Source organism: Mesoplodon bidens (assembly GCF_964165515.1).
Source record: "Mesoplodon bidens genome assembly, chromosome: 6".
Classification (NCBI taxonomy): Eukaryota; Metazoa; Chordata; class Mammalia; order Artiodactyla; family Ziphiidae; genus Mesoplodon; species Mesoplodon bidens.
Genome location: NC_138162.1, coordinates 4466480 through 4575634, shown reverse-complemented (window position 1 = coordinate 4575634; position 109155 = coordinate 4466480). Strand labels below are relative to the sequence as shown.

At 53.2% G+C, this 109155-nt stretch overlaps 1 protein-coding gene across 3 annotated transcripts; it reads left to right on the top strand.

Annotated features, from left to right (window-relative positions):
* The first annotated feature begins 38453 nt into the window (after positions 1-38453).
* Positions 38454-107440, top strand: NTNG2 (netrin G2). Of its 3 annotated transcripts, XM_081237763.1 has the most exons (12): positions 38454-38970; positions 39070-39198; positions 42572-43632; positions 68934-69577; positions 93332-93504; positions 95988-96014; positions 96951-97088; positions 100305-100379; positions 101871-101972; positions 103445-103612; positions 105043-105177; positions 105880-107440. In XM_081237763.1, exons 3-12 carry the CDS (start codon positions 43420-43422, stop codon positions 106113-106115), a joined length of 1911 nt encoding a protein of 636 aa, XP_081093889.1. In that variant the 5' UTR covers positions 38454-38970; positions 39070-39198; positions 42572-43419; the 3' UTR covers positions 106116-107440. The 3 variants fall into 3 exon arrangements, with proteins under 3 accessions (XP_081093889.1, XP_081093888.1, XP_081093887.1); XM_081237762.1 differs by lacking the exons at positions 39070-39198; positions 100305-100379; positions 101871-101972 and having other exon boundaries at positions 38456-38970; positions 42943-43632; XM_081237761.1 differs by lacking the exons at positions 39070-39198; positions 100305-100379; positions 101871-101972 and having other exon boundaries at positions 38456-38970.
* The last annotated feature ends 1715 nt before the right edge of the window (positions 107441-109155 follow it).

The following is a 109155-nucleotide window of genomic DNA, read 5'->3' as shown; positions in this document are numbered from 1 at the left end:
GTCTCTGAGAAACATTTCCAGAAGCTGTAATTTTTTTCTTTCATCCAGAAAACCACAAAGGGCTGTCTGCTGGGTCAGCCTGACTGGCCCTAGTCCACTAGCCTTCCAGGGGCCAAACTTTCCTGGTCCACAGTGCCCTCCCAGAGGATGAAGCTCCTGGGAAATGTATATCTAGTTTCCATGGAATCAGGATGACCTCATAAAGGAAATTCCCTACTGCCCTGTAAGGACACTTTCCCAAGCAGAGGTTCTGGAGTCTGAGTGACCTGTGTGGCCCAGGATGGAGTCTTTGGAGTCTGTGAAACTCTGGGGGAGCAGGGGGCATGGGGATCCCACTATCAGCATGCATATCTTCTTTTGAATGTCCTTCCTACTCTTGACCATTTTCCCCCACTTTGCACTTCAGCTAAGGTTGCTCTCTGCCTGAACCTCTTCCAGCATTATTTTCGCATTGTTCTTCTCTCCAGGGAATATCCCGTTTTAGACTTTCCTCCCGACTGAATTTGTCTTTCTCCCTCTGAGCCAAATCTTATTTTGTTATTTTCCACTGATATCTTTAACCCCCTTTGAGGCATCTCCATCACTTCTCTGCCCTTCTCGGTGATAGCAGCACCTCTCAATTAAGGACCCTCTGCAAATTTCATTAGCATGTTGTTTACTCCATTTTCCAGATCACTATTAAAGATGTTAGAGGAGAGCGAAACACACACCAGTTCCACACACCTTCAGCAAAGTTGTGCTCTGTCATTTATCTTTGGTTTGTCTGTGTGCATAGTTCCATTTCCAAAGTAAGGTTCTTCTCCAACTTGTGTTGAATTTATTTCATAAGGAAAGTTTCATAACATATTATGGTAAACATTTTACTAAAATTGAATCTGATAGCTACCCACAGTCCCCCTGTATATGTGGTGCCAGCAGAAGGATGATTTAGCTCGAGGACCTGCTTGCTTTCAGTAGAAACATTGCCAGGGAACCCATGGTCTTTGGGATGCTAGCTGAGTTTCCTTGAATCTCTCTATCACCTGGTCAACCAGCCAAGACCTTGTATTAAATACCTACTGGATTCTGGCTTCCACTGTGCAGGGATGAGATAACATGGAAGAAGTGATCTTTGTTCTCAAGAATCTTACAGTTCAACTGAGCAGAGAGAACATTCATACACACATGTACCCACCACACAGAGAGCCGTGAACAGGTTTGGGTTCTGATGAAAGCAGCATACGATCAGGTACAGGCTGCATTTAAAAATACTTGAGTGTGGCATGTGTTTTTAAACCTTAACTTTTTGTTTGCTTGTTTGTTTGTTTGTTTCTGTTTTGTTTTTTGCAGTACACGGGCCTCTCACTATTGTGGCCTCTCCCATTGCGGAGCACAGGCTCCGGATGCGCAGGCTCAGCGGCCATGGCTCACGGGCCCAGCCGCTCCACGGCATGTGGGATCTTCCCGGACCCGGGCACGAACCCGTGTCCCCTGCATCAGCAGGCAGACTCTCAACCATTGCGCCACCAGGGAAGCCCCAAACCTTAACTTTTTATTATGGGAAATTTAAACATGCACTAAACGCAGAACGAGTATGAGTCCACAGGCACTCATCATTCAGTTTCAACAGTTACAACATTTTACTGTTCTTTTTTTTCTTTAATAAATTTATTTATTTATTTATGGCTGAGTTGGGTCTTCGTTGCTGTGTGTGGGCTTTCTCTAGTTGCAGCGAGCGGGGGCTACTCTTCGTTGCGGTGCGCAGGCTTCTCACTGCAGTGGGGAAGTCCTGGGATTCTTTTGTATGGCAAATTGTTCCTCTGCAGATGAAAAAAATATATACATTGCGTTGGCCAAAAGGTTCATTCAGGTTTTTCCATAACATCTTATGGAAAAACCTGAACAAATCTTTTGGCCAACCCAATATTATTCAGCTTAGCAATGATCACAAAATATATTTATACAAATCTATAGTAAACATCTATTAACCCAAATGTGCTATGTCTGGGAAGGGCCCTGAAGGGAAGGGAAGCACAAACAAAAGAGAACAAGAGACAGACTTCCCTGGTGGTGCAGTGGTTAAGAATCTGCCTGCCAATGCAGGGGACACGGGTTCGAGCCCTGGCCCGGGAAGGTCCCACATGCCGCAGAGCAACTAAGTGCATGCACCACAACTACCGAGCCTGTGCTCTAGAGCCTGTGAGCCACAACTACTGAGCCCATGTGCCACAACTACTGAAGCCTGTGCGCCTAGAGCCTGTGCTCCGCAACAAGAGAAGCCACCGCAATGAGAAGGTCGTTCACCGCAACCAAGTGTAGCCCCCGCTCGCTGCAACTAGAGAAAGCCTGTGTGCAGCAACGAAGACCCAACGCAGCCAAAATAAATAAATTAATTAATTAAAAATTTATTTAAAAAAAAAAGAGAGAACAAGAGTACCAGAAGTATAAGGAAATCCCAGCCAGCGTTAGAGAAGCTGAGAAGGCCCAGAGTGGGTGGTGGGTGGCTACAAGAAAAGATGGCTGAAAATGTGGCTCCACCAGCCCTAAACTCCTCTGTGTTTAAGGCTCAATGGATTGCTGGGGTGAGAGGGAAGCAAGGTCAGGCATGTGACACCCAGCCAAGATGGAACGGCTCAATCTTACACTATCCGTATGAGAGTTCTGCCTCCATTTGGAGCAAAGGCTTCAACTTTTGAGCCCAAGTCTCCTCCCCAGGGACCTGGGTTGACAACTCTCATCTCAAAGGTCGCTGTGCATGTGAAGCTAAAGGACAGTGGTGTCTGGTGCTTGGCCGGGGCTCCGTGGAGAGAACTGTGTCGTGTGCCTGGCGGGGCTCAGCTCGGTCTGTCCCTCACCAGGCAGATGACCTGTTCTCTCTGCCCAACAGCAGGTCATCACCTGGGGAATCTATCAAAATTGATCGGCTCTAGTAACAGGTTGATCGGGTGTGGGGATGGGGGGCGGTATGAAACATTCGACTAAGCGGGAAAAGGGAGCAGTTCGTTCTGAGTCCTGTGGGGAGGTGGCCTTATGGCTGCGTTCCAAGTTTGGGTGAGTGATTTGATACCAACTTCCCTGTCTTTTCTGAGATATTTGTACCACATTCAGATCATCTTGCATTTCTGGTCTCAGTTTTTTCGTGTATAATGTTCCCAAAATACTAAGTAGGTTAGGTAATTCCTCCAGGGCCCTCGGATGCTCTGCCCTGATGTGCTGATGGTGCATTTGTTTACCCAGAGGGAACCAGGTGAGGGGAGAGCCTGGGCCCCTCCTTCCCGAGAGTACCTCTCCGAATGTGTGTAGCCTGTCCACACGCAGCACTGCAGGCTTCCATTCACTCAACCTCAAGGCAGGGGAGAAGGACCTCAGCTTCCCCTTCTCGCCCCTCCCTCCCCTGCCGCCCCTCCACAAAGGGATTTGGAGGGAAAAGTTGAAATCCTCCGTAGAGGATTTGGGCCAATCACAAGACAGCGGCAAAAGAGATACAAGCTGCTATGGGCATCATCTCAATATTGATCAGGGCTCACGATGCTCAGTTCCTTACTGTTATCAAGTCTCTCTTAACTCCCAGCAGTCTTCAGTCCTGGTTAGTTTCAGCTTTCTGTCGAAACAAGGTCAGCGTGGCAGCTGTTGGGGCATCGGGGGCTGTATCTCATCCCCCTCCTCTTGTATCAGTAGACTCTCCGTTCCGCCCCTCTTCCCTTTTCCGTGGCCAGCCCCCAGCAGATGGTATGGTTTCAGGAGACCACCAGAGACACAACAAGGCTTTTCTAAGCCCATTAGAAATCCATTATTTAGGGCGGCTGCCTCTACTTCCTCCCCGTTCCCTCTCCCCTGACCACTAAGATCCCATATCAGGAAACTCGATGTTTGGTTTCCTGAGGGAAAAAGCCTGTCTGCATCCAGAAGATGACTCCACGTGCCATCCGATGTCGGAATGAAGGTCTTCCTGTTTGGATGCCTGGGAGCAAAATAGCTGTTTGCACTCGGCACCATCTCAATTCCAACCTCACCTGCCGGTGGACCTGAGAGCGCTCCAAGTCCTGGCAGGGAAGGAAAGCGGGAAACGGAGCGATTTCTGAGTCCTTCAAAGCCGGCGATTCAGACAGAACTCTACTGCTATTGATTTCCAGCAATCGGCTAACTTCCTTTCAAAGAGCAAATCTCACAGTCTACCCTTCTCTCCACAAGCCCCCCAAATAAACCCGGCCGGTCATGAAGAGTTGCCCCTTCCCTGTTTCTTGTTCTCAAAGCTGACTTGAGTTTCTTTCTGAACGCGAGGATTTCCTCCACCCGCTGCCAGAGACCCCCTTGTCCCTGAAATGTGAAATAGAAAGCAGCAACAGAGAGCTGATGTCTTCGCAATTAACAAAAACAGCGACAGGCAGCCTGGTCCACTGCCTCGCTGAAGATCTGCCACTGTACACGCTCCTTCTCTCAAAGCAAGGCTCACAAAGCGCTCATTCTAGCTTCTCCAATCACATCGTCATTGTATGAATAACTTAACCCTAGGGTGGGGTTGTCTCTGCCGGCGAGTGGCTTTGGGGCTTCAGGTTATCAAAATACTAACGCTACCAATTTATCAGCCTGGCTGGTGGAGTGTCAGAGCTTTCTAAGGAGCTGTCGGGGAGGGGGACCTGTAATAACCTCCATTCCTTGGCTGAATGGAATCTCTGAGACGGGAAACACAGTCCAGCCTGTCTTGCATCGCTGACCTTCCTAGGACACTTATGAGAAGACTTTAGCTTAGACCTTGGAGTCAGTTAGACACCGCCCCACTCCCACCCCCGCCCCCCAGCCAGGGATCAAGGGCAAAGGGCGGATGGATGGTATAGCAAACCTGATGATTTGGATTTGTGAAATCGGGTACGGGGACCCCCAGTGGAGTCTCCTTATGGTTTATTTCACTGCCTGCCAACATGTGGGACGCATGGCCCTGGTGGTAAGAGGAAGAGCTTCAGTGGAATCGAGCATGATGTTGAATAATGTTAAATTACAGTGAGAATTACTCTCTTTCCAGTTCTTCTTCAACCTTCATGTTGCTTAAAGGGAAACCTGAGCCTCTGGTGCTCCTGCATCTTTCATGCCTCCCTAATACCTGCTAATGTCCCTCCTTAACAGGAGACCTGTCCTCAGGCTCCCCGGCCTACGACGGGAACAGTACCTCCTGAAACGGACAGCGTTGTTGGGTTTTTGTTGTATTTATTTTTATAGTTACCTTATGTTTGCAGCCAGTTGTACTGATTTCCCATTTAGCATTGTGATATAAAGTTTCTATTTAAAGCACATATTATTAGGTTAAACATTAGATGATTCAAAATTTAAAAATAAGTAGTAATCTGGGTGGTGTGTGGATATAGTAATACAGGTGCAGGTGACATGGGAATGCTTGGAGTTTAGGGAACCTGGCTCTGTTTGAGTTGTCATGGGAGATAAGGCCCTGAAAACTGCCCCCAGAGTGGTGCTGGGAGAAGGAATGGGGGCTGGGGCAGGCAGGACTGCTCTGGGAAACTGGAGATCACTGCTTCTCTCTTGTGGTCATTTGCTCCTCCTTTACCTCCCCTCCCATCACAGGTGTGGCAGGTTGTACTAAAGAGACCCCTCCTCCCACTCCCCTGGTGTCAACGACTCCCTTTCCCTCAGGGAACTATAATGATTGGTCCATGAGTGGTCATGCGACTCAAGCCAGACCAATAGAAGTCCTTCCCTGAAAGTTTTCATACTGAATCTAGGGGGGAAAGTCCTCATTTTCCTACAATTCCTTGGTAAGGAATGATAAGGCTGTGGCTGCCCCATAGCTGCTCTTTCTGAGAGGATGGTGTTCATCCACAGAGAAGAGTTGAGATGGGAGACAGAGAGACAGAAATAGAAATCCTTGATTCCGTTCAAGTCCCTGGATCTAGGGAACCCTTCCAGCAACCTCTCTATTTTTGTTGACTGCTGACCTAAAGCAATACATGCCTTTTGTGCTTAAGATGGTTTAGGGTACATTTCTCTCATTTACCTCTAAGAGAGCCCTGACTAAGTAAGCACATGAAAAGGTGCTTGACATTATTAGTCATCAGGGGATTGCAAATCAGAACCCCAGTGAGATACTTTGCACCCACTAGGATGGCTAGAATCAAAAAGACAGAAAAGGGCTTCCCTGGTGGCACAGTGGTTGAGAGTCTGCCTGCCGATGCAGGGGACACGGGTTCGTGCCCCAGTCCAGGAGGATCCCACATGCCGTGGAGCGGCTGGGCCCATGAGCCATGGCCGCTGAGCCTGCGCGTCTGGAGCCTGTGCTCCGCAATGGGAGAGGCCACAACAGTGAGAGGCCCGTGTACCACAAAAAAAAAAAAAAAAAAAGACAGAAAATAGCAAGTGTTGACAAGGATGTGGAGAAGTCGGAACACTCACACACTGCTGGCAGGAATATAAAATTGTGCAGCCACTTTGGAAAACAGTCTGGCTGATCCCCAAAAGGTGAAACATAGAACTACCATTTGATCTAGCAATCCCCCTCCCAGGTATATATCCAAGAGAAATGAAAACGTGTCCACACAAAAACATGTACATGCATGTTCACAGCGGTATTATTCATAATAGTCAAAAGGTGGAAACAACCCAAAGGTCCATCAGCTGTTGAGTGGATCAACAGAATGTGCTATATGTCTGTTCAGTAGAATGTTTTTAGGCAATGAAAAGGAATGAAATACTGATACATGCCACCACAGGGATGAACCTGGAAAACACTATGCTAAGTGAAAGAAGCCAACCACCAAAAACCTCACATGTTGTATGATTCCATTTATAGGAAATGTCCAGCACAGGCAAATCTCTAGAGACAGAAAGTAGATTAGTTGTTACCTAGGGCGGGGGCTGGGGGTTGGGGTGACTGTGGGAGGTGACTGGGGAGGGATGGTGACAGCTAAGGGGAGAAGGATTTCTTTTTAAGACAATGAAAATGTTCTACAATTGATTGTGCTGATAGATGAACAGCTTGTGAATACACTAAGAAGTCATTGAATTGTATAATTTAAGTGGATGAATTGTATAGTATGTTAATTATATCTCAATCAAGTTGTTTTTTATAAAAGGAGCCCTGAGTAATATAGTGGTTACGGGTTGAAAGAAGACTTGGGAGAAGAGTGCAACTTGGGAGTTTATGAAATCTGTGCAAACACCTCTCTTTGCCTCAGGCTCTGCCCCAGGCATTGCTTGAAACCACCCCAGCCCCGCCACGGCTAGTTGAACCATCTCCATTGCCTCTGCCAGCTGTAGGTCCTTGACCTAATGCAGGACCTCAGAGGCCGCAGCAACAGGGGATGGGACCTGGTGGCTGTCACCCTTTTGATCTGGGTCTTTTATTGTGCATAGAATTTAAATATGCAGATCAGGAAGAAGGGAAGGAAGGGCATTCTGGGTAGGGGTCAGGAGTGGTGGGGAGGTGGGGAGAACAGCCCAAGCACAGGCAGAGAGGTGGGAACTTGTGGCTCAGGTACCAGAAATGACAGGTGGCTGAGTTTGGTCCACCTGGCCCAAAATAGCGTTTGGAAAACCAGAGTCAGACTAGCTGCCTCACTAACTAATAATAATAATAATCAATAGCTGACATTTGCTGGTTTCATAATGTGTCTCATACACACACAAATGCCTTATCTCACTGAATCCTCATACCAACCTAGGAGGTGGGTCATTTTATAAATGAGGAAAATGAGGCACAGAGACTCTAAATGTCAGTTGTTAATGTGTTAATTAATATATTAATTTAAACCATCTGCTTCGTGGTCCCCTTGTAAGCAGTTTAAATAAAATGTAGGTATATTGTGTCACTTCTTATAGAACATGGATGACAGAGAGGAGGAAGTAAGAACAACTTACCAGTTTCGGGCCAGGCAGTGCTCCGAGGGTTTTGCATGAATTATCTGCGCGGAGTTCTTTCCAAAGGGCTGTGAGGTGTTTTTTCTCACCCACGCTTTGCAAGTGAAACACAATTCAAGCAATTTCAGTGACTTGGTTAAGGTCACTAGTAAGTGGCAGAACGGGGACCCGACCCAGGGCCATGTGACTACAAGTCCCACCTCCCTGCCCGTCCAGCCTGAGCGCATGGAGCTCTGTGGTACAGGGGGTGCCCGTTGCTGAGGTCTGTCATGAGTCACACGGCCCCTGCACTGCCCGTGGTGCCCTACCCTGGGCCCAGCCTTTCCTGGAGCCTCCTGGTCCCTCGGCATTTCCCTCCAGCCTGACTCAGCACAGAGCAGAACTCTGCCGGTAGGACGGCCACTCCTGAACCGCGGCGTAAGTTGGGGCCTGGCTTCCTGCGTGAGGCAAGGCTGGGGTGCAGCAAAGAAAGCAGGAGATGGGACCTTCTCAGCTTCCCGACCTAGAAATGGGGATATTTAGGTTACTTCAAGAGCAAAAGAGAAGTCTGGGAAAGGTCTTATGAATGGGCAAAGTGCTAGAAAAAGGTCAGGCTAGAGATGGGTATGGTTAATAAAGCCATAGAGACTTCCCTGGCGGTTCAGTGGTTAAGACTCCGTGCTTCCAATACAGGGGGCACGGGTACGACCCCTGGTCAGGGAACTAAGATCCCACATACTGCGTGGCACGGCCAAAAAATAAAATAAAATAAAGTAAAGCATTGCAGTAATAAAGATTAAAAAACATTAAAAAAATAATTTCATATACTGTATTTCCTTTAACCAGCTGGCCACAAACTCTTCAGAAACCCAGATTCCAGCCCTGAATGAGCGAGATTTAGGAGCAGAAGCCTGAGTGCGCGAACGTTTGTGCCAGGCTCTGTGCAAAATGCCTTTGGACACTCAACCTACCTTCCCAGCAGCCCTGGAAGTGAGGAGGGCTGTCCTCATTCTCAGATGAAGGCAGAGGCTTAGAGAGGGGAGGGAACTAGCCAGGGCTTATGCGTGTAAGGAAGGGGAACTCTGCTCACAGACCAGGGGTCTGACAACACGCCTGCCCTCCTGCCTGATCTTTACAACAGCAGGTAATGACATGGTCCCCAATTCAAAACTATGCAAGATGTTGTACACTGAGCAGCCTGGCTTTTCCCCACCATCCTCCCCCACCTCCCCTCCCCTGTCGGCAAGCAGTTTATTACCCTCTTATTTATCCTCTGGGTTCTATATGCAAGCACAAGCAAATATATGTAATATATCTAGTCTTATTTCACCTCTCATTTTCTTATACAAAAGTAGCATACTGTAAGCATTGCTCTCTGCCTTCATTGTTGTTTTACTTAGCCTGATAGTCTGGGATTTCCCCATAGCAGTACCTGTGGATTGGTCTTATTCTTTTTTGAAGCTGCATAGTATTCCATTGTGTGGGGGTCACATAGTTTATTCAACCAGACACTCACTGCCAGACAGAATCCTGTCTAATGTCTTGCTCTTACGAACAATACTGCGATGCAAGATGTTTTACTTGTGCAGATAGACCTGTAGATAGATTCCCAGATGTGGGATTGTTGGGTCAAAAGGTAAATTACCAGTAGCATCTGCAAGCAGTAGGATGGTTAGACCTGTGGTTCCCAAGTTCCCCTTGTGGAACTTCGTAACAATGCAGATTTCAGGGTCCCATCCCAGGTCTATTGAGACAGAAACTCCAGAGTTAGAGCCTGGGAATTGGAATTTTCCATATAGGGATTGTCACAAGCAATAATGATTTTATTTATTTGTTCACTTCGGCATTTTCTGCCTTTCTCCACTGGAACGCAAGCTTTCCATGGCAGGGGCCATATCTGACTTGCTCACGGCTGGATCCCCAGCACTTACCACCATGCCTGGCTCATTGAAGTGCAATAAATGAATGGATTTATGAAGGATGATTGCATGCCCAGCTGGGCTAGGGAAACCCCAGACTTGATTGTGTTTTCCTCACCAGGAGAAGGGGTCACCTGTGTGGCACCAAGGTACCCAATTTCTGACAGCAGCAGGGGAGGGTAGAGGGAGCTGGCGAGGCAGGAAAAGCACAGCAGGGTGGTTATGTGGTGTGCTCAGGGTTGGCTGGACAGAGAGGGATGGGGGGTCAAGACCCAGCCGTCTGGGAAACGCTGAGTGAGATGAACTCCACCTAGTGCTACAATGAAGCCATCCTGCCCTGGCCCCATCAACGTTCTGCACGCAATGGAGATCCAGCCAAACGCACAAGGCTACTGCCAACCCCTCCCTCGGCCGAGACCCTGCTGGCCTTTCTGGCAACCTGCTGAGGAGCTAAACCATCCTTTACTTGACAGCAAGCAGACGGCAATTCAGGAACCCAGTCCTGCTCTCATCAGCCTGAGTGCTCCTGAAAAGTTCTGGGGACCAGAATGCTTGCCCTGGTTCTCAGAGTTTCAAGCCCACCAGCTGCATGCGCTTGAGCTGATTTTTTCCCCCTTTTTGAGTAGGGGGAATGGGTTTGCCTTGAATCATTCTCAGTTTTACCCAGAAATGTCCACGTTTCATGGCATGCAGGCTGAGGACATGGGCCAGAGGATCTCTCTAGGTCCCTTCTGGCTCCAAGATCTAAGATTTTGGGATTCTTTGCCCAGAAGCAGCCTTCTCCAGTCCCACCCTGCTCCCGGACCTGGCTCTCCTTCCTCAGGGCTGGCACAGTGAAGAGGAAATCGTTTCTTCCACCAGGGATGCTCTGAGAACTGGCTGTAGTGGCAGATGAGGCTGTGCCAGGCTCCGGGACTGAAAAGCAAGTTGGTTCAGACTGTGCTGCCCCGGCCTAAGGGATGGGCCTCCCTCCAGGTTCCCCAGCCCCTTCCCCATGCGCTCCTCAAAAATAGACCCGAGAAGGTGAGAATTTTGTGATTTGGCCTGGCATCCAGAGTTCCTGTAAGGGATCTCGGGTTTCCTGGCATCTTCCTATCATCCGTGGCTGGAAGTGTGTTCTCACCCCATCCTTAACATCATGTGCCCACACCAAGTCCCACAAGCTCAGCCCCAAATGGGCTCGGTTCAGCCTTAGAAACCCTTCCCTGTACATCCCCACACCCCAATTCCCAAGCTGACCTTCAGGTCTTCACATTCTGCCAGCAACGCCAGCCTTGACACAGTCCTTTGGTTGTCACCCCTCTCATGTCAGAGGTTCCAAGCTTCTCACCAGTTGGGATTGTGAGGAAGAGGATTTTTTTCTTTTTTATTGGAGTATAGTTGATTTACAATGTTGTATCCGTTTCTGCTTATACAGAAACTGACAGTTTATACATAGTTTATAAACTGTTTATTTATACAGTTTATACATATACATATATCCACTCTTTTTTAGATCCTTTTCCCATATAGGTCATTACAGAGTATTGAGTAGTTCCCTGTGCTATACAGCAGGTCCTTATTAGTTATCTATTTTATAAACAGTAGTTTGTATATATCAATCCCAATCTCCCAATTTATCCCTCCCTGCCTTCTCCCCTGGTAACCATAGGATTGTTTTCTACATCTGTGACACTATTTCTGTTTTGTAAATAAGTTCATTTGTATCATTTTTTTAGATTCCTCATATAAGCGATATCATATGATATTTGTCTTTCTCTGTCTGACTTACCTCACTTAGTATGCAACCTAAACAGCCATCAACAGAGGAATGGATAAAGATGTGGTACATATATACAATGGAATATTACTCAGCCCTAAAAAAGAATGAAATAATGTCATTTGCAGCAACACGGATGGACCTAGAGGAAGAGGATTTTTATGTCGGCAGCTTGGGCTCCCCCCACCTTTACTCCATGCCCCTTCCCTCCCCACCACTAGGACCCCCTGCTACTCCATAGCATCCACCCTTGGTCATCCTCATGAATCAAGTCTGCTTTGGGAGAATAATCTGCATCACATCAGTGTTTTCCTTCTAGGGCTGTGAGCCAAACCTAAACCTTAAACCTGAGTTCTTCTTGTGAAAGGAAAGATTTTGCTCCATGATAAAAAGATTGAAGAAATCATTAAGCAGGGAGAGGAGGAGTGTCAGAGGACAAGGATGGGGTCAGCACTGCAGTGGAGTCGGCTAACCAGGGCCGATTATTCAATTTTCAGGAATTTTGTGAGCTGGTTGCTAAACACAGCCACTATTAAAAATCGAAGTACATAAACTTATAATTCAATAAATAATATTAAAAGCAAAGATAGTAAGTACCCAAAACTCATCCCTTCCTAATTTTTTAACACAGTTTTCAATTACCTGTGCCCTTGAACGTATTTACATCTATTGTGTGTGTGGTGGAAATACTGCATAAGGATGGCTGCCCAGCATCTCTTCCTGACCCCATGGTCAACAGCATCACGTTGGCAGCGTGAAACCAGCCACTGTGGGAGTATTTACACCATGGAAATTGGCCAACACGACAAATCAGAGCTTTGTTTTTCCTCCTTGAGAAGAAGTTGTAAAACCACTTTGATTCCGGGGAAATGATTTGGAGACAGGATTGAGATAGGGTCAGACCAGATTGACCCCCCCCAGCCAGATGTCTCATAGAGTTGCATCTGGCAGCACGTGGTTTCACATGATGTACTGAGAAGACACACGTGTTGTTCTCTCCAAGGCCTGCAGAGCCGGTTGTCCCCTTCTCCACATTTTGTTTAGTGTAATGACATGTTCCTCTGGCTTGTGTGAACAGTCTCAGGCTGTGGGTTCAGGCCCTCTCCCTGCCCGTTGCAGATACAGATGCCCTGTGGTCCCCACTGAGCCACACACATCCAGGAAGTAGGGGACAGAAAAGAGGTGAAGTCAAAGAACCTCTCAACGATTGGCTCCCTCGACCCTCTCATTTAGACCTTTAATCTTCACTTTCCCATCTCCCCTCATTATTACTGGGGCATCTCAACACAACAAAACCCACACCTATTCTTTATTCAAAACAATTTTTATTGAGGTGAAATCCATATAACATAAAATTAACCATTTCAAGGTTTCATTCACTGGCATTTAGTACATTCATGATGATATGCAATGACCACCCTATCTTGTTCTAAAACATTTCCATCACCCCAAAGTAGAACCCCTCACCCATTACGCAGTCACTCCCCCAGCCCCTGGCAACTACCAATCTGTGTTCTGTGTCTATGAACCTGTCTTCTCTGGCTATCTCATAAAAGTGGAATCATACAATATTTGTCATTTGATGGCTGGCCTTTTTCACTTAGCATATGTTTTCAAAGTTCATCCATGTTGTAGCATGTTATCAGTACTTTGTTTCTTTTTATGGCTAAATAATATTCCACTGTATGGATAGATCACATTTGTTTAACTGTTTATTGCCAGTTGATGGACGTTTGGGCTATTTCCACCTTTTGGTTATTGTGAATAGTGCTGCCGTGTACATGTACTTGTTTTTTTTTTTTTTTTTTTTTTTTTTTTTTTTTTTTTTTTGCTTTACGCGGGCCTCTCACTGTTGTGGCCTCTCCCATTGCGGAGCACAGGCTCCGGACGCACAGGCTCAGCGGCCATGGCTCACGGGCCCAGCTGCTCCGCAGCATGTGGGATCTTCCCAGACCGGGGCACGAACCCGTGTCCCCTGCATCGGCAGGCGGACTCTCAACCACTGCGCCACCAGGGAAGCCCCATGTACTTGTTTTTGTATCTGTTTTCAATTCCTTTGGGTCTATACCTAGGAGTAGAATTGCTGGGTCATATGGTAATTCCATGTTTAAGTTTTTGGAGAATCACTGGTGCCCACACCTATTCTTGCCTAGTGATATTGAGAGCAGAAAATTCCTTGAGTGGCCGCATCAATCATCACATCCCCAGGGTCACACAGATCTGGGTCCTGCCACTTACTCGTGTGGGAGGCTGAGCTCCTCTTTAACTCTGTCTGATACCAGGTAAAATGGGAATGATAATGGAACTTACCTCTTAGGGAGGTAGGGAGCATTCGGTGAGTTAATACACATCTTCTTCACCCAGCGCCCAGCCCACAAGGAGCCCTCTGTTAATGGTCGTGGTTCACACGGTAATGTCAATAACTGTGGCTGAATTGTAGAATGACACAGCTGGGAGAACTTTGGAGACCATCTCATCCAATGGAACACAAAAGCCCGGGGGCATTCACCCTATGTGTCATGACGCTCTGGTACAGGTCTTATTTGCCTCCTTTCCTAGTGGCCTTGACCCTGATGGGGTTCAGACCAGAAAGAGATGGTGGGGGCTGGTGAGAGTGCCTCCCTCCTCTGCCAACTCCAGGAGCCCATTCAGGGGTAAGCCGGCCCCCATCAGCTGCCCTCACCCTCCGCTGCCCTCACCCTCAGCCTGCTGATCCAGCTCAGCCCGGGTAGGAGCACCAGGAGAGGCAGCTAAATTGGGGGGTGGCTGAACTAACCGACCCGCAGAACCCTGAGGTCACAGGAAGAATCAGAGAGGGGTGCCACCCCCTCTCCTGCTGGGTCACATCTCAACTGAATGTTGACTCCCAAGGACAGCGTCTAGAAGCCTGGCTCTGGAGTCCTGGGGGATGGAGCTTGGCCCCCAGGCAGCGAGGCCCTGGGCCAGTCCAGAGACCTCCGGGTCTGTTTCCACCTCTCCGAAATGGGATGATAATGGGACCAAGTCCATCGTGTTTGGAAGGTTCAGTCCTCAGCATTCACATCAACTCACAATTCACATAACACAATAAGCACGCTGCCCAGGCAGAGCAAGTGTCCAGTTACTGGTAGTTTTAGTCAGTTAGTGCTAAGTTGTAAGATTGCAGGCACCACTAGTGATAACATAGAAAAGTGAGAGGGAAGGTCATGTTAATAGACCTGGAAGGGGAAAGTCACCTGTGCCAGGAGGCAGAGGCCTAGAACCTTATAGCCACGTGACCTCGGGCAAATCCTTTCCCTCATGGGTCTCAGTGTCCTCATCTGTGAAATGGAAGGGAAGGGCCCTGGGGATATCTCCGAGGTCCCTTCCAGTGCTGGGATGTGAAGATCCCAAGACAGGCTCCCACAGATGCTCTGGTGTCCCCAGATGCCCCAGGGGCAGCTGGCTCACCACCTCAGCCCACCCCACAGGCTGTGACTCGCCCGCCCCCAGGCTCTCCTCCCTGCTGGAGGTGGTACTCCTTCCCAGAGAAGGGTTCAAACAGCTCTCCTGCCACTTGTTCCCCACTGATGGGGGAGCAGTCTTAGTGGAGAGGCTTTTAAACCTTCCTGGTTGCAGCCGGTATTGATTGGCCTTGCCCCTTAATGGGATTCTTCTGCGCTCGCCGCCCGCCTCCCCTGCTCCTTCCCCCATTACTCTGGGCCTTCTTCTCTGTCGCTGGCTGGCGGGTTGGGAGCCTGGGGGCCCTGAGCCCCTGCCTGTCAAGAAGGACGCCTGATTTCTGAGCTCCCTGTCTGAGGCTGCTGACTATTTGGTGGCTGCCGTGTTGGCTCAAGTCCTCCGGGCCCTCTCCCAAGCTGGTTAAGCCTCGCCCCCCAGGAAAGGCCCTGCGGCCCCTTTCCTCCCTCCTAGGTCCCTGGCCCCTTTCCTCCCTCCTAGGTCCCTGCAAGCGTGTGTGGGTGGACTTTCCACAGCACAGGAGCCTGCCTTCTTGTTGTTGCCAAAGAACCCCCAAATGTCACTTGTGAATGTTCTCCCACCTCACTCCTGGGTTTCCTCATCTTTGGGCAATGATGGTGGTTTTCAGGTCGGTCTGTTGCTATGGAATTCAAACTTATGGCACTTTGGTACCATTTCGTTACCCATCAGCCTTTGGTTCCCCTGACTTCCTTTACAATCAAGTCAATAAAAATGTCACCTCGCCCTCCTCTTTTTAGTCTTTATATTTCAGATCGATGTGAGGCCTGAAGCCTGTCAATTGCCCTCTGATGAGCTGCAAAAAGGTGCTGAAAATGGCTAGTGGACCCGGGGAAGTCACTGGTAAAATGAATCATGTCTTTTTCACACATGGCAGCATCCTTTTTTTTTCTATTGAAGTATAGGTGTTTACAATGTTGTGTTAGTTTCTGGTGTATAGCAAAATGATTCAGATATCTATATATTATATATATAGTGTATATGTATATTCTTTTTCAGATTCTTTGCCATTATAGGTTTGCTATTACAATGTATTGAATATAGTCCCCTGTGCTATGCACTAGGACCTTGTTGTTTTTCTATTTTATATATAGTATCAATAGTTTGTATCTGCTAATCCCCAACTCCTAATTTATCCCTCCCCACCCCCTTTCTTTTACAAAACAGAAACTCACAGACATAGAAAACAAGTTTACGGTTACCAAAGGGGAAAAGAGGGCAACATCTTGTATTTCTACAATTGCGATGTCTGCCTGTTACCTTCCTGTGGCGTGAGGGGACTGCATGTCCACTCCTTGGTGCTCTGAATCCTGCCAATTGGTACCCGGTGGTCACAAGCACTCACAGCAGCCTCGCGGGAAAACTCAGCCTGAGGAGCAGTGCAGGAACGGCTCCTGGGTGGGTGCCCGGTTCCTGGCACACAAAGGAAGCTGAAATCAATCGCCTGCTCCTGCCTCTTCTGGGATGAGAGCATGCTTTTGCTGGGGGCATGTACTCCTGTTGGCCAATCGATACACAAGTTAGGAGATCAGCTGCCCTCGGTTTAGGTTTCCAATAGCCCCCTCCTCTGGCCATCAGTAAAGTGGGAAAGATGGTCATCTCTAACATGGTACTGGCCCCAAGGCTGCTTCCACGGATGCCAGAACATCCCCCCAAGGCCCGGAAGGGAAGACGACCATCTGAAGGCTGGACTTAGGCATCCACACGGGGACACCGAGATGGCCATAAACACGCAGCTCAGAGACCAGGAGCCCAGTCCTGCTCCCGTCCACGTCCTCTGGATGGTGAGGCAATGGGGGTAAAAAGGACAACAGTCGAGGCTTTTGAAGCAGGGAGAAAAGTGTCACAAAGACATGGCAAAGGGGGCGAGGTGGGGTCAGGGAAGAGATCGTGGTTTTTTGTTTGTTTGTTTGTTGTTTTTTATTTGTTTTATTTTGGCTATGCCACGCGGCTTGTGGGATCTTAGTTGACCGACCAGGGATCGAACCCCTGCCCCCTGCAGTGGAAGCGTGGAGTCCTAACCACTGGACTGCAAGGCAATTCCCTTGTGTTTTTAAAAATAGTTTATAAATTAGGAAGCAACAGACCATAATGACTAAGAGCATAGACTTTGGAGCTGGACGGGCCTGAATTCCAGGTCTGGTTTCTCTACCTCTTCACTGTGTGATTTTGGGCAAATGACTTAACATCTCTGGCCCATTGATTTCCTTACCTGTAAATGGAGGGTAATAATAGTGCCTGATGGCCTGGTGGGAGGTTAAACAGCATAATACAGGCAGAGTCTGGCCATCCGTCTGAGCTAGAGAAAGTGCTCGGTCCTTTTTAGTTGGTACAAAATTTGACACTTGCTCCGTGCCAGGCACTTTGAAGCCCTTTTCTGTGCATTAACTCATTGGATCCTCAATAATGGGGTAGCTAGCCAGGCGTCACAATAGCTTCTAGAAAATTTCTTGCAAAATCTGAGAACTTGACTGGTATCCATGCCAGGTGTAGAGACATTTCTCTCTTTTTTTCTTGTGCTATTAAAATTTTTATTTATTTTTTAAATTGAGAATGACTTTAATAGCAAATACAAAACACCATGTCAAGTTGAGAGAGAGAGATCATGGAAAAAAAGATAATTCATTAGATTCGGGCACTTTTATTTCCTTTTTTAATTGAAGTATAGTTGACTTACAGTGTTGTGTTAGATTCAGGTTACAGCAAAGTGATTCAGTTATACATATATATATATTCTTTTTCAGATTCTTTTCAATTATAGGTTATTACAAGATATTGAATATAGTTCTCTGTGATGTATAGTAAAATCCCTCTTAGACAGGGCTGGTGAGGGGCTATGATTAGAAATGCCGGGGCAGGTGACCAAGGGCCACCTGAAGGAGACAGACCACGCACAGCTCGTGTCTTCTTGCCTGGCTGCTCACACACGCTTTTTCTTTTCTAGCCTTTTCTTTTGTTTGTTTCCCAAGGTGAAATTCACATAACATCAATTAACCGTTTTAAAGTGAACAAACAGTTCAACGGCATTTAGCACCTTCACGGTGTTGTGAGACCACCTCCTCCGTCTAGTTCCAAAGCGTTTTCATCACCCCCAGGTAAAACCCCATCCCCGTTAGCAGTCATTCCCAACTTCTCCTCCCCCAGCCCCCAGCAACCACCATCTGCTTTGTCTCTGCGGATTTGCCTGTTCTGGACACTGCCTGTAAATGGGATCAGACAGGATGTGGCCTTTTGCCTCTGTGGCTCCTTGCACTTAGCATAACGACTCGAGGTTCATCTGTGTTGTACTAGGTATCAGTACTTTATTCCTCTTTACATCTGAGTAATATTCCATGGTAGAGATCAACCCCCTTTTGTTTATCCATCATCCACTGGCGGACACTTGGGTCACTTCCACATTTTGCTGGTTGTGACTTGTGCTGCTGTGAATGTGGGCATGCAACTCATATACTCTTGCTCTGTGCTACTCTGACCTGCACATGCCTGTCCATCCCCCTCTCCTCTCTATTGACTCCTACCCACACTGCAGGGCTCAGTTTCATGCCACTTCCTCCAGGAAGCCACCCTGTTGCACTTGGGCTGGCTGGTGGTCTCCTATACCACCCGGCCATCCCCAGGCAAGCCCTTCTGCACATGCTGGTTATTGCTGGAGCAGCTGTCTTCCCTGATGGGAATGTGGCTCTGGGATGGCTCTGATCGTCATTGCATCCTCAGAGCCTGTTAAAGTACTGGGTGCATAGTAGGTATTCCTAAAATGTTTGTTGAATGAATACGTGACCATCATCTCTGCAACTGCCAGGTCTTTGTGGCAGCCTCGTGGATTGTCTGACCCGGGAGCCATTGCCAGATTGCAGGCTGGAGTGGGGCTCCTGGTGGGGAGGGGAGCTGCCGCCTCCAGTTAATATTCCCAATGGCCCCTTGGGAAACTTGTTGATTAAAAATGTAGTATGAAAATGGGAGCAAAGCTGTCATTAAAAATGATTCATTAGAGTCCTGCTCATTATTCTATTTGGAACGATGCTGTTAATATTAATGAACCTTAAAAATACTTCATTTACAGGCGCTTTCTCTTTATGTCTGCCCCTCCTACAGGCTCTCCAAAGCTTAGGTTCTTCCCCCAGCTCATCCCCTCTGGGGAGGGGGGCGCACCAGGACAGAGTTCCTACCGCTCACTTATTCAGGGACTGTCATCATTATTTTCCCCACCCCCAGCCATCCGTGCCGGGCAACTCAGCAAGTGCTGTCCCCCGCCCCCTACCCCGCCCAGGAAGCAGGGAATATGGGCCTTTTTACAGTTTTATTTTGTAGTTAAGCGCCATGGTGGTTTCTGGGAAGGGGAGGGCAAGGTCTGGCGCTGGGGGAGAAGGCTAAGCTTTCCCTAATCAGATGGCAGCAGAGAGATGACACGGATGGAATGAAAAGGGCCGCTTCAGTAGGGGAGATGAAAGGAAATCATTCACAGGAGGGCAGAGTGAAATGCCCTGTGGGGCGGCCTCCTCTGGAGCCTATCCGCTCCATGGCAGCTTCAGCTGGGGGACACTGGACCAGAGCCTGAGAAGCCTCCAATTAAAAATATTAACCCCGATGCCAGGGCCTGGTCACGGGAGCAGCTCCGCTCTTTGAGGAAGACTTGGGGGACAGCAAGAAATTCGGGGAGGAAGTGGTGAGAACTCAGTCTTACTGGTCGTTTTGCCTGTCCTGGTGGGAGCAACACCACTCCTGGCACTTGGTGCCTGTTTCCTGCCCTTGTGGCATATTGACCATGCACCTGCCACTTAGGGACCCCTACTTCTGAGGCCAAAGGCATGGCCTGGAACCCACTGAAAACTCCCCAGCGTGGGGACCTGCCCACCGTGCTCACTGGTGGAGCATGGACCCTGCATACAGCAGGTGCTCCATAAATGCTTTCTGAATGAGGCATGGCCTGGACCCCACTGAAAACTCCCCAGTGTGGGAGACCTGCCCACTGTGCTCACTGGTGGAGCATGGACCCTGTATACAACAGGTGCTCCATAAACGTTATCTGAATGATAATGATATAACACCATCACTGGTTACTTGGCCCTAATTCATTATCAGCAAAATCCCCAGCTGTCTTTGGAAATGATCAAGGGGTGGGGCGGAGAACATTTAAGCATCTTTATGCATCTTGGGAGTGGGTTTCTTAGGCTTACATTTCTTAATAAATGTATTTATGTCAGGAATTTAGCAGGCAATTTTCTTCTCCGGGTCCAAGATGTGTTAATCACTTTTTTTCCCCTTTCAATAGAATTGACATTTATTGGGCTCTGGGCACGCACCCGGGCCTCTTCTGAGGGCTTTACTTAACCCTCACACACCTGGCAGGCAAGCCTGACGGCAGCCTTACCCCACAGCTAGTTAAGCGCGACTTAATCAGTGTGTCCCAAAGAACAGGCACTCGCCCCCTCTTCCCCGCACGCAGACTTGCACATACACACACACACACACGCACATGCACATGCACACCTGCACCTACACAGCTTCATGGTCATGTTTAGTAATTGGCTAATATAAAAAGTTTCTACAAAGCATCACATGTTACAAGAATCCCTCACTTCACCCATCAGGTACATTCCTCACCTTGTGTCCTTGATCAGGAAACTGAGGCTCAGAGAGGTTAAGGAACTTCCTGAAGTCTCACAGCTAGAAACCAGCAGACTATAGGATATGGTGTTTGTTTAAATGCAAATGTGTTTGAAACCTAGGCCAGCGGGATCTCCTTCTGGTTTGCTGTCATGTGACCTGCCCCCTGCCCTTCTCTGGCAGCAAGCTGGTGCTCTCCACACCTCCCTTGCCTGGAGCACCACATGCTGCCCCTGGCAGCGTCTGGTGGCACAGTTTGGCGGCCCGCTCCGCACCTTGTCAGATGGCTGCACTCTCTCTAGATGATCAGGCCAGGCTTCCCCAGCCTACTGGTCTGTCTTCAGTCCTCTTTAATTAAACAGCAGCTCTCCCTGGAAAGCAATTGAATTATCTGATTATGTGCTCCTAACCTGATGGCTATGGTTCACGCAGGGGGCTTGGAGACTCCGGTGTGGGTGGGGTGCAAGAGGACCAGCATCAACGAGCAGCGGTGGTGCATGTGATCCCCCTCCCAATCCCACCTCCCTCCCCTGCCCCACCCTACCCTACTTACCCAGGGCCGGGTCTGTGGTTGATTGGATATTGTCCCAAATAGTGACCAATCTGGGACCCCACGGCTATGTCTCCCAGGGCCTCAGCTGCCATTAAACTCTCCCGAGTGGCTGCTTCTCCAATGCCAATGGCTGCAAAGGACAGGTAGGCTGGCACAACCCCCAATCCCCCTCAACACTTAAGCTCTCGGACCTCTCTGTGGCCCCTACAGTAATAAGCTCCTGGATCTCCTGATTCATTTGTGTAGTACTCATCCTGAGGCTTTCTAGTAGGCATCTCCTGTGTGCGGGCACCCGGCCGGCAACTGGGCGTGGGAGACAGAATCTTCTTTCACCTGACCACAGTCCCCGGGCGTGCCCTTCACCCCGAGCATCCAAGGAAGGCGGGCACTGCCAGGTTCACCCCGCCTCTGCCAGGGCGCAGCTCAGATCTCCACTCAGAGGGGGGTTCAAGATGTTATTGTGAAAATAAATAATAGCTATTCAGATAAAATTCTAATGCTGTGTGCAGATGTGGTAATAACTGTTATTGAATGAGCTTCCTATAGGTAGCAAATGCTAGGTTCTTTATAACTAAATGCGGATGTTGCTGTTTTTTGCTTTTGAATTTGAAAATATTTCAAACCTACACAAGAATAGTAAAATGAATCCCTGTATACCCTTTGCCTAAGTTCACCAACTGTTAACTTTTTGCCACGTGGGCTTTATGGCTTTCTCTCTCTCCCCATGTGAACATACATAATCCTCATGGCTGCTGCTATTGTTGGTGTTTTGCTGAATCATTTGAGATGAAGTTGCGGACATCACACCCCTTCACCACTAATCGCATGAAGCTTGTGTATCCTAAGAACAGGGACATTTCTCTTTCTTTCTTTTTTTTTTACATATTTTAAAATTTATGGAGGTCAAATTCATATAATGTAAAATTAACCATTTTAAAGAGAACAATTCGGTGGCATTTAGTACATTAACAATGCTGTGCAACCACCGCCTCTACCTAGTTCTAGAACATTTCCATCCTTCCAAGATAAAACTCTATAACCATTAAGCAATTGCTCCCAACCCTCCTCCCCCAGTCCCGGGCAACCACCCATCTTCCTTCTGAGGGACACTCTCTTTAAACAGCCTCAGGATGGTGATCAGATTCAGGAATTTAATATTGATAGAACAGTGCTTCCCTATATACAGCCCAGGTGCACATTTTGCTAATTTCCCCAATACTGTTATTTTCAGCAACTTTATTTTTTTCCCTTGACCCAGGATCCAGTCCAAGAATCCACACCACATCAAGTTGTTCTGTCTAATCTTTCGGTCCCTTTAGACCAGTTCTTCAGCCCTTAAAAAAAAAAAAATATATATATATATATATTTTTTATTTTTTGGAAAATATTTAGATTTACAGAAAAGTTGCAAATATAGTACAGAGCATTCTCTATACCCTCCAGCTAGTTTCCCATCATGTTATCAGCTCATATAACGAAGATACATGTATCAATACTAAGAAATTAACATTGGCACAGCACTATTTTTTTAATATATTTTAAAAATTTTAATTAAATTAATTAATTTATTTTTGGCTATGTTGGGTCTTTGTTGCTGCACGCAGGTTTTCTCTAGTCGTGGCAAGCAGGGACTACTCTTCATTGTGGTGCGCAGGCTTCTCATTGCAGTGGCTTCTCTTGTTGCAGAGCATGGGCTCTAGGCGCATGGGCTTCAGTAGTTGTGGCACGTGGGCTCAGTAGTTGTGGCTCGCAGGCTCTAGAGCACAGGCTCAGTAGTTGTGGCGCACGGGCTTAGTTGCTCTGCGGCATATGGGATCTTCCCGGACCAGGGCTCGAACCCGTGTCCCCTGCGCTAGCAGGCGGATTCTTAACCACTGCACCACCAGGGAAGCTCCTGGCCCAGCACTGTTAACTGAGCGTCAGACTTTGGATTTCACCTGTTTTTCCACTAATGTCTTTTTCCTCTTCTATGATCCAACTTTGCACTTAGCCGTAGCCATTTTTTTGTTCTTCAGGAGGCTGACCAATGTTAATTAGGTCCTTCACGTGCCCGTGTCATTTTATCTATTTATTCTATAATAATAATTATTATATTTTTGGCTATGCGGCTTGCAGGATTTTTGTTCCCCAACCAGGGATTGAACCCGGGCCCTCGGCAGTGAGAGCGTGGGGTCCTAACCACTGGACCACCAGGGAATTCCCGTGTGCCTGTGTCATTTTAAACAACTCTATGATGTAGGTGTGTTATCGCTGTTCTAGAGAGGAGAGAAAACTGAGATCAGAGGTGACGTGACTCGTCCAAGGTCACTCAGTTAAGGAGGCAGGATTCAAACCCCATCAGTCTGGCTCAGGCTTGCTCTCCTTCATCCACAGGATGATTGTCACACACACACACACTCTCACACAGACACACACATCACACACACACACATAGACACATGGCTTTATGAATTTATTTAGCAACTAGCTAGTGCAAAATTTTTTCACGAAGCATCAAATGTTAAAAGAATCCTCGCTTTCCCCAACAGGTCCATTCCTGAAAAGTTAACTATAGTTCTCTAGAAGAATTCACTAGAAATTAGGTTTTTACTGATGGCTTGCTAAGTGCTTTGCATGTGTTTCTTCATTGGATCAGTACAGAATTCTTGGTGGGATGTGTTGTTACACCCATTTTGTAGATGTGAAAATTGAATCACAGAGAAGGGAATGGACTCATTCCGGGTCAAACAGCAAGGTCTTAGATGAGCTGGGATTCAAATTCAGCGCTTTTTGTCCCCACTGCCCCATCCATAAACACTAGGCTCAACTCACTTTTAGGTCTAAAAGGCCCCCCGCTGTTCTGCATTCTAGCCCAGGGGCCCTCAAGAGAGTTTGGGTGGAACGGCCAGAGAGGCTCTGGGATCTGGCCAAGCAAGGCTGCTCACTCTCCTGTCCCTGGGGCTCCAGCGTCTCCTGAAGCTGTTCAGCTGGTTCGCTTTGTCATCACACAAATATGCTAATCCTGGGGCTCCACTTTAATAATGGGTCCAGCTGGTAGGAGCTTTTCTTTCAGTGAAGTGCGAATGCTGTTGCCATGGAATGCAGCCTTATACCCAGGGAGCAGGAATTACCAGGAGGAGAAGCCGCTCTGGGTTGTTTTTCCCTTTATCCAGATTTCATGTCCCTCTGTGTGTTTCACCGCTGATCTTCATTTCAGTCTTCATGGAAAACTGGCGCACGAATGACAGTTTGAGTCAAGGCTCTCAGGGCTTTATCTTCCCCACTCTCCATATGTTTACAAGCCACACCTTCTGGGACAGGAGGCGCGGATGAGATGGTTATTTTTCCCACCCTGTGTGAAAATAGCATCCAAGCAGTGAGTAGAACGGGATTGGTCCAAGAAGCCAAACATCGACTCCTCTTTTTCAGCAGGACAGCCGTCCCCAAACCGCTCCTCCGCCACCCTTAGCTCCTGCTAAAACTTGGTTTAAAAAGTCTCTTACCATAGAGGACAGACTTGTGGTTGCCAAGGGGCGGGGGTAGGGGAGGGAAGGATTGGGAGTGTGGGATTAACAGATGCAAACTATTACGTATAGGATGCATAAACAAGATGATCCTATTGTGTAGCACAGGAAACTATATTCAATATCCTGTGAAAAACCATAATGGAAAAGAATATGAAAAAGAATATATACATATGTAAAACTGAATCACTTTGCTGCACAGCAGAAATTAACACAGCACTGTAAATCAGCTACACTTCAATAAAATTAAAAAAAAATTTTTAATAAAAAATTTTTTTTTAAGTCTCTAACGAGAAAGACACGCTGGGGACCTCCGCAGTGTTTGGCTTGGTGTGTATACACGTGAGCACTCGGTCATGCTGTGCACTGTGGCCTCTAGTCCTGGCTTCGGAATCAGTTGTCCTGGAGTCCACTTCCCACTAGCTGGGTGATCTTGGGCCAGTGACTTAACTACTCTGAACCTCAGTCTTCTCCTTTGTAAACAAGGAGGAACAAAAGGTTACAGCACAAGGCAGTGGGTTTCAGGGTGATGGTTCTAAAGCACAGCCCCTGGCACAAACCAGCTGCTGGGTGATGGGAGCTGGTAATAGCATCACTTTTCCTTTCTATTACCGCTCTCTCCTCCCTCCCTTGACAAAGCTGGTGGGGCTGTGAGGGTGGGGAGGTAGGGGACGGAATAAAAGATTCACATGAGTCATAAGTGGTCTCTGCCTTCAAGTGCTTCACAGCCTGGTCCAGGACGTGGGCCATATGTCCAAACAGCTACAACGTAAGTCAGATCGTGACCATAATACTCATGGTCAGTGTTTGCTGAACACTCACAACGCGTATGGTTTTAAGGTGTGCTTTGTGCATGACCACTTCTAATCTTTCTAATTCCTGTGTGGGTGGGGCTATTCCTATTCCCATTGTGCAGTTAAGGAGACTGAGGTCCCAAATCACGCATCTACTGAGGGTAGGGGCTGAACTTCCAAGCCAGTCACCTGCAGTGTCTTAGTGTCATCGCCACACTGTGCCATCTCCCCAGAGGAGCAGTCCAGGGACCTCCAGGTCAGGAGCTGACATTAGTATCCAGGCCAAAGGCCGAGCCTCGGTGCCAGGCTCTGAAGCCACGTGGGACTTGCTGGACACCTTGGAAGGCAGAGGGCCCAGGCTTGGGCTCAAACCCATATAGGTGCCTACTATTTTGTTCCCAGTGGAAGACAGACCTGGGCAGGGAACATCCCAGGTGTGTCGGGGAAACAGCCTGGCCCCCACTGACTGAGGCAAGGAGGGGATGGTGGAGGTGAGCCGGGCTGACCTCTAAGTGTCATTTTTAAGCCTTATCTTCTAGACAATGAGAAGCTGAGTGTAGCCAGGTGTGGAGTAAAAGGGGGAAGAAAGGGACATGGGGGTGACCGATAGGTGTCGGGAATTAAACCATCTTCTGAAGGTCTTGGAAGATCTTAAGCACTGATTGATCGGAGGCATCCTCAAACTGTTCTTTTTCGCTTCCCCAACTAAAACATAAGCTCGCTGAGGTCAAGTGGAGGGTCATATCTCTTGGGTGCTCATGGGGCCAGCAGGGTCACCAATGTCCAAAGATTAGATGCTGCTTGGTGGTGTCAATCCCTCCTGCCGTGCATCAGCTGGCCCTCGGTCTCTGATTGCTTTCCTTTCTTCCTCCTCCTCTCATGCACAGGAAATCACGAGGACAGCCGGAACACAAGATGAAGAAAACCCAGGCTGGTGGGGCGGGGACGGGGCGGGGTGGGGCGTGGACTACCCGACATGGGCCAAGTGCGGCCGTGTTTCCTCTTCTCTGTGGCAGGAGTTCTTGGCATCCCTTGATCTGCCGTGGGAATTCCAGACAGGGTGGGAGATGCACTGTTTTGATTAGTAGCGATGCCAAGTAATACACACATAGACCTCTCCACCACTTATCAGAATGCTGAGAAGATCTTTCACAGTTGTGATCGTCCAAGTCTACACGTATACATGGCGAGAGCTGACCGTTGAGACAATTCTATTCAGGAGAGAGAGAGAAAGTGGCAGGGAGAAAGATGGGCTGGGGGTGCGGGAGAGGAGGGAGAGGGAGGGAGAGGAAGCAAGTATGTGCCCTAGCAAGAACTAGAAGGAAGTTTCATTTTAAATATTCCAATTAGCAACTATACTGATCCTATTAATCCACGAATTACTCAGCTTTACCTGCGTGCACAGGAGTCATCACACTTCTCACTTGCTGCTCGTCTATTGAGGCAGCAAACATTTATTGAGCACCTACTATGCGCTAGGCACTGGGAGGTCTGTTGACTTGGACAGGAAAGCATTCCCAAGTGGAGCTTGTAGTACCATGGGGGTGTTGGGGGAGGGGGACCAGTAACCCAGAAATCACAATACAGTGCAGAAGGGCTCCCTAGGGGTGGAAGCAAAGGCTCTAGCGGGAGCTGCGGGGCCCTGGATCCCCCATCATCGTCCTGTATCTGCCTCCCAACACGTCCAAGGTCATTCCCCAGACAAGACACATGGAACAGCCTCAGCGGGTACTTGGATGAACAGCCATCACTTCTTAACACCTGCTAGGGGTCAGCCCTTGGCATAACAGCCCTTTCAATGTTGCATAGTTGCTATACTTCTCTCCTGTTCAGAGATGAGGGGACTCAGAGAGGTGATGTTTCTCACAGGGAAGCTAATGGGCGGCAGAATGGGGACTTAAACTGGTTCACTCCCAAGGTCTTATCCCTTTCTGACCTCTTTCCGTCAGCACCTGCTGCCTTCTGGACAGCCCGAGGTAGGTAGAGTCTTCCTGAGGAAGGGCAGGTGGGAAAGAGGAGAACATCTAACATCTTGTGATGCTGAAACTCAAGAGCCCCCTGACTCAGCAGGATATTAATAACCCTGGCTCATCCCTGGAGGGCGACTCGGCCAGGGAGGAGAACAACAGAGTTGTATCTACCCGCCCTGCTGCCCGTGGCACCTCATACACCACCTGTCCTCAACTTGTCTCTCCCCCTACCTGGCTGGAAGCTTCCTAGAGCAGATGCTGGTCTGTATCTCTAGCCCCCATACAGAGCTCAGCATACAGTAGGCACTCAATAAATAACTGTGGAGTGAATGAATGGATGGCTGGAGGGGTAAATAAACTGAGCTCCAAATTTCCCAGAACATCACTACTAGTTCCTTTCCCTACTTTATCGTCCAATTGCACCTAATACGTGTTCAATAAATGCAATTTGCTTGGTTCATGTTTAAAATCGCCCTCAATTAGAAGCATTTCCCAAGCATCTATTTGTGTCTGGTACAGTTCTAGGCTCTCCCCGGGGTGGACAAAGGCTCATCCCCACACTCAGGGGATGAAAAAGGAGAACTACGTGAGGTCCGCCCTGCCTGACCCCTCTCCCAGACAGACATGAAAAAACCATCCCCAGGCAGCCATAACTAATCAATCACACCACTGTGTCCTGATGCCCTGGGATCTTGCTCAACACAGCCCTCCAGATGGTCAACATTGCCCACTGGAATTGGCCCCTTCTCTCTGCCCCCTACACTTCTCCATCCTGGAGTCTACCTGAGAGAGAGCACCCAGGGTAGCCAGAGGAGCACTCCCTCCTCTATAAGCAGAAGCCTGTGTTCTCTCTGGTTCTAAAATGCAGAGTGGTGGGTGGGCTTGGCTGGGGAGAAGTTTTTGGTGAAAACAGGAAAGGAAACAGGGCAGGAAAACACAGGCTCTGAGAGGCCACCGCAAACCTGTGGATGGGTGCTGCGCTCCAAGGCATCCATGGGACCAGAAGTCACCTTCCTGCCCTGCTGTGGGGAGACCCCAAAGTGGCCGATCCAACGAGCTGGACCCTGAGGGCTGCCACCCCTAGAGGACCCTGGGGGACTGGGGAGAACCACGGCACCCCAAACTCTGGGCTCTGTGTGTATGTGGGGACGTGTGTGATCAGCAGTGATAATGAGAATACTAGACCACATGTGAGCCAATCAATGCAGGTTCCAGGTTCGTGCAGGAATGCAGGTAGCTGCTGCGTTGGGCGGGGGAGGGTGTCTAGAGGGTTCCAAGGAAGGGTCCTGGGTGGGCCAGGAAGCGGGTGGTGGGAGTTCCCCCAGGGCTCAGGACTGGAAAATGCACGAAACATTTCAATATTTCAACAATCGGCACCCAGTTGAACAGCAGCAGGTCCTGCGTGGGGATGCCTCATGCTAAGAGGGTCTTTCTGGAAACGGTCCTGCCACATCTGGCCAAGGAGTTCCTATCTGTGCCCAAGACCCCGCAGGCACAGAGTAGTTGCCCAGTATGTGTTGGCCCTTTAGCTGCAAAAGCAGGCCTCCACGCCGTGTGCTATAAAGGCATTTCTGGAGCCATCTCAGGCCCCTTTACCTGCCGCCACCTCTGCATGCCCCGTGGCCATGCTTGGGTCTCACCTGTGCGTGCACGAGGCGTGTTAATGTCAGGCTTCTAACAAGCCCGCTCCTGATGCATGTCTCCCCTCTCCTTAGGGACTTGTCACTCTGTTGTTCGTTCAGGGAAACATTTGTAGTGGGAGAGCTCAGACTCCTGAGTAGGGAGGCTGGCGGTTCATCTGAAAATGTTAGGGCTGGAAGGACCCTAGGGCATCACCAGCTCAACCCCCGTCACTTGACAATGTAGATCCTGAGGCCTAGAGAGGGGGACCCGGGGCTCAGCCAGGGTCCCCAAAAGTTCCTGGGGGACAGAACTGCAGAGAGAATCTCCCCAGTGGGAGGTTGTGTGAGGGGTCAAGGGCACTGACTGTGGGGTCAGGCGGGTCTGGGTTTGAATCCCAGTGCAGCACTGGAGCAAGATGTTTACCTCTCTGAGCCTCAACTTCCCCATATGGAAGGTGGAGGCAGATAAGAGCGCCTCCCCCAGGGTCTGGCACATGGTCTGTTATCAGTCACTGGAGATTTCTTTAAGAAACCCCAGCAGACTCTGGCCAGCAGCAGTGGCTGTAACCCAAGGACCAACAGTGGGACTGGGGGGTAAAGGGGAGGGGCTTGGAAGACAGGGGGTCGTGCCTCCAGCTTTGCTGTAGACCGTGATTTAAGCTGGCCTCAGAGGATGAACTCAGCTGGATCGGGGCATGGGGGTACGTCACCCAGTTTGACTTGAAATTATACTCCCTTTGGCTTCTGGCGTCCCCCTAGCTTAGTTGTCTCATGACTTCAAAGCCAAAGGTGGCATCGCCCCTCTGAGGCAGGGTGGGTGCCTCCTGTCCCTGGAGGATCAAAGGGCTTCTCTAGGGGAAGGGAGGGCCTCTAGGGGCAAGGGTCAACTGATTCCTGGCAACCTGGTCACACTCGGGGTTCACCACACCCCTCTGAGCTTCCCGCAACCACAATTTCATTATTTTTTTAAAAACAATTCTTATTTGGGGCTTCCCTGGTGACGCAGTGGTTGAGAGTCTGCCTGCCGATGCAGGGGACACGGGTTCATGCCCCGGTCCGGGAAGATCCCACATGCCGCGGAGTGGCTGGGCCCGTGAGCCATGGCCGCTGAGCCTGCGCGTCCGGAACCTGTGCTCCGCAACGGGAGAGGCCACAGCAGTGAGAGGCCCGCATACCACACACACACAAAAAAAAAAACATAGAAAAATTCTTATTTGAAGATCTAATAGGCTTTATCCAACAATTTATGAATCAGGCAGCATCCCATCCAGCAGGTAGAAAAGTGCTCCCTGTGACTTCATTCTGAAATCCACATAATAGCCCTATGAGTTGGGTACCATTATTATCTCTGAACCGTGTTCATGAACACCACTTTCTGCAAATGCAGCCAAAGCCCCTCACACGGGGTCTGGACTGTGCCTGGTGTGGTGATGGGACTGCATGACTGCTTGCTCAGCACCACCCCACGGACGCCTGGCTCAGGCCCTTGTAGGCCCCCATGGACACTTCCACAGCAGCCAAAGTTGCTTGGTGGTCAGAACTCTGCCGAGGGGTCCTTGCCGAGACGCAGGGCAGTGGCCCAGAAAGGGGTGAGTCTTGACAAGCCACAGAACTGCCCTGTCAGCAAATTCGGATTCGGGAATTAGCAGGGTCAAGATGAAAGGAAATGTGATACAGAGCTTTTGTTTTTCCAGATTAAAAAGAAAAAAAACTTCTGGGTATCCTCCATGGGTTGGGATGCTAGAAGCCATGTCCTTCCGACCATCAGATGGAGGGTGGGTCAGGAGAGCATCTGGCTAACCTTCCCAGCCCCGCACGCTCTGCACTGACCGACCAATGGTGGAAAATGAGTGGGGTGGGACCAGGATGCAGAGGATCCGAGGAGGATCCCAGCGTGAAGACAAAGGCTCACGAGGGCCCTGAAGAGCTGAGGAGCCCCTCTGGGAATGGGGGCAGCAAGGGTTAAGCGTGGCCATCCTAGAGGTCACGGGAGACAGCCGGCAAAGTCAACGGAGGGAGGGAGCAGTGTCAGCTGCGAGCTGTCTCCATCCATTAGGCCAAGTGCCATTAAGTGAGAAATCGAAGCAGGTTCCCAAGATGGAGGGTCAAACTTGATGAGCAAGGGTACCCACAGCTGTCTAGAGAGCCCCCATCCTGACGCCCTCCTTTGGGCAGAAAAGATTGACCAAGAGGTTTAGGAAAGAGAGATGTTGTCTCCCAGCATCAGTGCCTGAAAGCCCGCCCAGACATGGCTGGTTAGGAGCAGCGCCCCTGCGGCCCCTGTTGGCAGGACCCAGACCAGGGGCCAAGGTCGCAGGGCTCTTAGAATTCAGGGGTTGATGGCAGAGAAGTTTGCGTGCCAAGGCGGCCTCCTCGCGGTGGACCATTTAACAAGGGAATTGTTGCCTGCAACACGGCTCGTGTCAGTGTGTGTGTGACCAGGGAAGAGGGAGTCGGAGGGAATGCCTTTCTGTTTATTTGTTTCTCTCTCTCACTGTGGGTTGTCTTTCGGAATTTCCAGCTGCCTTTGGTTACAGGGCCTCTTGCTCTCAGCCTGCCCATGCAGGCGATCGACTGCTGGGGACTTGGCAAGTCGGCACATGGTGGGCACCTGAGTGGGGCTGGGATGCTCAGAAGGCCACTCCTTCTCTGTCAGCTCTTCAGGAGGAGGGGGAGGGAGAGGACAGGTATTTCTATAACTGGGTGAACTGTTCTTGCGATCAGCACACGTCTGAGAGGAAGGCTGCATCTGCTGCGCCCAGATCACCTGCCTGGTAAGAAAGAAAAATGTTTTCCTCTAGGTGGTGAGTTGGGGTGGGAGGGGTCTGCAGGAGGTGGGAGGGCTGCTTCCTCCCCGCTGACAGTGTGTCCCTCCCCCACCCCCACTGGGGCGCACCTTCCCCCCACCCCCAAGCCCCCTTAGCTGCCCACACACCTGGGGGTGGGGAGGATCCAGATCCTGCAGGGGTGGGTGCGACTCCTTCCTCAACTCCCCAGCTCTCCGGCCTCCCACCCCCATGCTGAGAGCTGGGGAGGATGGAGGTGGAGAAACGACCTCCCAAGGGCGGATTTGTGAGAAGAGATCCACGGGAGGAGAGCTGGGGCTTGTATCCCCATGTATTTCCCAGACTTGGCGAACCCCATTTTTTTTTGACACAGAGCAGTGTCCTCTGCTGGGCCACAGGCTCCCAAAGGGCTCTGGACGCCCCTCATCGCTGGAAGGAGGGCCTCCCCCAAAGGAGACAACCAGATCACCCAGAACCAACACTGATCAAGCATTTACCGCTGCCAGTGTTGAAGGATTTTTACTGCGTTTCTCCGCGAATCCACCCCAAACCCCAGGAAGTAGGTGCTATCATTATCCCCACTTGAGGGATGAGGAAACTGAGACTCAGGCAGGTGGGAGTCAAGGTCTGGGTCCCCACGAGCCTGGGTCTTACTTTTCTTGGTGCTCATGGTTTGAGCTTTCCTTGTCTCCTATCCTGATAATTAGGACTTGTCTCTGCAGTTATTTTAGTTTGTCCAGTGTTTTTTGGCAACATGGCCAGGCTGACACACTTACACTGGGCCTACACATGGGCTCATGTACATGTGTGCACAGACACACACACACACAAACATACGTACACATAAATGCTCACACTTCCCCAGACTCCACTGCCTCCCTGACTCTGCCTGACAGTGTCTAACGCATAGTAGGTGCTTAGTAAACCTCTGTGGGCTGCACAGGCAGCTTGACACTTGCGACATGGATAATCTATTAGAATTGCCACACTCCAAAGGCAGGATCCAGTGGTTTTGTCGCCATTTGCATCCCTGGGTGCTGGCGCACAGTAGGTGCCCTGCAGGGTGATGTCCCCTGAGATCTAAGCTGGCAGGGTCAGGGTAGTGACCAGCCCCACTGCGAGAGGGAAGCCGATGCTCCTTTGCACCCCCATCTCCCAGGCTGAGGAAGCCCAGAGACTCTGGAGTCTACTCTGGAGCAGCAGTTGGTTCTGCCCGTGGGGCCTGCAGACTGCACTCTGGGCACCCACTGGGCTGAAGCCCTGGCTGTCTGCTGGTCCCCCTGGAAACTTGGTGGGGGGCCTTTCTCTTTGCAGCAGCCACCCCTCTTGAAGCAGCTGAGCAGCTTTGCCAGGAGGAGCCGGGCTCTTCCTCCTGGGCTGAGCTCTCTCCCTGCCCACCTGCCTGGGGCTCAGGAACGGGACAGTCCCTTGTGGAGAGGGAAGGACACCCAGCCTGGCTTGAGAGGATGGGGCAGGGGAGATTCCACAGGCAAAAGTAGGCATCCCAGTGCCACGCCCACCCATTCGAGGCAGCCTGTTCTGATCACCCAGGCACTCACTAGCCGTGTGCCCTGGAGAAACCACTGAACCTCTCTGGGTCCCTGGGTCTTCTGCTGACAAGTGGGGTCTGCAATGCCAGCTCTCTCCCAGGATCATCGCGAAGAAAACAATCCTGGAACGATAAGCTTAGGACGCAGACCGTACATCAGTGAGCGTGGCCATGAGGCCTGTGTTCAAATACTGCCCCTGCCCCAATCCATAACTGAATCACCCAGGACAGTGTTCTCATCTGAACAGTGGGGCCGATAAAAGCTTCTTTCCCAAGGGTGGTGGCACAGCAGAAATGTGAGAATATCAGTAAGTGCTGTGCACCAGGCCTGCTGTGGAATACCAGAGCCACCTTGTGTTAAGCACTTTCTAGAAGCCAAACAGGTTTCAAGCATTCGCTCATTAAACCCTTACATCAAGCCCAGGCGTTGGGTGCTCTTATGATCCCCATTTTCCAGAGGAGGCAACTGAGGCTGGGTGAGTCCTTTGCCCAAGGTCACACAACTAGGAAATGGTGAGTGGGAGTGTGAGCTCAGGGCTGCTTGATCCTGAAGCCCTGAGTCCCACCCTTGACTATAACACATGCTCATCTAAGATCTGAAAGGCACCCTCGAAGTCAACTGGTCCACCCATTTTACAGCTGAGAAAACTGAGGCCCAGAGAAGGGAAGAGATTAGCCTAGTCACAGAGCAGCTGCTGCTGGAACCAGACCTACGACACCCACAGTTACCGCTCACATTTATTGAGCACACACTATGTGCCAGCTTTGAAGTGCTGTATGTGCATCATTGCATGTAAATTTTATAATAACCCTAGGAAGAGAGAGACTTTTATTATTCCCATTTTTCATTCAGGTAAACTGAGACAGAGAGGGGCAGTAGCTTACTCAGGGTCACGCAGCTAACTGACAGGAGAGGTAGGACCCACACCCAAAGAGTCAAGCTCTAGAGCCCTTGTCCAGTGCCACGTGTGGCACCAGCTCCCCGCAGAGCCCAAGCTGGCCTTGCCTTGCAGCTGGATCCTAGGCAGACTTACCTGCCAAGAGAGTGGGGTCTGCAGGGTTCCTAGGGCATGGCCACCATGAGGCAAGGCAGGACGAAGCAGGAGTCCCCAGCTGGGTAGGCACTGCCTGAGCTGGGAGATGGGCACGGAGCTGGGGCTGGCGAGCCCAGTCTGCCCCAAAACCCTTACCTCCTGCCTCTGCAAAGACAAGTTTACCCAAAAAAAATGCAGGCGAGCTAAGAACACGTCTTGCTTTATGAATCTCTTGTTGTAGGCAGTGCACATCTTGGGAGATGTGTGGATGAAAGGCACCATATAAAATGCAATCAATTATGAATCACCATTACTGAATTAATCACATGTATGATTAATACAGTAATAATAATTAATGCGAGTATGGTCTAGAGATTAGAGCAGAGAACTGGCACGGAGGAGTCGGGGTGCTTCTGCCACTAGCTGGAGGTGTCACCTTGGGGGAACGCCCTGGGCTTGGATCATGGTCTCTCTCCTCCTGGCCCTGCCTTGGCCGTAGAAGTCAGGGGCCCAGGGATGCCCCCAAACCCCTAGATGGTCCTGGGGTAGTTCCCAGGGTCTCACCTCCTACTTCCAGCACATCTCAACCGCTCAAGGTCAAGGGGACAAATCAAAATCTTGGTCTGTCATAACTGAGAATGGAGTGAATCAGGGGAATGGTGAGAACATGGTGCTCGTGCCTTTTGAGCCTACACTTGACTTTGGTCAGCGGTGTGAGCTCATTTTATCTGTCTGTCTTTTAGTCCGTCTGCATCAGGATTTGCTTTCTCTCGGAAATCCCTGGAGGGGCTGCACCTCATCTGTAACCTCTCATTGCAAAGCTAGTAGATCGTTTTTTGAGCGTGACTTTATAATTTCCTGTTACTTGTCTATCCCATCCATGCCTATTCCCTCACTGTAAAGGAGTCAAGCAACACAGAAAGAATATATATGTGATGAAGCGTGTCATCCCCCCATCTCCTCTGCTCATACTGTGGTATCTTTATTTTACATATATGTATATATATGTATAGGTACATCTGTATCTTTATATGCATATATCCCCTTTGTTTAAAAAAAACATAGATGGAACCAAATTACATGCATTATTCTGCAGTTGCTTTTTTATTTTTTTTTTATTTATTTATTTTGCGGTACACGGGCCTCTCCCTGTTGTGGCCTCTCCCGTTGCGGAGCACAGGCTCCGGATGCGCAGGCTCAGCGGCCATGGCTCACGGGCCCAGGCGCTCCGCGGCATGTGGGGTCTTCCCAGACCGGGGCACGAACCCGTGTCCCCTGCATGGGCAGGCGGACTCTCAACCACTGCGCCACCAGGGAAGCCCTGCAGTTGCTTTTTTGATAGTAGATTCCACATACATAATTGGAATTAAAACTGCGCAGTGGAGCCAAACTCCCACCAGTGAAGAGGACCATTAGGCTCTGCTGTGAGAGGGGAGCCAGCAGTTATTTGGGGGGAGATTCATTAACACTTTCGTGCCCCTGGCGCTCAGTTTCTTTTCATTGCTGGGAAAGGTCATTTGTCATAAGATACCTTAATGAAATTTAAAGGCGAACAGCCCTTGACCACCTGGTCCCTACATGGCTGGAATCCCATTTGTTTCCCATCTTGCAAACGAAGCAGTTTATTAGTCACTTGAAAGAGATGCTGACTCCCAGAGGGTGCTATGGCCCGCTGTCAGCTTGGGATCACCGCGCAGGGACTACCTTCTGGGGTAACTCCCCTCATTACGCAGATGGAGAAACTGAGGCTAAGAGCGGGGAAGTAATGGCCCCAGGCCACATAGCTAGTAGGGGCTGAGCCACAAAAAGCCCATTATTCTGACTCTCGGGTCAGTGCTCTTTCCACGATGCCATAATTTCCGGGATCTGGAAATGGGGAGACCAGAAGACAGGTTGGGGAATGGGCCTCTGAAAATGCCGGTCGGCGTCAGCTCGTTGGCGAGGCAGGAAGTGCTGGGGAGAGGAGGGCTGCAGAGGCAGATTAAACATTGTTTCCGTGGCATGTCGCTTTGCACATGGGTCACTTAAACCATCCGGGAAATAACAGGAACACGCCCTGGGTCCCTCCACTGTGTTTAAGTGAACCACAAACCAGAAGCCTCCTCCTCCATGTCCTGTTGGCTGTCCTGACAGCATCCAGTCTCGGTGATGATGGAGGAGCAAGGCGTTCCCTGGGAATTGATGGCCCTGCCTGGGGGCGACAGCAGGCTGAGGGCCTACACAGGTCATCACTCACCCTGCCTGCGTGGGAGCCCCACACCGCGCCCTTCACTACTGCCTGCAGGCCAAATGCTTGAAAGTCAAATTGCTGAGATGCGTTCTTCTCCTCCAAGGAGCTTTCTCCTCCTGGAGGCTTTGAGGCCCGGGAGCAGGTAAGCAGGGGCTGGCTTGCATCTGCTCTCCTGGACAGCTTTGCATGTGTTGGAGGAGAGGAGATCTCTAGTGGGAGGGACCTGAGAGCACTGGAGGAGGCACTTGATGGCCTTTTTGTGACCGCTCTTTGGAGAAGGAAAGGCTCACCATTCACATCTCACGGGTGGGGAAACTGAGGCCCAGAAACAATCTGTGCCGTGCCCCAAGTTAACCAGCAAGTCAGGAGGTGGCACCACCGGGAAGCCCAAGAGCCCCGCCTCCCAGGCCAGAGTCTTCCTCAGCTGTGTGACCTTGGGCAAGTTACTTAACATCTCTAAGCTTCATCGGTAACTTGGGACTTTACTAATAGGAGTTAAGTCACAGGCCTGCTGGGAAGAATCAGTGGATAATACACCTAAAGTGGTTTGCATGGATCCTGGCATAAAGCAGGTATTCAATAAAAGTTCAATTATTATTATTATTAAAGCAGGTGACAGTCTTTAACTCCGTGTCCTCTGCCTGCTCTGTGACAACGGTCTAAAGGTTATTCAGCAATACAGCCCCCTCTGCAAGCTTAGGGGGGGCCAAAAGCAGGGGAGGGCTAAGGTGGAGGTAAGAGGTGGCAGAGGGGCGTGGCACTCAGGGCCACATCTTGCTCTTCTTCCTGACACCCTCTGTGACCTTGGACCTTGGACCAGTCTGCCTCTCTCTCTCCTTCTCTCTCTCCTTCTCTCTCTCTCTCTCTCTCCCTGTCCTCAGGCCCTTTGTTGTTGATGCACCAAATGACAGTGCCGGCTGCCTGAGCGCTGCAGTGAGAACCCACCCCCAGGAAGCCAGGAGCACCTGAAAACCACAGGTCTCCCCTGGAAGATGGAGGAAGCTCTCCCCACAGGCCTGGGAGGCAGCCTGGAAGGAAACCTCCAGGGGGTTGAAGAGCCCAGGGCTCCCCGGTGTGGCCAGCTCCCTGGCCTCTGCCCTGGGCTCTGCAGGAGTCGTCGCACGGGCTCCTCCCAGGCTTACCAGGGAGTGAGGCCTCTCCTGCCCCCCTACTCCGCACTCCCTCCGGAGCCGGCTTGGCTTCGTCAAAAGCAGGGCCCATCAGGGTGGAGGCGGCGATGTGTCAGCTGGTATTCAGGCTCTGGTTGTGCGCTCAGATCGCTCCCCTCCCCATCTCCCCCAATCCACCCACCCACCCTTTTACCCACTGCTTGGGGCCTTCTGGGTGGCGGCACTTCACAAGAGGGAGACCGAGCTGCAGCCTTGAGCCTCTGGCTGTTGGGGGGTGGGCGGACTGACTCACTTGGCCCCCTCCCCGGTGCCGATGGGGCAGCTCCCACACCCATGGGCGCTGGCACCCGGTCAGGCCCCTGGGTTTCGGAAAAGGAAGCCGCAGCCCCGCGGCGCCTGACCCGAGCTGGCTGAGGATGCGCTCTGCGCGCCGGGACCCGCTGGCCCCCGGGCCGGGAGGAAATGTTTAGGCTGCGACCCCCCAGAGCAGGCTCGCTCCCGCGGCCGCCCGCTGGGGCCACCCTGGCCGCGGGCCCGGCGGGACGCCCCTGCTCGCGGAGCCCCTCCCCGGGCCGTGGCGCGTCCCCCGAGTCTCGCAGTATTTCCTTCCTGCACCTTTAAGAAGACCGTTGCTCCGTGGTGGGATGGTGTGTTAAAGCCACACAGAGGAAGTTACGCAGCCCGGATCAGACCGAGAGATAAAAGCCCCGATGGTGATCGTGAGTGCTGGCAAGAGGATTTAGCCTCGGCATTAACTTGGAGCGGAGTGCAGGGGGGCCGTGAAACGCCCCGCCATCTGGCCCGCGCCGCGCCGGGGGGATGCCCCGGCGCCCCGACGAGCAGCCGCGAAGCCCACCCGGGCCGGGGACTGCCCGGTGCCCGAGCGCGGGTCCCCTCCGAGCCGCCCAGGGGGCCCCAAAAGTTTGCACTTGTTAGCGGCGACCTCCCGCTCGGCCGGGGCGGGCGATGCGGGCGGCTGGGGCGGGCCCCTCCCCCGGCCCGCGTCTCCGGGACGGCTGCGGGCGGCCCCCCCGGCGGCCGGAGGGCTCCCCAGCCCCGATCTGACGGCCGCGGCGGCGGCGGCCACAGCGGCAGCGGGAGCAGCGCGGGGAAGGAGCACCGGCTCGCAGCCCTCGGCCCTCGCCCCACCCAGCGCCAGCCAGAAGGGGGAGGCGGAGCGCCGAGGGTGGCGGTCCTCGGCCTCCCGGGTCCCCGCTCCGGGAAGCTGCTCCGAGACGGGGTAAGGCTGGAGGGGAGAGCCCGGGAGGCGAGCGGCGGGGCGGGGTGGGGTGGGGGGGAGAGATGCTGCAGCTTTGCCAGGCTGCTTTCATTTTTAAAGGGCTTCGGTGACCATGCAGGCTTTCCCTCGGCCCAGGAGCCACTTAAAGCGGCCCAGCAAAGGCTCGGATGCAAAAGTTATTCGGTGGCGGCCGTTTACTAGCGGAGGACTGGAGTCGCCTGGAGAGGGGTGTGTGAGTGCGCATTTGTAGCAGCATCTTAAAGGAGTCGCTTGGCTTCCTGGCTGGCTTTTTCCCACCAGGGTCTTTTTCCATGGTTGGTGTGAGTGAGTGGTGGGGATGGGTGTTACCAGAATGCCTGGATGTGTTCGTGAGAAGGAAATTAACCCCTCTCGCGCGCCATTCCCCTACCCCAATTTAATCGCCACCCCAATTCCTCCCATCCCCTTCCCCTCTCTGAAAACTGGGTATGTGTGAGTTGCACAGAGAAACTCTGTCTTCCAGCGGCGGCTAGAAACTTCTTTCCGAGCCCTGGAGGGGTGGGCTAATGGGGAGGGTTATGTGCCTGGACCGGCTTGGGGACAGCGTGGAGTCGAACCTCCAACTGGGTGACACGCAGATGGTGGGAGCAGAGGCCGCGGGAAGGCGGGAAGAGGACCGCGGGCTCGCGGTGTCCGCGGGCTCCGGAGTAAGTTGTCCGCCTGGGCTGGGGGCGGCAGCGCTGGGGAAAAGGATGCAACGAATTCCCCGGCGCTTTGCTGGGCGTCTTCTAAGGGAGGGAGGCGGTGCCAGGTGTGGGTGCACCCTCGGTGCCCGCCGGGCCTCTTTTAAAGGCGTGATTATTAATTGCCCCAGTGGCTTGCACTCAACTTCGGGAAGACAAAAAGCAGCTGCGGGGTTGCCAGGCACGTCCCCGTGCGATGCCCACCGTTTGCAGCCCACCCGAAGCGCGGACTCCGAACCCTTGGCGTCCAAGGCTGGGAGCTGACCCTCATCTCCACACACCCCCCTCCCCCCGGCCACAGCCGCCCAGCCGAGGCCTCCTCCTCGCGCCCCCCCCCCGCCCGCGCTCAACTCTTCGGGGCTGTCTGGGCGCTGAGAGGGCGTGGGGGGCGCCCGGGAGCCCGAGAAGGCTCCCATTCCGGGGCTGGGGGCACCAGGGCCGCCGGAAATGGGATGCTCACTCGGGCGGCGGCGTTGAGCGGGGCACCTACTGGACCGGCGCGGGGTGAGGGGGGGTTGGGGTTGGGAGGATGGGGTGGGACTGGAAGGTGATCGCGACGGGGAGCGGGCTCCTCTTTCCTTCCTGGCTCCCAGCACCCTCCCCTGAAGGCAGATGTCACCCCCCTCGGCTGTCCCCGCTGGGAAAGGAGAAGAAACTTGGGGGTGGGCTGGGTCCTGGGAGAAGCCCCCAGCGCCCCCTCTCCAGGGCCCCCCCCCAGGGGCTCCGGGTCCACCAAGGCAAGTTTCCCACGAGGCGAGGGCGCAGCCGGCAACTCCGGAGGAGCCTGCTTCCAGCCCAGCCAGCTCGAGAGGCGCTAATTCAATAAGACAGAAAAATCTGAGTTCAGAAATCCTGGTAAAATCTAATTTTCGGGTTTTAATAACCTGGCTTTCAGCCCCCCTCGGTTCCTGAGGACTCTTAAAAGAAAATAAAGCGCATTGATTCTATTTGTTTCTGGGAGCTGCAGTTTCTTAATAATATCAGGTGAAGATTTATTTTCCAAGGAGAAAACTCTCCGCCGGGATACAACCTCTTACTCTGAAATTCCCCACACTGGCTTCTCACTCGTGCTTTTCTCCTTGCTGTTCCGAAGTCTCCTGCATCTCTCCCCCTCCCTTTTTTTCTGTTTGGCAAAAACTCACTGTAACATTCTCATGCTGAGCTCACAATTCCCTTACGATGCCAGCAACGCCCAATTGATTGACTAGTTGTAAACAATGCACGGCATTTAAGCCTGCAGAACTGCAAAGCAATTAATAGGTTTGCGAGGCGCCTGCCTCTTCGATCTCGTGGGCCTCCTGGCCTCCGGGCCTCACTGCCTCCCCACGCCCGCCTGTGTCCAGTGCGGTCCAGGCCCCGGGAGCAGCACTGGTCCTGCAGACGAAGGAAGCCCGCGTCCGGGCCCACCCTGCGAGCCGCAGTGGGGCGCCCTGGTGTCCCGCATCAGGATCGCCCTACCTGGGAGTGAACAGTTAGGGGCCCGCGGCTGGGAGAATGAGTTAGGAATGTGCTGTTTTCTGGGCGGCGCGAAGCTCAGAGGCATCCAAACCTTTGCCGGCCGCGCTATCTTATTTTTTACTACATTTTCTCAGGTTGTAAAAATAGTCTCCAGGCGGGTTCTTTCTGAGAGTTTTCTAGCAAGAAGCACATTCAAGGCTGGACAGGCTCTGTAACACTGTTTCTCTTTAAACAGCCAGAGGTGAGATGTGAAAATGTGTCCCCCTCGGCTCATTCATCTGCATCAAGAGCCCTTCAGCCAGAGAGAGGGGCAGGGGCCGCCTTAATGCAGATTTATGATGCCCCAGCCTGGAGCTTTGGGGCAGAGGCTGGGGACTTCTCCTGGGGAGGTGTGGAGTGGCCAGCCCCCATTTGGACAATGTTCCCCCCACTCCGGTTTGTCATTTTTGGCAGGCGTGCGTTTGTGTCTGGGTGGAGAATGGAGGTTCATGGAAACGTAGTTAACTCTTCAGGACCTTCTAGGTACAATGGCTGAAGAGTCAGCAGTTTGGGGATTTAGATGCAATAATCATAGACATAATAACCAGAATTAATAACACACGCGCTTCTGCTGTGACTCATTGCAGTACCCTTTGCCCTATCGGCTAGTATTTTTGGCCAGATCCCGCACTGGGGACCAAATACTCCTGGTGATATATCAAGTGTCCTGGAATACCCTGCACTATTGGAGTCGTGTTTTTCGCAATGTAACATTCATCTTAGTTATGTCTATTTAGGGCTTTTAAATAATTACCGGTAGCTTAAAATAGTAAAGCAATAATCATAATGGTGACCTGTTTATAAACATACCCTCTAAGGGATGATTGCGAAATTTTGGCCTTGATCGGAAAAAGCTAATATGACAAATCATTGTCACTTCCGTCAAAGTCTCCAACATCCCTAGTTTCTTACAGTTAAAAATTAAATTCACCGTTTCAGAATTCTGGAGATATATTTACTGGCACCCAGTTCGTAATTGTTGGCCCATGCGTGGACCATTCTTAATCTGAACCTGTCCGCACGGCCTCATCGGCACCTGTAATTACAGCCTCATGTCTGCCTTCAACGGTTTTGACATTTTGACTTGTCAGGCATGATAAAGCCGCCATTCAGTCTCAGCTCCTGGGGCTGTTTTAGAAAGTCACTGACCCCAAACAGGGGCACTTCTGCTGACCCCAACACCCCCATAAATAAGGGGAAAGCGCATCACCTTTTTAATAATGTGCCCCATCTCCAAATGCGTATCTCCTATATTAATAAAAATAACCCAGTGTCCTCGGGACACCTTGCTAGTGCAGCCTCATGTTTTGCACATTTTGCCAGAGAGCTTTTGTTCTTATACATCTTTACTTCCCCCCCTTTCTCTATTTAATTTGTTGCAGGTGTTGTTGCTAACGAGCTCTCTCTCCTCCCTTCTTACAATGAAAGACAAGCCAGACCCCGGGTACCTGGATGGATTGGGAGCTGAAGTCTCAGAAACTTCCTAATAAGTTGCCGATGGCTACCAGCCAAGGTCAGCTGGTTCCCATTAGCGCCTGTCCCCACCAAAGCTGAGCCACATAAGCTGCTCCCAGTTAACACCTCAGTCGCTTTTTTTTACGCTCCAGTCCAGCTGCACAATTGTTGTCACTTTAAGCCCATATGAAAAGAAATCTCTTTTACTGGTCCAAAATGCCAAGTCCAATCCCATAGAGGGAACGTGTTTGCAGCGAACAGGTACACCTCCTGATTTTATTTTATCTTTACAACGCAGGCCGGAGGGTTGTTTCGCAGTTGTGTTGAGCACATCACACATTAAGGGCCCTTTAAAGACCTGGGTTGATTGGAAGGACAAAAATTAAAAGCAATCTGATCCGGCCTCGTGCCAGGTCCCTGCGGATTTTCTCCCTATCCCATTTCCATCCACCGTCACAATTTGAGAGTCTGCCTGATTTGATCAGGTTCCCCTCTGGGAGAGGTGTGATGCCAAGGTTAGGAGGACGCCAAGTGGTGGGTAACTTCTCGATCTGCCCATCAGCAGTCTGAGAAACGCTGGCTCTGAGTTTTTCCACATCGGCCTCTTGGAAAAAACAAGTTCCTCGCTGTTTGCAACCTGGCAGAGTCCCTGGGACGTCCGGCCTCCGTCGCCTGGTAGACGTGGCTTTTCCATGCTGAGGTTGCGAGGCCCTCCTGACCCAGTCGCCACCTCTCCGGTCCCTCTCTGGGCCTCGCCCCTGGGGACTGCGCCGCCATGCTGCACCTGCTGGCTCTTTTCCTGCACTGCCTCCCGCTGGCCTCTGGGGACTACGACATCTGCAAATCCTGGGTGACCACGGATGAAGGCCCCACCTGGGAGTTCTACGCCTGCCAGCCCAAGGTGATGCGCCTGAAGGACTATGTCAAGGTGAAGGTGGAGCCCTCCGGCATCACGTGCGGAGACCCCCCCGAGAGATTCTGCTCCCACGTAAGTCAGCCCCACCCCGCCGTTCTGTTCGCTCAGGCCAAGTGGGTGGGGGTCTGGGCCGGACCCTTGGGGCGGGTGAGCAGAGCGGGAGAACCAAAATGCGAGGTTGACTTTCCTGCATGTAGGTTTGGGATCAGGTCTCTGTCCCACCTTGGAAATGTGCCAAAGCAAAGGCGGCCCCGAGGAGGCTGGGGTCACGTGACATCGGTCTTTGGGGTGGGGAAATTCTTGGCCAGGTGATCACTAGATCCTCTCCTCTTGGGAAAGCCATAGCACTAGTCACCGTTCCACAGCCTTGCAGAGAAGCCCCGCCCCTCTCGTAGGAAGTCAGCATCTGGGCGCGCGAGCAAAGTGCTATCTGCAACGTTGCCCTCTGACCTCCCTCTGTACGTCCCTTTGCGGTGCCCCCTCCTATTCCACCCAATCCGGTCCAGCCAACAGATTTGCCAAGCAAGGGAATGCCAAGCACCGAGCTGGCACTTTGCAGGGGAAGGTTTGATGGCAGTGCAGAGGGGATTCGTAAGGGAGGAAGGAAGGGGTCAGAGCAGGGCGTGCGGTGTGGCTGGTGCCACTTCTGATTCCACCCCTATGTGCAGTGACCACAGCCGCTGGTTAAGTCATGGGGAAGGCAGACTTTCAGGTGTTGTCACTTGAGTCCCTCGTTAGAGAAAGATGGAGCCTTAGAGCCACGGAGTACGTCAGTACTCAGGTAACAACAACAACAACAATAATAATAACAGAGATCATTTATGCAAAAGCCCCTGAGTGTGGAAGCTAAGAGCTCACTACGAGCCATTCCGTGGAGTCCTCCACTCAGCTGCGCTGGGTTGATTCTGTGTTGTACAAAGTAGGAGTTTCAGGGGGGTGAGCTCTGGACCAGTGGCATCTCTGGGCCACTACTCCATCATCTGTAAAGTGTGTACACGAATAGCACACACTCAAGTCACTGTAAGGAGTAAGTGAGCTAATGCACCCTAAAATGCTCAGACTAGGGTCTGGCACAGAGCAAGTGCCCCTAGGTGTTAGCTATTGTCATTCCCATTGTACAGATGGAGAAACTGAGGTCCAAAGTCACAGCCCAGGAAGTGATGAAGCTATGATTTGAGTGTCTGGCTCCAGAGTCACTGAGCTAATCTGCCTCCCGAGAGACGCCTTCCCACTGGGCAGAGCCCCGGGTCGGGCAGGAGGCTGGACAGGGCAGCCAGGCTGCAGGAGCCACAGGAAGGGCTCAGTGTCATCCTCGGGTGGCTGCTGCCTTCCTGTGTCCTGCGGGGAGCCTCCAGGTCTGGGTTCATGGCTGGACTGAGCCGGTGTCCCCACTGGGCTCCTGAGGAGGCCTCAGTCCCGTGGGGCGCTTGGGTCCTATCCTAGAGCAGTCAGCCTGGGAAGGTAGGTTCCCACTTGGATGGTCAGCAGTCAGGAGGCTGTCACTGTGGGTGGTGGCTGGGCTGGGGGGGAGCTAGCTGGGGAGAGAGGGAGGGAGGGAGGGAGGAGAAAGCAGCGCAGGGCCAGGAGCCAGAGCCCCACTGCACTGAGGACCCCAGGGCTTTGCTGGCTCAGGGACAGGCAAGGGGGCTGGCCCCTGACGGTCAGGGCCAAGGCCAACCCCGGGGGAGCCCAGCTCTGAGTCCACATCTGAAGCTGGCTGCCCACCCCAGCTCATGTAAGGACTTCTCCACACACTCCCTGAGCAGAGTCAACCGCTGCCTCTTGTATCAGATTCTTCTTTTGAATATTAATCGTCTTAATGTGCTGGGGGCGGGGCCGTGGAGCGGGGTGCCTAAATCATAAATCACTGGACCAGCTTCTGGTCAAGGCTTGAGGGGTGGAGATGACCATCAAATGCAAGTCTGAGGCCCTCTCCTGGCCAAAGCTGGCTCAGGATGCCCTTGGCCCTGGGCCTCCGCCCTGTCCCCACACTCACACACAGAGAACCCAGTGCAGCTGCCGGGGTGGAGTGGTCACTCCGCCACAGTCCTGATGCCACCCAGCGTGGGTCCTTGAGCTGTGCAAGGAGCATTCCTGCCCTTCCTGTCCTCTCCTGGGAAGACCGGTGAGGAGGGCAAGGGAGGAAGAACAGCATCTCCCTCAGTGTCCTGACACCTGTCTGATGGACTTAAATATTTCATGATGGGCTGCCATCCGGCTCTGCCCTTGATTACAAATGTGCAGCCAACGAGGATGGGGACGCTGCCTAGGCTGGCTTCTGCAGGGAGGAGGGGGTCACATCCAGATGGATTCAACCCCCCACCCCCACCCCACTGTTTATTGCAGCTTCCCTAAGCAGGTTCTGTGCATGTCTCATTAAATCATCTCTAGGATGCTTTGAGGTGAGGACTCTTCTAATCCCATTGTAGGGATTAGAAAGCATTGGCTAAATCCTGCCAAGGTCACTCGCTCTAGAGGGCAGGCTGGGAACTTGTACGTGGCCAGCACCCATGCTTATGCACCCGACGGCCCAGCCTTCCCTCGCTGAGCTTCGGTGAAGCAGAGATGATGGTGTAGGCAAGTCACAGTGCCAGTGGGAAGATGCAGCCCCGCCATGGGTGTCCTGGCATGTAGTAGGTACTCAATGTGTGGTAGCTGTTATTTGCTTACTATTGTGGCTATTATGTCCTTGGTGGTGTCCGGGCCTTTGTCTCTTTGCCTCTCTCCAGCCTTGGGGACACCACGCCCTGTATTCCTGGTCTCAGGGCAGCAGGTGGTGGTTGTGTGCTCAGGAAGCGTTCACTCCTCTAGCCATGGCCGGTGGCGCCACCAGGGGGCGCCCTAGTGGTACCCAGGTGGCCCTCTGCCCCCTTAGCCTTACAATAGCCCAGTGGGTCCCTGGTTCCTGGCACCCCTCCCGCGGCGAGTGCCGGGCCTGTCCTAACATCCACCCAAACGGAGCATGAGTCCCGGGGCACCCTGAGGATGCAAGAGGGGCCACGGAACAACTGCCCCTTTCAGGCTTCAGTGTGCAGACCCTCCCTCCCCCCCTGGACTTGTGTACTTCCGCAAGGCCACCTGAGAACTGAATTGTAAATTCCAGCCTGGTGAGGAAGGGGAGTGGGGAGGAAGACCAAGATAAATGAACAAAAAACCTATTGGCTCTAAATGCACAATGAGAATTAATAGGGCTGAGCTCTCAACCAAGGATTCTTGGGCAAGGGCAAAATTTCAATGAGGGCTGCGGGAGAAGGCGGGCGGCCTCCCACCCCTGACTCCCAGGGCCTGGCTGGAGAGGGCCAGCCTTCTGAGCCTGCAGGGCCAGGGAGAAGGAGGGAAAGGCAGCGCCCGCAAGGCTTCTCAGCCCCTAGCAGGACCCCTTTGGGATGGGGAGGGCACTGTTGGGTTAGGGGAGCAGCCCCGCAGAGCTTCGAAAGAGAGGTCGCCGGCCAGCTGCCTGCGTTGCCGTGAAAGGAAGGGGGAAACCCTGTCCTCGTGCCTTGAGCCTCAGGAGAGAGATGGTGAGAAAAGAGGGTGGCGGGCATAGACCAGGCAGGTGGTGTTTAAAATGATCCTACAGGGCTTCCCCAGTGGCGCAGTGGTGGAGAGTCTGCCTGCCGATGCAGGGGACACGGGTTCGTGCCCCAGTCCGGGAGGATCCCACATGCCGCGGAGCGGCTGGGCCCATGAGCCATGGCCGCTGAGCCTGCGCGTCCGGAGCCTGTGCTCCGCGACGGGAGAGGCCACAGCAGTGAGAGGCCCGCGTACCGCACAAAAAAAAAAAAAAAAAAAAAAAAAGATCCTATAGCTAGCTACACACTGCTGCCCAAAGTGTAGTCCCTGGACTCACCTTGTTAGAAATGCAGACCCCCGGGCCCCACCCCAGACCCGCTGAGCCAGAAACTGCATTTTAACGAGCAGTCCAGGTAATTCGGATGCACGCGGGGAATGCTCTGAGGAACGCTGCTCGACATGATCCGTCAGTGATGGGTGATACTTATCATTGGTGATGGACACACAGGAGGCCTGTGGTTCCCACGGGACCTTTGCAGGGTAAGGAGGTGTCGCCCCTGCTGAAGGAGGAAGGCAGAGAGTAGGAGGAGTGGAGGTCCCAGGGGTGAGGGGTGAAGCTGGGAGCTCAGATTCCTGAATGTTGGAGACCTGGTGGAAGGTTCCAGAAAGGTGGTGTGCTATCCCGACAAGAGCCACAGGCCTGGAATCTGAAGACCGGAGCTTGCATCCCAGCTTTGCTTCTTGTGGGCTGGGGCAAGTCTTTCAATTTTCTGAGCCTCAGTTTCCCCACGTAATGGAACATGGCTGCCTTGCCCACCTCTCCAACTTCCTGGGAGAAGGAAGTGCCTTTCAGAATATCTGAAAGTGCTTAAAGAGTGCAAGTTCTCTTCTAGGGTGAGGCTTTGATAGTGTCGTTGATCCAGTCTTGAGCATCTTGGTTCTTCCACGGTGAAATAGCTGAACGTTAAATGTTTCATCTAAGGCGACTCGAGCACACAGAGGTGCCTGGGTCTTGGTGCACAGGAAAACCCAGAGATGGTCATGAAGGTGCATCATAGAGACTTAGAGGTTCTAAACTTTTCTCCAGGCTCGTCCGCCTCTTCCTTCTCTACATTCCCTGGCCCTGATTTTTCATATATTTTCATTTTTCTCCCTTAATGCGTGTATAACACAAGCTGCCTTGTTAAATCCCACCTGTGACGAGGCAGGGGGTGGATGGATGAATGGACAGGCAGGCCACTCCAGCTGTGGATGAGAACTTGAGGTTTGGGACGGGGCAAACGGGGGCCCATGCTCATCCCACCCCTTCTGGGTTGTGGGCCTTTGGATAAGTCCCTCGTGCTCTGAGCCTCGATTTTCTCATCTGAAAATTGGGATGATGCTATACACAATCTCAAAGGAAGGTCGTACAGATGAGATGAGACAAAGCGTGTAGAGCCCTCAGCTGGGTGCCTGGCACAAAATGAATGTTTCCCAAAAGGGATTTCTTCCCCCATCCTAGAATTTAGCGTGAGAGACAAAAGAAGTAAAAGTAGAAAATAACAGAAGAGGAGCCCATTAGCCAAGTGTGTAAGGTGGGGTATAGTCAGCATGTGCTGTGGGAGTTCAGCGGGGGAAGGCAGGGCACCGGGTTGGTCTGGGGTGGTCTATGACCTTGAAGGGTTGGAGGATTCAGAAGAGTGATGATGAAGCAGAAGGAATCGCAATTGCAGAGATGCAGGTAGGGGTCCGTGTGACATGAGGGGAGAGTGTGTGGGTGATGGGGAGGGGATGACCCGCTACACCTGTTTGTTTCATCACCCCACACCCCCGCTCCCTGTAAGCCTGTGGGCGGGGCTGTTATTGTGCCATTGGATGGAGGAATAGACCAAGGCTCCCCAAGGTCCACTAATGGTGAGGCTGGGATGCAACCTTCCTCTGCCTGGCTCCTAACCACTCTCTAGTGTCAGGGGGGTTAGGCCAAGGGTGTCGGGGGAGGAGAGGAGAGGAGGGGCAGAGCAGTGGGCATGCAGAGCCCTGAGGGAGCCCACAGGGCATGGGCTTCCTGAGCCACGGGGCCGAACAGAGCGTGGCAGGCTCAAAGAAGCAGGTTCCAAGCTGCGGCCCCTCACCCTCGCTGCCCCAGTGAGGGGGTCCAGGCTGCAAAGCTCTGTTCCTGTCCCACAGCCCAGGACCCAGGCTTTCCTGCCTCAGACCTGTCCAGGGCCCGCTTGGCCCACTAGGATGCTCAGCTCCTACCTGGAGGGGACCGGGGTGATGGGGAAATGGCAGATGATGCATGGTTCTGTTCAGCTTTGGTTTGCAGGTTCTGATTTGTTTTTCATCACAGCATATTTGCTTAAATATATGAAAACGTGTTTCTAATTCCCCAAGCACACAGCAACTGCTGGCGCTGGTAGGGGGTGGGTGGCGTGTCAGAGCAACATGAGCGCAGGATGCGAGCCAGGTAGTGCTGGGCCCCGACAGAGTCTCCTCACTGCTGGGACAGCTCCTTAGCCTCAGTTTCCCCAACTGTGCAACGATGGGGTTTGGCTAGATTAACCACTTCACCCGGCATCCCTGCGTGATTGTAGATACATTCTCAGAGTTTGGTAAAAATCTATGCTGGGGTTCAGCCTTGGTCTCAGACAGACAAAGTGAGGGGCTGCAGTGCAGACAGAAGGGTTCCAAGTGCATATCCTGTGCTCAGCACAGCACTAGATTTTTTTTCAAGTTTAACTCCCTTTCTTATAGTTGTCTATTAAAGGCAAATCAAAACAAAGAAAAACAAAGCTGAGGGCTAAAAACATAATGGCACATCACATCGTTTCCCTTTGGTTTCTGCTTCTAAATTCTTTTACAAATTTTTTTCTTTTTTTTCTTTTTGCGATACGCGGGCCTCTCACCGTCGTGGCCTCTCCTGTTGCGGAGCACAGGCTCCGGATGCGCAGGCTCAGCGGCCACGGCTCACGGGCCCAGCCGCTCCGCGGCATGTGGGATCCTCCCGGACCGGGGCACGAACCCGCGTCCCCTGCATCGGCAGGCGGACTCTCAACCACTGTGCCACCAGGGAAGCCCTAGAAATTTTTTAATTGAGGTATCACTGACATAGAAGATGGTATTCGTTTTCGGTGTACCGTACAGCATGATGATTTGATGTAGGTACATATTGTGAAAGGATTGCCACTGTACGTTTAGTTCGTATCCATGACCACGCACAGTTAAAATTTTTTTCTTGTGGTGACGGCATTTGAAACTATTTTTTAAGTAAAAGAATTGAGGTGATAATCCTATAACGTGACATAAATCACCATCATATTCGTTAAAGCTGGGGAACCTATATGTGACATAAAATTTGCCTTTTTAACCATCTTTAAGTTGTGCCTTTAGCACATTCATGATGTTGTGTAACCAGATGGGAAACCCCATCTCCCTCAGCAGTCACGCCCCATTCCTCCTCCCCCCAGCCCCTGGCAACCGCTAGTCTGCTTTCTGTCTCTCACATTTGCCTATTCCAGACATTTCGTATAAATGGAATCATGCAGTGTGTGACTTTTTGTATCTGGCTTCCTTCACCCAGCATAACGTTCTCGAGCTTCATGCATATTGTAGCTCGTACCAGTACTTTATTCCTTTTTATGGCCGAATAATATTCCACTGTATGCGCTACCACATTTTGTTTATCCATTCATTGGTTGCTGGGCATTTGGGTTGTTTCCACTTTGGGGCTATTATGAATAATATTGTTATGAACATTTATGTCCAAGGTTTTGAGTGGACATATGTTTTCATTCCTCTTGGGTCTATACCTAGGAGTGGAATTGCTGGGTCATATGGTAATTTTATTTTTTATTTATTTATTTTTAAAATAAATTTATTTATGTGTTTGTTTATTTTGGGCTGAGTGGGTCTTCGTTGCTGCGCGCGGGCTTTCTCTCCAGTTGCAGCGAGCCGGGGCTACTCTTCGTTGCAGTGTGCAGGCTTCTCATTGCGTTGGCTTCTCTTTGTCGCAGAGCATGGGCTCTAGGCGCACAGGGCTTCGGTAGCTGTGGCACGCGGGCTCAATGGTTGCAGCTCGCGGGCTCTAGAGCACAGGCTCAGTAGTTGTGGCGCACGGGCTTAGCTGCTCCACGGCATGTGGGATCTTCCTGGACCAGGACTCGAACCCATGTCCCCTGCATTGGCAAGCGGATTCGTAACCACTGCGCCACCAGGGAAGTCCCCATATGGTAGTTTTAGATTTAAGTTTTTAAGGAACTGCCAAACTGTTTTCCAGGGCAGCTGCACCCTATTACATTCCTACCAGCTCTGTACAAGTGTTCCAATTTGTCCAGGTCCTTGCCAACGTTTGTTATTTTCCGTCTTTGTTTTTTACTATAATGGCTAACCTGGTTGGTGTGAAGTGGTATCTCATTACGATTTTGATTTTCATTTCCCTAATGACTAATGATGCTGGATATTATGTGCTTATTGACCATTTATATATCTTCTTTGGAGAAATATATATTCAAGTCTTTTGCCCACTTTTTCATTGGGTTGTCTTTTTGTTGTTGAGTAGTACATGTTTTTTATATATTCTGGATACTAAAGCCTTATCAGATATATGATTTGCAAATATTTCCCCCATTCTACAGATAATCTTTCATTCTCTTGCTTGTGTCCTTTTAAGCACAATTTTTTTTATTTTAGTGAAGCCTAATTCATCTCTTTTTTCCTTGTGCTTTTGGTGTCATATCTAAGAAATCATTGCTAAATTCAAGCTCACGAGTGCTTACCCCTATGTTTTCTTCTAAGACTTTAATAGCTTTTGCTCTTATAGTTAGATCTTTGATCCATTTTGAGTTAATTTTTGTATATGATGTCAGACAGGCATCCAACTTCAGTCTTTTACATGTGGATATATGCTTTTCCCAACACCATATGTTGAAAAGACTATTCTTTCCCCATGGAATGGTCTTGACACCCTTGTTGAAAATCAGTTGACCATAGACATATGGGTTTATGTCTGGACTCTCAGATCTATTCCACTGAGGCACTGAGCAGTCTATGTGCAGTATTTCATCTAACCCTCCCAAATATCCCTCATAGTAGAAACAACCTTTATCTTATTGTCCCCATTTTACAGATGAGAAAACTGAGAGTCTAATACTGAGTGGCAAAGTCCAGGCCCAAACTCAGACCCTAGTCATTCAACCTGGCGAGGAGGGAGGAAGTCCAAATGCTCACCCCTCCTCCCTCCCTTTCTCTCCCACCTCTGTCCTTTCCTCCCTCTTTTTCTCCTTTTTTCCTAACTTATCCTTTAAGCTGGGAGGTTAACTGTGATTCCCAGAGAAGGGTATCTGGGGAGGGGATGTCATGACCTGTGACCTCTCTGGTCTCCAAATATCTCCTGCTTCCACTTCACCGCCTCCCCTCCCCTGCTCATCAGGGCACCAGATTCTGTGTCTCCATCTTTGCTCCACCGCCTGTGCTTGCACAAAGTAGGCGATAAAGAAATGCTGGTGGTAATTATCCCTCATCTCAAGTAGATGGTGCCGTTTGGAAGGGGTCTTAGAGATGATCTAAACCAGAGGAACCCCGATATCTCAGCACCTTACAGTGGAACTAACTCCTCAAGGGAAAGTGGGTGCCTGGAACCTGGCTGCTGGCACCCTCTTCCCCTGCCCCGGGCCCCTGAGCCCCCACCCCCGGAAATCCTAGGGCTCCCGTGAACACAACACGAAACCACTAATAGCGTCCAACTTCTGCCCTATTTCCTACATGGGGAAACTGAGGCCCAACGGGATGGACTGACGTCTTCGGGCCCCAGTGAGGGAGCAGCAGACCCGGGAGGTTCAACTGTAAGCCATGGGCTCTCCCACAAGAGTGGACTGGAGCCCTGGGGACATGAGGCCCTCCACACCAGGTCTCCGGGCATCCAGTCACATCCTGGATTGGACCACATGTGGTGGCATTTGGTGGGGGACCTGGAATGCCTCCCAGCGTGTGCTGGAGCTACACCTTCAGGGTAGGCATGGCCATAAGGTTAAAGTTTGCTCTCTGGCCTGCTCAGGTGAGCTCTCACACCCGTGTGTAGCCCCTGGTGACCCAGCCCTGCTCAGAGCTGGCTCTCGCAGGCCCTGGGGATCCTAAGACCCCTGCCCTGGCCCGTCCGCAAGCTGTGGTTCTCCTTGCTGTGGCAGCACGGGGAAAGGTGGACAGGAAGGGGATGTTTGTGGGAGGTGGGCAAGGCCAGGGGTGAGGCAGGGTGGAGGCAGAAAGTCAGGCATCACGGCAGGGTCAGCCTTGGCAATTACCCTCCGATGTCGGGCTGGGGGGCGTGTGCTCCAACCCCGGCCCTCAGCTGGGAGCTTCAGGAAGCAAGAGCCGGGGATACACTCTTGTGTGTCTCACCACATGCTGGTGTTTCTTCCACCCGCCCCATCTCGTGGGTTTTGGCTGCCATTTCCCGAGGCCTCCCTGTGGGCCGGGTGCCCTGCATATGCACTTTCTGTGCAGAGCGTTTGTGTTTTCTCCGCAGCACTGGGACGGGTATACTGCAAATGAAGGGAGGGAGGCTCAGAGAGATGGAGAGACTTACCCAAGTTTGCACAGCAGCGACAAAGCCAGGATCTGTCTCCGGGGCTTTGACCACTGTCCCATCCTGCCTTGTCAAAAGTCGGGATCACTGTCCTCGGGGACCCAAGATCCCCAGGTGCAGCCACATCACCCCTCAGGGTCTGGTTGGTAGGAAGGAATTAAATCCATGTTTGTGGATCCCTTCAGGTCTACACCTGGGGCTTTCTAGAGCTGCGCTTCCTATTAAAGCGTCCTGGGCCCGTCTGCGAGGACCTGGCATTCTTCTCCCCCAGCACAGTTTGTCCTGGGGGCTTTGGGACAATTGGGACCCCCTCGGTCCTGCATTCCAGCTCCCTCCTGTTGCCTGAGTCATTTGTCCACTTGACTCCAAGTGTCGACCGGGGAAATAAAAGGAAATGAAACACGACCAGGGCATTTCCCCTTGGTCGTAGCAGAAGTCCGTTTTGGGGCAAAAGATGAAAAGGAGGAGAGTGAGAGATGGAGCCTGCAGGTAACCCCAGAGCCTCGTCAGCCACAGCAGCACGCCCCCGCCTGAGCCCACAGAAAGTGCATGGTGCCCATATGGGAGACTGCAGGTTCCTGAATTGTCCCCTCCATCTGGGGAATCAAGAGACAGCAAAGGCAGTTGGCAGCAGAAGGAGAAGCCAGTGGGCCAAAGAGCATGCCCTGTTCCCACCCCAGGCACCATCTAAAACCCCTTGCCAACAGCTCCGAGGCTGGCATCTTGCTGGGTCTGGGTTTCTGGGGATCAGGCTCCACGCTGGATTGGCTGCCAGGGGCTGGGTGCCCTTGGGTCTTGTCCCCCCTTTGGGATGTAAATTTCCTGCCTTCACCAGAGGGGGTCTATGTATTCACCCTCCAGACCCCACTGCATTCCTAGATTTTGCTTCTGGCTTTTGGGACTTTCAGACTTAGAGAGAGGAAGAGGGAGAGGCATGGAGAGAGCAATAACCTCCCAGGCACTGGAGGACCCGGAGGGGATGGACAAAGGCAGGACACCAACCTCAGCTCAGCTGCAAAACCCCAGAGCAGTGCCTCCTTCTTTGGCGGGGTCTCAGCCCCTTTGAGAATCCATGGTGCTCTTCCTGGAACAATGCATGTGTATGTGCGTGCACACGCACACACACACACAGTTGCAAACACTCACAAGGCTTCCCAGACCACCCTGAGTCCACATGTGGGCCCCTGTGGGACCCTATGCTCCCTCTGGGGGCCCTTAAGCTCAGGAAAATCACCATTTGCCTTCTTGTAACTGACTGATCCTGTCGTCTGAGGCTTTTCTTGATTCCACACCTTCCACCACCTCTTCAGACCAGCAAAAGCTCATATTTCTTGAGCGCCTACTGCATACCAAGCACTTGGCCTGAAGTTGCTCGTTGAACCCGCCCAGAACACTTAACAACAGATCCTATATTTATACCCATTTTCAATATGAGGAAGCTGAGGTTCAGAGAGGTTAAGCCACTTGCTCAAAGTCACACAGCTTCCAAGTAGAGGAGCCTGGCACCTCCACCCCAGGCTCCCTGGACCCAGTGCCTAGCTCCTAACCAGGCTGCTTAGCTGACCTGAGGCGCTCTGAGTCTCTATCTCACGGTTAGATTGAGGTGGTTGTTGTGTGTGTATGTGCGTGTGTGCGTGCGTGCACGTACGTGTGGCCATTTTGCTGGGGGAGTGTACTGCCCCTGTCTGCCTCTCCTCCCCCAGCACTCCTGGGCAGCCTGAGCAAGGAGGGCTGGGGAGGAGAGATGGCAGCGCTTTGCCCACCCCCTCTACCCCTTGAGACATGACGGAGCCTGCTAATCCGATTATTTGATAATTCACTTATTTCATGTCTATTTGGCAGTGTGCGGGCTCCCACGCACCAGCTCCAGGGAAGGCGAGATGGCTTTGCCTGGAGGAATCCGATCTGTTTTTCTGGGGAAGGAGTGGGGAAAAAATACACCCAAGAATGGACAATAATGGACCTAAAAATAGAGAGTGGAGGGAAGCGGGGGCGGGGAGCGAGGCATCTGCCTTCCACCGGGCCTGCTTGTACCCGGCAGCCCTCCCCCTCCCACCCGTGGGTTCCCCAAGGGTCTGGCTGCCTCTCAGCCTGGGGGAGAGGCATGGGAATGGAGAGCGGAAGGAAAGCAAGGCTGGGAGCCAGGTGCCACTCCAAGATGGAGAATTGTCCCATTGAAGGGTCTTCCGGGCTGTGGCCTTGACCTTGGCTGCACGTCAGAGTCTCCTGGGGAGCCATAACCAGCCAATGCCTGGGAAGGGACCTACCCCTGAGGGTCTGATGTGGTTGGTCCGGGGTGCCCCTAGATGAGTCAACGTGAGAACCACTCTAAGGGGTGTCTCCACAGCAGACATAGGGGTTCAGATTTGGGGGCTCTCTCCTCCTTTGCCTCCAGGTCTCCTAAACCTTGAGACAGCCTTCCTGAAGGCCCCAAACTCAGGTGGTCTGCTGGGACTCCAGAGGAGTGAAGGCAGGGGACAGGGAGCTGTGCAGACTCTTGGTTCAGTCCGGGTCCCCATCCCACCTGAGTGTCCTCCGCTGAGCCTCACAGCAGACTCACCTGGGAGCTCTTAACATCCCCCCAACCTGCCGGGGCTGAAGCCCCACCTGCTACTGCAGAGTCTCTAGGGTGGGCCTGGGCCGAGGATTTATTCAAGCTGGGTGGTCCCAGGATGAAGCCAAGTTTGAGAACCGACATTTCAGTCCCACCCAGGACGGCACTGGGTCCCTTCCAGCTATAAGCATCTTGTCTTTTCATCTTAAGCATCTTGGTTTTTGGATTCAAAGACCAGAGGGGGAGAGCGATCGCTCTCAGAATCTTTCCTTCCATCTGAGCTGCAGGTACCCCATCCTTGCTCTGGCCTCCTGGGACCTGAAGGGTGCTGGCCGCCATCTTACCCTTTGTTCCCAGGTTCTCAACCTCTCTTTCTGAAAGGAGGCTGCCCAGCCAGAGTCAGGGCTTTCCCTGCAGCTGCTAAATGTCAAGGCTGCCGGGTGGCTCCAGGCCTCCCCTTCCGCCTTATCTCCTGCTACCCACCAGGCTCCTGGTCCATCCAAGCACATTACCTCCTCTCTACCTGTGGCTCTTGCACATCTGGTCTGGCTCTTCGCTTGATCCTGCTACATAGCGCATCTTCCTCACAGCCCGGTCAAATCTCCCTCCACCTGTCCATATCCAGCCCACCCATCCTTCTGGGCCTGTCCTTGTGAAATCCCACTTCCTCCAGGAAGCCTTCCTGACCTTCCCGGCCAGTTCCCCTCCAGGCTTGTCATCCGTGCCATACTCTGGTGGTCACAGCCTGGTGGTCAATGCTCCCATAAGGGGTCAAAGGTTACTGCAGGCATGACCTTGAGTCAGTGCGTGGCCTCTGGGGGCCTCAGCCCCCTCACCTATAAAGCAGGGATGATGGTGAGAGCTGGGCTGACATCACTGTACAGGTGCCCTTCTTTGGACCAACTGTAGCAGGCGCCCCAACCTGGCCAGGCATCTGAGTCACTGGAGGGGGATTTGAGAGGTTGGTTGGTGGCTTGGTTCGCAGAACTTCTGGTCTTAGTGCCCAGAGATATTTTCGTCTCTTTCTTCTTCCCAAGGATTTGGATGGGCAGCCAGGTTTGATGGCTGCTTCTTCAGGGCCATTTTGCACATTAGAGATAGTTGTTGAATAAGTGAAGGAATAAATAAATGAAACCTTACCAGCTCAGGCTTGCCTCTCTCACCACCACCAAGGGCTTCATCGGTAGAGCGATGCACCTGTCCAGTTGTGCCCAGGGGTGGGGCAGGTCCAGACACTTCTTCCTCTTTCCTCTACCCGGCTGCTTCTTACGCCTCAGAGACCAGCAACAAGAAGCCCTAGAAAGTCTCAGCTTGTGGCCATTGGCACAGGCAGGTCCCATCCGTCCAGGTGCTGCATCCACTCCTGACATCTCCTTTTCAATGCGGAGGACCTGGAGAGGGGACCCGCCCAGGAGGGGGAGTCGCTCTGCAAACCTTAATTAAGCATCTTGCGTGTGACAGGCCCCGCTCCTGTCTTCACAGAGCACACAGTGGGGAGAGGACCACACAGTAATTAACAGAGGAAGTCGCTAAGGAAAACCGATCAAGTGCCCATCTCAGGCAGGGAGGTGGTAGCCAGGGTGTTCTCCGAGGAAGGGAGGGTTAGCAGACACCTGCAAAGGGGTGGAGGGGAGGAGCTCCAGACAGTGGTGGAAAAGCCCAGGTGGGATGGGGGATGGGCGTCTAGATAGGAAGGAGAGATTCCAGGGTCCAAAACAAGGTGGAAGTTGACCTCAATCGGATCGTACAATGATTTGTAAGAATTTTGTATATGTTTTGTAGACTCCGTGGCACAAAAGTTCATTTCATCGTCCCTAAACCAAGGCATGACCCTACGGGCAGAGGCGGGGTACATAGCGGGCTCCTTATAGAGCGTATATTGTGGAGCTTCTAACACCAGCTCCGCCCTTTGCTCGGCAAAGTGCCACTGAATAGGTTTTCCAACCTATCGGTGCCTTGGCTTCTCCATTTTGAAAATAATTATTAGGATCGTCATGAAGAGAGAAAAGGAAATTTCACACGAAAAATCATGATCTCAATGTCTGGTGCTAAGAAAAATACTCAGTAGGGAAGTTTAAAAAAGAAAAACGGAAGCAAGGCAAGATGAGAAGCGAGATAGGTGGGCGAGGTGGGCAGAGCCCGGACCAGCTTGGGTTTGGAATTTATCCGAAGAGGGTGCTCTGGGGTGCAGCAGGGGAGCTGCTTTCTAGAGTGTGCCTGGTGGCAGGTCGGGGCGGGGAGGCCGGAGGGGTTGGTGGTGGCAGGGGGTGGACAGGGCAAGTGTTAAGGGAGGGGGCTGCTGGGGTGGATCTTCAACCTCAAACCCTCTTGGACCCTCCCCTTTCAGCGGGTGGTCCCACCAGCCTTGGGGCTCTTTCAGGACTCACCGAGGCCCCATTGCTCTTCAGCAAGAAAGCCAAGGGCGGCTCTCAGAGAGGAGGAGAGGGGCTCTGCAAAGGCCCCAGGGGTCTGGGGAAGGCGGCGCCCCTGAGTACTCCAGCCAGGCCCCTCGGAGGGGGCTGCTCATCGCCCTGCCTTCCCCCCCACCACCCCCAGTACTGCATCCTCCAAGCCGCTTTTTTTCCTCCGTAATAAAATATTCATGTCAGCAGAGCAGGCCCTCTTTGGGAAGGCTGCCTGTGTCTAGCTTCTGCTTTGTACAAGCTTTTAAAGAGCAGGACGCTTTTCCTACTCTCTAAGCATTTTCTAAGTCCTCAATCAATAATGCACTTTAGCCGGCTTCTCTGGATGCAGCTTTTCTTCCTCTCTGCACCCTTCCCCCCACCCTGCCCCGATTTCTCTCTCTTTCTCTCTTTCCTTCTTTCTTTTGTCCTTCCGTCTCTCCCAATTTACTTTTATTTACTTTTTTCTAAATGTGTTCCACGAAAGCGTTGAGCTGTTTGGGTGGCGAGCCTCGGATGGGGAGTGGGGTGGGCGGGCAGGGAGCATGGAGAGAGGCCAGGGCAGCTGCCAGGCAGGCAGGTCCTTGGATGAACAGGTGGAGTCTGTGTGCGAGGCGGGGCGAGGAGGAACGCTGAGCCTTCCCGCTGGCCCTGGTGGGGAAGCGTTTGAGCTCTTGGCATGGGGGAGGAGGAGGGCTTGGGCTAATCTGGCCTCTCACTCTCCTTTTTCTAATCAATTAGAAAATGTGTACAGCATAACCAGAGAAAACAGGACAAACACGTAGAAGAAAGGGGGCCTGGAGCAAAGGCAATATGCAGAGTGTGAGTCAAAATACATCGCCAAACTTTCTAAGGAGCCAGCGGTCCAGATCAGCCTATCTGCTTTTTATAGTAATGAGTTCCCTGTTGTGGAAGGTATGCAAAGGAAGAGCTGCCATCCCTTGTCTGAGAGAGATGCCCACGTGGATCTGGTCAATTATGTGGTACCCAGTGAGGGGCTGGGGTGCAGCAAGTGCCCGTGCGGGGGGGGGGTGTCCTACAGGGATCAACCCAGGCACTCTTCAGCTGGGATAGAATTTCCTGCCCCAAACATTCCTAAAACTCTGGCTGTGGCAAGAATCTGCATATGCCCAGGACGGAGCGAAATATTTCCTTTTTTTTTTTTTTTTTTTAAGGAATACAATTTGGAGTTCCTGGAGAGATTAACCCTTGTCTAGCCAGAGCCTTGGCAAGACCCCACCCCACCCTCTCTGGCTGTTCAGCTGATGGACAGCCTCTCTGGGTCCGCAGTGGTGGAAGCAGTGTTTGGCGTTGCATCCTTGTCTGTCTCCTGGACAGCTCGTCCGCCGGGGCAGCCCTATGCCTCAGGTGATCAGAAAGGCTGGCTGGCTGGGTCTGTCGGGGAAGTCGGAGTCAGGGCGAGGAGGACTGAGGAAGTGGGTCCCTGCCCCGCTGCTAGGACAGCACCTGGGCCAGCTGCTTTCCACGCCCCTCAGTAACCGCACAGTCCTCCCTGGGTGATGCCGGGAGGGTCGCTTACCCTCTCTGAGCCGCACCAGAGCAATGGGATCCAGTGAGGCACGTTAGGAAGGGAGCATTGGGACTTCCCTGGAGTTCAGTGGTTAGGACTCTGCGCTTCCACCGTGCAGAGGGCACGCGCAGAGGGCACGTGCCGCGCAGGGGGCACAGCTTCGATCCCTGGTTGGGGAAAGAAGATCCCGCATGACTCGCGGTGCAGCCAAAATATTTAAAAAAAAAAAAAAAAGGAAAGGGCATGTTGAATAACTGCTCAACAGATACCATCCTTAGATCCAACTGTCAAGGATCCTCACCGAGTTTGGACATATTTATCAAATGCCACTTTGTGCAGATCACTACTGGGAGTGTGGGGTGGCAAGGTTGAGCCAGACCCGGCCCCTGCTGTCCCAGAATCCAGTCTCAGTCACGGAAGGTTCTGGAAGGAGGTAAATGTGGGCAGAGGTGAAATGAAAGGGGGGCTGGAGTAGAGTGGAGGGCTGCTCCAAGCAGCTGCAGAACTGAAGTGCGTTTCCTAAGTTACGGCCTGGCCAGGCCAGGCTCAGGAGGTGGCCCGTGACGCTGGGTCCAAGGCAGACCTTGGACCAGGAGATGCCCACGGTGGCTGGCTCGGGATCAGGGTCTGCGGTGGGGGTGGGGAGGACATCACTGTGGCTTCTGGAGACTCATTGCCAGGATGGATGAGCCCTGGGAAGACACCTTCCCCTGCCTGAGTGACGGCCAGGCTGGGAAGAAATGGCTCCAAGGAGAAACAAAACCAGAAAATTACAAGAGGAGCCTCCCTGGCCAGCTGCAGCTCCTGCCCTGAAATAACATGAGGGTCGGTTTCTGCTGATTCACGAGCAGGGAGGGGTGACCTTGCTGCTGTCCAGGGCTTTTGCTCAGAAATAAACCAAAAAAAGGGAAGGGAGAGAGGCCTGGGGGATCAGGTTGGGAGGAGTTAGAGGCGGGACAGGGATCAATGAAACTGCAGAAGGAGAAGGGGGGCGGGGCGGGGGGAGGAGCAGAGGGAGGGAGGAGAGAGTTAGAGACCTCAGGGCAGCTAGAATTAGAATCGGCTCCCAGCAGAATCTCCGTTTCCGATCTGTTAATAATTTATCCCCGCTGCAACTTTTCTTACCAATAAATAGGAAATAATTTGTTAAGGAGAATTCCCCCGGCACCCTGGCTTTCTCCCTGGGATGAGGGCGTGGGGATGTGTCTCTGCATCCTTTCTCCAAACTGGTGTGGGTGACCGAGGAACTTGGACTTGGGGAGGTGAGAGTCAGAGCCCAGTCGTTTCATGAATGGGGAAACCTAGGCACAGGCAGGGCAAGGCCCCACCCAAGGTCACACACGGGGTCAGGGACAGTCTGCGGGATCTCCATGATCTCATGGGTCGGCGGCCAGGCCCAAAGAGTTTCCCTCAGAAGTTCTAGAAGCATCATCCAAGGCGGAGGGTGGGGTTAGCTCCTCTGTGGGTTGACTTCCCCCCACTTTTGCTCCTGCCTAAGTCCAGTTCTGTAAGACAGAGCCGTGCTGCCTCGCCTTCCCCTAAGCGCCCCGCCGGGGTCCCTGGGGAAGGCCGTGTTCCGAGTCCTTGCCCAGCCCCCCTTGCTCAGGGCTCTCCCTGGAAGCCCCCCGCCTCCAGCCTCCACCCGCAGATGCCCCAGCCCCAGCTGAGGTTGGTGGGGCTGAGGATGAGACTTCAGCTAGCAACTTGGCAGACGGGTTCAAAAAAATCTGTCAGCTGCTAAACTGTTCCCTGGGTCCGCCCACACGCCTCGGTGGCACCCGAGCCTCTGGGGAATGGCGCACGGCTGGGGCGCCAGCCACCTTTCCCTCTGGGTGAGGGGCACAGTTCCTGACTTGTGTCCAAGCCCGACGCCCTGGCTTCTTGTCTCACCTCGGCCACTGCGGAGCCCTGTGACCTTGAGACATTGCTCAGTCCCCTTCCTTTGCAGAATGTAAGTAAAAGGATCCCATCCTCCAGGATAAAGCATATGCAGGGCTTAAGCATGGCTGTGGACCTTGCCCTTGGCCCAGGCCACGGGGCTGGTGATAGTCAAGATGCTCTTCCTACACCCCTTGTCCACAAGCCCGGGCCACCCAAAGTGCTTGCCATGTGGCACCGGGTGCAATTCTCAGGACCACCCATGAAGTCAGCTTTCGCAGCCTCCCTGGACTTTCATTCACTGGACAGAGCTTTCCTGAGTCCCCGGAAAGTGCCAAGGTCTCGGCTACAGTGGGGAAGGAGGCGGGGGAGGCCATGCCCCTCCTGGTACTTCCCCTGCAGTTGGGACCCTAAGGCTCACAGCAGTGGAGTGACTGCTCAAGTGCCCAGTGAGCGGCCGAGCCCTGTAACCGCCCTCCCAGTTACAGAGGGCAAAGCCCTTCCCACCACACTGTGGCCCGCTGCTCCGCAAAGACCCGGACCTGCTTTGGTGGTGTCCAGCCATGGTGTGATTTTGTCCCAACACAGGTTTGGATGGCAAGGCCAGTCTGCATGAAGTTGTTTATTCCTCCTCCTAAGACTTGCTTACAATTCCGGTGACTGCCCTGTCCATGCTCTCCTTGGTTAAGGACCCAGAAAGCCAAATAGACAGACTTCCCCCGGGCAGGTTACCTCCATCTCTGCTAACAGTCAGCTTTCCCACTCGATGATATATATATTTGTAAACTTTCATTTTAAAAAATTAATTTATTTATTTATTTATTGGCTGCGTTGGGTCTTCATTGCTGCGCGTGGGCTTTCTCTAGTTGCGGCGAGCGGGGGCTACTCTTTGTTGCAGTGCATGGGCTTCTCATTGCAGTGGCTTCTCTTGTTGTGGAGCACGGGCTCTAGGCGCGTGGGCTTCAGTAGTTGTGGCTCGCGGGCTCAGTAGTTGTGGCTTGCGGGCTCTAGGCACGCAAGCTCAGTAGTTGTGGTGCACGGGCTTAGTTGCTCCGCGGCATGTGGGATCTTCCCGGACCAGGGCTCGAACCCGTGTCCCCTGCATTGGCAGGCGGATTCTCAACCACTGCGCCACCACGGAAGCTCTCGATGATATTTTTTGCTGGTAGCTTGTCTCTGCTCTTTACAACCTGGTCTCTGACTCCAGCTGCACCCTTTGCACAAAAAAATAACATAAAAGCAAAAGCACTGAGGAGACAATTGCAAGGTCTCTTCAATGAAAAGCCTGGTATGAAATGTTTCTCTGTAGAACAGTTGGTCCAGGTGACTCCTGCTCAGTGTCTGTGGAGGAGATTTGTCCCCACCCCGTTCTCTGCTGTGCTGGTGCCCAGACTGACTGCCTTCCCCTCGCCCTGCACCCCGGCCTTCACCCCTCCAGCTGTGCTGCCCCACTTTGCAGGTGACTTGCCTTTGTGTATCTATAGAGATAAGTGAGCCGCGGACATGATGGGCTTGGTTTCCCCAAGATTTCCTTGCTGGGGTCCCACAGGATCCAGAGGAAGTGATGCAGGGCTGGCAAGTACTTGGTTTCTTGTCTGGGAAATGGAGATGCCCTACTTCCTGCGGGTGCTGTGGCCGGGATGAATGTGCAGTGCCCAGCCCGCCCTGGCCCATGGTTGGCATTCAGTGAATGTCACGATCGTCACGCCCTTTCAAGCCAGCAGTGCCCACTGTGGTCAGGGTCGTGTGCGAAGTTCCTGGCTTCACCATGAAGGGGCCAGGTGCCCTTCAGCCTTACCTCTTCCCCTGGAAGGTTGCTGGGAAAACCCTCAACCTAGTGTACGTGAAGCTGCTGTTTAATAATTGCTACCATTTGGGGACATTTCCTAGGCATTTTATACAGATAATCTCGTGTGATATTGGATGAGAAAATAAAGACTCAGAGAGACAAAGCAACTTTCTCAAGGTCACACAGCCTCAAGGAGTTGAGCCAAGATTGAGCTGAGCCCAAGGCTTTCAGACCCCAACACCAGTTTCCTTAACTGTTTGACCCCAGAACAAGGGTTCCTAACTGGGGAAATGGGACCCCATGAGTCCCCTAAGTGGAAAACGTGATGTGTTACATTTTTCCAGAGAACATCCTAAGGTTTTTGAGCAGGGGTATGATTTTTTGGTTTTGGTGATATTCATGAAGTGTCTAAAGAAACAATGACGGCTTTTGATAATATCAAAGTTTGTCTCTGCTGTCATCCTGAGAAGTTAGGGGTGTGCCCCAAACACCCCTGGCTCTTTCTCCCCGGTATTAGGCCACTTTGTCTTGATGGTGATTAGTTAATCTGATCTTACAGAGGTGAGTAGAAATGTGCAGACCTAGGAGGCCAGCCAACGCTGGCCCCCTGCCGGCCCCTCCCTCACACACGCAGCGATCAGCCGTGTCAGATGCAGCATCGCTCAGGGTGCGGGGCTCGGGGTGAACCGGCCTTCACACCCCAGGCTTCCTTCTCGGAATCCTCCCTAGTGAAGAACAGGAGGAAAATGAGGGTATGAGCCAATGGCACTTGGGAAGGACCATGTGCATGTAGCTGCCTTCAGTCGGGGACACTCTGGCCCGTAAATGGTTAAATGGAATTCCAAGATCTTGGGGTGGGAGGGCGGTGGAAGAAAGAAGAGAAATAGGAGAGAGGGAATTGTGTTGGCGATGGCTTGGGATTTATTTATTGTGCTCGCTGTTGATTAAGCCCGCTCACTCCGCAGCAGGCGCAGGGCTGGTAAATACACAGGCTGATTCATTAGTTTCTGACCATCTGCTTCCCGGGCTGAGGCCGGGGTGGGGGCGGGGGGGGCAGTGAGCCCTGCAGGTTAGGGCAGCTTGGCTCTGGCAGCCAGGTTGGAGCCCCGCGTCCCTTGGCAGAGCCGACTGTGTCAGTCTTCCTGATGACAGACAGGCCGGGTGCAGGGTGGGCGTGAGGGATCCAATGTCCTGCCATGGGGACCACAGGAGGCTGGGCAGGTGAGGGAACGTAGGCAGGGGGATGGAGAAGGACCAGGGGAGGGAATTCCCTGGAGGTCCAGTGGTTAGGACTCCGCGCTCTCACTGTGGAGGGCCCAGGTTCAATCCCTGGTTGGGGAACTAGGGCCCCACAAGCCAAAAAAAGGACCAGGGGAGAGGTGAGGTGTTTCACAGCAGCTGGGTGTTGACAGGAATAATATCAACATTCCATATGAGGTCTATTACTATTCATCTAATTATCATTCTATTAATAACTAATTAATAGGATGACCATAATAACTGTAACTTAGTGACTGGTTACTGAGGTCCAAGCCCTATAGGGAGGCTTCACTACACTGTCCCAGATAAGCACACTAACAATCCTGTGATGAATGACGAGGGAACTGGGTTCAAAACTGAATCAGGCAAGGTGGGCTTCCTGGAGGAAGTACAGGGGGAAAAGCTCTAAAAACCCAGAGGAGGGGAAGCAGCTGCAGGGGCACAAGCTCAAAGGTGAGAGGGGATGAGACAGCCGGGGAAAAGGCCCAGCTTCAGGGCTGGGTGGATAGATTTCCAGGTGGGCAGAGTAGCATGATGCCACCTGGTGCCAGCGTATTGAGAAGCGGGCTGGTAGAGGAGGGCCCCAGAGAAAGCGTCTGGCCGTTCCTCCCACCCTGACCCACGCTTTGCTCACTTGGGGTGAGGCATGTATTAGTTTGCTAGGACCTGGGTGGCTTAAACCACAGAAATTTATTTTCTCAGGTTCTGGAGGCTGGAAGTCCAAGGTCAAGGTTTGACCCTTGACGACCAAGGCAGGTTGGTTTCTTCTGAGGCTTCTCTCCATGACTTGCCAATGGGCCCCTCTGGCTGCTTCTTCACATGGTCACCTCTGTGTGCACATACCCCAGGGGTCTCTCTGTGTATCCAAATTTTCCCTTCTTATAAGGACACCAGCCAGATTGGATTAGGGCCCACCCTAAGGGCCTCATTTTAATGTACTCACCTTTAAAGGCCCTATTTCTAAATACAGTCACATTTCAGAGGTACTGGAGGTTGAGGCTTCAACATATGAATTTGGGGGCGGGGCACAGTATACTCCATAACAAGCTGCCAGGGACCGTAGAAGAAGGGAAGCTGTGGGAAGAGGATGATTGCTGGGTCGGGGGAGGGGAGGATGCCCACTTGGGTGCAAACTGTGTCTTCCGGTCCCCAGTGTCCAGGTATGAGCTCTGAGCCAGCTGAGGGCCTGGGGAGTGGGCTGTCCCTCACAGGCAGGCCTGCCCCCCGTTCATCAACAGGCCTGGACTCTACAAGCCATTGAGCCATCCCCATGGGGCCTTTCAGCCTCTCCCCATTCCGGGCGACATCACAAGATCGCCAACTGGGGTGCAAGGAAGCTTGGACCCCCATGGGCCGAGCCAGGCCCCTCTCCCTGCCATGTTGTGCATGAGGTCCCTAGAGTTCCAGAACACCTCTGAGGTTGTCCAGGACAGAAGCAGACTCATCCTCAAACCCCTCCCACCCTCAGGGAGGCCTGGGCCAGTCCTGCCTCGGTTTCCCCATTTGCTCAGTGAGGGGGTGGACTCAATGCCGTACCCTTCCACCCCAAGTTTTCCAGGTCCTGGGAATCATCAGGTCTGGCCAGGTGGGGTGGACAGTGGTACCACAGGGGACCCAGGACAGAGCTATTTTGGTGGAACCTGCCTCAGTAAACCCCAGAGCCAACCTGCCCACTGAGGATCCCTGGGTGGCCTAGGAACTGGTCCTCCACTAACGGGCTTCAAAGGTGATGGCCCAAGGTCGCTGCGGTGATGCCGGCTCGGCCCCTCGGGAGACAAGGCGCCCACTGCCACTGGGAGCCGAATGCCTCATTTTAGAATGTGAGGCTTTAACTCAGATCGAAGCCGCTTTGTGTCTGAGCAAACCAGGGCCCTGAAATATTCATCAAAGGAGCTGCAATTGGTCTGGGGCGCGTGAGGTTCTTAGTGACAGTGTTTCCTTTTAATTAATGGCCTTTATTTTTTAGAGCAGTCTTAGGTTCACCGAAAATGGAGCAGACGGTCCAGAGAGCTCCGAAGACCCGTTTCCCCACACAGTTGCCCCATTATTAACAGCTTGCATTAGCGTGGTACCTTTGTTACATGGATGTGTTGTTGTTAACGCAAGCCCACGTTGACAGCAGGGTTCCCTCTTGGTGTTGCACAAATGTACCATGTCATTTATCCAGCATGACAGTGTCATACAAGATGGCTTCGCTGCCCTAAAAATTCCCTGGGCTCCCCCCCATTCATCCCTCCAACCCCCGGCAACCACCACGTTAGTGATATTTTCAGGCCTCTGGGTGAGTTCACACGGCAGACCAGACCTGGGGGATGGATTTGAACTGTGGAGGAGGGAAGCCCCGGCTGGAGCCCGCTGGGCCAGGGAGTGGGCTGCCAGCTTTCGGAGGCGGGGGTGAGGGGAGAGGAAGCGTGTGGGGCCCGTGCCCTGCCTTCCCCAGCCGGTGTCCCCCACTGGGCCTGCCAGGCACGTGCCGAGGACCCGGAAACGACTGCCACAAGGCGCACCCCCTTGAGAGGAGCCCGGGCTGTGCGTGAGGCAGACACGCATGCTGTGGGGACAGAGAGCAGGCTCCAGTGACAGACAGGCCACAGTGTGGCCCCCAGCTCTTCCTAGCAGGGCCTCGGGCAAGGGCCACCAACTTCCAAAGCCCGCGTTGCTTCATCCCGAGCATGGAGTTGACACTCCCACAATGTGAGTATTGGCGGTGAGCTAGTTACTAAACAGGAGAGAAATGAGATAATGTGCTGGGCACCAGGTGGCTGTGACTTTGACTTCTTCCACCGCCCCTCCTGTTGCTACTAATTGTATTGCCTGAAGGGTCGAGAAGGAGTCTCTGTGTAGGAGATGTTTCAAGAGTCAAATGTCCATCAACAGATGAATGGATAAAGAAGGTGTGGCACATATATACAATGGAACATTACTCAGCCATAAAAAGAAACAAAATTGAGCTATTTGTAGTGAGGTGGATGGACCTAGAGACTATCATACAGAGTGAAGTAAGTCAGAAAGAGAGAAACAAATACCATATGCTAACACATATATATGGATTCTAAAAGAAATGGTGCTGAAGAACCTAGGGGAAGGGTAGGAATAAAGACGCAGACGTAGAGAATGGACTTGAGGACACGGGGAGGGGGAAGGGTAAGCTGGGGTGAAGTGAGAGAGAGGCATGGACATATATACACGACCAAACGTAAAACAGATAGCTAGTGGGAAGCAGCCGCATAGCACAGGGAGGTCAGCTCAGTGCTTTGTGACCAGCTGGAGGGGTGGGATAGGGAGGGTGGGAGGGAGGCTCAAGAGAGAAGGGATATGCGGATATATGTGTGCATATGGCTGATTCACTTTGTTATACAGCAGAAACTAACACACCGTTGTAAAGCAATTATACTCCAATAAAGATGAAAAAAAAAGTGTGAGTAGGAATTTGGAGGCAGACAGAGAGCGGAAGGGCATGTCGAGGAGAGGGGACGCCATCTGCAAAGGCTCAGAGGCACAGACAAGGGAGGCTTGGAGGACAGGAGTGCTCAGGTGGGAGGCCAGGAACAGTGGCTCCAGATATGGTGGGAGGAGGTCAGAGTCAATGAGGTAAAGCGGTAGGGCTTTATCCTCCAGGCAGTGGGGAGCCATGGAGGGTCTTGGAGCAGTAACTAGCTCCCGCCCTTCTTGATTGTCTGAGCTTCGAGTAGGAACGAATGTGTTTTCTTGGGAGGCAATAGAGCTGCATGTCTTTATGGGCTTCGGAAGAGAGAGGCTTCCTAGTGCCCAGACATCGGAGCACAGGCTCTGAGACCTCTGGGCAGACACCGGGGCTGGGCTGGGACAAGGCTCCCGGGCCCCCCAGAGCAGTCAGCGTCCACCCTGGTCTTCTCCCCCACCCGCAGGAGAACCCCTACCTGTGCAGCAACGAGTGTGACGCCTCCAACCCGGACCTGGCTCACCCGCCCCGGCTCATGTTCGACAGGGAGGGTGAGGGCCTCGCCACCTACTGGCAGAGCGTCACGTGGAGCCGCTACCCCAGCCCGCTGGAGGCCAACATCACCCTCTCGTGGAACAAGAGCGTGGAGCTGACGGACGACGTGGTGGTGACCTTCGAGTATGGCCGGCCCACCGTCATGGTCCTGGAGAAGTCGCTAGACAACGGGCGCACGTGGCAGCCCTACCAGTTCTACGCAGAGGACTGCATGGAGGCCTTTGGCATGCCCGCCCGCCGGGCCCGCGACCTGTCGGCATCGGGTGCCCACCGGGTGCTGTGCACGGAGGAGTACTCCCGCTGGGCCGGCTCCAAGAAGGAGAAGCACGTGCGCTTCGAGGTGCGGGACCGCTTCGCCATCTTCGCTGGCCCTAGCCTGCGCAACATGGACAACTTGTACACGCGGCTGGAGAGCGCCAAGGGCCTCAAGGAATTCTTCACCCTCACTGACCTGCGCATGCGGCTGCTGCGCCCGGCGCTGGGCGGCACATATGTGCAGCGGGAGAACCTCTACAAGTACTTCTACGCCATCTCCAACATCGAGGTCATGGGCAGGTAAGGCCCAGGGGCGACCTGGTACCCGGGATGTTACCTGCTTCCTGGGATATTACCAGATACCTGGAATGTTACCTGAGGCCTAGGATGTTACCTGTTTCCTGGCATGTTATCTGATACCTGGGATGTTACCTGGTACCTAGGACGTTACATGGTTCCTGGGGTAGTACCTGGTTCCTGGGACATTACTTGGTACCCAGGATGTTACCTGGTTCCTGGAATATTATCTTGTTCCCAGGATGTTACCTGTTTTCTGGGATATTCCCCGATAACCTGGAATGTTACCTGATACCTAGGATGTTACGTGATACCTGGGACATTACCTGGTACCTGGAATGTTACCTGGTGTTACATCAAAGGGGCTACCTGCGATTTTCCATGGAGGGAGGTGAATGGTGGAAGATAAATGTCCTCTGTAGGGCCCAGGCTACCTCTAGCCCCAGGGCTAGGAGGTCTGGAGATGATGGGTGGAGCTGAGCAGACCTGGGTAGTGTGGCTGGGGCTTGAGCTAAAGCCTGGTGCTCAGGAGGTACAATGTAACTGGCCACGGACTCAATGAATGGGCACTTATGTCTGGGGGGGTGCCCGAGACCGCCTTCAGGCTCCAGGATTTGCTAGAGGGACTCACAGAGCCTAGCAAAGCCGTTATACCCACAGTTGCTGTTGTTACAATGAAAAGATACAGATTACAACCAGCAACAGAGAAAGGTGCAGAAGGCGGGCTCTGGGAGGTGGCAGTGCGAGCTTCCCGTCATCCTCTCCCAGCGCAGCACCCATGTGTGACCGCACGTGTGGAGTAGCACCAGCCAGGGGAGCTTGCCCGAGCCTGGGTATCCAGGGGTTTTACTGGGAATTGGTTATGTAGGCATGGCTGGCTGCCCACGTGGTTGACCTTGGTCCCCAATTCCTTGACCCACAGGTCATGCTGATACTACATGGCCCAAGGCCACCATCATAAATCACATCATTAGCGTAAATTACCTGGAGTGGCCCAAGGCCCCAGGTAAACAAAGACACTCTCATTAGGCGGACATTCCAAGGCCCATAAACTCCTCCCAGGAGCTAGTTAAGGGCCAGACTTTTCTTTGGACTATGTAGCATGTGACAACCCAACCCTGCCGAGTTATTCCTTTACTCACAGCTTTGGAGAAGAAGATGTTTTGTGGACACTTTTGGGGGAGGCCAAAGACCATCATAGGAGGTTCAAACGGCCTTTGATTCCCAGGAACTCTTTAGGTTGCAGATGATAAAATGGTCGCACGCTGTCCCAGATCATCTGTTCATTCGACAGATGACCTGCTGGTCAGTAGGGGCAAGGCCTTTATCCCAAGCCACGGATATAACACCCTGGTCTGCACTCAAGAGCGAGGCTTGGGGGGGCCCATCGCTGGTAAGCAAGGGGTCAGTCATAAGGGGCGGCAGCGTGTAGCACAAGAACTCTCTAAGTGTGGTTCCTGGACCGGCAGCATTAGCGTCACTTGGAAACTTGTTACAAATGCAAATTCTCGGGCCCGTGCCAGACCCAGGGGTAAATCCCAGGGGTGAGGCCCAGCAATCTGTGTTTTCATAAGCTCTCTGGAGAATTCGGATACACACTCACGTTTGAGAACCGCTGTTGTGACAGTTGGAGTAGGCATTCTGGAGCCAGATGGCCTGGGGTGAATTCCCGGCTCTGCCATCGACAGGCTGTGAGCCTCCGGACGAGGACCCCTCTGCGCCTCAATTTCCCCACCTGTAGAATGGGGATGATAACGAGCATCCTTCTCTCATTGGATCGTGGTAAAAGCTAAATGAGTTAGGGTTAGAGTTGATGATATACTCAGAACTACTGTGAGCTTGTGTTTATTACATCGTAGTTTAAGCTACTGTGGGTTTAGCACGTCACGCATGCTAAAGAAGTGTTTATTGAATAAAATACGTCGTGTTCAAAATAATGGCGTCCGAGAACTGGGGCAGGTTGAGGAAGGACCAAGTTGAGACCCAAGGGTGTTGGGACATAATTAGGGCCAGGAGCATGGCTTAGGCCAGTTAGTGCAGGGGCTGCACCAGAACCCAGCTGGGACGCCATACCTTGGGCAGCTTTCCACGACAGGCTCTACAGACTGCCCGAGTATATAATCACTGATGAGTGCAAAAACCAGTTTGCTGCAAGGTGTGTATAGTATAATCCCATTTTTGTAAAATATGTAATATGCCTGCACACGTGATTTCTCTGTTGACGTTGACATTGGAAAGAAGCCCGTCCGGGCCCGGGAGCATCGTGGATGTGGGGAAAGGCTAGAGGCTTGTGTACTAACTTCTCACTGTGGTCACACCTGGGGAGTAGGGGTGGGCAGGGGCGGTGTGGGGTTTTGGTTTTCCGCTGTGTCTGCATTTTAGTTTCCTTCGACTCTGTGTGGATTCCAGGTGGGCCAAGGCAAAGGCAAGCGATTCATGAGGTGGGGTCAGTTCAAGGCCAGCAGGTGGCAGTGAGGCAGGTGCACATGCAGGGGCCTGTGGTTCTGACACCCGTGACTCCTAGCCCACCCGCACTTGGGGCAGAGGCTATTCTAAACCAGGAGTGGTCTGGAGACCGCCTGATATATGGCAGCTATTGCGGTAGCGGGGAGTCAAGGATCGACGTCCTGCTCCTGTTTCTCGGATCTGTGTGCAGGCTTTGGGCCGTTGGTCATCTTGGTGACCTCTGCCAGCCCTGGGGATGCGACGGTCTGGTTCTTTTAAGACCCTCCCATCCACCAACCCAACAGCTTAGCAGTTTGGAGGTAGGAACAAGATCCCCATCCCTTCTGGGGGCTGTGGTCCCTTTTCTGACCTCCTTGGGCTGCTACGGGCGTGTCCCTCATCTTCAGGAGTCTAATCAAGGGCCCGCCTGCCACTTCATTAGGCGGCTCGTGCAGGGTCCTGAGGTCCGGGCCGGCTGCAGGGTCTGCGCTGGATGGTGACAGCCAGGACCTGTAGGGCCCCTTACACCTCAGCCAGGGGTGAAGGTCATTTTTCTCTTAGGAAGGACTCTGGGATGCAGAAGTGGGGCAGATCGTATTTGGGGAGGGACAGAGGGGGGCAGGAGAGAGTCTCAGCTTTTCAGCCTCATCTAAATCAAGAGGGCTGTTCTGGTGCCAGGTGACCTGGGGGTCAGGTGAGCTGGGTTCCAGCCCCACCCCTCAGCACTCCTCTCTGGACCTCAGTTTCCTGTCTGTAACCTGAGGCCTGGGGCTGCCTGGAGCCCGTGCCTCCCTGGCAACGTGGCAGGGCGGTCCCTGCCCGGCAGCTTCCAGTTCCCGCTGGCACCCAGCCTCTGTGGGTGGTGGGGATTAGCTGTAATGGTGGTGAAAATACGCAATCAATTCGCAGATAAAGTAAGTACTCTTCAGGCGGCTGGTTGGCAGGAAAGTGGCAGCTTGGCTAATCGATTAATTAGGTCTGGTTAGATGCTTCAGCAATGGGCTGTGACTTCCTCTACTTTTCCTTTTTAAATTCCAGGTGGGGAAGTCCAGCTGTGCCTGGGAGCCAGAGAGGCCAGAGAGGCAGGATGGGGTGGCAAAGGTGCCCGTGGGCTCACCCAGATGACGCTCTTGGTGTTCCTGAGTGTGACCTGAGGATCCTGGGGCTCTCGGGTGCTGGGATTTCAGACTGAACCTGTTCTGGTATTTGCTCAGAATTTCATGACCCAGAGTTACACGGTGCCTCCCCCTGTGGCCTGCTAACAACAGTAGCTGATATTTATTGAGTGTTTGCTATGGGCTCCTTTCCTGCTGAGCAGTGAGCTAAGGGCTTACATGCATCTTAGTTAATCAATAGTCATTCACTTCCCACATGGTTATTAAATCTCTAAGACCCCACAAGTTGGAGCATTGAGCAAGCCGGACCTGATCTCCACCCCATAAAGCCTTTCCCAGAGGGACGGCATTCCCCTCCACCTCGTGTTTTTATGTATGTATGTATGTATGTATGTATTTATGTATTTATTTGGCTGTGCCGGGTCTTAGTTGCGGCATGCGAACTCTTAGTTGCAGCATGTGGGATCTAATTCCCTGACCAGGGATCGAACCCAGGCCCCCTGCATTGGGAGCGCAGAGTCTTAGCCACTGGACCACCAGGGAAGTCCCACCACCTTGTGTTTTTAGATAAGGAGGCCGAGGTCAGGGGACATAAGTAGATCACACAGCGAAACTGAACACCAAACAGTCAAGGTCCAACCCAAGTGTGCCCAAGCTCAAGTCCATCTCTCTATGGAATCTAAAGGTCTTTGATACCATGGATGCTTCCAGCCCTGTCACTCATGTCAGCTATTTCCAGCCAGCAAGCACCTGGCTCTGGGGGAGGAGGATGGAGCAGATGGAGAAGCCCAGGCCCCTGGGGATGAGGACCTGGTACAAATCAGGGGGTGAGAGGAAGAAGGAGAGAGAACCGCAGCCCCACAGGGCAGCGGTGCAGGGAGCAAAGTAGCCTCCGGCACCTGGAGGTCCCGGCCCACCACCGGCCTCCCCTCCCTTCAGGACGAGGCAAAACAGCCTTGCCAGGCCCGCTTACTCTGGGTCTGAGATAAAGAGAAGATGGGGGTCCCGCCCATTAAGTTGCTCCCATTCCTGGAAGACTGGGAGGGGGCGGGAGCGATTTTCTCCTTCCACACACAGGGAAACTCAGGTGTGGACTGGAAGAGCGGCTGGCTTTAACTGGGCAAGTCCGGGGTGGCACCGGATTTGAGGAGGAATGAGATGGTGCTTGGAGAAGAGACAAGGCCCCCACCTGCACCCCCAACGCAGTGGTCAAGGGCAGCCAGACCCACATCCAACCAGATTCATACAGGAGAGCATTTTACTTTATTTATTTATTTTTAAAATATTTATTTATTTTATTTTTGGCTGCGTCAGGTATTAGTTGCGGCACATGGGGTCCTTCGTTGCCGCACGCGGGATCTGGCACGCGGAATCTTTCGTTGCAGCACGTGGGCTTCTCTCTAGTTGCGGCATGCGGACTTGGTTGCCCCACGGCATGTGGGATCTTAGTTCCCCCACAGCATGTGGGACCTTAGTTCCCCAACCAGGGATCAAATCCCCGTCCCCTGCATTGGAAAGTGGATCCTTAACCACTGGACCGCCAGGGAAATCCTCACGAGGGCATTTTAAAACAACGGGCTCCCCAGCCCCACTGCTAAGAGCTCTGAATCCCATAAGTTTGGGGCGAGGTCCAGAAGAGATTTATCTTTACAAATCTCCGCAAGGAAGTGGAGAGTTGGGAACCCCCAGGTAGAAGTTGGCATCATTAGACCAACCAGGGTTTGAATCCTGCCTCCATCACTGGTTAGCTGGATCACCTTAACCTGTCTAAGCCTCAGTTTTCCCATCTGCAAAATGGAGATATGATAACGACCTCACCAGCTTGGGGTGAGGCTTCAGTGAAATGATGTATTTGAAGAGCTTACCCTAGTGTCCCATTCCTCTGGGTAGGTGGCCAGAGAGGTCAGGGAGAGAGGCAGACCAGATGTTGCCACATCTTCTGGTGTTGTGAGAGAAGGCACATAGCAGATATATAGGTAAAATCACTTGCTTTTTGAAATACTGGCACCTACTTCAAAGTTCTTTGAAAATCCTGTGCAGGTAAAACAAAACACACCTGCAACCCAAGGCAGCTCACAAGCTGTCAGTGTGCCCCCTCTGCTCTGAGACCTGCCTGTCTTCTCACAGCTGTAACAGCATAGCCGCTACACTCACAGTATTCTGCAGGCCTCTGGCAGGGCGGGCACCTGGGATCTGAAGTGTGGACAAATTCCAGGTAAACAGCCTGCTAACTCTGGGTCTGGGGCAGAGGGAAGGGGAAATGGTCATCCTATTCTCACCCTCAGGCCCTGCCCCAGGGCAAAGTCCTCCACCCAGAAAACTCTTGGAGGCTCCAGGGAACCAGTCCAGCTGGGCCTTAGCCAGCCAAGGACAGGAAAGGAAGAGTGAGTTCCCCATTCTTGGAGGTATTCAAGCCAAGCAGGATGGTGTTGGTGGGAGATGATGGAGAGAGGTCCCACACATCAGATGAAGGTCCTGTGCACCTGATCTGTACACCATTGATTAAGTGAACAGGAACTATAGATACCATTGTAAAATTTGGTAGGTGTGAGAATCCACCGGCTTTCCCAGATGCTGCTGGGGTCTGGCTTCTCATCCAAGGCCCTGGGCCAGCCAGCGCCCGCCTGGTTTTCTCCTCCCTTGACCCCCTGCCCCTTTCTTGCCTTCTTGTCTTCTTCCATAAATGTCCTCCCGTATTGATCACCCAGTAACTGGAGATAGACGGAACTTAGGATGAGAATAGAAACCGCAGGAGGGAAGAAGGCTTTGTGCACGTGTATGTGTGTGTGTGTGTGTGTGTGTGTGTGTGTGTGTGTGTGGAGGGGAGGGGGAGGGGATCAGAGAGCGCAGAGGCCTTTCTGCACGTACTTGCTCCGCCCTCCGTCTAGTCTCTTCCGTCGCTGATCCACAGGGAACATGGGCGAGAAGTGAAGCGTGTGATTTTATTCTGCCTGCACGGACCCCTGTAGCTCTGTGACCCCCCACCTGGGGTTGCGGGGTGGGGCTCCCCCCTTCAGTAACATTAGCTGTCATTGCTGAGCAGTTCTTATGGGCCATGTGGTATTCTAAGTCCCGTATGTGTGTTTCCTCATGGAGTCCTGCCCCTTGAGGGTCATTGTCCCCAGTACGCAGATGAGGAAACTGAGGCTTGGAGGTTAAGAAGTAGATGGAGGTGCCCCCTTAGGATGACTACTGTCAGAAAAACAGAAAGCAACGAGCGTTGGCCAGGATGTGGACAAATATGAAGCCGTGTGCGCTATTGGCAGGAATGTAAAATGGTGCAACTGCTGTGGAAAACAGTTTTTTGCTTCCTCAAAAAATTAAACACAGAATTCCCATATGATCCAGCAGTTCCACTCCAGGGTATATATACCCCAAAGAACTGAAAGCAGAGACTTGAATAGATATTTGTGCATCCATGTTCCTAGCAGCATTATTCGCGTGGTGGAACGGTGGAAATAACCCAAGTGTCCGTCAACTGATGATGGATTAACAAAAGGCGGTCTATACACACCATGGAATATTATTCAGCCTTGAAAAGGAAGGAAATACTGACACCTGCTACAACGTGGATGATATAAACCAGACAGAAGGACAAATACTGTGTGAGTCCACATATGTAAGGCACCGGGAACAGGCAAATTCATAGAGATGGAAAATAGGATAAGGTTGCCAGGGGCTGGAGGGAGCGGGGAATGGAGAGCTATTTAGAGGGTATAGAGTTTCTGTTTGGGATGATGTAAGTGTTCTGGAAAAGGATTTTTCTTTTTTTTACGGATCAAAATCATTTATTTATTTATTTTTTAACATCTTTATTGGAGTATAATTGCTTTACAATGGTGTGTTAGTTTCTGCTTTATAACAAAGTGAATCAGTTATACATATACACATGTTCCCATATCTCTTCCCTCTTGCGTCTCCCTCCATCCCACCCTCCCTATCCCACACCTCTAGGTGGTCACAAAGCACCGAGCTGATCTCCCTGTGCTATGCAACTGCTCCTCACTAGCTATCTACCTTACGTTTGGTAGTGTATATATGTCCATGCCTCTCTCTCACTTTGTCACAGCTTACCCTTCCCCCTCTCCATGGAAAAGGATAGTTTTTAAAGGTAATTGCTTTTATTTATTTGTTTGTTAATTTTATTTTATTTTTGGTGGTACTGCACAGCTTGCAGGATCTTAGTTTCCTGACTAGGGATTGAACCCTGGCCACGGTGGTGAAAGCACTGAGTCCTAACCACTAGACGACCACGGAAGTCCCTAGAAAAGGATATTGATGGTAGTTGCACAATAACGTGAATGTACTTAATGCCACTGAACTATACACTTTTTCTTTTTTTCCCATACGCGGGCCTCTCACTGTTGTGGCCTCTCCCGTTGTGGAGCACAGGCTCCGGACGTGCAGGCTCAGCGGCCATGACTCACGGGCCCAGCCGCTCGGCGGCATGGGGCATCCTCCCGGACCGGGGCACGAACCCGTGTCCCCTGCATCGGCAGGCGGACTCTCAACCACTGCGCCACAAGGGAAGCCCCAGAGTTCTGTTTTGACCTGTTGCTGTGAGGTGCCCTTGAGGCATGGGAGCATTTGGACGTCCAAGTCTGAAGGGCAGGCAACCCAGGAGTCCTGGGCTTAGAGATGACCCGCGACGCCATGGGAGCGTGTGAGGCTCTGAGAACGAGGAGGAAGGTGAGGGCTGGCCTGGGATGGAGCCCTGGGAAGTTGGACAGTGAAGGCAGGACATGGAGAGCAAGGAGCCATAGAGGGGAGAAAATTGGGAAGGATGGTGCCCCAAAGCCCAGCGGGCGGAGCCTGTCCAGGGGGCATGGGCATCAGTGTCCAGTGCCACTCAGGGGTCCAGACAGAGGACAGCCAGGTGGGTCCGTGGCCTTAGCAACATGGAGGTCAAAGGTGACCTTGGGAGAGCAGATATGGGGGAGTCACGGACAAAGCCCATCTTGGGTGGATTTCAGGGTGAATGCAGAAAATTTTAAAAGAATGAATGAGGGGTTAAAAAAACCAAAAGTGGTGTTGATAAGGCTTTCAAGAGGTTTGATCATGAAAGGGAGCAGGGAAATGGAGTACAAGCTGGTGGGGAGTTTGAGGGAAGGAAAGGTTTCTTCCTGAAAAGAGGGAGGGACCGCAGCACCCTGGGGTTCTGGTGATGATGCAGAGATAACAGAAAGGAACAGGAGGGTAAAGTGCTGGAGAAAGCCATCAGCGCGGGGTGGAGGGCCTTGAGAGGATGGGGTGGCGGGGGGCGGGCTTCCACGTTGTACAAGGAGAAGAGAACAGGTGCGGGCTGATAGACAATACTTAGGCCAGAAACCCCGCGTCTTACACTTCTAAAGACCCCGTATCTTCCCGGCAACCAAGGGCAGCCATCCTCGGGGCTCCGAGGTCTCTTTGTAATGAGTCGATTGCGGCACATCTTGGTGTCAAAGAGAAGACTGCGTTTGAATTCAGACTCTTTCATTTGCTAGTTCATGGTCCAGGGCAAGTCTCTTGAATTTTCCTGAGCCTCAGTCTCCCCATCTGTGAAATGGGATCCTACTGTTTTGAGGACTGTGTGAGAACTTGTAGGTCAGCTCAAGGCCCGACGTGCAGTAGGTGCTTGGGAAATGGGAGCCCTTGTTATTTGTAAGCAGTCAGTATTTAGTTACCTGAACAAAACCCCATTTCCACGGGTACGTCGCTCACCTGGGGGACCCTCTCCAGCCAAGTTGAATCCCTGGATCTCTGCTCCTGTCTGGCTCTCTGCCCCGCCCCCAGCTTGGCGATTGGAGGGACCTTATTAGCTGTAACTGAGGCTAATGAGGCATGGGCAGGACAGACAGGGCTGGAGTGGGGACTCCTGCCCCGGCTGGGCCGCTTCTCTACCCCACAACAGGGGGAGCCTGGAGTGGGTCATTTTGAAGGCTTGCTGGCACGCTGCCCATATCAAGCATGTTTTATTTATTTATTTTTAATTAACTTATTTATTTGGTCACGTCGGGTCTTAGTCACGGCACGCGGGATCTTCACTGCGAAGTGCGGAATAGAGTTCCCTGACCAGGGATTGAACCCGGGGCCCCTGCATTGGGAGCGCAGAGTCTTAACCACTGGACCACCAGGGAAGTCCCTCAAGCACGTTTTAGATTTACAGGTGCTCCCTTATATGTACACACGTCCCTGCCCCACCTGCACGTGTGAATCCACTTCTACAAGCACCGGTCACATACACATCACACGCTCCAGAGCCTTCACGCAACCCAGCTCACAGAGGCTGACCCGTAGGACAAAGCCGAGGCTCCTGCAGGAGCCCAGGGTCAATAAGGGGCCTCGTCTGGGCTGCCCTGGCCTCGGGGAGTCTGGGTGCCTCGCCCCCATTTGGAGTTGCCTCTTTCCACTCTGTGGGGAAATGCCCACCTCTGGATTCCTTTTTTTTTTAATATCTTTTTTAAATCGAAGTATAGTTGATTTGCAATGTTGTGTTAATTTCTGGTGTACAGCAAAGTGACTCAGTTATGCATATATATATACATTCTTTTTTATATATTCTTTCCCATTATAGTTTAATCGTAGGATAACTATATCATATTGAATATAGTTCCTTGTGCTATGCAGGAGGGCCTTGTTGTTTATCCATTCTATATATAAAAGCTTACATCTGCTGACCCCAACCTCTCACTCCACCCCTCCCCCAACCCTCTCCCCCTTGGCAACCACAAGTCTGTTCTCTACGTCTGTGAATCTGTTTCTGTTTCATAGTTAGGTTCATTTGTGTCATATTTTAGATTCCACATATAAGTGATATCACATAGTATTTGTCTTTCTCTTTCTGACTTACTTCACTTAGTATGATCACCTCTAGGTCCATCCATGTTGCTGCAAATGGCATTATTTCATTCTTTTTTATGGCTGAGTAGTATTCCATTGTATGTATGTACCACATCTTCTTTATCCATTCATCTGCTGATGGACATTTACGTTGTTCTGTGTCTTGGCTATTGTGAATAGTGCTGCTATGAACATAGGGGTGCATGTAGCTTTTTGAATTAGAGTTTCGTCTGGATATATACCCAGCAGTTCGATTGCTGGATCATATGGTAATTCTGTTTTTAGTTTCTGAGGAACCTCCATACTGTTCTCCATAGTAGCAGCACCAACTTACATTCCCGCCAACAGTGTAGGGGGGTTCCCTTTTCTCCACACCTTCTCCAGCATTTGTTATTTGTAGACTTTTTAATGATGGCCGTTCTGACCGGTGTGACCACCTCTGGATTCCTACCCACTCCTCCCATCCCACTCTGTCAGCCTGAGCAGTTTCCTACATGGACCCCATCACTACCCCTGCCCCACGGAGAGGGGCACACGCTGCATCAGGATTTTGTTTGGGGAGAGGACTGGACTTGCCCCCTTCAGCCTTGCCCCTTCCACGCGGAGGTTTTTCCCCAAACCCAAACCCAGTCACGTCACTGCCCTGAACAACACCCTTCAGCGGCTTCCCGTTGACCTTAGAAACTCCATTCCCGTGGACCACGCATCCCTCCTCTCGCCTCCCTGGGCAGCCTGGGCCCTGAGTCCTCACAGGCCAGCCCCCTGCCCGGAGCTGGGTCCCTCTGACTCGCCTCTGGGCTGCTGCTCCTGCCTGGAGCACAACGCACCCCGTCCACCCCTCCCGTCTGGCAAACGCCTCATTCCTCAGGGCTTGGCTCAGAGACGCCTCTCCAGGGTCCCCGCAGGCTGGAGATCTGGGTGGCCAGCCCTTGCCTCCCCTCCTCTGGCCTTCAAAGAGCACAGCAGTCCCACTGCATCGTCACAGGTGCGTTGCTGCACACACACTCCCGTACCCAGCTGCCCTCCCCCTTCCCCACCCCGGGCTCTGAGCTCTGAGAGAACAGGCTCTGGGTCTGTGCTCTTGACCCTGTAAGGCCAGCACTGAGAACCAGGCAGGAATGCTGTGTATTCGTTGAAATCATCCGCTCATTCATTCATGAACAAATGAACTCACTTACATGAACAAATGGGTCTTAATATCCATACCTCTTTCGGAGGAGAAGGGGTCTGGAATCCGGGAGCCAGGAGGTGGGTAGACAAAACCAATGGGCTGGCTGACCCCCACCACCCCATCACGCCCAGCACTCCTCACATTTCCCCCCCTCCCCCGACCCAGGCCTGGCCCTTCCCTCCAGGGTGTTGAGCCCTCCCACAGGGGAAGAGGTGAGCTTGCTTTAGTCAACCAGCCTGGTCATACCCACCGTGTCTCCCCCAGGCCACACACCCGAGCCCCCCAGCACCCCTCCATCAGCCTCTCTCCTGTTGGCTGGGAAGCTGCCTCTGGCTTCATAATGGGTAATAGGATTTATCAATAGACTGGAGGAGGTGATGTACGTTAAAGCACTTAATATAAAAGGACTTCGCACAGAAGCCCAAATCTGATTTGGCAATGAACTCAATTGCCAGCCTGACTGCGTTCCAGGAGATGCAGCAGCCGGCATTTATCCACATTACCCCGAGAGAGCCAGGTCACGCCAGGTGGCCGAGGCCTTGCACACCCGCGCCCCGCAGCTCGGCTTTCAGTGCTCCCTCTTCTCGGGGTCTCAGGCCTTGACTTGAAGCCTTTTGACCCAGACGGTTCAAGTTCTCCAGCATCCAGGAGCCCTCTTTCCACTAGTACCCTAGCCCTGCCCCCATTCCACTAATTAGCTATGAGTCCAATATTTTACAGGCTTCCCTGAACAAGATCCCCAACTATGGCCTTCTCATTACTGGTCAGTAATCCAGCCCCTCTGGGATGAGGGGCGGTTCTCCTGACCATTGCTTGCTTCCTTGAAGGCTGCCAATCTCTCCACGCAGCTGGGCACCAGCCGAGGACACGGGCTCTCCCTTAATCCCCCAAAGAAGATCTGACACCCCCAGGCCACAGTGATCCATCACACGTGGACTCACAGGCTGGGGCGAGTGGAGGAGAACGATCACGTACAAAGAGAACCCTTCAAAGGATGGCCATTAGCCAGCACTGACCTGGAGACCCAGCCATTGGCCGTGGCCACCTGCTGCCTGGGAGGGGCAGCCCCTGGACCACCTCTGTCGTGAGCCCCCAGCCCCCTCTCATGGCCGCATCCTTCCTCCCTGGAGTCCAGGCCTTCATCCCCAGATGCATGAGCCCCTCCACAAGGGAAGTACCCTTCTCGAGGTCAGCCTTCTCCCTCATGTGTCCACCCTCACGTGCTAACATCTCCAGGCCAGCATAGGCTTGGGGTTTGCTTCCCTATAAACCCAACAGCCCACTGAACTATTTTTCCCCAAACAAAAGAACAGTCTTTCCCCAGAAATAAATGCTCTCTCTGACAAGAGAAATGGGAAGACACTGCCGGCGGCTTTAAAATAGAAGTTTGTTTCAAGCGACTCTGGCCTTCAGGGTGTCAGAAATACACCCATTCACTCCCAGAAGGCTCCATATGCAATGGTGTTTTGACAAGTGATAAAAGAAGTGGGAGAGACACCAGGAAGAGGTGATCAATTACCAAGGCCCTCCGGGGTCCTGGGCTCTCCCCGGTGCCCCACCTGTGCTCACCGCGGGGTCCCTGTGACTGCCCTGAAATCCTGGCAGGTTTGCCCATTGAGGGGAGCCAGCCCCGGCCCCCTCCTCCCTGCCCGGCTCTGGCCCCGGGCTCTCTCGCTCGCTTAAACCTACCACTTCCCCATCTTTCCCCCAGAAGCCGATGACATCACTCTTTCCGGCAGCCAGGAGTTGACCTACATTCCTCCACCCTCCTGTCTGGGAGGCGCTCCAAACACCCCGCTTCTCTCACCCTGAGGAGGGGAGGGCCCGGCTCACGATTTTCGATTTTCGGTCTTCGTGGCGCACTGGTGCCAGGTCCGTGTCCAGATGGCACTCCCGCCAGCAGCTCCCAGGCACTGCCTGCCCCTCCCTGCAGGGCAGGGCACGCTGGCGCCTGGTACGGGCTGGTGCCCCTGCCGTCCCGACAACTGCTTCGTGCGGCTGTCAGGCCCCCGGCCGGGCCCGGCAGGTGGACAGGAGTGGGTGAAGTCAGCACGTCAGTCTCCTCCTGGCAAGAGCAGGGCACATTTCCCTGAGAACTTGGGTTGTCTGGGATGGTCTTCCCGTGCAAGTGAGACTCTGTTCTGCCTCCATCATGGTCCCCTGGGGCTCGTTAGGGACTAGAGAAACTAGAGAAAAAGAAACAACTTAGTGACTTAGAGGAGAAGGCAGCCGTGGCCTCCTCTCTGGAGGGCAGGCAGCCCGGCCAGCTTCTGATGAGTGGGTGGGGACACCCAGGCCAGGCCTTGAGAGGGGTCAGGGGTCGGGCCAGAGGGCCATGGCTCACCATGTGGGTGAGCAGGGGTGGCAGGTAGGGCTGCCAGATAAAATGCAGGATGCCAGCTAAATCTGAATTTCCGATGAACCACAAACAATTTTTTTAGTGTAAGCGTGTGTCCCAGATATTTCATGGGGCACATACAGGCAAACCTTGTTTTATTGCTCTCCCTTTATTGAACTTCGCAGATAATGTGTTTTTTTACAAATTGAAGGTTGTGGCAACCCTGCATCGAGCAAGCCAATCGGTGCTGTTTTTCCAACAGTGTTTGCTCACCTCAGGTCTCTGTGTCACATTTTGGTAATTCCCACACGACTTCAGACTTTTTTTCGTTATTGTTACATTGATTGTGGTGATCAGTGATGTGACGTGACGTTACTGCTACAACTCACCGAAGGCTCAGTTGATGGTTAACATTTTTTGCAATATAATATGTTTGTAGTCAAGGTATGTACATGTTTTTAGATATAATACTATTGCACACTTAATAGACTACAGTATAGTGTACACATAACTTTTATAAGCACTGGAAAACCAAAAAAACACATGTGACTCGTTTTATTGTGATATTTGCTTTATTGGTCTGAAACTGAACCTGCAATATCTCCGAGACACGCCTGTACTTATACTAAACAATTATTCAGTGTTTACCTTAAATTCAAAGTTAACTAGGCATGCTATATTTTTATTTGCTAAATCTGGCAATTGTAGTGACAGGAGGCCCTTCATGGAAGCGACTCTAAGAGGACAGTGGGCGTGTCCCAAGGGGCCTGGAGAAAAGGCCAGTTGATCTCAGCGGGGGGGGCTCTGGGGTAGGGTGTTGGCAGGACAGCATGGATAAGGGGACCTGTCCCTTGGGGCTGGGCACCTGGGGGCTGCCGAATAAGGACAATCTTTGTTCCTGGGGATCTCCCCAGATTCCCACCGATGTCACTTGTTGGCCATTAGCAATGGCAAAGCAGCTGGTATTTATGGGGGGCTCCCTATGTGCCCGACCCTGTGCTGAGCACGCCCCATGGGCCAGCCCATCTTCATCCTCTCAATAGCCCTGTCCCGTGGAAACCGTCAAGTCCCCAGTTTTATGGACCCGGAGACTAAGACCCTGCAGTCACCTGCCACCACACTGCTCCAGCCGCGATACCGCCTGGCTTTCACTGAGCCGTGAAGGCTCATCCGTGCCAGATGCTGTGCAAAGAGCTTCTGTGCATGGTCTCCTCCCTCCCTTCCTTTACTCCTTCATTCATTCAGCCGCTATTGATTGAGAGCCCACTGCGTGCCAAACAGTATATTAGGCACTCATGAACAACTAAATAGAAAAGTTGAAAAGCTAAGATGTAATTCAACCCTTCCAAATTGCAAACGAAAGGTCTGAGATCCGGAGAAGTGACTCACTCAAGGTCACCCAGGCAAATCAGGAGCAGGGAATCTGCTCTGACTCTGGCTGCTGACTCAGTGTCTCTGTCCCTCCGTTACCCCCCATTCTGATGGAGCCACTCCTGCTGCCATCCAAAGGGTCAAAGCCCTGGGATTCTGTGATGGGGCAGGCAGCAGATCCTGATGGGCTGGGAGTGTACTGCTGGCCAATGGCAGGCCCCATGGGCTGGCCGGCCTTGCCCTGTCCCTCTTCCATTATTAAATAATGTTCCCTGATGGATGAGCCGAAAAGTGCTGTGTAGCGGGGTCAGGCGGCTCAGGTGATGGCTTTCTGGTGAGATTGATGGTTCTCAAAGGTCAAATTCAGAAAGTAATTCCCTAGGAAAATTGATCGCATGAGGAATTCTCGGGCCAGCGGTAGAGCCAGGAGTCTGGACCACCCACCTACGTCTAGACACAGGCTGCAGTTGGTGTTAGAAAGAAAGTTAGGAAAGGGAGCTTTTTTCTCCTGCATTTCCTTGCCTAAGGCTGGGCCTCAGAATTGGTAATGGGCTTGGGAGTATCTGTCCGGTGGCCCCTCCCCACTGGCCTTCATTATCCAAGTGGAATCAACATAAGGCAAGTGCCGGGAGAGACAGGCCAATAAAATGGTGATGAAGTCCAAGTCTGGCACCCAATAGTTCTGGGTTCAAATCCAGCCTCTTCTACCCAGAGACCTGGGGGTGAGTTTGTGACACGACCTACTACAGTCTTATATCCTTACCTATAAAATGGGAAGAGTGATGCCTTCTGGGTTTTCACAAGGATTCTGTTAATAACGCACGTCACCTGTCCACCTATGAGTGCTCCTTAGAGTATTTATATATGCTTGCTTATTTATTTTAATTTCATCTCCCGAGGGCCTTCTGGAATAGGGAAGAGAAACCTCAGGACAGCAGCCTGAGGGAAGGGGAAAGGACATGACTGTGTCCTTTGGGGGAATTGTGGGCAGGTTGGATTTCTCTGAGCCTATGTCTGTCTGAGAACCAGCACTGGAGACCCTCCAGGCCGCCACCCCCTTCTTAAAGTGGGGCTCACCAGCTGTGTGGCCTTGGGCAACTTGCTGAACTTCTCTGTGCCCCATTTCCTTGTCTGTAAAATAGAGATAATAGCAATAAACCTTTCATGAGCTTCTTGTGAAGAACTGACACATTCATTCAAGGAAAGCTCTCAGGACCCCGTCTCTAGACGCTCATAAATATAAGAAATGAGAAAACCAACAAGACATTAGCATTTGCCAAGCGCTTATATGCATGTCTTCAGGGCCATGTCTCAGTTGCTCCTTATGACAACCATATGAGGTAGGTGCCACTGCCATCCCTATTTTACAGATGAGAAAACAGAGGCCGAGGAACTTCAGCAACCCTCCTAAGGTCACACAGGAAGTGGCAGAACATCCCAGGCTAGGGCGACCAGGGGCCAGGGCTACCATCCTACAATCAGCAGGAAAGGCAAGAGGAGAAGTATGAACCCCAAATGAGCACCTGTGTGCGAGGCTGGGTGACATGGCAGGTGCATTACTTATGTCCATTCGCTCATCCCCTATTCAGGAATGACCGAGGTCACTGATCCTCACGACAGCCCGTGATGTGACCAGGGTTGTTGCTCCCCATTCTCCAGGTGAGAAAACTAGGACTCAGATTAGTGAAGAATTTGTGCAGGGCCACCCAGCATGTGCACTGGGAGCAGGTCGAAGCCCTGCCCGCTGATCCCAGGACCCCAGTGCCCGCCACACTGGGCCACCACGGCATGTGGACATTCAGTGTGGCGTCAGGCTGCCCGGATTCAAGTCGTGGGTCTGCCCCTTACCAGCTGGGGGGCCTCAGGCAGCTCACTTCACCGCTCCAGGCCGCAGTTTCCCCGTCTGCATAATGCAGATAATAATAGAATGTCATTCATAGGATGGTTGGTAAAGGCTGAGGTGTTTATCCATGAGGAGTTCTCAGAATGGTGCTTTATATCAGCTATGTTCACCCAGCAAGACTTTCTTTAAGGTGCAACGTGCTAGGTTGATACAAATAGTAAAACAAACCTTTGAAGTTTTGCAGGAGAGAGATTGCAATAAAACCCTGGTTCCCAGGCTTTAGTCACTCAGGTAACGACTTCACTATTTCCCATATATTCCAATTAGTTATTCATTTGTTTGTTTAGCGACAGCTTTACTGAAACGTAATTTACATACCATAACATATCCATTTAAAGTGTACAATTCAGTGGCTTTTGGTATATTCACAGAGTTGTGCAACCATCCCTATTGTCAACTTCAGAGCATTTTCGTTTCCCCAAAAAGAAACCCTGTACCATCTAGCGGTCACTCCCATTCTCCCCTCTCCCCAGCCCCGGCAACCGCGTGTCTACTTTCTGTCTGTTCTGGACATTTCATATAAGTGGAATCATACAATATGTGGCCTTTTGTGTCTGGCTCCTTCGTGTAGCATGGTGTCTTCCAGGTTCACCCACGCTGTAGCAGGTGTCGTGCTTTGCTCCTTTTCATGGGTGAACAATATTCCATGGTGTATATACACCACACTTGGTTTTTCTGTTGATGGACATATGAGTTGTTTCTACCTTGTAACTATTATGAATAACACTGCAGTGAACGTTCATGTACATGGTTTTGTGCAGATGTGTTTTCGTTTCTCTTGGGTACATACTTAGAAGGGGAATTGCTGGGTCACATGGTGAGTCAGTTTCACTTTTGAGAAAAGTTTTCCAAAGTCACTCACAATACTTTACATCCCCACCGGCAGTGTACGTGGCTTCCATTTTCTCCAGATTCTCACAATCATTTTCTTGTTGTTATCTGTGGTTTTGACGCTAGCCATTCTAAGGATGTGAGGTGGTAACCCTTGTAATTTGCTTGCATTTCTGTGATGGTTAGTGATGTGAGCATGTGCTTGTTGGCCATTTGTGTATCTTCTTGGAAAAAATACCTATTCAAATCCTTTCCTCACTTGAAAAATTGAGTTGTCTTTTTATTATTGAGATGTAAGGGTTCATTATATATTCTTAGATATAAGTCTCTTACCAGAGATAAGGTTTTTCTCCCAATCTGTGCGTTATCTGTTCACTTTCCTGATGGCGTCCTCTGAAACACAAAAGTATTTAGTTTTGATGAAGTCCAATGTACCTATTTTTTCTTCTGTTACTTGTACTTTTGGTGTCATGTGTAAGAAATCACTGCTTAATCCAAAGTCATGAAGATTTACCCCTGTGTTTCCTTTTCAGAGTTATCTAGTTTTAGCTCTTACATATAGATTTTTGATCCATTTTGAGTTTACTTTAGTTTATGGCGTGAGGATGAGTTCTAATGTCAGTCTTTTGCGTAAGGATATTGCACATGATTTATTTATTTACTTAATAATTTCTTCAAATAATATGCTTTTAAACTTTGACCTTTGGCCAAATAATATTTTTGAGATTCCCAGGCTTGGTGAGTTTGTCACTTAAAAAAAAAATACTGTGTAATCAAAAATAAACAAAATCGATTAAACTCTTTTATAGTTCTAGCCCGCATCTCCCCGTCATGTCGTATGCTCCACTTTGGGAGATGATGCTTATTATAATGAGCATTGGGACGAGGGAAGGTATAGCAGGGGCTGATGGGAGGTCCTCCCTGCAGAAGTGACATTTGGCCTTGAACCTGACACGCCCACTAGGTGTTAGCTTTAAGAGAAAGGGGCGGAGCCTGGCAGCTCGATCCAAGCGGAGGGAACTGCATTGCGCAGAGGTCTAGAGGAAAGCAGGATCAGAACACATGCTGGACAGAGATGGGAAGAGACACAGAGACATGGAGAGACATAGAGGGACACAAAGAGAGAGCCAGAAAGGTGAAGCCCCATGCATGCACGCGCGCGCGCGCGCGCACACACACACACACAGAGCATCACTCCCTGCAATGCACTCCCTGCAAAAGTCAGGAAGTCTGAGAAGCAGTCCCATTGACTGGGTTCTGTTTCTGTGCCAGCCCTGGCGAGGCTCCCCCACACTGTGTGGGCTCCTCCTGGCAGCCCTGCCCAGCAGGGAACTTCTTATCTCCCCGATAGAGGAGGCACAGTGCTCATTCCAGGGCTCAACCAGGGAGGGCAGGGAAGCCAAGACACCCTCTGGGAGATGAAGATGGTGGGAGGGGCCGGCCCGCATGGGGTGGGGCAGAGCCAGGGTCAGGGAAGGATGTCTGGATTTGGATCCAGAGTAACCTTTAACCTGCGCGACCTTGGGCAGGCTTCTCCCCGGCTGAACCCCGAGCCCCCGCCACACCCGTTGAGCTCTCAGCTCTCACGTTCCGTGACTCCGTACTATCATCTTTATAACATGCTCCTCAGATTCAGCTGCCCTTTTACAAATTTTTAACAAGCCAAGGTCAGTGTTAACACCCAAAGTTGAGATGGCAGTCTTTGTTTTCTGTAGCTGATATCTGAAAATATCTGATCCTCGGGCCAGAGGCATGGGGTACATTCCTGGTTCCACCCAGCTGGGGTGTTCCTCTCCAGCTAGCTCAGTAGTATGTTAAAGAGGAATTCAGATGAAAAAAATTAAAACCTTCTGAGGTCAAACACCAGAAAGTTTGTTTTGAGCTCAAGAACCAGCCTCCTTCCCCGCCTGGCCTGACTTCCAGTTTTCAAAAACCATTTGTTATCTACTTACAATAAGTAACACCTGCTCACTAGAGAGAATGTAGGAAACGTGCAAAGTGACAAAGAAGGAAATAGAAATAATAACTATAATCATTTATAATCCCACCCCTCCCTCAGGACAAGTACAGGAGTACCTAGATGTATTGTCTACTGGTGTTTCGGGTATGGATATATGTACTTAAACATAATCAGAAGCTGCATGTACTAGTCTGCTTGGGCTGCCATAATGGAGTGCCACGGACTGGGGGGCTTTAACAACAGACATTTCTTTATTTTCTCACAATTTTGGAAGTTAGAAGTCCAAGATCAAGATGCTACCAGGGTTGGTTTCTGGTGAGACCCCTCTTTCTGGCTTGCAGATGGCCAATTTCTCACTGTGTCCTCACATGGTGGAGAGAGAGCTCCGGGGTCTCTTCCTCCTCTTGTAAGGGCACCAACCCTAGGGGATTAGGGCCCCACCCTTCTGACCTCCTTGAACTTTAATTACCTCTCTAAGGGGTCTCTCTCCAAATACAGTTGCACTGGGGCGTTAGGGCTTCAACATATGGATTTGAGGGGGGACACAATTCAGTCCGTAACACTATAATACCTACGGTTTGGTATCTTACATTTTTACAATCCATATTCTAACCCATGTTAGCCTCTTGGACTCCGTAGTTGGATATCTCTGTGTTCCGGTTTCAGTCACAGTTCTGGACAGCCCTGTGACTCTGGGCAAGATACTTAACCTCTCTGAGCCTCCATTTCCTCATCTGTAAAATGAAGGTGACAATAGTACCAGCGTTTGTGGTCATTCAAGGGTCGGATGAGATACCCATTGGCACACAGTAAACACTTGCTGAGTATGGTCTTTTCATTTCTATTTGGAACATTCCCCAAGGCTTGAAGTAGCCTTTGACAACATAATATTTAATGGCTTGGATGTGCCCAATTTCCCGTAACCATTCCTCAAGATGATATGAGGGCAGAGAGAAGCTATGAGAAGGAAGGCAGCCCCGGCCCTTCTGAAGCCAGCAGGCAGCAGGTTAACTCCAAGCTGGAGGGCTGCTAGGAACCTGGCAACTAGTTTTCCCCATTTGGGATCCTTGCCCTGGAAGGCCGGCCTCACAGCAGTGCTCCAGTCAGATGGAGTCCAAGAGGGCAGGAGGGGAGGCAGGACTGATTTATGAAGTGGGAAGATGCAGGGAGTTAAATATTCATCGTGTGGATAAGCAGAGGCTAAGGGGAGACGCTCTGTCCGGGAGGAGCATCGCTCAGTGGAAGGTGGGGTATGAAGAGAAGGGGGAAATGACAAGCTGGAGAAGAAATGCTGGTTTAGCATTCGGGGAACAATCTTTGAGATGATGAGATCCAGCGAGGGGAAATGTAGCACACGCCAGCCGTCACTGGTGGGACGTAGGCGCCTCCACCCTAGTCCACGCCCCTGTCCTCTGTTGCCAGCCGGGCACAGCTTCCTCCCCGCTCTCCATACCCTGGCTCTGGTCCCCCTGACAAAGCATCCTCCATGGAGCGACCACGGTGATATATAAAATAGGAGCCAGAGCAGGACACCTCCAACCTTCCAATGGCTTCCAGAACACAATCCAGCCTCCGAATCACGGTCTGGCCTCCTCCTCCCCCTTACCTCATCTTACACCTTACAGGTTGAGCTCTTCTCGGCCCTAGGGTCTTCCCCAATGCTCTTGTCTCCTTCCAGAAGGTTCTCCCCGCCTTGCCTGAGTAACTCTTGATGTTCCTTCAGGTCTCAGATTTAAATTGTTCTTCCTGGAAGCCTATCCTGCTGCCCCCAGACTAAGTTAAGACCCACCCATGATCCCCTCTCCTTGGTAGAACACGTGGCCCCCTATAACAATTGACATTAATGAAAGATCTGCATGATTATTATTTTAAAATTAAGTCTGTATTAAATTTTAGGTTTTAGGTTTACAGGAAATTGAGCAGATCATGCAAAGAGTTCCTGATACCCAGGTTCCCCACCCAATTCCACCTGTTATTAACATCTTGCATTAGTGTGATACATTTGTTATAGTTGATGAACCAACATTGATACAGTATTGTCAACTCAAGCCCACAGTTGACATTAGGGCTCTATCTTGCTGCTTCTATGGGTTTTGACAAATGTGTAATGTCGTGTGTCCACCATGACGGTGTCATACAGAATCACTTTAGTGCCCCCAAAATCCCCTGGGCTCCGCCTATCCATCCTCCCCATCCCTACCCCAATCACTGATCTTTTCATTGTCTCCCCGCTGGACCCTATCCTCCATCAGAGTAGGGACCCCATCTGCATTGTCGACCATTATACTCACCATTCCCAGCTCAGAGCCTGGCACATAACAGGGGCCCTATAAATATTTTTCTTTGTGTATTTTAATAAAAAGAAAATCCTACCAAACACATTATTCTGCAATTTGCTTTTTACAAATATTGACAATATATCTTGGAAATCTTCCCATATGAGAATATAGTGCACTCTCTCTCTCTAACTTTTTATTGTGGAGGATTTCCAACATGCATACAAACATAGAATCTACTATAATGAACTGCCATATACCTGTCACCCAACGTCAGCAATGAACTCATAGCCTTTCTTGATTCGTCTGTATCTCTGCCCATGTTTTCCCTTTCTGTGTTATTCTGAAGCAGATCCCAGACATCAGATACTTTCATCTGTAAATACTTGTGTGTGTCCCTAAAGCCAAGGACTTTTAAAGATGTAACCACAGTACCATCATTGCATTTAATAAACATTAATTTAATATCACCAGATGTAGTCAGTGTTCAAATTTCCAGCTGTCTCACGAATATACATTGTTTATCCGAGTTTAGAGGTTGTCTGACCAAGATCCAGATGAGATCCACTATCTGAACTTGATTGCTTTGCCTTTGAGGCTTCTCTTGATCTGGGTCCCTCCTCCCTCCATTTCAAGTTTTGCCCCTTGCAATTCATCTGTCCTATAAGCTATATCATCACCTCTGGGTTTTGCTGATTGCGTCCCCCTGGGGGTGTTTAGTATGTTTCTCTGTCCTCTGTATCTCCTATAAATTTGTAGCTGGATCCAGAGTGTTGATCAGACTCAAGTTCAATTTGTCTTGACAAGACTTTTTCTTTGGTTGTCTCTCTCTATTGATGCTCTGTGCCTATAGCTATCCATTCGGTAGGGGATGCTACACGGTGACTTTCAAACTCTGTCCTTCCTTCTTCAATTATCAGCTGGAATGCTTCTATAAAAAGAAACATCCCCTCATCAACTATTGGTTACCTGGAGGTACCCTTTTTATAGGACAGGCGAGACAAATGCTTGATTCTTTCCCTTTATTTACTGGTTTCAGAATGATGAGTTGCCTATAAATATTTGAATGAATGAATGAATAATACATGTGTGGATGAATTGACAGGGTTTGGGGAGCTGGGGTTTCTTTCTGCCCTCAAGGGCGTGGGTGTGGGCCGCGGCTGAGAGTGGAGGTGCAGCCTGAGGCCAGGTCCACGTCTCCGCAACAGGGACAGGTAACTCTTGCTACCTGTCAACCCCCCGTGGTTGAGAGCAAAGGTGGCCAGAAGCTGCGTTACTAAAAATTCAGCATCTGGGACAAGGGCATCTCATCACCGCCCCCTCACCGAGAGGTAGGAGCCAGGGGCACCTCATGCTGGGGAAGGACTCAAAATGGTGAATTTTGAGTATTTGTCCCGAAGGAGAGTCGTGGCAGTTTGGACAGATGGCCACAAGGGTCCCTTCCAGGCCACCCTCCGAGCCCCTCCAGAGATGTGGAACAGCCCGCCCACACGCTCACTGACGCCTTGCCCCCTCCGTGTCCCCCCAGGTGCAAGTGCAACCTGCACGCCAACCTGTGCTCCGTGCGCGAGGGCAGCCTGCAGTGCGAGTGTGAGCACAACACCACAGGCCCTGACTGCGGCAAATGCAAGAGGAGCTTCCGCACACGGTCCTGGCGGGCTGGCTCCTACCTGCCCCTGCCCCACGGCTCTCCCAATGCGTGTGCGTACGCTGCACCCGGGCCCCCCCCCACCGCCGCAGCACACTGCCCCCTCGGACCAGCGAGGCCATGGTCTCCCCCCAGCCTTCAACCTCAGGAGCTGTGGATCTCATCACGCACACGCATGCACACACATGTACTCCCTACAGAGGTGTGCACACAGAAACATGCACGCATGCACACATGGACACACATGCACGCACACACATATGCACACACAGGCACACCCCTTGTTACCGAGCTCCTAAGCGCCGGGCTTTGTCGTCAAGAACCTCCAGCACACCTGCATCCTGCTGGACACCTGAGATGAGCCTCCTCAGCATCCTTCCCTGACCTCTTCCCCTCCTCGCCCCCAGGGCAGGAGAGAAGGCCCAGAGCGGGTTGGGGAGGAGGGCGTGGGGACCCCTCACTCCGGGCTAACCGTGAAGAGCAGCGCCACCCCTCATAACCAGTGTTTATGGGGCATTTGCATAGCCAAGTGCTATGGGGTCCCCACTCCCTCAACCCTTAGGGTGGCCCCAGGAAGCGGGTCTCCTATTATCCCATTTTACAGAGGGGTCCTCCGAGGCCCTGGCCCGTGCCCTCTGCATGGTCCTCTCCTCTCCCGGCTCAGCCTTCCTGTGCCAGAGGTCATCCTCGGGGGGCGCCCACACAGGCCTGCACTATGAACACCCTTTGGGGGCCCCCATCATTGGCCCCCAGCGTAGTCCCTGGGTATCTCCAGGAAATCAAGAGTCCCAGGGAGCCCCCAGCTGCCACGGACAAGGGAGCCTGGGCTGGCCCCAGAGTGGAACTCCCCGGCTGCCCCCGCCCCAGTGATTTGCTGACGCTGGTCAAGTGCTTTGACAAGGAGGCTGCACTGGGCACATTCCATACTCAGCTTCTCAACCCTCACAGTAACCCCTCGGGAGCTCTTTTCATTATTATCCCACTGTCCAGATGAACAAACAGAGCCCCAGTGACCCTCAGGGCCCTCCTAGTTTAGCAGCAAGTTAGATGCCCCCACTGGACCCAGCTCCAAAGCCAGGCTGGGCTGCCGGCACCGCTCAGCTCGCCCCTCCTGGGCACGCTCCCAGGAGCCCCTCCATCGGCACCCCCGTGACCAACCGGTGGAAGATTTATGCAACTTTAGGCTGACAAAGCCAGAAGCCTCGCAACAAGGCTGTGACAGGCATCTTGTGCCTGTGTGGGCCCCGCTCAAGAAGCCTTTGCAGGGTGACCTCCCAGAGTCACGGCACCTGCTGGCCTGCAAAGGCACGGGGAGCGCTCTGGGCGACAGCCCAGCCCCGCCCGGCCACCCCACCCAGCCCCGCCGCGTGCCCAGCCCACCTCTTTGTTGCCAGAACCGGTTCTTGAACAATCTTCTTAATTGCTCTCATCTCCCTCTGGCTCGCAGGCTCATCCCTTCATCTGTCCTGCTGGCCTCCCCACCTCCCCGCTTCCTCTCTGGACCCTGTTCTCCTCCTGGAAGGATCCCCCAGGGTCCCCTGGCACCCACAGACTAAGACCCTTACCTGCAGGTCATGCACTGTGGCCCCAGGTGCATCCTCCCAGGCCTGCCTCACTGTCCCGCCGCCAGGGTCACCAGGGGAGGTCTTCACACCACACGTCCCCCTGCCCACACCTCAGCATCCACCCCAGGGCTCCCGGGGCACGGAGGGGTGTCCTCACGCTCCGTCCTTTGTCAGGACCGCCTGGAGGGGAAGCTGTGGCCCCGGCTCCTTCCTTCTGAGACTGACGATTCCCGCCCTGGTACCCAAAGTCCCAGGTCAAACTGTGGCCTTGGGCCCCTCTCATCCCCAGGGCACAGACAGAAAGGCCCGGGTCGAGTCAGGCCTCTGCCACTCACAGCTGTGTGGCCTTGGACAAGCCATTTCTCCGCCCGAGCCCTGTTTTCTCAGCTGTAGAATCAGGACCCTAATAACACCCCCTGTGAGGTGGTTGTGAGGACTGAATGGCCCAGGTGGGGACAGCTCTCAACACGTGGCAGGCGCTGCGATCATCTTCCAATCATTCGTTCAGCCGTCCCTGCATTTCCTCAGGTGGGAGCATGCACCATGGTTTCCCTCTGGTGGTAACTTCCAACAGAGCTTCCAGTAAACCAGTCTGTCCCCGTGGCTGGGGACCCTCATGTCCTCTGAAATCCCATCACTCCCGAGAGAACGGCCATCTGCCTCCTTGTCCTGCACTGGAGGACCCGAGAGTCTAAAATCAAACGAGAAGGGTGCTTATCAGCAGGTCCCCTGACTGGTAAGTCAGGGTAAGTCACAGCTCTCAGACTCAGTTTCTCCATCTGCAAAATGGGCTAATAGGGGCCCCTCCCTCTCAGGGCGCCAGTGAGGATGGAATGGATGATCTGACCCAATCCCTGCACGGTGAGGTGCCCAGGCCCCCTGATTTCCTTTCCCCAGCCCTGCCACCCCCTCCTCTGCAGGGAGGAGGTGGCCAGGCCCCTTACTCTGCTGTGACCCTTCTCTTTCCGCAGGTGCCGCCGCAGGCTCTGCCGTTGGCAGTAAGTACACACCTGGGTCACCACCACCCTGGGAAGGCGACTGGGGCCCTCAGTGCATGAGCCTCTTTGCATGTCCTGGGAAGAGCAGGAGAGGAAAGACAGGGCTTTCCTGTCCCCCTGGATCCACAGGCCTCACCACCCGCTCCTCTAATCCATTTGCTTTTTCCCCCTCCTCACCCCCTCCTTCGTGTCTCACAGTTTCTCCCCTCTAGCTTCTCAGCTGGTGCTGCTTTGGAAAGGTCCCCTTGCCCCCCGGGGACACTCTCTGTCCCTCCCTCTCCTGCCAGGCAAGAGTGGGGGTCACCTTCCCCGACCAGTGGCAGACCCCACCCCCCAGCCTGACCATGGGGTTCGGCCTCCCTCTGGGCAGCCCGCAGCTAACGCTCGCCCACGGGGAGGCTGAGGGAAGTGAGCCCGGGTCCCGACGCGTCCAGGTCAGCTCAGGCCCCAGAGCAGCCAGACCATCTGAAGGAGGGTCAGGGGAGTCCCGACAACTCAACAGGGAAGGTGAGGGAGGGCGGTAGGGGGTGACCAACTATCACGAAGTCATCGTCAAGCACGCACAGAGCCAGGCACCGGCTAAGCAGGATACTCGTACTATCTCACTTCATCCTTGAAGCCACCGCCCCCCTAGGTGGGTATTGCCATCTGCTCTCCGACTCAGCAGGAGAGAATCTGTCAAACAGCCAGCCAGTGCAGACCCCAAGTCTCAGAAAGCCTTCCAGGGGCGCCGCCTCCCTCCGCCAGGGCTCTTTGGGGCCACACTCAGCCCCGGGGCTGCTCCCTGTGGCACACCAGCGGGCGGAGAGGGGGCCAGAGGAAGCTGGACCTGGCGGGGACGCTGGTCCACTCAGGGGGGGTCTTAAGTTGCCCCTCTGCGTTGCTCCACACCCACCAACTCCCTCACCCTCTCTTGCTTTTCTCATCTCTTGCCAGGCATCAGCAGGTCCCGGGAAGACCCCTTCCCCAAAGCCCCTGTGGCCGCTGTGGCCGTGAGGGGGGACCCCACCACTCCTGCCCCTTCCACATCCACTGCTTGGGCCCCCATGGCCACCAGCACCCCACAGCCCACAGGTGGGTGCCCAGCTACAGCCCCAGCTGCCCTGCCCTTTCCCACTTCTGGCCCGGGTCCCTGCCTCTCTCTGTGATGTGCGATGATGTGGGAACATCAGCCCTGGGGAGGGCAGGGGCTTGGCTTTTAGAGTAGAGAATGCTAGATCCCAGAGCCACCAGAGCACGGCGCCAAGAGCCTTCCGGGCTGCCTGGACCCACCTGTCACTGGGCCCAGCCAGGGCATCCAGGGCTCCCATGAAAGTCCTGCATCCTCTTCCTGCTGCCCACCCCCACCAGGGCACTGCTCAGCCTGGCCAAAAGGCAGGGTGACCTAGCAGGGGGGCCCAGGGGAGCCGGCCCAGGCCCCGCCCCCACCAGCCACCCTAGCCCCGGCTCTGCCCCCTGCCCATCAGCAGCTGACCCCCAGGAACGGACAGTGCGGGGTTAGCCAAGAAGGTAGACTCCTCAGATCAGCAAGGCGGAAGGGAGCCTCTGAGCTGGCGTTTTCCGACTCTGGGCTGCTGGGCCTTTCGGGGCAGGGCCAGGCCAGGGGTGTGTTCAAGGCTTGGGGTGCTGGGGTGGCCCCCTTGTCTCGCCCGGCCTCACTTGGGGCATCCCACTGGCTCCTGCCTACTGCGAGTGCCAGGAGTCTGAAAGGACTCATCCTTCCCAGAGGATGCCGGGGAGATGTGGCCAAGGCCCCTGGTCCCCAGCAGTGTGCCCCGCCCCTGCCCCACCCCCTCTGCAGGGAGGAAGCGGCGGGGTAGGGTGCCCCTTCCTCTCGCTGAGGCTCATGGACCTTTGGAAGGGTGGCATTTCCAACGGGCAGAGAACCCTCCGTCACCTGGGGAGGGATCCCCGACCCTCCGGCTTCGGCCTGTTGGGGGTTGGTGCTCAGCACGCTCCCAGCCAGGGAATGCCGTGGAAAATGCCCAGCTCCGCCACTGGACCAGAGGGTGACGCATCACACTTCTTTTCTTTCTACCTCCTTCCCTTCTCCACGGGAGACATCTGCAGGGGCAGGGGGCTAGCCGGGAGATTCGAGGATTTCAGGAGGGCCTCTTGGCCCAGGAATCCTCTCTGGGGTGGAGTACATGCGTCACTCTGGAAATCCGGGCTCCGGACACAAGTTGGTCCAGCCGCCTGAGACTTGCGCTTTTTTTGCTGAGCTTGTGATGGGCAGACGGGACCAAAAATAGTCGTGGTAGGTCCTGTGTCTGCCTGCAAACGGTGATCTGTCTGGGTGGGAGGCCAGACGCTCACACACACACATTGAGGAACCCGGACCCCGTTTCTGGAGCTGCTTCTGACGTGGTACGAGGGGTGCAAACTGCAAAGCTAGGAATTAAGGAAAGCATCAGAGTCAGGGCGGTGAGCCTGGACGAGAGAAGGTTTGAATCGTGAGGGTCCCCAGGACTCAGGTGGTGAGGAAGGACGTACCCCTCCCTCCAGGCAGGAGGTCATGGTCCACTTTGCATCCTGAGTCCAGTGCCGGGCTGCAGGCATTAAGAGAAAAAGGCGGCTGCGGTGTGACAGCTGGTGACCTGAGTGTCCCAAGCCTTAGGGGTCATCAGTCCTCTTTAGCAACTGAAGCCTATGCCTGGGCCCCCATGATGCCCATTCCCCCCACCCCACGAATTATGACTCTCACTGCAGCTAGTGGAGCTCGGACATCTCCTGGGCCAGGAGCTTGTACTCTATTCCTTGCTCACAGCCCCATGAGATGGGGCTGTTATTTTCCTAGTCCCGAAGGTGAGGATATGAAGGCTCAGGAAGAAGCAGCTGGATTTTTATGGTATGTAAATTATACTTAATAAAGCTGTTTAAAAACAAGAAAAAAGAAGCAGTTGCTCAAGGTAACAGGCAGGACCTGAACTCGGGGCTCACTGACTCCTGATGCTTCCCGCCCACTCAGCCACCCAGTGCCACGGCCCCGAGGCCTCGGGGGTCTGGGAGGTGGTGCCGCCTTTAAGACCTGGCTTGCACAGCTCCCCAGTTCTGAAGGAACAGACGGGGCCTCCATCTGGCCTTGGCAAGTGATACGGGTCATTGCGAGAAGGTTCCTCCTGCATACCTGAGCGTGTCCCTGGAGAGGCCAGTCTTTTCCACTCCCAGGCCCCCACGAAGGTCCTGATTCTCTCCAGGGACCTCCCAAGAAGTGCTTCAGGCTCTGTGGCCCAAATCCATCTGCGCCCTTGAACCCCTGGCCCAGATGTTTCTCCCTTCTGCCAGTGTCAAGCTGTCCAGAGGGCAGGGGCTGCCGGCAGAAAGGCTGTTCAAGACCACTGACCCTCTCCCCAGCTTGGCCGCCGAGGGTGGTGGGAGAGAGGCTGCCAAGCACAATGCCTTCAGGGCGGGTTTATCGCGGCCCTAATTAAGCCCTTTTTGCCAATTTGGACACCTGCAGCCTCTTCTCATTGAATATCCCATAAATGTCAATTTCATGTCCAGAGGCTCTTGGCTCCCAGCTGGAAAGTCTCCCACACTTCTTAGCTGGTAGATTTTCTTTTTCTTTCCCCACCAACCAGCATCGTGCGTAATCCCTTTAAGAAGCGGAAAAAATCCGATTTCTCCCTTGTCCCTCTGGGTTTGTCCTTTGAAATTCGGCACAGAACGATTCCTTGCCTTGCCAGCCCTACCTGCATCCTCTGCTGTGTGTCCAGTTAGTCTTGGAGATGGGCACAGTGGCATTTGGGGGCTGACTCACGTTGGGGTCCTTGGTGAACATGGGCCTAATCTAGGGGTCAGGGAGGATGCTCCAGTCCCTAGATGGGGGTTGGACGGGAAGAGGACCCTCTGGACACGTTTGATGTCTTGGCCAGAACACATGCCCCCTTTACAGCCATTAGCCAGAGACTTTAGCGCAGAGAGGTCTGGGCCCAGATACATGGGACTTGATCTAACTCTAGCCTTCAGCGTGAACGGGGGTCACACAGGGTGGGAGATTCAAGAATCATTTGTCCCGCTGAAGAAAGGACTGCCCAAAGTATGCAGATCCTCGGGCATGGGGCCCCCTTCCATCCGGTGTCCGTGTGCCCTTCCTAGGCTGCCGTAGTGTAGACGCTGCCTCTCCTGTAGATTTGAACCCAGTTCTATTTGGCCAGTGTAGGCAGAGCCGCTTCTTATAGTACTGCTTCTTGTAAGGGGCCTGTATGCGGTGATGCCTCAGTAGGTCCCCGGGATACGCCCAGCCCCAGCCCTTTGCATAACTTGGTTTCTCCTCTTCTTTCCCCTAAGAGTGGATCAGGCCATCTACCGCTGCCCCCCTCTGGGCGAGCGCCCCCTGGCCCCAGGTGTCCTCCAGTGCAGAAGGTATGGGGAGCGGGGAGCTCCTTCTGAGACTCTAGTGGAGGGAGCAGGGGCACGGGGTGGGGACGCAGGGTGGCAAGGGGCCCAAGGGTGCCGAGGGGAGGGGCCTTGGAGCTCTGCCTGCCCCTACCCCCAACTCTCACCTACTTAGCCCGAGTGATATCACCACACCCGACCCCTTTCAGTCCTACACTCTAACCCTAACCCTAAGCCCCAAGGGCTTCCGAGGCAAGTGGAGACCCTGTCCTGATAACAGTAACCCTCTCTCTCCCACCACCATCGTGCTCACAAGACACCCTGGGCCGAGGTGGAGCTCAGAGTCAGAGAGGGCTTCCTACAGGGGGTTGGCTGTGAGTAGATGAAGGGGCAAGGTAGCCTTCCAGGTGGCAGGACCAGCTGGGGCAAAGGCTTGGCGATGGGATGGCAGGGAGCAGCGGCCTGACCAAGCGAGATGCGGGGAGGAGTCGTGGAAGGCACTGAGACCAAGCCCAGAGCCTCATTCTCCCACCGCAGTGGGAAGAAACACGTGGGGGCCCACGGGCTCATTTGTAGCCACCGTGGACACACCCAGGAGGCACACAGGGCCTGCCTGAGTCTCCAAGATGGGACGCTGTCCCTGGTCCCGGCTCACGGTTCCCTGGACGTTAAGCCCTAATGCCTGGCTTAGACAGCCACCCAGCCCACACCTCCAGGTCCCCTCCCGTGCCGGCTGTGAGCGGTGAGCAGGGCTTTGAGCGCCCCCTGCTGGCAAGCAGTTCCGGAGCCGGACCCACAACGGTGAGGGTCTGCAGTTCCCAGCAACCTGGCCGGCCTCTGAGTCAGGGCGTCCTCCCCGGTGATGGAGAGCAGGCTGGAGCAACCACTTCCCGGCCCTGGACCCACTGGGGCACGACAGCCTCCCAGGCGGAAGCCGAGGAGACAGTGGCATGCTCCCCCGCAAATACGGGGGTGGGATTCTGGGCAGTGGAAGGCAGGGCAGCCTGTGCTCATGGCTGGACGGCACCTGCCAGAGGGGAGTCCATGGACGGTCAAGGACTCCCTCTGGCTGGAGCAGGGAGCTTGCTTCAGAAAGGAAGGGAGATGGCCAAATCTTGAATACCAGCTTCAGACGCTGGACTTGACGCTCCTGGGAGTTTGGAGAGGAGAGGGGGAGCAAGAGTACAAGGATGTGCAAAGCAACGTTTTCAACCAGTCAAAAAATTGTCCAGCTTCAGCAAAGTGCTTAACACAATATGAGGGATGTTGCAGACCGAGAACACTCTGGAAGGATTAATCCAGCTGGATGTGTAGATGGTGTCCAAGGAGGGACCAAAGGCAGGCCTGGTTCTGCGTCCCCCTGGTTGTGCTGTGTCGTCTCTGAGCAGGTGACAAAGCTGCTCAGAGCTTGCCCAGGGCACCTTGGGAGCCTGTGCTGAGCTTTACCTCGACCAGGACAGCCCACCCTGGGCAGCTGGACCACAGCTGATGAAAGAGCTTCTTTCTCATCTCTCCAAGCTGCGGGCACCTCCGCTGCTGCCCCCGCCCCTGCCAAGGCCTCCAGACTTTTCCAGCTCAGGCCCAAATCTCCTCAAGTGATGCCTATTGAAGAATTCGAAGGTAAGAGGAAGGCCCCGGGGCTGATCAGCCCCTCCTCCGGCCCCTCTCCCCCCACCGCCACTGGAAAAAACAAAACAAAACAATGCAGTGCGTGGACCGATGCCCCCTCCCCGAGTAGCTGGGTCAAGGTGAAATGGAGCCTCTCTCGCCTCCAGTCCCCCCTCCCCAAGGGAGCTGGGAGCAGGTATGAGTCAGAAGTACAGTGGGCAAGCACGGGGCAGGCACAGGAGCTACCAGGAATAGCCTGTCCTGGCTTCCCTGGGAGGTGTGGCCCAGGGGCTCATCTTGGCTGAAGCAAGATCTGGGACACAGGGGTCACTGACAGTTCTCCTTGGGACACCAGGAGGATGCCTCACCTTCTCACTGTCCCTCCTGGGACAAGTCCCAGCTGGGACAAGGTGAAGGGGACGGGTCCAGGAGGCCATGGTGTGGGAATGCTCACCATCTCCTCCTGGGCACATCTCAGAGGCTCATTTCTCCAAGGTCTCCCATGCCCTTGACCCTGACACCTGGTCCGTCCCTCCTTCTCACATCACAAAATGGGGGTTGGGTCCTCTAGAGATACACAGATGGTGTCTCACAGCGGGGAGCTGGCATCCTTTCTTGTTCAAGGGGGTGTTGAGCCTCTTAGAGGGGACACCAAGGGATGCCCCCCTCTGTGGCAGGGAAGGTGACCCTCCTCACCAAACCCCGCCCCTTGATGATGTCATGGGAGCCACCTCCAAACCCCGGGGCCTTGCCCCAGGTGGTCACAGGTGCCTCCAGTGAGAGTCAGAAGCTGGGCCAGGGCTAGGAGGAGTCAAGGTGAGATGCTCGGGGCACAAACCTTAAGGCAGCGCTCACTCTCAGGGTCGTGCCAGAGCAGGCCCTCTGATGCCAATGAGATTTGCAGAACAGCTCAGGCTAATAAGAAAGGGTCCTGCAGGTGGGTGTTTTCCTTCCAACCAACTTCCAAAGCAGCATGGGGAGGAAGCTCCTGGCCCTTTCCATCCTCTCCAGCGTTCATGCATGCGTCTACCCTTCATTGAATCACTGGGGTACCGTGGTGAATGCCATGAACCCAGGCACCGCCCTCCCTGAGCTCACGGTCTGACCGCATGACCCATCTTCCCTGCATGAATCATATCTAACCACCCCCAGCATCACGAGGGCCTCCCTCCAGAAAGCACTTTGCCCTGGTACCCGGCCAGGCTTTTAGCGGATGCTGCCCCCTGGCCCTCCCTGGTGCCCTGCCCATGGGGCCAGGTGGTAATCTGTGAGCTGGGCCTACACTGGTTCTCGTTCGGGCTCGAAGCTAGCAGGCCCATCTCTCCCCACATGGTACAGAAGTGTCGGAGACCCAGTGCACCTTCCTGTGCCAGGTCCTACCCCTGGCCTCAGTTTTCCGGAATGCACCAGGGAGGGGGCAGCCAGAAGGCACACTCTCCGTTTGTTCTCTGACCCTTGGTGTTTCTCACGTTTGGCCGGCCCAGACTGCGAGTGCTACGGCCACTCCAACCGCTGCAGCTACATCGACTTCCTGAACGTGGTGACCTGCGTCAGCTGCAAGCACAACACACGAGGCCAGCACTGCCAGCACTGCCGTCTGGGCTACTACCGCAACGGCTCCGCGGAGCTGGACGATGAGAACGTGTGCATTGGTGAGCCCTCGGCTGGGAGGCGGGGGCCCGGCACGCGAGTGTGTGGACCAGGGTGCAAGGCGGAAAAGCAGCGTTAGACGGAGTCTGGACACCCCTGCATTGGAATCCCCGGGGGAGGCTGGGGAAATGCCAATTCCAGGGCCCACTCTAAAGACAGAAGCCTCCAGAATCCGCTCTATTAATAACCTACCTCCCCATGTGGTTCTCCCTGCAGGCACTGGCATTTCAGAACCACTAGTTCCAGTCAAAGACGGGTTCTAGGGCTTGCCTGGCTGTGTGCCTTTGCGCAATTCTCTTCCCCTCTCTGGGGCTGTTTCCCTGTTTGTAAAATAGGGAGGTGGATCAGATCAAGGGTTTTCAACCGTTTTGGGGGGACTGAAGCTTTTCTTCAAATGAATTTTTTTCTCACGCTTTATATGCCCTCCACCCCCAGTGGGCAGATGGTTGGCTTTCTTTAAACTCTGCTCCAGGACTGGCTTTTGGGGTAAAGAAGGAAATCTATAGGGGCCCTGGGCCCAGGCAGAGGCAGGCCGTCCCAAAAGACCGAGCATGTGGCCCACGACCAACACTCACTAGTCTGGAAGACGGTCTCCAGTAGAGGCCAGTTCTCAGCCCTCGCGGATGCCCAGCGCCCTTGGGAACCCATTGCCCATCCCCCGCCCAGCAGGCCAGCCCCCGGCTGCGCACAGGAGGGGCTGCCCGCAAAGCTGCAGCTGTCAGTCCGAATTATGGCAGCGGCCTTCAGATAATTTCATCACAACTCTAAAGTGATCCCAGCGGAACTGTGCCGCCCATGTCACACCAGCCAGCAGCAGGGACAGGGCAGGGCCTCTGGATCCGATTAGAGGCGTGCCTCCTCCCCCAGCGCCTCCTTTTGCCTTGCCTGTCTGCCTCCGCCCCCCACCCCCGGGCCCGGCACTAGGCGACAAGGACTCCCAGAGTGGGGGCTTTCGGCTTCTCCCACGGAGCAGGGCGAGCTGGAGGCCACTGGGGCTGCTCCTCCACCCGCCCTGGAGAGGAGCTTCGGAGGCCGACTACACCCTGCCCGCTCCGCACACACACCCCAGGCCCCGGGCCAGATGGCCGGTGGCCTCTGCTGAGGCTCCTCCCACCTGTCAGTCATAGCTCTTCGGAGCCGGGAGGGATCAGCGCCCGTTCCAGTTACAGAAGCGGAGACGCAGGCCCAGGGACGGGAAGGGGCTCGTCCGGGCCACGCAGCGCCAGGGCCAGAGAGGGGAAGGGGCTTAGTGGGTGTGAGAAAATGAAAACCGTCCCCTCGAGATCTGGACGCCCCAGGCGTCCCCACCCCGCCGTCCAGCGGCGGGTGCGGAGATCCGGCTGGGAGGGATGCCGGGGCCGGGCGGGGTGGGCCGGTGCGGACGGCTCCCACACGTCGCCCCTGATCGCTCGCCGTGCGCGTGTCCGTCCAGAGTGTAACTGCAACCAGATCGGCTCCGTGCACGACCGGTGCAACGAGACCGGCTTCTGCGAGTGCCGCGAGGGCGCGGCGGGGCCCAAGTGCGACGACTGCCTCCCCACTCACTACTGGCGCCAGGGCTGCTACCGTGAGTGCGCACCGCCCCCACTGCGCGGGGCCGCGTGCTGTGGGGCCCGGGTCGGGGCCTCGAGGCCACCCAAGTGGGGTCCGGGTCGGTGGGTGGGTCCCAGGGGCGGGACCTGGCGCTTCCGGGGCGGGGCCCGGTAGGTGGGCGGGGCCTGGTGTTGCCCGAGGCAGGGTCCGGGTGGTGGGCGGGGCCTGATGCAAGCCGGTGTAGAGTCAGTAGCGGGAAGGGGCTTGGAGGCCCAACTGGAGCCGGGGGTTGGCTGCAGTTGGCTGGAGGCGGGCGGATTTGCGGGGAGGGAGGGAGGGAGGGTGGCAGTCCGAGGAAGTGAGGGGCTGGCGGAGACCCGTCGTTAGCCACGGGAAGAGGGTGGAAGGGCGCCCCAGTCACGTGGAGCAGCACGTGCTAAGCTCTGGACGGGAGAGCAGGTGCGTCTGAAGAACCGCACCAAGGCCAGTGCCGGGGCCGGGGCGGGGAGAGCCGGGCAGCGGCGGGAGGGGGGCAAGGGCCCGGTCTCGCGCGGCCCTTGGTACCATCCCCTCCGGGACGCTTCGCGCCAAGTGCGCCCTGAGTCTCCAACACCCCCTGGTCCAGGCTGCGACCCCAGTGTTCGCACGTCCCAGGGGCTGAAGCTCCAGCGCGGGGCGGGGGGAGGGAGGGCTGGACCGGGCCGTCACCCGAGTTAACCGCCCCTCCGCCCTGCAGCCAACGTGTGCGACGACGACCAGCTGCTGTGCCAGAACGGCGGCACCTGCGTGCAGAACCAGCGCTGCGCCTGCCCGCGCGGCTACACCGGCGTGCGCTGCGAGGAGCCCCGCTGCGACCCCGGTGCCGCCGACGGCGGCCTGGACTGCGACCGCGCGCCCGGGGCCGCCCCGTGCCCCGCCACGCTGCTCGGCTGCCTGCTGCTGCTGCGGCTGGCCACCTGCCTGGACTGCTGAGACCCGCGGAGGACCCCCGGCCGGCGGGGTGGAGGTCGGTCCGTGCGCCCCGCCGCGCCCTGCGCCCCGCGCCGGAGAGCCGGGAGCCCGGGGGCCGGCGTCGGAGGCCCGGCGGCCAGAAGGGTGCGGCCCGAGCTGCTCCCAGGTGCTACTCAGCAGAGTCCTCCCGCCTCGTCCCCCGCGAAGTGGCACCTGCCCCCGCCCCGGCGCTGCATCAGGGGATGCTGTGTGGTCGCGGCCCCAGCGGCCCGCGATTTCGGTCTTAGTTTTTCTTTTATATTACCCACCGCCCCTTTCCTTTTGTTTTTGTTTTTGTTTTTGTTTTTTGCTGGCGGTGAGCCAGGGGGGTGGGAGAAGCGCTGCTCATCCCAACAGCCCCAGGTCCTGCCTCCTGCCTCCCTCTCCCCCCCACCCACCCACACACGACTGTTGCAGACACCCGCTGCGCCTGTCCCTGGCTCACCATCAGCCAGCGGACCCGAAAATCCAGTTGCCTACAACTCTAGTCGCTGACTTGATTCTCTTTTCTATTCTTTGTTTTCCCTTACAACCCACCAGACCCCAGGCCTTTCCAGAGGCCTGGTGACCAAGGAGCTCGCTGTCTGGGGGAAGGGAGTTAGGAAGGAGGGTTGGGAAGGCTGGAAACTTCCTTTTGTAGAGAACTATTTTTGTTTGTATTAACCGCCCCTATAAGGAGGGACAAGAGCGGGGACGCCGGACACCACGGGGGTGGTTGATGGTGTATAATCTGACAGTAAAGAATCTGCTCACTGCTGCCTCCAGGGCCTGTTTTCTTTCTGTTCTTTTTTACCCAGCAAGTGTGGGAGTTAAAGGGGAGCCCACAAAATAGCCTTAAAGAAGCGATTTCACGCTCAAGGCCGTCCCTTCCCCAGGCCCTTCTCTGTGAACAACAGGCAGGCGCAGCCACTGGAGCTCTCTCACCATGTGGCCAGGCCTGGCCCTGCAGAGACCTACAATGTTCCCCAAACTTGGGAGGTTATCGCCCTCCTTCCCTCACCCCCCAAAAAATCCAGAGCTTATTGGCACTTTGCCTTGGTTGTCCTCAAATTTAAAGGCATGTGGTGGACATGGATACCCTTGCTGAAAAGTGCAAGGCAAGCGACTGGCAGAGCCGTCTAACAGGGCTCGACTCTGGTGCTCCTGTTTATAAATCAGGACGGGGGGGTCCTATCAGGCCTGCTGGAGCCCAGCCTCAGGCCCAGTGCCTGCTCCTGCCACCGCCTTCCAGAGCCCCCTGATGGTCACATGCCAGGGTGGGCACAGGCTGGTGGAGGCGGCCACGCAAAGACCCGCAGCCGACCCCCCTCTCCTGTCTCCTTCCTCTTTCCCTCCAGAGCATCAGGAAGGGGATGGCCGAGGGGGCCAGGGGCAGTGTGGGAATTGTGAAAGGGAGCTCCGAAGAAAGGGGTGCATCAGCTTATCCCTGTGCTTCTGGGGTGCCCGTGGGTCTCTCTGGCCCTTGGGAGTTGGATTTCCCTGCTGTCCCTCAAGAAGACCCAGATTTCCCTGCCCACCTGCTTACCTCCCAGCAGCCCTGGAAGAGTCCCAGCCCACGGATCAGGTTCTGGTCCCCTGTTGCTCCTACAGCCGACCCCTCTCCCTCCCCCCCTCCCCCCCTCCCCCCCGCTCCCCACTCTCTGAAGTTACCCTCTGGCTGCAGCCGCTCTTTCCAGGCTGGGAAGTTTAAAACTGCGTTCCTCCTGCAAGTCCCCAAAGCAAGGCTCAGACGGAGTTTAACAAAAGTTGAGGATGACAAGAGATTACAACATGGCTACGGGTGGATATAAAATATGCTTAGAGCCTCTCGGGGTCAAACACTGACCCCTCCTGGCCTCCAGATCTCCCTCTGCTCCTAACCCCAAGAAAGTGCCTTCTTTCAGCTCCGCCCCTGCCCCTGCCCTGTGGCCTCAGTGGCTAAAAGAAAACATCCCTGGGGTCCTCGTGGACGGGAGGGGCCATGTGACACAGCTCTGGCTAATGGGCTATAAGCATGAGTGATGGGCGGGGCCCCAGAAAGCTCCGTAGAAGCCTCTCCTCCCCTCACTCCCCACCCAGCCTCAGCTGGCCAAGTTTGGGGCCCCGGCGTTTCTCTTCCCCCCTCTCCCCATGCTCTGGTGGCATGGGTGGGAGAGCCACCCCCTCAGGATGGTGGAGCCGAGAGGGTGGAAATTGGTTTTCTGAGGGCCTAGCAGAGCAGGGGACGCCAGCCCTAGTTGCTGACCTCCACACTTCTTAATGTGTGAGAAAAAATAAACCTTGATATGATTAAAACACTGGTCTTTGGGTTTTCTGTTACACGCAGACTTACCAATTCCTAAGTTATTGGCCCTCCCCACCCAGCATCTTGGTCTCTGAGTCCACTGATGCAGAGACACTAAAACGTTACCCCCGCTTAGCCACAGCCCCTGTGTCCTAATACTGCCCACAAAGAAGACAACAGATGGCAGTGGCTTTAGGCCCAGGAGTTCAGGGCCTGTCAAGCTGCCTCCTTCCAGAACAGGACCTGCCTCCGCCTTCAAAGGAGCACAGGGCAGGCTGACCAAAATCCACCTCTAGATAAAACACCAACTGCAGAGGCTGCAATTTGTAAGCATGGCCGCCTTCCTCCTAATCATCATGATATTAACATGTAAAGGAACCATGATCATTCACCCCCAAATACACACACACACACACACACACACACACACACGAGTCTTAGGTCTGGGTCCCTTATTAGCAGAGCTTGAGACAGGGGTTCAGTGCATGGATTTGTGGAGGGTGTGCTGTCAGGACACATGTGAAAGGGAGTGAGAGAATTAGGATGGGGCGGGGAAGCCCAGTGAGGATGCCCAGCTTCAGCCTGGTCCACCCACCGGGGTTCTGAGCATAAATCACGTCTTGAGGCAAGGGGGCAATCTCATGCCGTTGTTGGCTTCATGTTGGATTTGGGGGCCCCCCCAGTACAGAAGATGGGCTGCTATGAGCTGTAACAGGCATCACAGCAGTGGAGGGGGGTTCCCATAGACGGGCTCTGGGT

Bases quoted from the DNA above. Each gene is read 5' to 3' on its own strand.
- NTNG2 (XM_081237763.1), top strand. From the start codon at position 43,420: ATGCTGCACCTGCTGGCTCTTTTCCTGCACTGCCTCCCGCTGGCCTCT. The intron at 96,015-96,950 runs GTAAGTACACAC...ATCTCTTGCCAG, and splicing joins CGCAGGCTCTGCCGTTGGCA to GCATCAGCAGGTCCCGGGAA. The intron at 97,089-100,304 runs GTGGGTGCCCAG...CTTTCCCCTAAG, and splicing joins CAGCACCCCACAGCCCACAG to AGTGGATCAGGCCATCTACC.